The sequence below is a fragment of the Microplitis demolitor genome, chromosome 2 (genome assembly GCF_026212275.2).
Source record: "Microplitis demolitor isolate Queensland-Clemson2020A chromosome 2, iyMicDemo2.1a, whole genome shotgun sequence".
NCBI classification, from domain to species: Eukaryota; Metazoa; Arthropoda; class Insecta; order Hymenoptera; family Braconidae; genus Microplitis; species Microplitis demolitor.
Genome location: NC_068546.1, coordinates 135698 through 253685, shown reverse-complemented (window position 1 = coordinate 253685; position 117988 = coordinate 135698). Strand labels below are relative to the sequence as shown.

Sequence of the window (117988 nt, the reverse complement as noted above, 5' to 3'; positions counted from 1 at the left end):
TTATGAAAAATCTAGAATTTTAGTATTCCATAATGCAAAATTTTGACATGATTTCCTGATTGATGGAAATTTGGAAAAATATCGTCGGTTCAATCCTTAAACTATGAAACTAAAATGGGTCATGCACAATTTTTTTTCTTAGACAGTCCATTTTCCCCATTACAGGTGAATGCGTTATTGGGTGACCTTGATCGAGTCTGAAAAAACGCAGTCTCCATCTAAAATTTTTAAATCTCGAAAAATAGGGTTTTCCTGAATTTTTCACTTTTCATTAAAATGCGCAATTTTCTAGAATTTGTAGAAATTAAAATATGAAAAATTTTGCTTCCATGCATTTTTTCATAAATTTCTTCAATTTCCAAAAAACAAACAAAACTAGATTTTCAAAAATTTTTTCAAATTTTCAAAAAATTCAGTTTCAACATTTTTTTGTAAAAATATCTACTCTCGCTCATATATAGAAGTTTTGAATCTAGATCTATTTTCGACATGTTTTCAAAAACTACCACCAGATGGCTACCAGACAGATTTATTCCCGCGTGTAGAAACATCCGGCCTAATAAATAATTCAAATCAAATAAATTTCTACATCTCACAATCTTTCTTCAAAATTTTTAAATAAAATTTACTTTCTATAAAAAAAAGGTCCTTCAATATCTACAATAAAAATCAATTGAAAACGAATGAAATGCATAAAACTTTCCATGAAAAAAAAAATGCTTAGGATAATAAAAAACAGATAAAACTTTCCATGCCCTTATGACTTTATAAAAACATAATTACGTCTAAAAAAACCGTTACATAATCCCATTAAAATTTTATTATAATTTTGTTATTGCTGCGTAGTCTCGTTTTTACCGTTAGCACACTCAGGGTTAGCGACCCGTTTTTAATATTCACCATTCTCTAAACCTATAAATTTGTCTAGACAAAATAATAATCCACAATTCAAATTAGCCAATTACTTGCAATCTCACTGAAGATATAATCTTTTAAAAACAACCTCGAGTAAACAAACAAACAAACCGTCAAAATTTCGTCCTCCTTCATTTTTTTCTTCCATAATCCGGCTGTTAATTAACAACAAAAATTTATTATTAGATTTATCCAATAGCTTAATTAATCTCACTAATAATAATAATAATAATAATAATAATAATAATAATAACAATAGCAATAACAATAACAATAACAACAATAACAACAATAATAATAATAATAATAATAATAATAATAATAATAATAATAATAATAATAATAATAATAATAGGAACAATAACAATAACAACAATAATAATAATAATAACAATAACAATAATAATAACAATACCAATACCAATAACAATAATAATAATAATAATAATAATAATAATAATAATAATAATAATAATAATAATAATAATAATAATATTTAAATATTAAATAGTTAAGAGTAAAAATATAAAAAAAAGATCGTCGGTCAAGGCCGGCTGGGACTCGATTCCACGAGTTTGACCAGCGAAAGGGGGACTTTCTTATACATATAAATATATATATATATGTATATATATATTTGTATAAATTTATTGTGCAGGTTGTATTGGTACAGTAGCCCGGACGATTACCTCAGAATAAAAATTAAATTTATGATCGTCTTGATACATCATGCAGGAAGAAATATATCAGTATGTATATGTATATGAATATAATAATATGAATGTATAAGTATAAGAGGAATGTGGTCTGAGTGGTGATGAGGATACCAGAGGATCATCAACGATTTCTCCTCGTTACCAGGTTACACTTTGATGATGTAATGGTTTATGATAATGATAAGATTTAAAAATAAGCTAATAGTGAATAGTGGATAGAGAATCGAGAAAATAATAATTGTGTAGATAAGATGTGAGAGAAGGGGTGAAGTGAAAGGATGAGAGTACATGTAGTTTGGTAATTTTTAATTGATTAGATGGACCCTTTATTTTGTTTTCTTGGAAGTATGGAACAGTTAGAGTTAAGGTTAGGCCTATTATGACTTCATTGGAATAATATGTCGGACTGGATACAACCGCTCGTAGTTTTATACTTTCTGATAGGATTTTCCGTTATGCTGATGCAATTCCGGGAATTTAGTTTATGAGAAAGTTAATGAAAAATTTAAGTTATTAGTGTTACTTGTTTTTCTCTTTTAATTTATTCTTCTTGGAATTATACGGTTTCCTTTTTTTTTATATGGTTAATTATTGTTATTATAGTCATTGTTGTTGACATTAATATCATTATTGCTGTTTTCGTTGTTGTTGTTATTTTTGATTTTATTATTGTTGTTGTTGTTGCTATTGTTGTTATTGCTGTTGGTACTGTTGTTTAAAGTGTTGTTTTTGTTGCTAGTGCTATTGTTCAGGTTGTTGTTCTTGTTTTGGTTGGTAATATTGTTGCTAGTGCTATTTTTCATGTTGCTATTCTCGTTTTGGTTGTTGTTTTTGTTGTTGTTGTTGTTGTTGTTGCTCATATTGTTACTGTTGTTGTTTATGTTGATGTTGTTGTTGTTGATATTGGTGTTGTTTATGGTGTTGCTATTGTTGTTGCTGTTGTCGTTTATAATTTTGTTCTTGTTTATTTTGCTATTGTTCTTGTTTATTTTGCTATTGTTCTTGTTTATTTTGCTATTGTTGTTGATGTTGTTGTTGTTGATGTTGTTGTTGTTTATGTTGTTGTTGTTGTTGTTGATATTGGTGTTGTTTATGGTGTTGCTATTGTTGTTGCTGTTGTCGTTTATAATTTTGTTCTTGTTTATTTTGCTATTGTTGTTGTTGTTGTTGTTTTTGTTGTTGTTGTTGTTGTTGTTGCTCATATTGTTACTGTTGTTGTTTATGTTGATGTTGTTGTTGTTGATATTGGTGTTGTTTATGGTGTTGCTATTGTTGTTGCTGTTGTCGTTTATAATTTTGTTCTTGTTTATTTTGCTATTGTTCTTGTTTATTTTGCTATTGTTCTTGTTTATTTTGCTATTGTTCTTGTTTATTTTGCTATTGTTGTTGATGTTGTTGTTGTTGATGTTGTTGTTGTTTATGTTGTTGTTGTTGTTGTTGATATTGGTGTTGTTTATGGTGTTGCTATTGTTGTTGCTGTTGTCGTTTATAATTTTGTTCTTGTTTATTTTGCTATTGTTGTTGTTGTTGTTGTTGTTGTTGTTGTTGTTGTTGTTGTTGTTGTTGTTGTTGTTGTTGTTGTTGTTGTTGTTGTTGTTGTTGTTGTTGTTGTTGTTGTTGTTGTTGTTGTTGTTGTTGTTGTTGTTTTTATTTTGTTCTAGATCTTGTTAAATTTCATTGGAATTATTTTTACGAAATTTTCGTAAATATTAAAATTGAAATAACTTATAAGCATTTGAGTCTACGAAAAAAAACCTAAAATACTTAATTTTAGTAAATTAAATTTTCTATGAATTTCTTTCTACATAATTTTATCGTATTTTCAATAATAAACCTACAATACTAATTTAAAGTACACAGCCCGTAAAAATAATAATTATTATTATTATATAAGTGGATGTGTTTTTTTTACTTTGTTATTTAGATGCATTTAAATTTGTATTTCAAATAAAATCATGTCTGAATGCATCCGGCGACTTGCGAATAGTATCTTTTATTTATTTATTTATTTTTTATTGTTTATTTACTCTACTTAAGTTATTTATTATGTTGCTGGTTACTTTGTAAGCTAAATTGCGTCGACTAAACAGACTTTTGGTGTCTTAACAAAAAAAAAAAAAAAAAAAATAAAAATGAAAATAAAAGATCGCCAAAAAGATTTTGTTAAATAAATTTGCAAAGCAACGACATTGTGATGTTGCCACAACATTTTGCGGTGGCAAAAAAAAAAAATAAATAATACTACCAAATTGAATTCGAATATTTTGACTCCCAATGCATCTAGAATGACTTGACTGACATAAAAAATAAATAAATAAATAACAGGCTGCTGGATATCGTTAATCGTATATCGAATTTAAGCTGATCCTTAGACTCAAAATGTGGATAAAAAAACCACCGTTAATACATTATCATTATCCTTATCGTTATCCTTAGACTAGAGCTTGGCTACGAGCGACATTAAACGCCTACGCAATTCAAAGTTTAAACAAATAAATATTTTATTCATCGGTGCGCCAAACGCACCTGGTTACAGGACTCTCGTATACATTTTATTTAAATACTAATTTATTTAACGGTGATACATTTATTTTACTTTAGACCAAAAGGACTCGAGTTTGAAATTTTGGTCAAATTTATATTTTATTCCACGATCCTTTGATTTTCAAATCAGTAAGGAAGTTTTTAAAAATTCGCAAAAAAATTGATAGTCAATCGTCCACTAAGTATTATTTTTTTTTCTGATATAAAAGAATAGAATCCTAATTTTCTAAATATCCATTGGTTTATAAATGAAAATTCTGGCTGAATTAATGAATATACGACTAATATATCTTAATACAAATTTTTAACAAATTAAATTCTCTACCAAAAAAGTTATCAGGAACTTCATCTGTAAATTAATTAGTTTAAATACAATTTCTATTTCAAATCAAGTGATGAAAATTAAGGTAATTGTTGTTATTTTTCATTTTTATTTGTTGTTGTTTTTCCTGATGTTGTTGTTGTTGCCAATGTTGTTGTTGTTGTTGTTGTTGTTGTTGTTGTTGTTGTTGTTGTTGCCAATGTTGTTGTTGTTGTTGCTGCTGTTACTGCTGCCAATGTTGATGTTGTTGTTGTTATTATTGTTGTTTTTGTTGTTGTTGTTGTAGTTATTTTTCCTGTTGTTGTTGTTGTTGTTGTTGTTGTTGTTGTTGTTGTTGTTGTTGTTGTAGTTATTTTTCCTGTTGTTGTTGTTGTTGTTGTTGTTGTTGTTGTTGTTGTTGTTGTTGTTGTTGTTGTTGTTGTTGCTGCTGCTGCTGCTGCTGCTGTTGTAGTTGTTTTTTTTTTTATAATTTTATTATTTTAGTACCTTCTAATTGTCTAAACATTTTTTTAGATATTGCATAAAAAAAAGTGGATTTACCCAATCATCAATAAAAATTAATTGACTGACAACATATTTTATTCGTCATTATTTTTAAATTAATCTGATTGTGCTAATGGGAAATTATCAGTTAAAAAAATTGAAGAAAAACAATTTAGTGTTTTTGTTTTATCTTTTATTACTTTCAATTAAAAAATTATCAATTGATAATTCCATTAATAATTGGTCAAATGAAATTGGCCTTGAAATTTTATTTTATTATTGTAGAGCATAAAATCTATTACTTATCAAATATTATTTATTAAATGATTTTCACTATCGATATTATAAAATATAAATTTATATAAATTTGAATAAATAAATAATGACTAGATCATGACTTTGATGATGAGCTCAAGATAAGGGATGGCATTCATTTTAATCTACAATTCAAGTGCACCGAGACTTATATTATGTTAAATTATAAATATACATAAATTGTGATCATGACCTTCAATTTCTTCTGTTATATATTTTTTTTTTTTTCAACTCTTGTCTATTTTAGAATTTTATTTTTTGTAGTTTAAAAAAAAAAATTCCGTGTGCTGCTAATGTAATTATTGAAGTGATTTGTTAATAATTGATAAAAAAAATGTCATTTATCGTAATAATGTTACTTAAACAACAAATGGTTGCGTCAATTAACAAAAAAAAATCATTTAAAAAACAAACTTTTTTTTTATCATCCTCCTATAAATAAAAATATATATGACAATTAAATCTTCATTAACTCATTACCGAAATTAAAAAAAATACAAGGTCTAATTTTTTAATTACTTATTAGTGACTAATTTTATAGTTTTGTAAAGAAAAATTATGATAAATTTATTATAGATGTAATTATTTTAAAAATAATGTTTATTACTCATTAATACGCTTTGTTTTATTATTTTTATGTATCCGTAATTTTATTATTAATAAAACTTAAAAAATAATTTTTTATTACCATTGTATTTTTTTTTTCCATTTCAGAAATAATATTTTTTGTTAATAATTTTTATTATTTTTCTAAATGAAACACTAGATTTAAATAACTAATCAACTATCGAATATTTCTAAAAATTTATAAAATCTTTTTTTTTAGGAAATTTAATTCTCTATAAATTGATTTCTGTACGATTTCATCGTATCTGCAATAAATAACCCACAATTGGGATTTCTAGTACCCAGTGTCCAAAAATCGTAAAATTTTCCACCCTTCAGAATTTTTTTATCTAAAAACTAAAATTTCCACTCAACCATTAACAATACGACAAAAACACTTTAACACAATCTTGTAGCATATTAAATTTCCTACAAAAAAGTTCCTTACCACTACTCTCCAAATTCCATAGTTTCTCCCCAAAACTAAATTTAAAAATTTCTCCATTTTTTCCAATTCCTTACACCACTTATCTTATCACCACCATCACCATTACCAAAAATATCCCCATAAATAGACGAACACGAAACTCGTCCGTTACAAATGATAATTTTCTCTCTCAAAAAAAAAAAAAAAAAAAAATCCGTCTAGACCAATAAAATTTTCACCTTTCCACGCATATCTACTGCCATCAATCAGTCTAAATAATGAATGAACAGTCATAATAAACCAAACCACTGTAAAAAAGTTTGTCAAGACAATTAAATAAATTACCTTCGCATAACTAAAAGTACCATTTCAAGTCTCTTATATAAACGCACTACCGTTACATCAACAGTATATTCAATGGTAATTTTCCTCTCTATTCTTATCCATTGTCTAGACGAAAACTGCAGAACTAAACCCTTATTTTCTAACTCAAAAAAAATATATACATATATATTATAAATTCTTATATAATATACTGAGTAAAAAAAAAAAAAATGACTTAGGCCAACGGAAATGTTTATCTTTCATCAGACATCTATTACATTAGCATACTCAATGCATTTAAGCATCTTCTTTTTAGTCCTTTTTTATCTATATATATGTATATATATAATACAAGTTTCTGATCGCGCTAGTGTAAAAGAATAAGACGAAGATAAATGTAAGGGGACAACCTTGATTTTGGTAGTCGAAACCTTCGACTGGCATAATCGATGACTTACAATCGATCCTCTGCCTCCTCAACTTTATCTCTTGGAGTATACATATATATATATATATATATATATGGTTTTTTTTGTTTTATCTTTGGTATAGTATTTTGAGCAATACGACCAGCACATGTCTAACGACATTTAAGTATGTATGTATAACATGTTACACGTCTGGTTTCCGAGGTTATTCATTCGGAGAACTAGCGCTAAATTACGCAGAAAAGAGGTCACAATTCTCTAAAGACAAGGTCCCTTGCGCAAATAAAGAGAACCGCAACACAAGATAAGGCCAAAAATAATAACCCTGGAAATCAAATATCTTATATATATGTAAATATATATGTATGTATATATATATATGAATTTTTTGATATTAAATTTAATTCAGAATTGGAAGGGGGTCGGATGATTTTAAATTATTTAGGACTGATAAATTATATATATATATATATACATATGTATATATATTTTTTTTTGGTTCATTTGAATTTTTGGGTCGTCATGAGATTTTGTTATATATATATATGTATTAGGGTGGCAATTTTTTTTGGACTTTTTGTTTTGGAGCTCATGTGAAAAATTTAAGTTTGAAGTATGGAAAAACTACCCTCCAAATTTCAAGTCATGGAAAAATTTTCTAGAGGTCGCATTTTTTTTTTTTTTTTTTTTTTTTTTTTCAAAATTTTTGGTCCTCGCTAGTTGAATCTTTTTTATGCAGGCCGTAGAGAAACAACCCAAATTTAAAGTAAAAATATTAATACTTGAAGGTCGGTGGATATTTTTGAAAATAAATTTATCGAATTTTGAAATCGTTTTGAGCGAACTTTAAATATTGATATTAAGACTTGATCTCGTTATCTCTATTGTTTCATAGTGCAACAAAGGAATTTCGAGAGTGAGCGTAATTTAAATTAAAAAAATATAATAAAAATAATGAATACTTAAAATTAGACAAGGCGGCCACTAGTTTTTAAAAATAAAATTCTCTGAGTTTTAAAAATTTTTCAGTTTAATAATATTTTCATTTTCTGACTATATATGTTAATATTTATTTATTTGTATTGAAAATTACAAAGAAAAATCGTGTAAGGTGATTCAATAAATAATCAATTCGATAAATTTATTTTCAAAAATCTTCACCGACCTTTAAGTATTAATATTTCGACTTGAAATTTGGGTTGTTTCTCTACGGCCTGCATAGAAAAGATTCAACTAGCAAAGATCCAAAGACAAAAAAAATTGGTTTCATTGATTTTCGAAATTCAAAAATTCTTCAGCGACCTCTAGAAAATTTTTCAATGACTTAAAATTTGGCGGGTAGTTTTTAAATCAAACTATAATTTCTCATGAGCTTCAAAAAATATAAAAAATATTATCTTCCTACATAATATATATTATTAATATACATTATATTATTTTATTTATTAATTTGAATTATTGCTTTGTTATGATTTTTATAATAAATATATATACTTTTTTTTATTTCATTGTTATTAATGGAATTTTTCAAGGTTATGAATTATTTTTTTATGAAGAATTTATTGTTTTTTTTATTGTTCATCTATTTGATACATTAGTAAAGAAATATATGAAATTAGTGATATTGTGACATATATATATATTGAGCAGTATATGTTAGTTACAATTTTTAATGTACCAATGTAATGTTTTTATTATTTCGTCCAATGTCGAATGCGACGTTCCTTTATAATTGTGATTAATTTCCAATAAAAATATATCATACATTTTAGTTGATAATATATAATTAAATTTTATATATATCCGTTCGTAGATAATAGCCGTGATGAGCCAGCTAAATCTATTTTTTTATTTTTCTACTTTTCAATCACACATATATATATATATATATATATATATATATACATTTAATGTCTAAAAATTAATTACCGTAATTAATTTAAAATTTTAATAACTCACTAATTCCTAATCCCTTTGTTATAATAAACAAGTATTTAAAAAATCATAATTAGTATTTGTAATTAAGCATTAATCAAACTGTAAAAATTTTATATATTTTTATCCTAATTTAGTATTTTCCACAAATTTAACATGCGTTTTTTTTCACAAATTTTTACACAATATCATTAATTATTTTTTATTATTCAATAATATGTTATTTTTAATATTTATCAACTATATATAAATTTATTTATCCCCGGTCATTAAAAATATAATTAATATAAATATTTACTATCAATTGTCAAATTTTGTCTCTTAAATTATCAAAAATAGTTTTGACTTGTCAATTTTTCACTCTCAGAGACTTAAAGAATTAAAAAACCCGCCGATCCGCAGGCGATCCGCACTGATTTTTCATCGAATTTTGTAAATCTGACCCTTAAAAAGTCAAAATTTAACCTTCTCTAGACTAAACTGCTACGATAAAGCTGAAACTAGCGGCCGAAATAAGTAGCGGCCACGCAATAAATTTTTGGCCGCTACTTACTAAAGTTCGATTGTACCAAAAATAATAGGAATTAATTTCGAAAAAAAAATAGATAAAATAAATGAGAGATTTTCAAAAAAAGTGGAAGCCAATAAAAGAGTAGAGGATGAAACAGGTAGAGTAAATAAAAATAATAATAAAAATGGGAGTTAAAGAAAGGGAAAATCAAGCAAATGGAACAAGAACAACGTGCGTGGTATGGCACGCCTCTCCCTTTCTTTTCCGATACCGGTGAATCTGATGAGATACAACAACATCACCATCACCATCAACATCAACAAACACTACTTACCTCCTCTCTTTTATATATATACACATATATCAAACAAGTATAAAAGGTATAGCAGCAAAAGTGAGTGCTTTCCCGTTATGTCTGGCTTGTTACAGGGGCGTTCGAATACCGCTAACTTCTCAGAAATTGACTCTCGATGCGAATGAAGTAATCTCTACTCAATACTGGAGATCGTGTCTCGTATTGATGATCGTCATGATGAGAGGATGATGTTGACTCCTGGGATACCGACTTTTATATTTATCACTGTACTATACATTTTTTATTTAATTACTCATTACTTTTTTTTTCTTATCGTTACTTTCCATGCAGCCTCTACTGTAATAAAAAAAATCACATGTGTATATATAATTACATATGATATTAAATCATATGTTGCATCCTATTTCTTGGTCGTCATCATAATGGAAATTAAAAAAAAATTTTTTATACGGAAAAAATTCGATCTGAATTTGGAATTTTTTTTTACGTCTAGGTAAATCTTGAAGCCAGATTATTGAGTAAAAAAAAAATTTTAAGATCTGAGATCATGATCTGATATTTTACTTAGATCTGAAATTTCACTTAGATCTGTGATATTTTAATAAAAAAATTTCGGTCTTTGAAAAAAATTTTTTAAAATTTGCAGTAATAAGATCTGAATCAAGAATTTTTATAAAATATTAAAAGATCTGATCTGAGTTACAAAAAATTGAAATTTTGATTTTTAAAAAAATTTCGCGGCGTTCAAAAAAATTTTTCAAAATTTGGGCTAGCGAGATCTGAATCAAGAATCTCTAAGATCTTAATAGATCTGATCTGATTTACAAAAAAATTGAATTTTTGACTTTTAGAAAAATTTCGCGGCTTTAAAAAAGAAGTTTTCAAATTTGGGGTAGCGAGATCTGAATTAAAAATTTAATTCAGATCTAAATAAATCTTGTCAAAATTACAAAATATCTAAAATTTTTCTTTCAAAAAAATTTTTTTTACTCAGATCAGATCACCTAAGATCTGAATTAATATCTCAATAGATCTGATCTGAATAAAAAAAAATAAAATTTCTAAACTTTGATTAAAAAATTTTAGGTTTCCAAAAAAGTTAAATTTTCAGATCTAGATCTAGATCTAAGATCTCTATAGATCGTCATAAGTAAAATTAAAAAAAATTCAGATCAATCTAATGAGATGTTTATTTTCTGTGTTAGTTTGTCTACAAGATATTTAAATTTGAATTATGGCAGCTAGACTACACCATAAACTTTACTCTTACGCGATAAATTATCTTACATAAATAACAATTGAACTTTAGTACTGAAGTATAAATTTTCGATTTACCTCTAATCCGGGTCGTATATTAAAAACATAATTTTTAAACCTGCCGGTGGATTAGATGCTACATAAAAGTATCCAACGGAAAGTTTTCTTGAAGCTGAGGTGATTTAACAGTTTTCCACGTGGTGTCACTAGATACGATAACACTGTTATGACGTTACTTTATATCCATATATACCTTATATACATATGAGACAAGAGTAAATTCGTGGAAGATACATACGTGTCTTGTCTAAGTAAAGTGGGTCGATCCGTGCGTCGCAGCACGTCAATTATTATCAGATCACTATACATTCTTTTAAGTTCCGGGTCTCACCGAAACTTCTCGATAACAACTTGTCGCTTTTATTTTTTATTTAAATATATATATAGATGTGTTACTTATAAATATATATACATATATATATATATATATATACTAATATAAATATATGTGTTATTTAATCGGCGATGAGTAAGAATTGAAAAATGGCGAATCTGGATGATAAATATGAGATTTAAAAAAAAAAAAAATTAGGAATATCATGAATGAGGATTTTTTTTTTTTTTAATGGAAGATTTTTACCAAAAAATTATTGGCATTAAACGTCAGAACAGAAAATTGATGGTAGAAAAAAATATATACATATATATGGTGGATGTATGTATTTATGACCATACGCAGTAACGAGCCCGGAAAAAAAATAAAGCGCACCTGCAGTGCAGCAAGTACATAACCAGTGTCCTGAAGTGGACTAGCAAGACCTTAAGTAGATGTCAAGGACAAGAAGTTTGTCCCTTTGGAGCATCTTTAAGACAAGACTGACCACCCTTCTTGTTAATTCACTTTTTTTATTATTTTTATTGAACATTTTAAATACGAGTACATTACATACCGAGACGTGTCCGAAAAACCGGCAATATATAAATATAGGGGAGGCTAAATGGGACGACAAGTAAATTTTATATTTTTTTTTTTTTTATTTTGAGAATAATTATTACTTTTTATTTTTTTTTTTTTATTCAGTAAAAAGATTTTTTAAAATGAAAATTATTGTGGTCATTTTACACGCGTAGATATTTGGGTATAATTAGGGTAGAAGTGCCACTGCTCCATTTTTTGACATTTTACATTTTAATTGTGGGGTATAAGTATCTTCGAAGACATTTTTTTAATTTATTGGCACCGTCTTTTACACATTATTTTATTTTTATTTTTCGAGTGTCAGAAACTGGACCCAAAGTGGCAAAAAACGGTACTCTACTTATTTTATTGGCGCCAAAATTTGAAAAATGATATTTTTGCAAAATTTTGCAAAAGCAAGTTTTGTACTTTTAACTTCTTAAGAATACTTTTAAAAGCAAAAAATTTTGAATTTTAACCGTGCATTTTTTTTTGTTATTTAAACCAAAAATTGTAATTTTCAAAAAAATGGAAAAAATATGATCATATTTTGAATTATATCATTTCACTTTCTATTAACTCGACAAGTATAATTTTTACCTCCATTTAAATCAAAACAGAAAAAAAACCATTTTTTTCCAAAAACGTCAAAAAAATTTTCAGAATTTTTGTTTCCATTTAAAATAATTAAACATAAGTTCTTTCGTATCAAAAAAACGATTGAAAACGTTTTTGAATATTTTCCAGTGTCCTAAATAAATTTTTTTTTTCCAAAAAAATGCAAAAAAAAAAAATTTTGCAAAAAATGGTTCCTCCTCAAAATCATCAAAAAAAAAACTACCTCATGTATTGAAAACATTTTTAAAAATTTTTTTGTATCCTAAACAATTTTTTTTTTTTCCAAAAAAATGTCTAAAAAAAAATGGTTTCCCCTCAAAATCTAAAAAAAAAAACTACTTCAGTATTAAAAAAACGTTTTAAAAAATAAAAATTTCACCCACATTTTTTTTCCAAAAAAATGCAAAAAAAACAATTTTGCAAAAAATGGTTCCTCCTCTAAATAATCAAAAAAAAAAAATACCTCATGTATTGAAAACATTTTTAAAAATTTTTTTGTATCCTAGACCATTTTTTTTTTCCAAAAAAATATCTGAAAAAAAAAATCTTCAAAAAAATGGTTTCCCCTCAAAATTAAAAAAAAAAACTACTTCAGTATCAAAAAACGTTTTAAAAAATAAAAATTTCACCCACATTTTTTTGCAAAAAAATGTCGAAAAAAAAACCTTTTCCCATGAAAAATAATTATGAAAAAATTGCCTTCTGTATAAAAAAATCGATTACGACCATTTTCGAAAAAAAAAAAAAATTCCAAAAAATTTTCCACTACCCCACATATATATCACATATTGTATTAAAATAAAAAAAATGATAATAATATAAATATGAATATCATTTGTGTATCTCAATTGGTCTTGAATTCGGTGTCTGATGAGGTACGACACATCTCATATAAAGTCAGTAGTCTCCGTGTCCTGTCGTCCGTGTCTCACGAATCCATATGTATAGGGTGAGCAACGACGTAAATGTGCTGACTACATTGAGTTGGTATATAAGGTAGCCGGTAACCATCCAATCCTCAGACCGAGTACGATCGTCAAACTGTTTGGAGACGCGCTACTCAATTCGTAACTATTAACGACCAAGTATAACTTAAACCGAACCACTTTCGTTTAATAATCGAAGCTTCTCAACGATTCCAATAAACCAAAAAAAAATAAATTTAAATAAAAAGTCAAGTAAATCAGTCTTTTGTTAAAAATAATGATTCTGCTGCTAAACATGATCAGTGTTACGACTTATTTGCTTATGATCGGAGCACTCGCGTTTTTGGCTCTGATTTTGATCGACCGCAAGGCCCGAGCCAAAAAAAAGAAGACACTCGCCCGCGTTTACATCGATCGGGGTGACAAAATCGAAGTTCTCAAGCAAGCTCCCGGTCCCGAGCCCTGGCCGATCCTCGGCTCGCTTTACATTCTCGCGAAATACGACGTGCCCTACAAGGCATTTGGTGAACTCGCTAAGAAATACAACAGCCAGGTGATCAAAATAAAACTCGGCTCACTTCCGTGCATTATTGTTAATGGATTTGATAATATTAAAGAGGTTCTGTTCACTCGAAATTACGATTTTGATTCACGCCCAAATTTTGCGAGATACAACCGTCTTTTTGGTGGCGACAAAGGCAACTGTAAGTATCCAATTATTTTTTTTAAATTATTTATTACAATTCGAGGCATTTTATCGGTAGCGGCTCGCGCTGATAAAAAAAAAATTGTCCTTAATTACGCACTTTTTTTTTTGTTTTTTTTTTTTTTTTTTTTTTTTTTTTTTTTTGGTAAAATTTCGTGATCTAATTCTGTTAACACATAAAACATGATAACAAATTGTTTTAAATTATAACCGGCGTCGAGTATCGATGACATTGAAAAAAAAAAAAATAAGTATTTCAATGCCGTTGCAATTTTAAAATAACAAGAAAACTACTCAAGTGTAATGTGATCCCAAAATTCCAAGTGTATAATTTGACTGCAATGTTAATGTATTTTATTATTTTTTATGGCTATTTATTTATACGAGTGATTAATTATTTTGTTAATTATTTTTCAGCATTGGCCTTCTCAGATTGGACAGAGCTGCAGAAATCTCGTCGCGAGATGCTCCGCAACCATACATTCCCGCGTGCCCTCACTTACAGGTACCACGAGTTGAATGTAATGATTGCATCGGAAGTGGAAAACCTGTTGGCTCACCTTGACAGACCACTCGATACGATGAAGGTCGCGGTCAAACCACTGGTACTTAGCACATGCGCCAATATATTCACCGGTTACTTCTGTGCAAGACGATTTGATTGGTCGGACAACGATTTTCGTCGGATGATTGAAAACTTCGACGGAGTCTTCTGGGAAGTTAACCAGGGATACGCTGCTGATTTTCTGCCATTCTTGATGCCATTCCACCGCAAAAACTTGGACCAGGTCGCGAAATGGACCCATGAGATCAGGGAGTTTGTTGTTGATAAGATCGTCAGCGAGAGAAGACGGAATTGGGCGCCAGTTAATGATAGCAGTGAGGAGGCTTGTTATCTTGACCATCTTATCGAGCATATACAGAGCAAGGCTTCTCCAGAGATGTCCTGGGACACTGCCCTGTATGCGCTGGAAGACATAATCGGCGGTCATGCTGCGATCGGGAACCTGCTGGTCAAAGTTTTTGGATTCTTGGTCAATCATCGGCAAATCCAGGAACGGGCGCAACAGGAAATCGATTCGCTGCACATTGTTGAGAATACTGTTGGGCTGGAGCACAAGAAGAACCTCCCGTATGTCGAAGGAATCATCCTGGAAGCTGTCAGACTCGTCGCCAGCCCGATTGTTCCTCATGTTGCGAACAAGGACAGTTCTGTTGCTGGTAAGTTTCCTTGAGCTAATTTTTAATCGGCTATTATTGGCCAAGAAGAACAAGTGGTTAACTGCTCATGTGTTACAGGATTCAGCGTCGAAAAGGACACTTTCATTTTCCTGAACAACTACGAGCTGAACATGAGCAAGGAATTGTGGAAAGATCCAGAGTCGTTTGATCCCCAGAGATTCATCACTTCCGAGAACAAAATCTTGAAGCCAGAGTACTTTCTTCCATTTGGTGGAGGTAGAAGGTCTTGCATGGGCTACAAATTAGTACAATACGTGAGTTTTTCAGTCCTCGCGAGTATCCTAAAGAATTTTACAATTCTTCCAGTGGAAAATCAGGTGTACAAAGTACCAGTCGGAAGTCTAGCGTTACCACAAGTTACATTTAACTTCAGGTTTGAGAGACGATGAAGTTAAATCTAAATATTAATATATATAAAAATATGTATATATATATACATATATATGTATTTTTATATATTAAATGATGCATTTACTGAAAATGAAGGCTCAAAGAAATTATCTAAATGAAATTATTAGATGTAAATTAGCCAATTTTATTTCAATTATCAATGATTTTTATTCATTGAACCATGTAGACTGTTTTAGTTTTTAATTTTATATATTATATATACTCAGATAAAAATACTCAGATATGATCATATATGATCATGTTTTAATTTAAACCTAATCAGGTATGATCAGATAATCATACTTATGATGAGATATTATCACTTTAATTATCATATGTAATTATATCTGTTATTAAATGTAGTCAGATATGACCTATATGAATTTGAACCTGGTCATATATGGCCCTATCTGATCATATATGACGATACCTAATCATATGTGATCATATATGATCATATGTGATCAGGTATGATCACATATGAATTTGAAACTGATCATATATGATCACATATAATTAGGTATGATCATAAATGAATTAAAACCTGATAATATATGAATTAAAACCTGATTAGGTATGATCCCATATGATCATATATGGTCATATGTGGTCTTATATGATCATATATAATCACATATGACTACATATGATTATATAAGACCACACATGCTCATATATGACCATACCTAATCACATATGACCATATATGATCACATATGGCCATGTATGATCAGATATGACCGTGTATGATCACATATAAGTTAAAAAGTACACAGACAAAAAAATATGATCATATCTGAAATTAAATATGATCAGATTTATATTAGAACCTACTCAGGTGTGATCATATATGATCAGATATGATCATTCTGCAAAACAAATCAAATCTGAGTTTTTATATATGATCATATCTAAGTATTTTTTGTCCGAAAAAAAAAATTATATATATACATATATATAATTCATTCATATAACATTTATTCATCGTTAAATTTTCGCCGTCATCATGTGTGAATTACTTAATAAATAATTTATTTCTTCTGAGACGAGAGAAAAAAGAATGAACTTAATTTTAATAAATATGTAGATTTTAAGTTAAGTAAATATATACTGTGCTTTTATAAATTTTCAGTTTATACTCTAAATAAATAAATAACCATATTAATAATTATGAAAATGATCAAATAAAACTCATATTTTGAAAATTCAAACTGAAAATTTGAAGAAGCACTTACGAAAGTTATTTTTCACTTTATTAATTAATAAGATTTATTGATTATTGTTGATTGTTGACTAAAAATAATATTAATAATTTTTTTTTTTTAATTTCATAGGATCTATTTGTTGTACATTTTGATTTTATTATTTAATTAACACAATTGTTGTCATAGTTTATTTATTATAAGAAAATTTTGATAATAAAAATGATTATAAATATTATAAAAAATTACAAGCGAGTCATTTCGTTTATTTTAAGCTGGTTGATCATATATATATATATATATAGATGTATAATTAATAAGATAAAAGATAAAAATACGAACACATTCGTGACACAAGTCCTTGGTGAGGAATCCTTGGCCTTGGGTAGGTATAAAAATACGACAGGGCCGAAAGTACGTGGTGGCGGTGGTGATTGTGGTGATAATGATGATGATGATGACGAGGGGAGGTTTAAAAAAAGGCTGAGGTGACTATTAAAAGAGCAGCCAAAAAACGAAGACGATTGAGTAGTCTGCTGATTGGGTTGTCTGTGGCTGGTGGTTGCTTATGAATATGTACATTGAGTACTTAATCATATTTCGTCGACAGATTGCGTGTCTCGGGTCTCCAGTGTAGCCGATGAATATTTTTAGGCAACAGCTGTCTCACGTTAATCACCAGAGTTTGCTGTATATCGAGTTGGTCAGGTGTCCGACCAACAAAAAAACTCAATCGGCTGTCTACTAGTAGGTTTATTTTAGATTTTTATAATATCGATGTATGTGGATGCTTGGGTATTTATATGGAAGGCTGGTTAAATTTATTTAGCAAGGTAAAAAAAGCCCTTAAGAATAATTTTAAAAGCTCGGTGATAATTTATCGCGATTCAAAATACCACATAAATATTTTTAGTCGCTGTGTGTTAATTTAAATAATTAAATAATTATCTGGGGTTGCTGATAAAACAGCCGGGCGGAAAATAATCTAGAACAAAAGCCCGCTGAGTAAATCTGTGGGTCAGAGTTGAGATATTTTTTGAATCGTACGGGGGTGAAAGTTTATTTTAAATAACAAATAATTATAAAATTTCCCGCCCTCGGTCAACTTTTAAAGTTACATTAAAAAATTAAAGGGCCATTTTTTCGATAAGTAATTGGGCTAAAAGAAATATCTCAAGGAACGAATTGATAAATTTAAAATTTTAAAAGTTACCATTATTTTTAAATAAAATACAAATAAATAAATAATTTAAATATTTTTTAACTTTTTAATTTAATTATTTACAAATTTATCTGGCATATATATCATCGATAATAACCACATATTTTCCGTCCGTTAAAATTAACAATTAATTTAATAAAATAATTTTTTTCACGGCTAATTTTATTTTATTTCAGCGGCCATTTAAAATCATATTTAAGGGCTTCAATTTTTTTTTATTCATTAATTTCAGACTGTGAAATAAAAAACCCAGGAAACTGCTCACGGCCCATTTTACCTCAGTGAATTTTTATTTTATTTTTAGTTCGTTAGAATTGAAAATTAACCTCAGTCCGAGCCGACTTTAAAATTTTTATTAAGGGCTTATTTTTTTTTGCTCTAAATAATTTTTGTTATAAAAAAAATTGTTCGAAAATAATGCAGTCTTTTGAGTAAGAGTGACAAATATTGAACTTATTTTCAAAATCGATCAGTCATACCCAGAAATATAAAAATAATTATCCGAATAGAGAGCCGTTAATTTGAGCGGGAAAATTTTAATGCCGGGAATTTTCGAATCAAGTCTGAAAAAATACATTAATTTTTTTTTTAATCACTACTTTAATGATTTAATTTTATTAAGATAATAAAATTTATATATATATAAGTAAAAATATATCGCAAATTTAAATATTTATTTGTCGTTAAAAATTCAAATTCAAAAATTCCCGCTTTTAAAGATAATTCCCGCGCTTTTTTAAATTTTTCTAAAAACCAAAATAATCCGTAAAAAATTTCAAAAATAAAATATTTGTCACTCAATTTTCGCTCAAGCGTTGGTCAAGTCTTTCATCATCACCATTTTCTCTTTATTCCCTCCACTATTCTTCTTCGTCGAAAACAATTCATCAATCTCATTAAGCGTCTTGCCTTTCGTTTCCGGCAGACACATGAACACAAAAATGGTCCCCAAGAGCGAAAGAATCGCGAAAAACAAAAAGACCCCATGCTTGCCCATCGCCACGAGCATATCCGGGTAACACTTGACAATAACGAAACTAAAAGTGTAAGCCGAGCAGACAGTAAGGCCCGAAAGTACATCCTTGACCTTAGATGGGAATATTTCGCCCACCATCGCGAACGGAAGCGTCAAGAACCCAATGGTACTCATGAATATATAAGCGAGGACACAAAAAGCCGGAATGAAACCGCGGTCGCCAATCGTATGTCCGCGGTCAGTTAAGTAGAGATAAACAGACAGTAGTCCCATGCAAACGGTCATCCCGACACCCGATATCACTGACGGTAACCGTCTTCCCCACTTCTTGGAGCCACATGCCACCAGAACCGAACCCGCGAGTCGAGTGATTCCGATCAGAATGGCGCCCAAATATGCGTTCATTTCGATTCCAGCTTCTTTGGTGATATCGACCGCGTAAAATACCACGACAAAGACTCCAGAGAACTGCTGGAAGAAAAAGAAAGCCATCATGATAAAGAACGGCTTCAGAGAACTGGTTTTCATCAGATTTTTCATGAGCGAACGTTTCTTGGGCGCTAGCCCATTCTTGGGTCGGTTCAGTTCCTGCTCAATTATAGAGGTCGTTGGCTGATCTTTTGGCACTCCATGGAACTTCTTCATCACTACACGAGCTTCGTCAAGACGGTTTTTGTCCCTCAACCAGACCGGAGACTCAGGCAACGAAACCAACATCATTAAGATCGAAACTGCGGGAAACAGGCCGCAGATCAAAGCAAGCAGTCTCCAGTTGTCCTGCAAAATTATCATGGGATGAGTTACTGAGGATCTGATGTGGGATTTAGGTGGCACGTTATTACCTGGAGAAAGTAACCGAATATGTAAACAAGAAGGACTCCTAGAGCAATGGCGATGCTGCTCCAAGTGACCATAACTCCTCGCCATAGGGGACCGGCTATTTCAGCGGTATAAACAGTAGCTGGAACGGAAGCTAAACCAGTCGCTACACCTGATATAACTCTTCCGACTACTAGTTTATCGTAATTCGTCGACATGTAGATTAGAAACCATCCAATCAGCGAGAAGGTCGATGTCACCATCAAGCTTAGTCGTCGTCCTCGGCGCATTATTAAACTAGACAACATACAACCTATTGGGGTACCAAATGCCGCAGCGCTGGCTACAAAAATTATTTCATAAATCATTAATATTCATTTTATTTTTTATTTATTGTCATTGATATTATTTTGCAATAAGTTACCGATCCAAGACTCCTGGTCATTTGTTATTGGCAAATCGCTGCTCGGCGATCTCAGTGTGGGCAGAATTACGGCACTGTAGCCTAGACTCATTGCCGGGCCTAAGATTGTGAAATTCGCCAATATACTCATCGACATCTGAAATTTATTGTTATTACTATTATTGATTTTGACAGGATTTTTTAGAAAAATTATGGTTGAATGTTTGAAGCTGGATAACGCGTGAAGAATTGAGTTTATGGGAAAACTTATAGAATACTTTTTTGTAGGAAATTTAATTCTCTATAAATTTGGTTTGATATGTTTTTGTCGTATATGTGATATATAACACGGGAAATTGATTTGAAAGCGGGTGGTTTGTAGAAATAGTCTATTTTCAAGTTGCTTAGTAGTTTTTTGACTTTCAATTAAAATTGTGGGTCAGCTATCGAAAATATGACAAATTTATAAGAATACTTTTTTGTAGGAAATTAAATTCTCTATAAATTTTATTTCAAACATTTTGTCGTATCTATTATATATAAGATGGAAATTCGATTTTAAAACAAGGGTTTGTAGAAATAGTGCATTTTTGAGTCGTCTAGTAATTTTTTGAGTTTAAATTAAAATTGTGGCTAAACTATTAAAAATATAACAATTTTATACTGATATAATTTTATAGGAAATTAAATTCTCTATAGAAATGTACTTAACAACTTTATGCGTGGAATTGAAAGTTTAGACATAATTTTAATTGAAAGTTAAGAGTAAGAAATCTAATCATTTTTTTTTCTTATTTATAGGATGGGGCTTGTCTATAAAAGTAATAATCAAACATTTAATAAAGTTACATTGAAAGTTTATTTGAGATCTTGTACATTAAATGATCAGTAGGATTTTAAGTGACCAATAAAATGTAAAGAATTTAATCTACTTTATTTATTACCACACAATAAATTATATTTTTAAAATTAAAAAAATAGAACGGAAGTAAGCTATCGGTAACCGTTTTTTTACTATCGGATGGATGGGCTTTTGACAATTTTTATATTTATAAAACTAGATAATAATAAAAATAAAAAACTCGTAAAATATATCAATATTTTTTTACTAGATTTTTTTTATTTCAAAGCCCGTCAACTTGCCCCATTTTTTTTTCTCAGACAAAATTTTTTTTTTTTAAAATCGTATCATTTTTGCATATAAAAAAAAATTCATACCAAAAGTTCAAAATTTCAGACAATTTTGAACGTTGACATTTTTGGAACTTGATAAAAAATTTGAATCTCCAGATCTCGTTTTTAAAAATTTTTTATAGAAAACTGAAAAATGTTCAAAATTTTATTAAGAAGTTTTTAATGTTTTTTTTTTTTCCTGCAAATTGGTAAAATTTTGAAGTTTACAATTTTTAGCATTTTTGGATCGTTTTTACACGAATTTTTTTTTAAATACATATATAAGGGAAGGGGGGGGGCCAAAATTTACTTTATTTATTTTCAAAATTTTAAGTGACCCAATTTTCCCTATTAAGGAAAAGTGAGAAAAAATTGACACCGGGGGCAAAATGGGCTGATATTTATATTATATATAAGCCCTCATTTTTTAAGGGGCCCATTTTGCCCCACCTTTCCCTATACATTGTTTTTGAAAAAAAATTTCAAATCTATTTTTAATAATTACTCATATGGAATTCGTACATATATATGAATATATATATATCCATATATGTATATATATGCTAATTATTTTTAATGACCTCAGTATAGCTTAATCTTCTAATTAAAATAAGAAAAAAAGTTATCAAATCCTATTATAAGACTTATATAATTTTATCTGCCGTCACTTTTATTTCCTAATAAATGCTTCATCTAAAACGATGACAATATTCTTAAAATAAATCTATATAAATAATAGCCCATTAATAACATTCTCAAATAATTATCATAACGAATATATATGAATATATGTGTAGTTGTTAATAAAAAAAAGTAATTAAAAATAAATGAGTAAATAAATCGAGTCATTGGGTAATAAATCGCTAAAGTATTCGTATAATCCCTAAAAATGTTTATCAAAATTAACATTGAATTAAGATACAAGAAAACAACAGATATTTTTAAGAGGTCACGCGATAACTTTATAAAAAAATATTATCAAATATAATGAACATAATATATATGTTTGCATAATGTTTTTAACAAAACATTGTCATAACAAATTGGATGTTTCACTCATAAATAAATGTTCGTCTATCGTTTATACATATATACATATATATAATGAAACAAAGTGGGGGAAAAACATGGTTGATATAAAAATGTTGAACAAAACTGATATGATATACAAAAACCGGTTAAACAAGACAAGACTTAAGTAGTCTTACTCGGGAAACCGAGAAGACAACTTCCAATGGACATCATATCTCATTACAAAAGATTATTAATTTATATATATGCATATAAATAATATTATAAAATTACGTAAATTTTTATTTTACTTATTTAACACCCTTTTGAAAAACAATTGTGTTCAAAAATATGTCATAATATATATAATCATTTTACTGATATATATATATATAATCATATATGTAATTTTGATGCATTACTATATCATTATATAAAATATATATATATGTATATATATAGAAGGATATTTGAAAGTAATGAAAAATCGGGTAGAACGTAGCTTTTTGGAAAATTTTGACATTAAAATGCAAATAATTCAAAAGTTTTCAGGAATTTTGAAAACTTTATAATAGATAATTTGTTAGAAATCAAAAGATCTACAAAAAAGGTCCTTTGACTTTTTGTGATAAGTTTGATAGTTTTGTCAGAAAAGTCGAATAATTATAAGCTTCATTATGAATTCAAATTTAACCTTGAATAACTTTTGAAAAAGTGAATGTATAAAAATATAATGAAAGATATTTTAATTCGAGAGTTTAATTTTCATGTGTTGACCTTTTTGATACACTGATTCGCTGATTGGGAAAATTCCAAACGAGTTTTCCTTGTTATTTAAATGGAAAATGAAAAATTTGAATTGGCGCCCTATTAATAGCAATATTCAGGGTTCAAATTTTGACAGGACCTTAATATTTTTACCCGCCAAAATTTTCAGATGAAAAAACGAATAGTCGGTTTTTTTTGACAGTCTTCTACATATATAGATATATATATATATATATATATATGTATATATATATATATATATATATAAATAAATGAAAATTCACTCACTTGATAAATTAACCCTCGTTTTTCTTGAACTTTTTTTTCTTCCATGGTTTCTCCCTAAAAAACATTTCGTTTTAATTATAATTAATTGATTAATGCCCATTAATCCATATCATTAAAAAAAATACTAAATGATTAATTATTAATCATTAATACACTAATTTGTACTAATAAGCATTATATAATAAGTCAGATAAAAATTTTTCGTTAATACATTAACTCAAAAGAATATTAATTATTAATTAGTTAATTTCCATTAACGATTAATTAAGATATATAATAAAAATTTTATCAAAAATGAAATCATACCTCATTATTACTAATCATCATTCCATAATTTTTTAATTAATTACCATTTAATAAATTACAAAATATCATTAATGGATCAATTAATTTATTAAAAATTTGAATTAATAGTTAACTAACAAATCCAAAAATTTTATTAATCATTAATTAACCTTTAATCATTAATCATTAATGAATCATTAATCATTAATTAACCATTAATCATTAATCATTAGGCAAAAAAATTTTCCATAACTAATAATTATATAATTAATAAAATGAAAATTTTAATTAACAATAAGTTAATTAATTAAAAACCTTAATTAATCAATTAATCGATTAATTAAAAAATTTTTGAATAATTACCTTAAGTTCGCAACTTTCTCCGTTCATTTTAAAAAATTTGATTATTAATAAAAAAAAAATATATATATATTTTTATATATTTATATATATGGTAATTTAGAATTTGAAACAAAGAGATGAGATTCGAACCGTACGAGTTACAGTTAACGACTGATGAAAACAAATCCAAGGGGGAATATGGTCTACTGAGAAACGTTAACGATGGAAGCTGAGTTACTAATGTGAGATAACGAAATATTGTAATTAATTATTTCCCCAGTTTTAATTATTCAGATAACACATATATATACATATACATATGCATAAAAATATGCGATGTCTGTAATCTTTTATTGAGACGGGATCTAGATCTTGGACGTGACAAAGAAGTCTTAGTTAATGATTATTTTAAAAAATTAATGACTAATCTCTTCCGTATTTTATAAATAAATCCTTGCACTTCACACTTGGAATTATATTATTTAAATAATATATGAGCTACATACATGATTACAATAATTATTTATTTTTTAAATTCGCGGTATTAAATAATAAAATAAAATAAAATAAATAATGTTCCATATAAATTGATAATCTTATTGTTTCAATTGATAAAGGTGAGGTTCGTCTGAAAATTTAATCGCTTTTATTGATAATAGATTAAATATATAAATATATATATTAATGGATATTTATCAAATTATTATTGAGGCAAAGAGGCGGCGAGAATATTTGTAGAGTAAATTTTAAATAAAGTTTGAGTTTAAATGGGCATGCTAGACCCCGCGGCTGTTGCGCAGGTAAGGTGTGGACGGAAAAAAGTGGTCAATGAACTACAAGGGTTAATTTTTGTGGTTTCAATTAGTTTATAATACTTACAGTTTTACTATGGATTTTTTTCAATGACTTCGCTGGTCGCGTCGGGAATGAGTATGGGTTTTTCTTCAATTGGATTACCTGTTTTGACGAATAACTCGTCGGGTTTTAATGCTCTGAGACTTTTGAATGGGCATGAGAATGCGGCAACTTGGTTTGGTATTTACTAGATACAATTATTTATTTTTTTTTAATAGTGTTATAATTTTCAACTAAAAAAAAACAATTAATTAATTCAAGAATAATTATCTATTTTTTTATTATTTATTTTTAATTATTCATTGAGTTCAGAAAAAAAATTTCTCTGACAAAAATAATAATTTGATTTTTTAAAAAAATTTTGTTTTTCCTATTTTTAATCTGCATTTTTTTGCAAGCAAATCCAGAGCTAATAAACATTTGATCCGCAGCCAATCCGCAATGAATCCGCACTCAATCCACAACAACTCCGCTTAGAATCCGCATGAAATCCTGGACTATTTTATACTCAAATCTCCAATTATGCCCCATAGTGTCTGCATCGATCCACCTGCAGTCGACCTACAATTCACACGTGATCCGCATTAAATTCCACAGCCAATCCACAGTTGCTCCGCAATTTTTAAAAATCTCCTTACTGTAATATTTCCATAATTTTTTCCAAAAAAATAAAAAAATAATTTCGCTTTTAGCATCAATTATTTCCATCGCGATCCCGTTTGGCTGCATCGCCAGTGTCTTCACCATGAGAGCCGGTAGAAAAATTGCTATGGTCAGTTCCGGAGCCATTTCACTTCTAGGATGGATGTTAATAGCAACGAGTTACAATATCCCCCAACTCCTGATTGGCAGATTCATCACAGGTAAAGACAAAGCCAAACAACCCATTTTCCAAAAATTGCCATTTCAATCTGACCAATTTCTCTGTCCTCAATCAGGGTTCGCGACCGGACTGGGGTCAATTGCGGCTCCTGTTTACGTCTCAGAAATAGCTGCGCCAAAATACAGAACATCTTTGACAGCAGCCACAAATCTTTCCATCAGCTTCGGAATTTTACTGATATATTTTTTCGGTTACATAATTCCCGTAATAAAATTTCAAAATTTGAATACTCAAAAAAATTCAAATTATATAAAATTTGATTAATTACAGAACAATTGGCGCCTCGTTTCGGCGGTCGTCGTAATCATTCCGATCTTATCAATGACCTGCATAATATTTTTCCTGCCAGAAAGTCCCAGATGGTTGCTGACCAAAGGGTCAGAAGCCGAAGCCAAAAATTCTCTGCTGACTTTACGTGGTTTGAATTTTGAAACGAACGAATTTTTGATCGAATTCGACCAAATGATCGTCTACCATGGAATTGGTACCAAAGTATTCACTTCCGGTGATCAGAATAACCCGACCAAAGTGCTCACAAAAATTAAGGAAATATGGAACGTTTTGAAGAAACCAGAAGTCTGGAAGCCATTTTTTATCCTGAATACTTTCTTTTTGCTGCAACAATTCTGCGGAATTTACGTCGTGATCGCTTACGCAGTTGACATGGTCGTCAGAAGCGGAATCGCCATGGATCCTTTTATGGTCACGGTACTGATAGGCCTGACCCAAACTATTGCTGCGGTTGTTATCACGATTTGTAGCTCTAAGTAAATTTCTAAGAGCTTTTGGTCACGTCGTGTCCTGGTTCCTAGTCTCTGATATTTGATCTGAAATTCTGTTTCAGAATGGGCAGAAAATTGGCGTCGATTATTTCGGCTACTGGAATGTCGGTCTCATTGGCGGTCTTAGCGGTTTGTCTCAATTTCGAAATGGAAAATTCAGTGATTCTATTGGTCGCTTTGTTTACTTTTATTGTAAGTTTAATTGGCTGGGTTGTAAGAAAAATTTTAACTTATGATCATTTGGTTTGACGTGAATAGGAATTTGAATGATGCGTTGGGGTTTGAATTAGCTATAAATTTTCGAATTGATTGGGTTTTTGGAATTTTTTGAGTCGAATTTTAATCTTTAGTCAATTTACGAATTGTTTGAATAATTGGTAATTTTTTGAATTATTACAAAAAATCGAAGTTTTTGTATATTTACAATTTATTCGATTCGAATTTTCATTAGTCGCAAATTATTGAACTATTCGAGTGATTGGTGAATTTTCGATATATTCGAATAAGTGGTAAGTTTTCGAATAATTAGTGAATTTTCGAATAATTGGGAAATTTTCGCATAAGTGGTAAGTTTTCGAATAATTGGTAAATTTTCGAATAATTGGTAAATTTTCAAGATATCTGAATAAGTGGTAATTTTTTGAATCATTGGTAAATTTTCGAATAATTGGTAAGTTTTCGATTTATTCATAAATTTCAAAATGACTTGTAATCTTTTGAGTAATTCGTACATTTCCAAATTATTCGATTCGAATTCGAAACTGTCACAAGTCTTCGGATTCGAATCAAATAATCGAATTGAAATTCCAATTAATTCTTCAAAATTTTGTCCACTCATTCATGAAAAATTAGAATTTTCCAATTGAATCGAAATGTTTATTAATTCGAAAAAATATCAGATTTGAATTTCTAATCAAATATCAACATTCGATTCGAAAACTATTTGAAAATCCCTACAAACTATAAAAATAAACATTTTCGATCTGAAGCTGCGCATGCGGAGGCTAAAAATTTATTAATATCTCAAAAACCTTAAACTTGACTCATAATTATAATTTTCAGGCCACTGGATCATTCGGATTTTTGCCACTACCTTGGGCGATGATCGGCGAATTATACCCCACTAAATACGTAAACTTTCTCGCCCCCATAACGGCATGTATTGAAGGTTTTCTCAATTTCGCCACAATTCAAATTTACCCGCCGCTGGCAAAGTGGGATTTCACCGCCACTATATATTTATATTGTTTTGTATCCATAGTGTCAATATTGTTCATTGTTTTAATCCTACCCGAGACTCACGGGCGCACTAAAACGCAAATTGAACATAAATTTAAATCATAATCACCAATCTCATATTTATTTTACTTAACACAATAAATATTAATTACCTACTTGATATATATACATACTTTTTTTCATTTTTCCATACACTAGCGCCCTCATGATAAAACGTCACGTACTTCATTCAACTTTTTATTGTACTTCAGTGCGTACTTCACTTAGTAAACAATAATGATCTTTTAAAATTTTTTTTTGCTTGTTGATATTTTGTATAAGTATATTTTATATAAATAATGTTATTTAGTTATATATTTATATGTTTATTAATTAATTTTGTAAATAGTAATTCTGAATATTGTGAATTGACGAAAAGTTCTGAGCAAAATTGCGGCAATAAATATATTAATAACAAAAGGTTGTATATTTTATATATATATATATATATATATTCTCTATTTAAAAAATTTACATGGAAATCTAATTTAAATTCCCATATGGAGATTTCATATAAATTATTATATGATTTTAAACCATAAGAAATCTAAACCATGGGAAAATTTTTATGGGAGTCGAGTATAGATTCTTATGTGGATTTTTATAATAATTTTCTATAGGAATCCAAACCATGGAAAAAAATTTGCATGTGAATTTACTATGGAATTCTATGGGGTTTTTACATTTCCCATAAGAATACAAATTATGTAATTTTTATTTGGTAATATACTATGAATTCTTATGAGGATTTTTACCATGATTTCTCATAAGAATTTAAACCATGTAAAAGTTCGTATGGGAACCTAGTTTAGAATCCTATAGGGACTTATACATGGCTTATTAGGTACATGAAACTTCCATAGATACTCTTTCTCTACAAATTTTTTTTATGGGAATCCAGGTATCCATAGTTTCTTTATAGGGATCCAAGTACCCATAATCCCCATGGATTCTTATTTAAATCCATACATTCCCAGACGGATTCCTATTTAAATCTACTTTCCCATATCGACCCCCATAAGGTCTTATCTAAATCTATAGTTTCTTATATGAATTCCTATGGCTTCCGATATAATCTTTCATAAATTTTTTCGATTGAATATATATATGTGTATTTCACAATGACATAAATTAACAAATATTTGATATGATATATATTTTTTTACAGATATATTTTATATGACGTTAATCCTTCAGAAGGATTCAATTTACGACGGGATGTTTATATAAGGGTCGCAGTATTTATCAAAAATTTAATAAAACACGATCATAAATATCAATGGCACTTAGTTCTGCCTCCTTGGAGTTAATATTTTATTTGTTTTATTTTATTCTCCTTTATTTAATTAACTAATCACTCATTTACTAATTTATTTATTTATAGATAATTTGTATCACTGGAGAAGTAGAGACATTGAACAAAATAAATTACCTTGGGGTTTATTTTTCAATGTTGATAGTATGAAAAAATATATACCAGTTATGGAAATGTATGAGTTTATAGAAGGTAACTATTGACTAATTGCGAAAAATTTCGGGCCATTCTTATATTTATATTCGCCTAAAATCGGGTCATAAATAATTTTCTATCGGTTTCCTCTACAAAAATCCAGAAATTTATTTTTTCATGGGAAATTCCTATGGGTAAACCCAAAAAAATACATAATTTTTGAAACAAAGAAAATAAATTTTTTTTAGAAAATACTTGATTATTTTGTAAAAAATTATGGGGTAAGTTGACGTATCGAAAAGCGCGCGATATTTAAAATTTTTGGTAAAAGCTTACTGAGGTAAAATGGGCCGTTTTTTTTTACTTTAAATTTCAAATTTTTCTTACTCTTCAGGTTAACCATTTTGCCCCACCCTTGTCCTCCAAAATTTTGAAAATACCAAAAATTTTGATCTTAAAAATTTGTTCCAATTTTTTTGCGGCTCTCCTAATTTTTCCTGACAAAACTTCGTAAAGAAATTTTTTTCTGAATTTCGGACTTTTCTATTCGAATTACTGTAGGATTCTCCAAAAAATTCTTTAATAGGTCGCCATCTTATAGAAAAAATTGACATCAATTTCCTAATAATTCCATATTTTCTATAGAATATGACTCAAAAAACAAAATAACGAATTTGGACAAAGTCTTAGTCCTGCAAAACGACCCGAAGATGTTCGAAACCGGAGACTTTAAGGACAAAAGCATTATAGTTGAATGCACTAACGTGAGATTTAAAAAAAAAGGGGGCAAAGTTACTGGATTTTTTTGGGGGTATGATAATATTACTGCCAGTGAATTGAATTGCATCGAATTTCACGGAACTACTTCAAGGCTGGTTAATAATTTGAACCCTTCTGTTGATAAGTAAGTGCCTACTTATTAATTATTTTCTTGATTCCCTTGATAATAATGATAATTATGTTTGTTAAGGTCATATATGATTGATCATATGGAGATTCCTCTGCATGATCACTATGGATCAGGAGATTTCTGGTCAGCGAGACGCAGCATGCGTTACAATAACGAGTTATATGAAATAGCTAATGAGTTTCGGGAGAAATTTCTCAATTCAAGTGACGGTCGGGACAAAACTGAGAGACCAGAGGATTGGAGGGAGGAAAAAGTATGAGACAGTTGATATATTTTATCGATAATTTTTGAAAAATTTAATCGAAGTCTATTGATATTGAATGTTGATAGAGTGGACGAAATGCTATCGGAGGTCCCTATTTGGCGGTCCATCTTCGAAGACGCGATTTTCTGACAGGAAGATCTGAGTCGGTTCCGACGATAAAGAGCGCGGGAAGACAATTAATTGAAAAGTTGAAGGAACTTGACCTGGGTACTGTTTTTGTGGCAACTGATGCGGATGGTGAAGGTGAGAGGTTAAAACCCTACGGCAATTGATCCCTTTATATGTTTTAGCAAAATAATTGCAACTAAATAATGCCCTGATTGGTAAGATCAGTTGTTATGGGATCAGTTGACATAGAACCTGATTTATGTGTAGGAATTGAAAGTAGAAATTGTGGTTGATTTTAGAGTACAAGGAGTTGAAAAAACATTTAAAAGGATACAATGTGTATAAATATATACCCACGGATTATGTGAAAAATAAATTCAAAGATGGGGGAGTGGCGATCGTTGACCAGATAATAAGTTCATATGCGAGGTAAAGTATAACTTTTGATAACATTCCTTTATTGTAATAAATAAATTGGTTAAGGTGTTAATATGGAGGAAAAAAAAGTAAAGTACCCATGGGTAATAAGGCCTAAGTGACAGAAATTGTATTTGAACACTTTAAGACCAAGTGTGTTACAAGTGTATTATAAATAGTACACGGAGACAAAATTATGGTAACAGTTACAATATATTATGGGAATGGTTCCCATACTGCATGGTAACCGGTTTTTTTGAAATATTGATTATAGGAACGGCACCCATATATATTATGATAATCATTCCTATAATTATGGGTGTAATTCCCATATGATATCGGAATAGTTCCTATGGAATCATGGTAATCGTTAACATGTAACTATGATAATGGTTACCATAATATTATGATAATGGTTACCATAATACTATGATAATGGTTACCATAATATTATGGTAATGGTTACCATGATATTATAGTAACCATTACCATAATATTTAGAAATTATAATAAATTTTTTTTTTTGTAATAAGCGTTTTTTTTGTATACTTAAAATTTTTTTATATACAAAAAAAAACGCTTCTTACAAAAAAAAAAAAAAAAAAATATTATAATTTCTAAATATTATAGGAATTATTACCACGATATTATGGTAACCATTCCCATACTATTATGGTAACTATTCCCATAATATTATGATAATCGTTACCATAATATTATGGTAACCATTACCATAATATGATGGTTATGTTTACCATAATATTATAGGAATAGTTACTATAATATATAGGGCTTATTCCCATACACACTTAGGAACCATTACAATGTGGTTATAGAATCGGTTACTATTTGCTTGTGGGAACTATTCCTATGAGTATGGTAATCATTACCATGATTCTTTCGCATGCGATATGGAAACTGTTACCATAATGATAGGAATTGTTCCCATACTTATGGATACTTTCCCAGAAAGTATGGGTCTATATCCCATAATCCCAAGTAATCATTACCATAACGGTATAGGATGATATTTCATAAACGTACTAAGAACAGTTACCATAATTTTCTCTCCGTGTAGTAAAATGAGGCCTTTTCGTGTGGTTTCTGTAAAAGTTTAACTTTTTGTTTGTTTACGGTACAAATTACCATTACTTCATTATATTTTATGGCTAACGCTTCGAAATAATGATTAATAATGCGTTTCGATAATTTTGATGAATGCAATATTGTCAATTCTATTCAAAATTTCCTTTAGCTAAACCTTACCCTACCGTAGTAAAATAAGGCCTATTCGTATAGTTTTCGTAAAAGTTTAATTTTCTTTTGTTTATGGTAAAAATTACCATCACTTCATTATATTTTATGGTTAATGTATGGAAATAATGATTAATGATGCGTTTCGATAATTTTGGTAAATGCAATATTTTCGATTCTATTCAAAATTTCCCTTAGCTGGGCCTTATTCCCCGTCGGTACCTTATTTTGAACATGATAAGATAAATTTATGTTGAATTGTCATCAATTAGTTGCAATTAACATATATGAGGCCGACAAATATTCTAATTTAAAAAAAAAAGTATACATTGTTTTTGTTAATTTAAAAATTCGCGCTCAAATTCACGGCTCGATATTTCGACAATTATTTCAATATTTTTGGGCCTGATGTCAATTTTGAAATTGACCTCGATATTTGTCACCCTCATATACATTTTTGTTTACAGATACTTTATAGGAACATATGAGTCAACATTTACATTTCGCATTCAAGAAGACCGCGAAATATTGGGATTCAAAAAAAAGACGACATTTAATAGCCTCTGTGGGAAAAAAAAGTGCCAAAAATCTAGTCAATGGACGATTACTTACTAGAGATTAATAAATTAGTTAATCACCAAACAAACAAACAAACAAACAAAGTATAAATACTAAGAGGAATAAATATAAATATTTTATAAAAATTACCCTCTTTTAAATCTTTTTCATATAAATTCAATAATTAAATATAAAAAAATATTTTTCTCTTCGCTTATAATTAAGGCGACGGTTTCCCGATCAGTTCTTGTTCTCTTCTAAGTTCTTCCTCTCGTTTTTGTTCTTTGGCCAGTGCCTGTTTTTGCTTTACTTGTTGCAGATAAATTGCACGTTTCTGAAAATAAATAAAAAATAATAACAATAGTAAAAAGTTTTTTTTGTTTTTAAGCCATACCTTAAGTTTTGTCGTCCTTTCATGAATTAACGCCATTTCTCTTTTTATTCTACTCAATTTTTCTTGATAAGCTTTTACTGTTATGTACTAAAATAAATGCTCATTAATGACATTGTTAATCAATTAATTGAATCATTAATTAATTAAAAATTTAATTACCATCGCTGAGCATTCGTCATCTGCAGCAGTAGCGGCAAGATGTTGGTTTTCTACTTGCATTTTATTATCTAATATGTCTTGTTTGTTTCTAAAATTTAATAAAAGATCAATTTCAGTTTTCTATAATTAAAAAAAAAAATTATCTCATTTTTAATTAATAAAAATATTTAATTAAATAATTAATTAAATAGCTGCGGAAAAAAAATCTAGTGTTTAAATTCGATTTCCAGCGAAACTATTGGTTTTAGAAAAAAAAGCTTGAAACAAAAGTTATAGGAAATTTAATTTGCTACAAAAAAGTATTCGTGACTTATCGACGTATCTCTGATATTTTAAGAGTTATAGGGAAAATAGATAAAGAATTATTATTTTTCAGAATCACTATTAAAATTTTGTTAATTTCAAATTACAATTACACCGAAATAATTAGATTTACAAAAAAAACTAATCAGACCTTTTTTGTAAAGAATTGTACCGTCTACAACTTTGTGTCAGTACATTTTTACGATATCTCTAATAGTTTAGTCAGAATTTCTATTTTTTTGCAAAAACTCTCAAATGGATATTCGAATTTGTTAAAAAAATGGGGGGGGGGGGGAAATATATGTAAAAAATAATTACAATATTTCTTGTAATTCCTTGCCAATTTGTTCCAGAGGTGGCTGATAGGCTTCTAATAAACCCTGGGCTAATTTATCAACGTCCATAGATACTTTGAGAATTTCGTCCCTAAGAATTAGAAAAAAAAAAAATTATGTTTAGAACATTATTAAATGAAAAAATTCTTACGATTCAGACGCATTTTGTTGAACTTCTGCGGCAGCAGCTTCTCCAATATCAGTCATCATCTTGTTTAAAAATTTTTTATACGATCTTAAGAAATTCACTTAGTGACAGTAGATGGTGAAGCTGAAGCTGAGACTAACACGCCGAAGTTGACTAAAACTGTATTTATATTTATATATTTTTAGCTCGGGGTTTTAGGTTACATAATTATAAATATGTTTTAAGTCAGGCGAACACACTATTATTCATACTTTTCAGGAAATTGGGCGCCATCTCTGGGAAATGTACAAAAGTTTTAACCGAAAAAATCCATATGAGAGTTTACCAGAAAATATAATCAAGATTTTAAAGGATTTCTATAATTTCTTGCCGAACTTTGTTTTTTATTCCTGGTGGAAATTTTTCCGAATTTTCTCTGAAAAAGTCTTTAGAACTCTAGAACCAGACAAAAGTCCGGAAAATTTCCGACTATGAAAAACTTATATTACAAATTTTATCTTTTATTCACACAATAATAAAATATAATTATATGACCGACATATGTATTTTACATAAATATACAAAAAATTAACGACGTTTACTTATATTTTATGAGGTAATTTTCGACCGAGTTTTCAAATTTATTAAAGAAAATTCTTCTCAATCAACATTCCAACTTTTTTTCTTCTTTAACCTTTTCATTTTCTAAAATCACATAGACTTCAACTTCTTGCGGGGTTTTAGCTTCAGGTTTTTCGAGATCTTCACTCTTCATAACGGCGTTTACTCGTGATCGGAAAAGGAAGTGCAGTAAAATCCAGCAGCAAGAAATTTTTAGTAAAAGCGCGTCCCAGTTTTCCGAAGAGTTGAAAGAGAAAATTTTAATGATTTCTCTGTAGGGTTTCACTTCCGTTAGAACATCAGTCAAGTGCTCGAACGTGTCCACATTGTACAACGAACTGCAGTAGAAACCTCGGATGTATTCAAACCAGAGTACGTATGCGATACCGAAAAACACCGGAAGATTTAATCCCCAGCGAGATCGAAAATCGAAGCCGTGGAAAAAACGCAAAATTAAACTGTTAGCTGAAAATAAAATGAATATTTGGTTATTTTAGAAAATAAATTTCACTGTGGAAAATCCGTGGACTGAATTTCAGTCCAAAGGGAAGTTTTGAAAATTATCAATTGTAAAATAACTGTAGAATAAAACTGTACAAAAGAAAAAAGAATTTTTTTGGCGCGAAAAATGTTCAGTCCCGAAAAAATCTCAAGAAAATTCTTGCCCTTCGGAACTTCGGAAAATGGAGGGAATTTGAATTGAAATAAAATCCGTATTCACTCCAGATTTTTCATGGTGTAATTAATTAATTGATGGATTAAGATACTTACGTTTCATATTTACTAAAAGAGATAAAATAATTTGAAATGACACGATGAAAATTGGAAAACGTGCACTCTCGTAATATAATACTATTGGAGAATCATAGTTAGAAGAAACCAAATATATTATATAGTCACTGAATGCAGGTCCGACCATTGTGAAGAGTTCTGTTATGTTGCCGTGACTACTTGCGTATATGTTAAATGAACTAACAATGAAAATTATTATTTTCCAAAGTGATACCCATGCGAAAATTGAATCTTTCACGGGTTCCAATTTTTCACGAGCTTTTATAAACGGGGAGAGATTACCTGAAAAATAAAAGATGAAGTGTTAGTATTAACTTTCTAGAAACGGAAAATTTTAAGAGGTTTTAGAAGATCTTGAAATTGTATCAAATACTCCAGATATTTAAAAATATTCTATGACATTTGAAAAAGTCTAGGAATTTAGAAAATTTTATAAAATCTTGAAATTGTTTAAAATTTCTTAAATATCTGGAATTTTCTAGAAAGTCCATAAGAACATCCAGAAAATTTAGTAAAACTTTCTATAGGGTTTACATATTCTAGAAATTTATGAAAACTTTCTATAAAGATTTATATGACTCAAAAACTGAGAAAATAAAGTCTTAACTTTCTAGGACTCCAACAAAATTCTAAGACTTAGAATTTTCAGAAAAATTTTAAATGTTCTAGATTGTTTCAGATTTTCCTTAATATTCTAGGACATTTAAAAAAATTTTCACTGTCAAAAATTTCAGGAGATCTGAAATTCGTAAAAAATGCTCTATATTTTCTATAAGAATTTTCTAGGATATTTTACATGAACTTTCTAGGATTTTTTAAAATACTAAAACTGTCTAGAACATTCAAGAAAATTTATCAAAAATTTGAAATGTTCTAGAGAGTTCCTAAACACATCCTAAATTAAAAAAATTTTCTATAGGTCTTAAATATTCTAGAAATTCATAGAAACTTTTCTAGAAAATTCCAAAAGTTCGTAAACTGTCGGAGATTTAAAAACTGACTAAAAAAAATCCCACAATGGTTCGAAAGCTGACTAGAAAATTCTAAAAAAATTTCCAATCGTCTTCATTATTCTAGAAAATTTAAAGAAACTTACCAGTAAAACTGAAAGTAGAATTTGACACATCTTGCCAAAGTCCGCCATGGATTAAAGCCATCGCCAGGATAGCAATCCAGCAGTCGTAATTATTACGATCGATTCTATCAAACGGATTGAAAATCGTGAAATTGAAGAAAATCCCCAAAACCACAATGTCGGCCACGATCAGCAAACTCTTGAGCTTGATATTTTTAATTTCATAAATCGTCGATATCGGGGTGTGCAATCCCCACTCGATCACGCACCAAATTAGGAACAAAACGAAATAATTGAAATCTAGTTTCGGCAGTACTTGAAAGATCATCAAGGCAATTCCTATAGTATGGAAAGTTTCTGGAATGATTACTGACAAAAATTGTCCAGTCGAAGGCTTATTTTTAGCTTTTCTGAAGCATACGAATGAATTTATCATTTCGGGAAGGGTGTATACGATAATTAAACACCATATCCACATTATTTGGCTTTTTTCTGACCATACGACGTTTGTCCTTCCAAATTTATCTCTGAGAGAGTCTTCTTTAGTGTAGCATTCCAGCATAAAGTTTGGGTTCAGGCCAGAAGTCATCGACAAAAGTGTTCCTCTAGTCGCGACAATGGCGAACATGAATATCGTTGATAGTATCGAGATCAAAACTAACACGGGTGGAGTGAGAAGGAATATTAGGACCATTATTACCGTGAAATAGAAAAAACTTATTATCCAGCGATTCAGCGAGGGGCAGTTTCGAAATATTTCTATGGAATTTATCGAATCGAATATTTGCTTTCTAGAAGTAATTAAAAATATCATTACTACTTATTTTACTATAAATAAATAAAAGTACATACCGATATCTGTGATTCCTTAGCAATGGAGATTCTGCTTCAGATTTGGCCGAACTGAATTTAGCAGCCGTCATTTTTATTTAATTTTTTTTTTTTTCTGAAAAAAAGTAGAATTTTTATTTTTTTACTAAACTTTGTAATCTACTGCTTAAAAAAACCGTCTGATAAAAAAAATCTCAGATAGTTTTTTGTAGGAAATTTTGTGCTCTACAATTTTTCATTCTTAACATTTTTTCGTATCTTCAATATTTCTCGAGTTATTTAATAAAATCCATAAAATTTAGTTTTATTTCACTTTCTATAATCAATTTTTACATCTACTGTCTAAACGCGCCGTTTAATAAAAAAAAGTTCAAATAGTTTTTTGTAGGAAATTTTATGCTCTACAAATTTTTATTCTTAACAATTTTCCGTATTTTAAATATTTCTTAAGTTATTTACAAAAAACCAAAACATAGATTTTTTCTACAATTTAATTAAAAATCCTCACAGTCCATTTTACCCCCACGGTGATCCGTCGTCTCTGTAACCCAGAAAATTCTCATGGTAAGTAGAAATTATGTTACAAGAAGTGAGAGGGTAAAAAACGCCACCATATTGAAAAGAGAAATTCTATTTTATCTACCCCGTTTTCCCTCCCTAATTAACCCTCAGCCTGTTGATTTTCCTTCCGTTATAAATCGCGCATGCCCAAAAAAAATTTCATCCCCATCCAGCCTTACACAGAATCTTTATATTGCAATTTAATTGTAAAAAGTCTAATTTCTAGTTCATAATTATTTTGAAACATAACCACATTTTTCAAAAATAGTTGTAGAAAAATCCATTTGAAAATGTGATGGAAAAATAATTTCCATTTAAACATCAAAATACTAAATAATTTTTATAACTTACCTATAGTTATCACACTTGATATATTTATTTATTAATACTTAGTGCTTACAGTATAAAATATAATTTTTTTAGGAAAAATCTTGAAATATTACTGGGTTCTACTACGCACTAATACATCAACACTTATCTGATGAAAATGACGAATTGGAAATCCTGCTGATGACGTCATTGATGTCAACAGAAACTAATAATAAGCATTGAGCTAACGCCTGAAAAAAACAGTATGGTTTATGTTTGCCGCTTGGGCAGATGTCTGATACAGATAATCAATCACCTTGATCCCAATGGCAGATGATTAGATCATCTAGATCCCGAAGACACATATTAGCCCTCTTACTTACCGACCGTAGATCTGAAAACGTTGTTAAGTATTCTTAAATTCAGGCAGACGGCACGAAAATATCAATAATTGCATGGCTTGAAGAGTAAACAATGAAATATATATAATAAACAATAAGTATAGATCCAGTTGCGGCTGCAAGTTTCTCGTCAATTTCTCGCCAACTTGGCTATCAGTGCACTGTTTTAGGTTCAGAGAATGGAATTACTTGCAGCCAGTAACTTATCGTCAGCAAACAATCTATCACTGATTGAAAGTAAAGACTCCGCCCGACCAGTAATTACGTAATGAGACGTTAAATTCGCACAGGTTTTATCTGTAGTCCTAGCGACAGTACAGATAACAACCTCATCTTTGTACGGTTTTTGTCAATATGTTTAAAGCAGCAAATTATTTTTCAGTCAATGTAGATTTGATTTATTCTTTAAGAGTGCAGTCACAATAATTTCTTCAAAATACTTTTTATTCATGAAAAAAAAAAAAAAAAAAAGTGTTGAAATTTCATTAAATGTAAATGAATGATTTTTATAAAAATGTTGTAAACAAAAATTTTTTCAGCACAAAGTCTAGTCTGCTATCAGCTTAACCTACGAAATAATTTGAATTTAAAAAAATGTATAAAAGTGGCAAAATAATAAGAAAAGAATTCATCGATTACTTCAGCACTGAACTTGATCATAAATTAATACCATCAAGTTCAGTAATACCATGGTGCGATTCATCAGTACCATTCGTAAATGCCGGTATGAACCAATTCAAAGGAATATTTTTAGGGTATCACGATCCACCGGCATCTAAAGTAACCAATCATCAAAAATGTATAAGAGTCGGTGGCAAACATAATGATCTAAATGATGTTGGTCATGATACTTATCATCATACATTTTTTGAAATGCTTGGCAACTGGTCATTTGGTTCCTATGGAAAAGAAGCTGCATGTAATTACGCCTGGAGTACTCTCACTAGATTGTATGGCATTAATAAAAATAATTTGTATGTCACATATTTTGGAGGTGATAAAAAATTGAATATCGATCCTGACTTCGAGTGTCGAGAAATTTGGCGCAAAATTGGATTATCTGATGATAAAATACGTCCTTGTAGTGACGACAATTTTTGGGAAATGGATTTATTTGGACCTTGTGGTCCTTGTACTGAGATTCATATTGATCGTAATTATTCTATAAATAATAATATCAATAAGTTGCAACAAAAACAAGTTGATGAATTAACAGAACTTTGGAATATTGTATTTATTAATCACCAAAGACTTAAAAACGGATCTGTGGTCCCGCTAGAGAAACAATTCATTGATACTGGTATGGGATTTGAGCGTTTGGTTGCTGTCTTACAGAATAAAAAATCAAATTACGATACAGATATTTTCCAACCACTTTTTCAAGCGATTCATGATAAATCTCATGCTCCAGTTTATCGAGGTAATTTTGGAGCTGATGATGTCAATAAATTGGATACAAATTATCGCATACTAGCAGATCATGCTAGAATGATTACGGTGGCACTTGCTGATGGTATGATACCAGAAAAAAATCATAAACTCAGACGAGTGTTGCGCAGAGCTTTAACTATCGCAATTGAAATATTTAAAGCTGATAATTTACTGAGTGAACTTAATTATCATGTCGCTGAAAGTCTTGGTGATGTTTATCCAGAGATAATTAAAAACTTAAATCAGGTGATGGTTTTTCATGGTATTTGTTACAATTTATTACTAAAAATAATATTTATCAATTATCTTTTAATAATTACTAATTTACTTCGTTTCAGATCCAAACAATTGTAAATTATGAAAAAGATTTGCTGATATCCCAGCGAGCTTCAGCAGGAAAGCAATGGGAGAATCTTATTAAAATGAAACCAGAGTTGGTAGGAATCAGCGATCCCTTTGCTGCGGGTCTTATTAATGCGTACAAAGAATTGCAGACAATTATTAAGAATAATAATAATAATTTTTCTGTATTACCTGGAAAAATAGCTTTCAAATTTTATGATACCTATGGATTAGATTTAGAAGCAATAAAAGAACTGGCAGAGATTGAAGATTTGTCTGTTGATGAACAAGGATTTCATGATTATTTTGAGAGTGTTAAAATAAATTCAAGAATTGGTAGCACAAAAAATAAACGTAAATTCATTTCTCCAATTACTGTGGATCAATTAAAAAATAATAATATACCAAAAACAGATGATTATTATAAATATAAATATACTTTTGATAATAAATATAAATTTGATCCGTTAGAATGTTCAGTAGTAGGAGTGATAATTGATGGTAAGTTTCTTTTTTTAGTTTTAAAAGTTTTTTTTAATAAAAATAAATTTTTTAGGCAATTTAGTAACTGATAAAATTGTAAGAATTGATGAAACGCAATTTAAGTCTGGAGAAATAGGATTAGTTCTTGATAAAACACCTTTTTATGCAAACGAAGGAGGACAATTGTCAGACAAAGGACTGATAAAAGTAAATAATCTTAAATTTAATATTACTGACGTTGAAAAATCACAAGATTACGTTATTCATTATGGAAATTTTGACAGAGAAACAAATATTGAACTGAGTACGAATGATAAAGTTATTGCTACGATTGATGGAGAGTATCGCACGGGATTGATGATGAATCATACGGCGACGCACTTGCTGAATGCTGGGCTGAGAAAAATATTCCCAGCAATTGCTCAACGTGCCAGTGTTGTAACTAACAGAGACTTGATATTCAAATTTAGCACATATGGAATTAAATTCATGCCCCAACATCGTCTCGAATTGGATTCATTGGTAAATAAATGTATAAATAAAAAAACAAATGTCGAAACAAAGTCTATAAATATGTTTGAATTGACGAATGAAAAAAATTTAACATTAATTCCTGGGGAAATTTATCCAGATACTAACTTGAGGATTGTTAACATTCAAGGAGATTTAATATCAAAGTGGGTAATTTTTAATATAAATTTTACCAGGTTGTACTTTCTTGTCTTATAAATAAATGAATAATAATTTTAAAATAATTACAGAGAAGCTTGTTGTGGAACTCACGTACACAATACTGGAGTTTTAGAAAATTTTTCAATAATCGATGTGACACCAAAGAGTTCATCTCAATATATTATTAAAGCTGTAACTAAATCTGATGCTAAAAAATCTAATAATAATAACAAAAATTCAAATGAAACGACGCCGATAAAAATAAATTATTTAGATAATGTCAAAAGTAGCGATGATAAAAAAAAAATAGTCGCGGCTTTTATGAAATCAGAAATAGAAAAAGCATTAGAAAATAAAAGCGGTCCATTTATAGTGCATTGTCTTGAATCAAATGACATTGAAGCTGAAAGTGTTCCTCTACAAAAAGCTGTTGACTTTTGTAACTTACCGATGTTCTTAATTGTCATGTCGAAAAAAAAATTAAAAGTCCGTTGCTTTGTACCCAAGGTGATTTATTTTTTATTTATTTAAAATAACTAATAAAACCTTAAAATTATAATTATATTTGTTGCAGGACTATCAATCAAGTTCATTTAACGCCGAATTATGGATGGATTCAATTAAAACAATTTTACCAATAAAACTAGGATCATTTCAGGATGAAGATGTTCTGGAAACATGTCACACTAAAATATTAAAAATTCCACGGGATAAAATTAAACATCTTACTGATAATGCAGTAACGGAAGCTGAAAAATTTGCTTCACTGTATTTTAAATCAAAGATAAATAAAAAATAATAATTGTTACCTTAAAAACATAAATTTTTAATTTTTTTATTATAATTCATTAATTTTTAATATGATTAATATGAAATGTTTTTAAAGCATTCCATTGAGCAGTATGTAGAAGTATGTGACTACGTTTACTTCTCATATAATCTACAGCTTCTGATGGAGTCCATCCGTGTTTCTAAATTAAAATAAAAATTATTTATTTAATTAATGGATTGTGGAAAAATTCACTATGAGGACAAATGCAAAAGTTAGATTCTTATAAAATATGAAATTTACTGAAAATTACCTTCATTAAATAACAACCAACAAGTGTCGCACTTCGTGTCCTACCAGCTTTGCAATGTACATAAACTCTTCCTAAACTTTTTTCTATTTTTTCTGTATTACTGTTATTATTATTAGGAATATTTTGAAATTTGTTAATAAAATTAACACCTTTCTCAAGCTTCTCTTGGCAAGGCGCTTCAAAAATATCTGTCGTTGATAGTTGAAGAAATTCAACTCCGTTTTTGGACCATTCCTTTTTTTTTTAAATAAAAAAGTTTATTAATAATTACATTTAAATTATAAGATAAATATTTACCTCAGCGGAATTTGAAAAAAGTCGAAGTTCATAATCTTCATTCATAGATACGACTGCCACAACTTTTTCTTCATCAACTAACTGATAGAAAGTAATTTATTAAATTGATAAATAAATAAATAACTATATCAATATTTTATTCACCTGCTTTGTCATATGCCGAAAAGGTAAAGCACCAAGAATAACTGTATCGTCAATTCTATCGTACCATCTACGTGTACTTATTTTTTCCATCATCATATTATAGACTAAAGTTGGATAAAATGTAACTCTTGCAAACATTATTGCTGAAATTTATTTAATAAAACTCTGATAATAAAGTCAATAAATATTTCAATGAAAAATCTAACAATGATTTGGTAAAAAAAGAAAAATAAGTTTATTATAAAACTTAAAAGTAGGATGATTGTGAAAAGAAAGTCAGCATATTTAAACAGAGTGGTGGGGATCGAATTACGCCAAGGGAAAGGCATAGTAGTAATTCTCTGTAGTTTGAATGTGTAGATAAAATTATTTGAAATTAAATTTATTAAATTATTATTATTAATATTTACAGTTTATTTTAATAATTTTAATTTATCATAAAATATCATCATCAAGACATATAGAACCTAATTCGCCATCACGAAATACTTTTAAAAAATGTTGAGCTGCAAAATCGCAATCTGGTCTTATTAATATCTGACCATCGTAATTTCGTATACGTTTAGTTTTTTTTAAATTAATAGATATTTCAGTTAATACTTCTAGAATATTATCGTTTGGTTTTGATAGTTTTAAGATATTGACGTATTCGAAACGTTGGTTTTTATTGAGCCAATAGAGAAGATAATCGGCCATTATTTCCGGGCCAACTAAATGATCTTGAAGACAACCGACAAGTGACAATTTTAATCCTGAAAATATATCTGTTATATATGGAGTTAGGATGCCTGGAGTATCTAGTACATAAACTGGAGGTTTATCAGATATTTTAATTCTATTGAGAACAGATCTCGTTATTCCAGCAACGGCACCAACTGCTGTCGCATTGCCTTTACCCAAATATTTATTTCTCAATCTATTAATTAATGATGATTTTCCTACATTCGGGACACCAATAATCATTGCGGAAAATTCCGAACTATCGGATCTGTTGTAACGATTTGAGTTTTCAATTAATTTTGTTGCTAATGGTAGTAATGAGTGCATTCCTTTGCAGGTTTGATCTTTAAAATTAGTAAATACTATGTGTTCGAAACCCTCTTCATTTAATAATTTTTTATATTTATCAGCTTTAGACATGTCTGCAAGATCTTGTTTATTTAACACAAATATATGTGGCTTCAAACCACTTACTGATTTACGAAAATCTTTATTACGACCAGAAATAGGTACACGTGCGTCGTGTACTTCAATAATACAATCAACATTTTTTAAATTCTGCTGCATCTGTCTCAGGCCTTTTCTCATGTGCCCAGGAAACCATTGTACTGATTCTTTGTGAATTACACGAAATTTATCACGTAAATTAGGTACAACTACTTTACCTCCTAAATTTGCCATTTTTTAAAATTTATATAAAAATTTTCTCGTCGTTGATCTTTTTTCTGATAATTTGAATATTTTTAAAAATTGTCTGAAAATAAATTTATTAATAATTAGATTTTGTAAATTATATTCCATCATTATAATAAATTTATTTATATCTTCTTACTTTTTTTTTTAAAAATAACAATAATTTTATTTTTAAACTTTATGACATGTTTTTTTTATTGTTGTAGTTGCCAATAATTTAATAAAAGTTATTGCTTACGATTATTCTTGATATTTTGTGCACATGATAGCAAAAAAAAAAACACTTGTGAAGAAATTATTCGACTTATCGATAATTGGTACTGCGGGAAAAAGAAATGTTCATGGAGCGCCACCTAGAATAATAAAATGTAGTTGATGTTGGGTGTCTTTTGATGCTGATATTTGTCGCGCTCTCTTACACTTAGCAGCTTCAACACCAAAATCTAACCTTGTTTTATTCTTTCCTAACATCAAGATGTCTAAGAGAGGTGCGTGGAATTTTAACAATAAATAAATCCCGTCCAATCGGCTATTAATTGATTATTTAATTATTTAAATTTGTTAAATAATATTTATTTAATTGTCCATTTATATAATTAGACAAAAATTTATTTAATATTTTATCAAATTAATAGTTTATTATTGTGTTTATTAATCATTACTTGGAGCATGATAGTTTGTGTTTATAAAAATATATATATGCAATACTTGTATTTTAAAATAAAATTTATAATTTTTTAAGGTCGTGGTGGTTCCGCTGGAGCGAAATTCAGGATATCTCTCGGTTTACCTGTTGGTGCCGTTATCAATTGTGCGGACAATACTGGTAAGTTATATTATTATTCATTTTATAATTCGTTGACATGATAACCTTTAAAAAATTTCCACATGTCTTGGAAGATAATGAAATTTATCTAGATTTTCTGTTATTATTTAATTCATTTTCGCGCCATTAATTGAATATACTTTTGAAATCTCAATAAATAATAATGTTCAAAATAATTTATAGGAGCGAAAAATCTCTATGTCATCGCCGTCCAGGGTATCAAGGGACGTTTGAATCGTCTTCCAGCTGCAGGTTCAGGAGACATGATTGTCGCTACTGTCAAAAAAGGAAAACCTGAACTTCGTAAAAAAGGTAAATATCATAAAAATGATAGATAATTTTTGAATTTTCAAATATACAGTTATTTTAAATTTTAAAAATTACAGTAATGCCCGCCGTGGTAATTCGCCAACGCAAACCTTTCCGAAGGAAGGATGGAACTTTCCTCTATTTCGAGGACAACGCTGGTGTTATTGTCAATAACAAAGGAGAAATGAAAGGATCAGCAATTACCGGTCCTGTTGCTAAAGAATGTGCTGATTTGTGGCCGCGTATCGCATCTAATGCGAGCAGTATCGCTTAATTAGATCTAAATATTGTATACTTTCATTTCTCATACAAATAAATAAAACTAAAAAATTTAATTCAATTATTGTTTATTTTTTTTTCTTTCACAATAATTTTTTTAAAGAAAACTAATTGCATTTGAAATAAAAATGAAACAAAAATATTTAGCTTATAAATCAGGGCACTTATCAAATATAAAATTTTAATTTAAAAAAAAATACACTTACGATAAATATTAATGATATTTTTACGCTTATTTCTATGAATTAATAAAATAAAACTTAAATTCAGCTTAAATTTAATTTTTATTTACATTTACAAATAATTTTTTCTCATTCAAAAATTTAGAATTCAATACAATTTTAAATTAAGAAGTAATCTTATTTATTTATTTTGTTGTATTCAATTGCAACACAATAATTGCATTGTTTTTTTTTTTTAATTTATTGAAATGTGCATAAAAACGCGCATGCCAATATTACAATTAATATAAATAGTTAGAAATAAAGAATATAATAATAAAGTTTATTATTTAAAGAGATAACATACAAAACAATGATTACTATAATCTATATATATTTTTTTTGCACAAAATTTTTTCCAACTTAAATGCATAAAAAAAAAACTTAATTGTTTACAAGAAAAAAAGATGGAAAAAATATTTAAATAATAAAGCGAACATTATTTCGCGCGTTTTCAAACATTTTCACACCTAATATTACTATTTGTTTTTTTTTTTTATTTTTATTCAGAATTAACATTCATTTGGTTTATTTTGGCATACAAAATAATTTTATTTACATTTTTATAAACTTAGTTAATTATTACAGTTATTATAATGAAACTTGTAATGCTATTATATTTAATTGATATTAATTAAGTAATAATTAATTATGTATATTAACTATTTTTACATAATTAATACACAAGAGGCATTTTTCTTTTATTTTATTTTTTTTATTATTTTTTTTTTATTTTTATCATTTTTAAAAATTTTTAAATAATACACGTTGCTGTTAATAATGAGGATTGAAAAAGAGCGTTTTGTTATATTTTTCTTATTAATTTTTTTCTTTTTCCTTTTAATATTTACAGTGTAAAAAAAATAAGAAAAATGAATTTTAATTATTTAATAAATAGTTTTTTTTTGTTCTTATACATATATACGTAAAAATTCACACAGTAACAATTATTCTCTCAGTTGTACATTTTTTACATAAAACTTGCTTTCATTATTTATTTAATTATTATTTGTATGTACTCAAATTATACTTGAGATAATTCTTTTATATTAATATAAAAAAGTTTATTAATTAATGAATTATTTAATAAGATATAGAAATTGAAAAAAAAAAGAGAAAAAAAAAATTAATTTATTTGTTCTAATAAAAAACTTAAATTCGAAGCCTCAACTTTTTATTTCGCTTACCTGAGTAACAGTTATCAATTTTATATTTTTTTATAACAAACTGATTAAGGACATGAGTCTTTACATTATTAATTATACTCTAATTAACTATATCATAAATAAATATTTATTTTGAAAAGTTAATTAATAAATATCTTGACTGTTAACAAATTTTAAGGCAATTAAACTTATTAAGTATAATAATTAATTTTTTTTTTAATTAATTTTTTACTTAGAGTTTAAATCAAGTCATTTTTTCTTTTTTTTCTTTTATTATTACAAATAATAATAACCGCGAATTCTAGTTTATCGGAGATAATATATTTTAGTTTTTAAGTGAATAATTGAAATTATAATTATTAAATTTTTAATTAATTCAATAATTATTATTTAATTGTTAATAGCAATAAATTTTTTTTCCAACATTTTACTATTACTATTATTCTTATTTTTTTTTTTTTTTATAACTAAATTACATCGAACGCAATTTTTTATTATAAGACTAATAGTTATTATTTTTTTTGTTTATTATTTTTGTAATTTTTTTATTTTCGTAAATCTCAAAAAGAGAAATTTAGTTGAATGTAATCTATAATTTTATAATAACAAACTTAATCAATTGATTAAATTAATAATTTTTCACCTAATAATTTATTTTTAATTAATTCACACTATCACTCAGTCAATCACTCTCTCATGATAACCGTTTTAAATTTCCTTACAATTTATAAGGTATTATAAAATATAGTCAACTTTGAAATTTAAAAACAAAGTTATTTTTTTTAAATCAATTATTTAAATAAATTAATTTAACTTTTATTTATTTACGTCTTAATATTACGTTGGATGTGATTGCTGTGACTGTGACAATTTACTTGAACTCTTGTGTTCTCGAGACGAATGTTTATCCTGTAACATTAAGAATTAAAGAAATGTTTTTTTTTTTTTCTAACGGGAAAAATTTAATGAGTGGAAATGCTGCTAACAATTCGTAGTTTTTTAAATGTTAGAATAAATAAATAAAATTCAAGTAAAAAAAAATTAAAAAATGCGTATTTAGATAAGATTCAGTATGCGCTTTTTTTTAAATTTCATTATTTTAATTAATTTATTTATTTAAAATTTTTAAATTGTCTCATATTTGCTACATTCACACTCATAAAAAATAAAAAGTTTCAATTAATATTTTTTTTTTTCAGAATGATGCAATTAATAAGGATTTAATAATTAGTAAATAAATATGATTAATAATGATGAATGATGTTTAAATATAATATTAATCATGCACATGCAATATAAAACCATGCAATCAATAAATAATTAAAATTTTTTTTTCCCTGTTACCGTCACCAAATTAACAGAAGAATTTACAAAATGATAATTTTTTAAAAAACTATTGTTATAATTAATGTTGTAATTAAAAATAAAAAAATAATTGTTAGTAAATTAAATGTTACAAAATGAATAATTATGTAATGATCAATGAAATTGTAAATAAAATAAAAAAAATAACGACAAAATAAATACTAAGGTAAATATTAATTTCAATTTATAATTTTTATTTAAGAAAATTATTATTATTATTTTTATTTACGTTATTAAAAATAATATTCTTATTTATTATTAATTAAAACGTGTCACACATCAAGTATTTTGATTTTATTTTTTTTAAATTGATTGGAAAAAAAAAAAATTTAGTTAATAAAAATGTCATGATAATTATATCGGATACTATCAATGAGTAAAGACACGTTTTAATTAATTCCAATACATATACAAAAAATACAATTTAACCGTTTTAATTAACGTTAAACAATTTTTGATTTAATAATTTTAATAATTCATTAAATATCGTTTTTCATAATTCAAAAAACAAATAAATTTCTCACTCGCTCTTCCACACTAACTCTCACGCTATTTAAATAATTATATTAATAATAATATTTATTATATTTATATTTTTCGGTAAGTGTAATTATTATAATAATAATTAAGTTGACTAAAAAAATACTTTTATAAAAATTAGCTAGATAATATTGTCGATTATTTTCCAATAATTATTATGAATATTTAAACTGCAAATTAATTGAATTTTTTTACGCATAAATTCACCTTAGCAATTATTTTGTCTTTTATATTTGATTTTTTTTTTTTTTTTTTTGTCTACACAAAATATTTATAAGATTATTTTTTAAAAAATAATTTTATTTGTATCGAATGTCGTTTGATTTTATAGTTTTTTTTTTCTTATTCATATAAATCTTAACAGTACTTGAGCCATTGAAAGAAAAATAAAAAACATAACAAATTTTAAAGATAAATATAATAGAGAATCTCTAATACAAATAAAAGAAAAAAAAACATTTATGAAAATTTCTATCAACAACTACATACTTATATAATAATATGTATTAAGAAATAAAAAAAAAGTGCCGGCAAGACTTGGCGGTAATTTACAATAGATACTATAAGAAACAATGTACATAAATATAATATAGTATAAATCTATCGGCTTGCAAATTGATATAAAATAATAAGTGTTTTTTAAACGCCATTAACTGTGGATGGGATCGAACCCGAGCCCTTTGGCACAAAAGAGTCTCGATCAAGAGCGACTGCGCTACTTACGAACATGATTGTGAAACAAAGATTTATGCTAATGTACAATCGATGGCAAAAAATTATAAATTTACTAGAAACTTTATTTGCTTTATATATATATTCTTTATCAAATACTTGTATATATATTTTTTCTTATTTGAAAATTATTTTTACTTTAAAGCAAAAGTCTAGTGTATATTTTGTACACTTTAATCTGATATTAATAAAATTAAAAAAAATAATACTAATAAAATAAATTTTAAATCAATAACAGCAACTACTTTATAAACAATTTAAAAATAATAGTTTAATTTATAAATAGTATATCTATTTTGATATGAAATAAATCGATTTATTGTGAGAAATAACGCAAATAAAAGTGAATCAATGAAACTACCGAATTCTAATAATAAAAAAAAATCTATAAATTTTGTAATAAAAAAACTTTAAATCATAAAATAAAAATCTATTCTGATAGAGGTGGTGGTGGGGGAGGAGGTGAAATATCTGGCGGAGGTGGTGGGGGAGGAAAAGATCCCGGAGGTGGTTCATTAGGAAGTGGAGGTAAAGCTGGTAAGTTTCCTAATTCAACATTACCGAACTGTTGGTGTCGTTGCTGTGGTTGTTGAGTCGTTTGATTTTCCATTGGGAAAATTTTATTACTGTTACCCGTATTATTACTGAAATTATTATTGACTCCCGTATTAACTAAATTTGGTGGTGGAACCGAGGTATCAATAGTCCCACTCTCGGTAACAATAACATTTGAAATATTAGGCTGTTGCGGGTATAAATTAAATTGCTGCGAGTATTGATAATATAAATTTGGATCGCAATAGTATTGTTGATTATTAAAAATCGGTGGTGGAGGATAATTAGTAAAAAAATACGGGTTATCTTGTTGTAGCTGCTGTTGCTGATGCGGTTGCTGTTGTTGTTGATTACTGCTATTATTACTACTACTATTATTATTACTACTACTACGACTACTATTTTGTATTTTAAAATTATTTAACTTAAAATTTTTATCAAAATTATCATGCTCAATACTTTGTTTACTATAAAAAAAATTATCACGCTGTAAATTCGGCTGTAAAAGACTAGAAGGCGGAATACGGGTATTTAATTGTCTAGGAAGAATTCCTCTGCCGCCTCCACGTACCTTATTATTACTGCTTGTATTATAATGACGTCCATTTTGCCTCTCATTCGGTGCTCGCTGTTGTTGTTGTTGTTGTTGTTGTTGTTGCTGCTGCTGCTGCAATTGATGGTGTAATTGCTGTTGCTGATTCAACTGTCCAACCAATTGATTAGCAGGATTAACACTACTAGTGTATTGAAATTTTTTCGATGGAGGTTGTGAAGCACTGTCTATTTCTCTTTCACGTTTACGATTGTTATCAATATTATAACAATCTTGATTAGCAGAGCTTGTAGCATTGGTGCGAATTTTAATTTTTAATGGAGCTTGTACATCACGTGAAACCGGTGTAATTGTTGATGATGACGATGATGATGATGATGATGATGCTTCTGGATTTTTAAGTCTTTCTTTAGGAATTTTAATTTTTAATCTAGCATTTTGTGGACTCTTTTTTTTATTATCATTGTTAATTGTCGTTGTGTCCATAAGATTTAATTTATCTTTAGGAATCGTTATTTTAATTGGTGCTGTCATAACGTTATTATCCTCATGTTTATTACTATCACGTTTATCATTATTGACAGCATCTTTTCGTTCTTTACCATCTTTGTCTTTTTCTTTATCTTTATCACGATGCTTATCCTTATCTTTATGTTTATGTTTGTGTTTATCTTTACTTTTTTCCTTGTCTTTATCTTTATGTTTGTGCTTCTCCTTCTTCTTTTTCTTCTCACTTTTATGATGATTATCAACTTTTTTATTTGTCAACAATCCTGTTCCAGATGAAGAATCTGTTGTTACTGTTGTTGATGATGATGTTGTTACTGCTGCTGTTGATGGAATTTGAGTAGCATTAGTTATTGGCACTTCAGAAACAATTATCGGGGCTACAGAAAACGCACTTATATCAACAGTTGATACAAATGACTCATCATTGTGTAAATCGGAAAAGTTTGTTGCTGCTAATGACTTATTTAATTCTGATGAGGATGTTGTTGTCGTTGTTGTTGATCCAGTTGTGACTATTGTTGTGACTAATTCCTGACTTTGACTTAAATCATTAGAGCTTTGTGAATAAATACCTAAATCAGAACTTGCTATACTTTGCAATAATGACGGCATTGGTGCTAGTGGTTCTTGTAGTAATGCACTGATACCTTGTGCTGATTTCATCGGACTTAAATCATTTTCAATTTTAATTGATGGTTTAATATCCATTTCTAAACCATTATTAAATAAACATGAATGCAAATCAGTATCAAATGGTTTTAATAACTCGGGTAATTTTAAATGATCAGACATCAAATTTGTTGTTGCTGTTGATGACTGAGTTGAACTCAACAAATCTGGTAATCGTAATGGTTTAGTATCTAAATTTATATTATCTTCAGACTTAATTTTTTTCCCTAATTCTTGTTGCTGTTGTTGATGGTGATGATGATGATGGTGATGGCGCTGTTCAGAGTCATTGCGTTTTGTATTCAAATGTTGATTTGGTAAATCAGGTGACATCGAAAATAATGAATGAGTATTTATATCCGGTAATACGTCTTGATTTAATTCGTGTTTGATAAATTTATTTGAAACTGGTGGTGTTTTTTGTTTTGTTGAAAATTTATTACGTTGATTTAACGCCGGTATATCTTGTGGAGGTGTAATTTTATCTGGACTAAATAATGATTTATGTTTAATTAAAGGTACTTGAGAGTTTAGTTCATCATGTTTACGTTTATCATCACCAACAATAGGTAAATTTAAATTTAATTGATTTGTTGTTGATGTTGTTGTTGTTGATGCTCCTGCAGATGTTGTTGTTGCTGCTGTTGTTATTGCTGTTGCTGCAGTACCATTTTTATCTTTATTAAATATTTGTGCCATGTGAGAATGTTGTTGTTGCTGTAATAATTGCTGTTGTTGTTGTTGTAACATTTGTTGTTGTTGTTGTTGTTGTTGCTGCTGCTGCTGTATTTGTGATGATGATTTATTGACAATTTGTTTTGATAAATCATGAGGATATATGCTTCTATTTGAATTATTATGTACTAGTTTATTATCTTGACTATATTTATTTGGATGATGTGATTGTTTCAACATACTAGCAATATATTCTTCTTTTTGTATTTCGGCACGTGGTTTGGGTATTGGCAATGGTTTTTCAATAAGTTTTCTAACTTCTTCACTGCGTTGTTCCAATGAATCTGGTAATTTACGTGATAGTCTATCATTCGAACGCATGTGTTCTGGATATTTAGGTGGAGGTAATGAAGAAGTAGAAGAAGAAGAAGAAGAAGGCGGAGGAGGAGGATTTGGATATTGTGAATTTTTTTGTTCATCTTTACGATGATCAATTATTTTATGTCGTGGATCGTAAGCACGTTTATCATGTTGTACTTGACGATTAGTATTGTTGTGGTTATTATTGCTACTATTAATTTTATCAATTGAATGTTGATTTATTTCCGATGTTGGAGGTATCATCATATCATTTGTTGAATCATTTGCTGTTGAATTTAAATCTTTAGACGTTGTATGACCACTTGTGGCAGTAAGTTGTTGATGATGTGAATAATTTGGTGCTTGTGGATAATCTCTAGGTATTCGTTGTCGTGATCCATCACGTGATAAATCACGAGTAGCTGAAGACGAATTTGAATGCCTTTGAGATGACGATTGTAACTTAAAATCTGGCCGATTATGATGATGATGATGGTGATTATGGTGAATATTAGCTTTTGGATTAGCTAGTGCTAAATGTTTTGCTGACATTGATGTTCCTGAAGTCGCTCCAGATAAAGATGTCGTCGATAATGATGATGATGTTGTAACATTTGATAATGGTGCTGATAAGGACGGCTGTTTATGATGATGACTATGATGGTGTTGTTGTTTTGAATCTTGTGACAAAGTACCACCACTGTTAGATGCTAATTTTTCACGTTCTAAACGTTCACGTTCTTTTTTATCACGATATTCACGATAATCAGTTGGTGGCCGTTGTACATTAGACGAAGAAGACGAAGACGACGAATGTGCTGCTGCCGACGCTGATGCTGCTGTCGACAATGATGATGGTTTTTTCTTTTCTTCATCAGTTGGATATGGACGTGCCGATTGAAATGAGGGACCACCATCGTCTACAGCTTGTACTTTACGTGGTTCAGCGTCAAATGGCGAATTTGGCAAACTTGGATGATGCATACTAGGACTCTGTCTCTCAGATATACTCATTATTTTTTTCTTTAAACGAGACGGGCATTTATCAAAAATATGAAGAAATTCTGCCGTCAATTGAGCTAGTAATTCTGACGTCACACTCCGATCTACATACCAAAACCAACTTTTTCCTTCATTACTTTGGGGGATCTATGAAAGAAAGATAAAAAAAAAAAAAAAAAAAAAAAAAAAAATTATTTTAGAAAAAAAAAAAAAAAGAAAAAAAAACTTTCATTGAAAATTGATTTTTTTTTCTTAAAAATAAATTCTTACCTCCCAATTTGACCATTTACATGCTAAATGAATACAGAAACAAGCCACTACAGTTGGTTTGTATTGCAGACACATTGTTGTCAGGTGTAAGCTATTGGAATAAAAAAAATACACTTTTTAAGTTTAAATACGTTTCTAAACTTTTTTAATCAATTTTTTAAATGTAGGATAAGTAACGTTAATCTAAGATTCATTGTTCAATCGCTTCGATTCCTTTTTTATTTTTTTTAAAAACTCAAATTTACCTTAAGATCAAAAATCCTTGGACTACTCAAATTATTTTTTCATTAAAAAAAATTTTTTTTACTCATTTATTTTTTCTGAAGGAAGGCCTAAACAATTTGATTTTTTTTTTTCTGACTTCTCTGTTATTCAACTCTTATTTTAAATTCTTACTATCAGACTATAACCGAAACTTTTATTGATATTATTAATAAAAAAAAACATTAATCAAGATATTGCTTTAGAATAATTTCGAAAGTATTGATATAATTGAAATTTGGAATAGTTGTAAAAAAAAATTTTAATAAAATGAAGCGGTTCAAGTCTGTTAAAAATTGAAGAGTTAAAGAAGAGTAAAGAAGAAATTTTTGATTTATATATATATATATATGTGGTTTGTTTTTATCCACCTGTTTGACGCCATGAAGTACGAAGTCTGTGCTAAGTCCTTGCTCGCTGTAAATAAAAATATTAAATAATTATAAAATTTTATTTTTATCAATATTTTTAATCCGTTTAAAATGTTTGTTTCTTAACAAAAACCATGTGTTAAACAAATTAAAAGTTATTTCATTTTTCAGTAATTTTAGAAATTACCTTTAACTAAATGACAACATCTAACAACGTGAGTATGTGGGTGATCAATAGCGACATCAAATCCTAATGTTTGTAATAAAACATTCTCATTAAATACTAAATCGTGTGCTTCGCTTTGATATGCCTGCAATAAAAAAGAAATTTTTTTAAATTAAAATTATTTATTACATAACAATATTAATTTATAAATACAATTAAAACATAAAATGAAAATTGGAAAGACGTCCATGGACATTGAAAAATGAATATAAGTTAATTTTACAAAATAGATTAATTAATTTTACGCTATGGTGAAAAAATAATAAATAAAAAAGTTAAAAATTTACCTCAGATCTAACATCAAGAGGACTATTATCTCTATGTAAACACATATGTGCAACTTTAATAACATGTTCCAATTTTCTTGGTTGTTCTTCAACTTTGGCTGCTAAAAAAAGTGCAGCCGATGCAATTGAATTTCTATGAAATTGCGATAATGAGTGAAATACGTAGAATCTGTGCATATAAACGATTGCTGTATTTATGCACAATTGCGTACTGTAGATAAAATAAAATTAATAATATTATATAGTTAAGGAATTTATAAATTAAATATCTTAAATAATAATAAATTTTATAAAATAATTTTTTTTTTTTATCCCTCATTTTAAATTGTTGGTACACCTGTCAAAACTATAGCAAACATAAATGCTGTACATGACCCGATTACGACTCAAAAATAATGTTTATTAAATGCTTTTAAATATTTATAATCATTATAATAATTATTATTTTATTAATTTGAATAATAATAATTATATTTAAATGGTATTTTTTGTTTTAAATGGCAGTAAATGTTAATAATATGAATATGAATATGCGGATGCTACGCGTGACCTCAGTTACGTGTCGCAATGCTGTTTATTATCAATTTTTCTTTAAATTAAATGAAAATAATTATTTAAATAAATAGCATATAAATATTCATAATAAATAAATAAAATCAAATAATTGAAATGAAAAAATGGTGTTGAAAATGTGATGAAAGAGTGTGAGGGGGTAAAGAGTGAAAAGAGTTAAAGCAGTAGCAGTAACAGCAGCAGCAATAAAAATAATAATTTAATAAGTAGTGAGTAAGATAAATAAGTATTTTTAAATTGTTTAATAATTAAAGACAAGAAAAGGATACACGACAAGCCGTTGGCCCATGTCCTGGATGAAATTTGCAGCTTGTTGTCTATAACTTAATTCTTTATCTGCATCTATACCACATTTTCGACTTGGTGTATTTGCTAATTGTTCTTTTGTAAAGTACCATTTTTCGTCAGCCGCCATTTATATATATACACAATTATTTTTTAACTAACTAACACATATACTCAAATTCCATAATACATTTTTATTATTATAATATTATTATAAAACTGTAGTATATCTAAACAAGCACTTATGCACCATCACTTCACTTCACGTAGCTACTGAATAAGAAAGAGAACGAAGAGAGGGAGTGAGAACAGCGGAAATATCGTCATGACCCCTGGTGATTTTATTTTTAAATATATTTTCGTACTTTCGAACAACCATAACTACCTTCATGTTATGTCCTCAACAGCCTCAGGTGCCTCCACCTGTTAATTAATTAGTAAACTTGAGATATATAAGAAGCGCGCATTTAAATTCTATTTGAAATTATATATTAATTTCTTACAACACTTATTGCGTCTTAACAATATGAAGTAAATAAATTAAATCACAAATCGTCGTGGCACATACTCATTAAATTATATATTTTTATTATAAGAAAGTTAAATAAATAGATGGATAAACTTTATTTTATATTTAGAGAAACATAAATACAGTTTGAGTGGTCTTGGAACGTTTTCTGTCACCTGATACTTAAAACCTAAACAAAACACACGCATAAAAATCATGAATAGGCCCTTGTTCTAAAGTTAGCAGTAAATATGATTATAAACAAATACATACTCTATCAATAAGTAAGAAAAGAAAATATATAATAAATAAATCTTATTTATAAATGAAAACCATATCACAGGAACTTAACTATTATTGTTAATATATATATTTTTATATTAAATAAAGAGTGATTCATATAATAAATGAATTAATAGAAATATTGAAATATAGCATTAGAATAATTATAATGATGTTTCACGATAAATGATAATGTCAATTGTAACGAATAACTAAATATAGAATAATTATAGAACACACCTCTGATAGTCTAGAATATTTAACCGAATGATTGTATCCAAGTACGGGAAAATAGAATATAAATAATATAAGTAATAAGAAGATATAGAATGGATAAAGTAAAGAACGTAAATGTATAAGCTTAAATCTCAAATTCGTATTAGTAGAAAGTATAAATGTATAAGTATAATATTTAGTAAAGAACATAGATATATAAGTATTTATACATATAAGCATGAGTGTGAACATGAGAGTAGTGGGGAGAAGTTGGAGAGTGGATAAAAGTTATTTTATCAATTACATCTATCCTTAATCATAGTTTAATTATTTCATTAAATAACAATCATAATCATCATCATCGTAGTAAACAATAAATTTATCCACTGTTTTCAAATTCAAAATTTGGTCCCGCGTGACAACGAACTGCCCACTGTCCAGGAGGTGGCGTCAGCTCCGATCCTAGTAACCTCCCAGGACATAACATTCATGTATCTAGTATTTTTTTTTTTTTTTTTTTTCCACTGTCGATAATAATTCTCACTCTTTTTCTCTTTTCTCATCTGAATTTTACTGAAATTTATATTTTTCTTTTTGTCATAAGTATTAAAATTGTTATTTTTTTTTTTTTTAAATTAATAAAAAAAATATAACACAAATTTATATTAATAAAATACATATTTTTTATTATTTTGATAAATTTTTCGTAAACGGAAATGACATCCTACGGCTGACTACAAAGACGTCGCCATTAGTTTTTTCATAAATATATATAACATGTATATTTATTATTTTCTCTAATATGTTTTTTGTGATAAAGTAAAATATTTAATTGTGTGTTAAATAAGTTGATAAAAAGTGTTAATATTTTTAAGTTATTGTGTTATATTGGTAAATTATTTTACAATTACTAATAATTATTATTTAAGTAATATTAATAATAATAATAATAATGTCAATTTTTTTTTTTTTTTCAGGAATGTTTCGAGTTCCTAAAACAATGCCAACGATAACAACAACGTCAATTGTCTCATCATCATTGTCATCATCGTCATCCTCATCATCATCGTCGTCGTCGTCTTCGTCATCGTCGTCTTCAGCATCATCCTCATCGTTATTATTATCTTCATCAAATTTAGTAAACAATAAAATAAATAAAGGAACAAAAGTATGTTGTTACGGGTCTTATGATTGTACACAGCCGTGCTTAGATAATTATAATTATTGTCTGAGGCACATATTGGAAGATCCAAATGCACCGTATAAACAGTGTGCATTTATTTACAATACCAATGGACGTAAGTGTTGTAATCCAGCAGTTAAACTAGATCATAAAGATACTGCTTATTGTAATGAACATACCAGAAGAGCGCAATTAGCTAGAATAAAATCAACTGCAAAACATGCATATCCGCAAACACCCGAAGGATTGATACTTAATCTACAGCATTATTCTAAACCAAGTTTATTAAATTCAAATGGAAATGGACCACAAGTTATCGAAACCCAAAAATTATTAGATCCTTTTAGTAAGTCTCGATTTTTTATTTTTTATTCATACAGTTTTCTAATGAATCGTTTTTTTCAGCTGATATTGATGCTATAAAAGTAAATTCAAGTGGCTGTGATATTTTAGACTACGCTAGTTCATCTGACAGTGATGTTGAACCAACTGTTCCAAGCGAAGCTTTGCGAGGTACATATTTAGATGACAGTGACAATGAAAGTTTTCACAGTCCACAAGATGATCCATTAAAGTAATTATTGTTATTAAATATCATTTTTTTTAAATTAATAGATTAGCTAGTTTGCTTCAGCTAAGCATTTGCCAGTATGTAGAATTAATTTTTTTTTTTTTGTGTAATTGTAGCTGCTTTTAAAGCAAAACAAATTATGAGAACACAAAATGTCTATTGATTAAATTTTAGTATTAATTTTTTAAGGTATGCGGGTGTATTTGCTGCTGAGGAGGTCATTTATATAGCAAGAGAAAAATTAATTAGATTACAAGCACTTTATATTGATCAATTCAAAAGATTACAATATACTTTACGAGAAAAAAGACGTAAATATTTACAGGCATTGAAAAAAGAAAAAGAAACTTTGTGTAAGTATTAATTTTTTAATTTTTATAATTATTATTATTAAATACATTTCTTATATAAATAAATACAGGTAGTATACATGATCAAGGAAAAGAAACAGCTAAAGAAAAAAAAATTTATGAAAAATTAAAGGCATTGAATCGCTATCATCGTAGAAGTGGCGTCGAAGCTATTTTATATAAAAAATCATTAGACAGACGCACTAAGTCCAGCGAAGGGTTATCACAAAAACCACCAAATATTCCAAAATGTATTTTTACTGAAGGAGGTGTCAAGTGTGGAGAAAGAACACTGCCTTCTGCAAAACATTGCAGAAAACATATTCTCAAGGTTTGTTAAAATGTCCGGCTTTGTCTAAATTTTTCTCACAATTTAATAGAAATTTTAAATTAATTGAACCATGAATCTGAAACTATATGCAAATCTCTCTTACAAAATCAAAATTTCTTTTTTAAGGATCAAAATCAAGTATTATTCAAAGCTTGTGGTGCGATACGAGCAGATATTGAATGTCATGAACCAGTCCCAGTAATTTTTGATTCAAATTGTGTATTTCATATGGATTTACCATCGACATGTAAAATAGAACCAATGAAATTCAAGCAAGAGGTGCCTAAACAATTATTGTTATCTGGAATACCATCATCGATGGACGTAGATATTCTTGGTGAAGATAATGGTGAAATAGATCCTGATGATGATGTTGCAGGATTGATGCGTGAAATGAATGATTCAGCGTCATCCACTAGTAAAAAACTTGATGGAACCTACAATGAAAGTATAAATAGTGAAGCGAGTACCGATACTGCACCGCAAAGTGATAAAGATGATATAATGTCTATTTAATAATTATTTTAACTTAATCATTACTTGTATACATTTACTTTGTATTGATAACAATTATTACTACTATTCAATTTTTTGTTTTTTAAATAAAAAATAAATTAATTCTGTTGAGTACAAAGCAAAGTAAATTATATTGTAACTTAAATGGATAACCTTAAAACGAATAAATTGACGAATTTTAATTTCATGAATAATTTGTTTATCTGTATCATCAGAAATCTCGATGTTTGGGATCTGAATCATCGAGATCTGTGTATTAGACACCTGTTCAAATTTTTAAAGTACTCGCGCTCAAAACACGTGTGCACGCACGAAATTTTTTTTTTTTTTTTTTTTTTTTTTTTTTTTCAAAGCAAGTGACCTCTGCTGGTAAAAATAAACGACAATTGGCAATTTGGAGTCGAGTTTAGTCCCTTCTCCCAGGGGCCGTTCACTCTGACCTCCCACCATGCCCAATTTTGTCACCTCCATGAACTTGGCACCGAAAATTGATTTTTTTAAATTTTGATATAAAAAAATCGTTTATTCGTCATTCGTTCTTAAATGTTTGTTAAATAACTTTATTTGTTCTAATATTATTTATTTTTAAAAAATTAAAAATTGAAATTTTCTCATGTTTTCTCATGTATATTAAATATATTTATACATATGTATATACGGGCCGTAGTCCCGTGTCTGCAACCTGTCTCGTAGCGTGACTGCAATCTGTCTCCATCTCCAATCTGTCACGTAGCGTGTCTCGAATCTGTCTCGTAACGTGACTGCAAAATAATTTACGAGACAGGTACCTAGTTAAAAATACTGATTTAAAAGAATTGAGATGCAGTCACTCCTTGGAAACTGTATATCTATATATACAAACAAAAGAATTGAAATTATTAAAAAGAATTCGAATTTCATCATTTTTAATTCTTTTCAATCAATATTTTTAAACAAGGGTTGCAGTCACTACGAGACAGGTTGCAGACACAGGACTGCGGCCCGTATATACGTGTGTATAAATATATTTAATATACATATGTATATATATATTTCAAATAATTCATTAATTATATATTCTTGGTTCTTTTATTTATATTGGTGTGTTCGGACTCGCAATTCAGGGTACTTTGACGCTTTTTTCGCACACGATATTTTCATTAATTTCTAATAATTAATGATCGATTTGAAATACTAAGATTTGTTTCACTTAAATTTCACTTTAATCAATACACTGATAATTAATACATTTTTTTTTTAATTGGTAATTCACTTTTTTTCTACTAATTAAATTTAATTGTGAATTTAAATTTTCCCGGGTATATTGCAAGCGCTCCAGTGCGTCGAGCAGAGAATCCGAACAAACCATATGTAATGGACATCCGCCACCGTGTGAGATGAACTAGCGCATGCGCCTGATAATAAAAAATATAGGTGTAATAAATAAATTAAGAATAAAATTAAATAAAAATATAAAACCAATAGAACAAACAATTGTATTGATCGAACAAATAATAAAAAAAATTAAGCTATTAAATGAAAAAAAAAACAATCGAATTCGAGACTAAAAGCGGCAACATGAGAAAATTTCAATTTTTAATTTTTTAAAATTAAATAATATTAGAACAAATAAAGTTATTTAACAAACATTTAAGAACAAATGACGAACAAACGATTTGTTTACATCAAAATTAAAAAAAATCAATTTTCGGTGCCAAGTTCATGGAGGTAATTTTGTCATTCCGTTGACCGAAAGTAAACAACGTGACAAAATAAAAAGTTTCAACAAACGAGTTTCGTTGTAGTGGTAGCAGTGCATCTAATAATAATAATAGTTAAAAGTGAGAACTCTGGTGGGAATATTATTCCTGCAAGAAAAATTTATGTTGAAATTTTGAAAAATCGTAATTGATACTAAAAAAATGTATGACACGTCTTATAAAATTCTATTTATTGTTTGGAATGTCTTAATTTCTTATATTGATACCCAGATTTCGGGTTATAGTTGCAAACACTAATTTTTAAAGTTTATTTTTTTCTGTGGAACAATTTTGTTTTTACAACTTCTTGTTATATTTTTTTTTATTTGAATGTAGGTCATAGCAATTGTTAACATAATTTAGTATTATAGTTCACTTTTTAATGTACTAATCTTTGTAGAAAATTTATACTTATTTTTTTAAAATTAATAATATAATAAAATTATATTACTTATAATTGAAAATACTAATTTTTTATATGTTACATTTGGTTAAAAAATAAAGTGTCTTTAAATAAAATTGACTCAACCAATGTTATTTCATTAATGTCGCAAGAAACTTAAAATTTATTAACATTTATTAATTTATTCATATTTTTGTTTCAACTTTTTAAATACCTTTAATTATTGTATTGAAAAAAATAAATTAAATATCTTACAGTTTCATTTTGATAAAAATCAATTACAATGAAAACAAAAAAAAACCATTCATATCGTTCATTTAAACGCAGTCAGTATAAGATATCTGATATTAAACAAATATTAAACCAATTATATGTTTTTCTTTATGTTACTAATTAATAATTCATTTTTGATTAATAATGTTTTTTATTTTTGTTTAATTTTTTTCTCTATTCAAAAGTTTGCCGCTATTATCTTTCAAATTCTTTAGTTGAAAGGTAGCGCCACTAGTACCTCGTCATTGCTGATGTTACTGCTATATTAAAACGAAATTACTATAAAACCTAGTGTTATGTCCTGGGAGGTTACTAGGATCGGAGCTGACGCCACCTCCTGGACAGTGGGCAGTTCGTTGTCACGCGGGACCAAATTTTGAATTTGAAAACAGTGGATAAATTTATTGTTTACTACGATGATGATGATTATGATTGTTATTTAATGAAATAATTAAACTATGATTAAGGATAGATGTAATTGATAAAATAACTTTTATCCACTCTCCAACTTCTCCCCACTACTCTCATGTTCACACTCATGCTTATATGTATAAATACTTATATATCTATGTTCTTTACTAAATATTATACTTATACATTTATACTTTCTACTAATACGAATTTGAGATATAAGCTTATACATTTACGTTCTTTACTTTATCCATTCTATATCTTCTTATTACTTATATTATTTATATTCTATTTTCCCGTACTTGGATACAATCATTCGGTTAAATATTCTAGACTATCAGAGGTGTGTTCTATAATTATTCTATATTTAGTTATTCGTTACAATTGACATTATCATTTATCGTGAAACATCATTATAATTATTCTAATGCTATATTTCAATATTTCTATTAATTCATTTATTATATGAATCACTCTTTATTTAATATAAAAATATATATATTAACAATAATAGTTAAGTTCCTGTGATATGGTTTTCATTTATAAATAAGATTTATTTATTATATATTTTCTTTTCTTACTTATTGATAGAGTATGTATTTGTTTATAATCATATTTACTGCTAACTTTAGAACAAGGGCCTATTCATGATTTTTATGCGTGTGTTTTGTTTAGGTTTTAAGTATCAGGTGACAGAAAACGTTCCAAGACCACTCAAACTGTATTTATGTTTCTCTAAATATAAAATAAAGTTTATCCATCTATTTATTTAACTTTCTTATAATAAAAATATATAATTTAATGAGTATGTGCCACGACGATTTATCATTTAAATTATTGACTCAATATTGTTAAGACGCAATAAGTGTTGTAAGAAATTAATATATAATTTCAAATAGAATTTAAATGCGCGCTTCTTATATATCTCAAGTTTACTAATTAATTAACAGGTGGAGGCACCTGAGGCTGTTGAGGACATAACACTAGAAACTATAGATTTTATGACTTGAAGTTGGTACTGATGTGGTCGACAGACTGACAAAATTCGCTCCCATCTAAAAGCATTGAGTGAACGGTTCCTGCCTTCTCTAACCTCATGTATAATTATTGTATAATATATCGATGAAAAACAGAGTACCCTTTAATTATTTACTTAAGTAAATGATATAAAAAAAATTCAAATATGTTTAAATATTTGATAATAAATAAATTTTAAAAATTTAGATGAAATTTTTTAAAATTTAGTGCTTATTGATAACTATTTATATTAAAAGTGATAATTCAGCTATGGATCTTCTATACACGGTTAACCGCAAAACATCATCAAAATCATTTTTCAGCGATGACAGGTATGAATAGGTTATTTTATTTCATATATTATAATATTAATAAACAATTATTGTTTCTATCATCAGTCTTCTGGATGGTAATTGTTTGTGTACAATTTCAAGTCGGAATATCGCAGCTTTTACAACAACTGTATTATTTGATGATATCAATGGAAAAACGTGGGGCTCTCATATCTATGTCTGTGATATCAACATGCCTACTCATGCTCACAAGTAATAAATAAATATATATTTATATATATAGTTTCTGTTAGTAGTGACTTGTTACGAGCTTTTTAAAATGTTATTATATTTTTTATTAGAGTTACTTCATTCCGGCTGAATCCTATAACAGCTATTGAATGGGACTTGTCTGGTGATAAATTGGTGATAGCAGATCGTGGTGGCAATGTACAATTATGGATGTTTAGAGATTATATATTAAATGATTTAGTTTTAATTGGGTCTGCCTCATTTCCTGGCGAACATATTCTCGGTGCTGTTTGGTTCCATAATGGAAAAAAGGTTCCATTTTATTCTATTTAATTTAATAATAATAATAATAATAATTGTAATTAAAATAAATCATGTATATTTTTTCATTAATAGACAGCACTGGCGACTGAAAAAAAAGATAGTATTCATTACAACGAAAAATTTAACAATGTTCCATTTGCACCTTCGGTACGTCAATTTGGGGGTAAAGCTGCAGAAGGTGTTTTGGTAGTATCGAGTACAGGGATGGTTGCATCAGTTATGATAACAAAAGACTTACAAAATCCAGTTTGCAATGCGACTGAAAGTTTAGGAAATATTCGTCAAAGAATTAAAAAAGTTGATATATGTTATGGTAAAAATGGACATTTTTTAATAGCCGTAACAAGCGGAATGACAAGTTATCCGATAAGATGTTACCGTGTATTAGTACGTAAAAATGATGATAAATGCAGTATAACATCACAAGCATTGCCAAGTTTTTTTTTACAAGATGGTACATTAAAAGATGACTGTAGAGATATAACTCATTTAAAATTTGTTGTACGTGAAGACGCTGATTCTCTAGTTGTTGCATCAAGCGGTGAAACAGAATCATTTGTTGATGTATGGGAATTACGTGAAAAATCACAGCCTGTACACAAATCATTTCAACCGAAAAATTTAGAATCATTTAAAACAGTTGTTTGGCAACATCAGTCTCAGAATCGTTGTCCATCACCTGTGATAGCTATTGCAACAACAAAAGTATCTATTGTAACAACACCACCACCACCAAGTCCTGTAATAATAGCACTGGCTGACTCGACAATACATTATTTAACTCGTGATTGTTTGAAACAAGTTGGATTATCGTCTTTAAATATGACATCATCAGCTTGTTGGCGTCAAGATGATCAACAGCAGCAGCAACAACAACAACAGCAACCAAGCGCTAAACATTTTAAGACATCAGTAACAATATCACATATTGATATGTCTTGGTTGGGTTTCGTATTACTTGCATGTGATACTCAGGGCAATTTATATGTTTACAGATTAATGCCTGATGGTGGTACGACAATAACACTGAGTTATGCATGTACGATGTTGGAGTATTGTCTAGTTACCGGTACAGATTGGTTGGATTTATTATTTTGTTTACGATCATCAATGATTGAGACACTGTGTGAAAGATTCGATGCTTCATTTAATCGTCAATCTCAACCCACTCAACAATATCACTACATATTATTTTTATGCATCAAAACATCATTGTACAGAATGTTAGTTACCGGACAAAATAGAGCCGCTGATTTATCATCATTATTGATGATTCACAGCATCGCTACTGCATTCAAATCATTATTGAGGCCTTCCGATTTAACGTCACTTAATGAGAAAGGACCAGTTGAATGTTTGTCAGCTGTTATAAATGAAACGACTATTGATATCGATAAAGTTTTATGTATATTAGATCCAAAAAAAGAATTTACTGTTGAGCCTAGTACTCTACAATCATTGAGACAATTGATACAGTGGGTAGCTGATTTAACTTTAAATTTACTTGCAAGACTTCCCGAGCAGCGAATGCAAATGAAACCCGGAGGAGTAAGTTTTATATACTAATTTATTTATTATAATGATAATAATTATAAATTTTTTTCAGTATGAACTTTTGAAAGACTATAAAGCTTTAAATACTGTCAGAGAACTGTTGGTACTGATAAGAATTTGGGGATTACTGAGACCATCATGTTTGCCTGTATTTTTTCGTAGTGCTGACAATCTTGATGTCTTGGGATTATTATTTCGTTTATTATCGAAACTTGTACAGTCCAGTGGAGATACTTCTCAGCGAATAGACGACGGTCTTATTGGTAAGTTTTAATTATTTTAAAAATATATATTTTTTATCAATTGCTAGTCGCGGTTTGGCGGAAATATTTGATAACTAAACCACTTCCGTTTATTTTATCGTCTTAGCTTAGTATTTTTATTTAAATAATTCATTTTAAATTCACTTTTATTACTGCAGTTGTTTGAGTACCGGTTAGAAAATAAAATATAATGAAAAATAATGAAAAAAATGTTAAATCGCCAATTAAACAATCGATTAATAAACAAAAGTATTGTGAAGATATTCTAATTGATAAGGGAACGAATAAGTGTGACAATAAATTCAAAGTGCCATTGCCTATTTTTTCATTATTTGTTTGTGGAGTTTTTTTTTGTTACTGGATTATTATTTGTCCATTAATTTGGGCATTTATCCATCACAAATTTAAGAATGATAATAAATATTTAAATTATGTCTACTGGATTATTGCTTTTTTTATTTGGATCATAATTATTAGTGTGATAATTATAATTAGAAAATATAAAAACAATAATAATAAAAAACGTGAGATTCATAACGTGGACAGAAAATTTGAAGCTAATGATGAATATTCTCCAATTGTTTTGAGAAATAAAAATATAAATTTACAAACTTTAGAAAATAGTGGTGATAATGATGATGATGATAGAGGTGATCGTATTTCACGAGAATTAGATAGAAATTCAATAAAAGAATATTTAAAAATCGTAACTATCGAAACACCGTCGCCGCAAGATGAAAATAATGATGATAAAAAATTTAATTTACCATCATCATCAACACAATCAATGTCACCGAGAGAATTATTTTTTCATGATTTATATCGTAATGTCAGTGAAGAAAAAAATAAAAATCCCAATACGCGGCCTGTTACTGTAGCCGATTATCAATCGCAAAAAACATTTAAACAAAAACTCTCCCCCAGTAAACAATTTTTATCATTATCATTAAATAAATTATCGAAATCTGAAAATGAAATTTATAAAATTGTTGAAGAACAAGCAGATAATAATAATGACAATAGTGATAAGCAATCAGAATTTTTTATTGCAAATGTTGCTGTTGAGAAAAATGAAAAATCTGAAGTTTTTATAAAAATTAATACTGAAGATGATAAAAAAATTAATTCACATAATTAGTAAATATAAATTAAATGAATTATATTAGTGTACTATTAAATTTTAATATTTAAAAATAATTTTCAGACGATTGTTGTTTACTGCCAAACCAAATAATGATACCGCAATTGCATCAGGCGAATGGTATAACAGCAATAGCATCGCCTGTATTGTTTTATCAAAGCCTTCCATTGCAACTTGAATTCAATACCGAGCCTGAGCACTTGTTGTTTGTACCAGAATTAAATCAAATTGAGGGATGCATGCACAGTGGCCAAAGTGTTGATATTATTCGTCATGTTTATTTGGGTAAACAACCGCTAGTCGTTAAACAATGTACAAGGTAAGTTTTATATCTATAGTATTCCAAGTACGATATTAATAAATTTATTAAATTGTTTTTATTGTAGATGCGGTGGAAAGGCTCAGGTACAAAATATGACTCGTACAGCAGCAATAAGAGCTTGGGATCTACGTTGGGCTCGTTCTTGTCGTTGTGGTGGAATATGGAGGATACATAAAATATCATCATAATAATTTATTTATTTTATTATTTATGATTATTTTATAAATCAATATCAATTAAAAATACATAAATATGAAAAAATTAAATTGGTTCTTAAGTTGATAATCGAATGGAAACACAAATTTAAAATTAATGAATTTACTCAATATTGTAAATAATAAACGTATTTTTAATTTTTTTAATTTTTTATGACAATCAATGGCTTTCTCCTTTTTTACCAGCGACGCGTTTAAAGTCACCCATGTTTGTTGTGAGAATTGGCGAACCGTAAATAGCTAAGTGATCTATTTGCGTTGTTTCACATCCTCCTTGATTATCTTTTACGAATATTTGTAGATTTAGAACATTTTGAAATTTAACGTAACGTAATGCCACTGGATTTCCTTCCTCAATATCCTTGGGCGTCAGTCTACAATACCAACAATAATTATTTTTATTTATATTACCAAGTAAATTAATTAATATTTAAAACTCACGTTAAGTCTTGAACACTAGTATTGGAATCGGCCATATCAAAATCAATGGTTCTCGGCTGGTTGATGAAAAGTTTCAAATTCTTGGGACCTTTGTCAGCCGGTGCTTTTATTTTCAACGAATGAATTTTAACAGCTTGTCTAAATGTTATTGAAATAATTAATTGTTCATCGCAATCACTTTCGAGATAACCAGAACCTTCAGCAGTCAAGCCATGTTGTAAATTATGATCATCTGATTCATTTAAACATTCACACTGGCTCTTAATAATATAAGTTGACAAATCCATCTGAAAAATTTATAAATACTATTATTAATAATAATTAAAATGTTATTTTATGTTAGAGGAATAACAAATTAAGACATTAGATAAAAATGTTATATATTTATTTTAATAATTATAATTATAATTATTATTTTTGAAAAAATACAATAACAAAGCTAAGATAACCATGCCAATAATATTGTAATATAAATTATCTTTATTCCGTACATGTCCAGCAACAGGACCCTCAGCATCATCATCACCACCGGCACCACCGCTTCCGTAGTGCTCTATTATTTTAGCTTCAAGTGCACTTGGATTAGCACCCTGACACATGTCTATTTTACTCCGATTACGGTAAAATATAAATGTTGGCATAGAACTGACATTTTGACTGGCTGCTGTTTCAGCGCATTTATCAACATCGACTTTCAAAAATACAGCATTTGGATATTTTGTCGACAGTTGCTGAAATACTGGAGCGATTCTTTGACATGGTCCGCACCTAAATTTTAATTTACTCAATTAATTGTCATCTATTTATATTATTTTAAATAAATTACGAGGTTATGCTTACCAAGTTGCAGTAAAATCTACAATCACAAGTTTTATTCCAGCATTTGCTAATTCTGCTTGAAAATCTCTATCATGATTTAGTGCACGTACCATACCCATTTTTATTATTATTTAAATTAAGCAATAGCTTTATTATTAGTGTTTAATTATATTAAACTATAATTCATTAAATAAAAGTTATCGTGATGTGATGTGCTGGTTGGATGACTGGCACTTTCATGGAGAAGGGGAAAGTAACAATAAGATTTTTCACCATTTGTGGAAAAAAAAGTCACTAGTTAGATCTAGAAATTTTTTTTATTATAACTGATGAATTTAAATTTGAAAAATTACAGATTGTCAAGTAAAAATAAAATTAGCAAAGTATTTTATTAAATAAAAGAAAATTTGGTAAAAAAAATAAATATTTATATATCAATGTATCATTTTGATAAATAATTTAAAAAATCTACGCGAGTGATTATTAATTAATTTTTTATGCTTGCAGACATTGGCTTCGGTTCATATTCTTCTATTTTTTCCAACAAAATATCCGGATATCCAGGAGAGTAATATCTAAAAAATAATAATTTCAATTATTGATACGAAGAATCAGTAGTAAATTTAAATAAATTTTTATCGATACTAAAAAAAGTGCTCATATCTTATCAGATACTAAAAAATGGCCCTATCTGCAGATTATGATCATATCAAAGTATTTATTTTCAGATTAAAAAATTTTTATGATAATTTATGATCAGATATAAATATATACCATGATATGAAGTAAAAAATGAATATTTGAAAATCTATGGTGGTGATATTTGATTATTTTTCCCGGGTATGATACAGATGTCATGTATGTGGAAATGGAGTATTGATCGAACATGCAGGTTTATTAAATTTTAATAATCAAAATGGTGGCAATACCGCCACTGAAAACGTTTATCTATGGACTACGATTAAACTATTACAGTAAATTATTTATAATAAATGCTTTATAAAAAAAATTCTTGACAGTATAATTATTTATATTTTTTTTTTACAATAATAAAATTTTTTACTCGTCTTTTCTATACATTAACATAAGTACTTATATATATATATATATATATAGTGTTTGTTTTTTAAAATAATGTGACAGTTGTGTTGTTTTTTACGTAAACATAAAAAGTTATTAAAAAATACCTATAGGTATATATGTATATATTTATATTTTATTAAAAAAAAATTCGGTTATGTTGTTATTACAAGCAACTAGTGTCTTCGTGAGTGTCAATCTTACAAATAAAACAGTAAATAAATATATTTTATAACAAAACATCATTTATACGTTTTATAATGACACCAACAAATTATATATTTATTATTGCAAAACTAACTTTGGTAAATAAATACATACATGACATAAAAACAACTAAAAGTTGAAAACTTTCAAGGTAATTATAGATTTTTAAAATTCTTTTATTGTTTATATTAATATATACCTGATTATTTCTTCAGGATAACAATTATTTATTGAATAAATAAATTCTTTTAATTCAGATCCCTGGTCAATTTGAATTTGTTGAATTTTTTTTAATCCTCCAGTGGTGACAAATAATCGTCTTGATTTCGGGTCATTTGGTAAAATCTTTAAACAAAAAAAATATATATATATATATTTATTGATTTATGTTAGAATGATAGTTTTAAAAATAGTCAATTCATTTGACATAATATATATACATATAATTTATATGGCTTCTGAAACCTGATGATTGACCTATTCGCGTATTTCCCGCCATATAAAAACACAATTACAAAGATCAATGTAATTTTTTTTTCCGCATATTAATTATTATCTTATCTTAATAAATAAAATATCATTTTTAAATACTAGTTATTATTAATTCCTTCTTGTTTTTTTAAATTACGATAAGTAAACTTATATATCAATATAAATATCTATGTATTTATCATAACTTTTAATCAAATAAAATATATAAGAATTTATTATCTAAAAATAATTCCAAAGTTCGTTGAATTTATATTTTTATCGTATTATTTATAAAGAAAAATTGGCAAATTGCCAATTAAAATTCAAATACCGATCATTTGCCAAATAATAATTTTTTATTAATAGTCAAAAAAATAAATATATGACAAAGTAACTAGAAATAATACTCAAGGAAATTTTTTATTGATAATAGTTATCCTTTGCTCAATCCAAATTAATAGAAGAATGTTAGTTAATATCAATAAAAAAATTGATTAAATTACATGATATGTTGACGAACATATATTTATTATCTAAATTAGTCGTGTCAATAAAAAACAATAAGCTTTTATTATTTTATTCTGCGTTTCTTGTTATTGTTGATTTAATCATCATTATCATCATTATTGTTTATATTATTTATTTGTAAATATATACGTAATTTATATTTACATGAAATATAAATATTGATAAATATATTAATGTTTTTTTTTATTTTCAGTAAATTAATGAAAAGAAGAAATCTAAAAATTGATTTCCACTGATGTGACTCGATAAATATTTAAGTGAGTCGTCACTGTAAATATATATATATATATATACATATATATTTAAAGTTTAAATGTGTGCTGTGTAAAAAGGCAGCACATAATTCCAAGATCGACAGTCGATGCTTGAATCTACTCCGAGTAACAAGTTTCACTATTATTATTATCATCATCATCAATTGTCAATTTGCTGATAATTAATATTAATATATTACTTATAAATAAATAAAAGAATGAGAAGAGGTTGCATATTGGTATCAGAATTGGTACTGAATTCAAAAGAAAAATTACTTAGATTTAAAGTAATAAGTAAATTAAAACTTGAAGTAAAAGAGATAGAATCAAATCATCAGGAGATTTATGATTTGAATGCAAATATATAATCTATCTTAAATTAAAACAAAGTGACAAGTTTAATACTTTTAAACTTGTGGGTAATATCAAGAGAAATAATAAAATATTAAATTCTGTCAAGAAGATTTAAAAGTGACATAATAATTCAAAAAACTTTTATATAAAACGGAGTGATTTTAAATATTATTTAAAAAATTTCAAATTTTTGAATGACAGTGATTGTTTTAAATTAATAACAAAATGATTAATAATCAGCCAAGAGTTATTCTCAGTGGTAATGATCATAATAATTATGGACATAATCCAGTTACCGCAAAACCATCAGTTGTTTCTGTGTCAAGTATTGACTCAGATGTAAGCGATCGAAGGGATGTACGTGAAGCATTGTACTCTGGAATATTTCGAAGACATCGTAAAACAATTCTTGTGCTTGGAAGTTTTCTCAAAATGCTTAGGGTGAATAGAAATGTTAATAATTATGCTAGTATTAAAGCTAATGATGAAAATGATGAATAATTTATTTAATAATATTTAGAAATAACTGCAATTGTAATAATCATTTTTTATTGATGACGGTATTAGAAAAAAATTAAGGACTTCTTAAATAAATTTAATTTAATTTAAATATTTATAATTTTAATTTATCGGAAATATGAAGAAAAAGAAAAAAAAATACTTTTTTTATTTTTTACAGAGAGAAACGTGAAAAAAGTGCATGCTATCAGCCGTATGTTCGCTTTAATTGCATTAGTCAGTAATATTGCAGGACCGAAATTTATTTAACAACGAAATTTTTAACCTAATTGCCAACTTATTGTAAATAAAAAAAAAAAAAAAAAAACTCATTCTATTTTATTTTGTAATTACTATAAATTATATAATAAAAATAAGAGGAAAAATTTTGTATTTTTCCGATCGTTGATAAGTAAATTATACTTTTATTATTTTTATTAAATTTTATAAATATACTTTATACTGTTGCTATATTAAAATATTTATAACTAACCGAGCTTATAACTATTGATATTATGCGAATAAATAAACAAAGTAGATTTAATTATATTTAAAAAAATATGATAATATAAAGTTGCGTAAATAATATCAAACATCATGCCTTATCCGTCAATAAAATAAATTTATTTATTAGCATAAATCTAATACTTATTCATTTTTTTATTATTTGATAAATTAATTCTTCATCTTTTTATTATATTTCAAAATATAAACTGCCAGTAGAAAATGTAAAAAATATATATATTCATATGTAATAGTAATAAAAATTAGTTTTTTTTTTAAATTAAAAATTCAATAGAAAAAAATTTGGTCGGTGTACAATCAATAAAATTATGTCAATAAGTATTAAAGAGTTAATTTGTTTTTATAGCAAACTATGCAACTCAAAGACTTGAAAAAAAACTTAAAAATTTTTGAATTTACTAAAAATTATTAGAAAATGTACATAAATGCTTAATTCAATATTAGTGTGACCTAAAATATGTTTTTTTCTTTTTTTTTTTATATTGTAAGACTGAAGAATGCATCGTAAAAGCTTTTATACGATAATTTAAAAATCTTCCTGTTATAAAAAATGAATTAAAAAAAACGTAAAACTTTTTTCGATTGCTTTCGAAGTGCTAATTAATGAAACATATACAACTTTTCTTTTTTTTTTTTAGTATTTATAGTTTGCAATTAATGAAAATTTAATTTGTAGTTAATTTTTTTTAGGTAAAACTTTACACAATAACCAAAATAAATAATTATATTTTAAATGATGATAATAATAACTTTAATTGACTGAAAAATATTTAATAACAATAATAATAAATCTTTATAAAATATTATTTGATTATGAAAATGACTGTACAATTAAATTTCAATAATTATATTATCTAAAAAAAGTAATTTATAGATATATACATCATTTAAAGTATAGATAGATATATTATTTGTTAACAACTAACAAAATGTAAAAATGGAGTTATATATAAAAATAAAAATGATATTTACTTTATCAACTTGCGTTAATATGTAAATGATTGAATGAATAAAATTTAAAAAATATATTTATTTCTTTTATTTTTTTCTTACCTCACTTAAATGTTGTAAAATGTCTTTCAATATTTCCGGTGGTGAATCTGCTAATATCGGCTCTAAAGCTTCGATCATCATACATTTTTGTAAAATATTTTTCAAACAAGTTTTTGTTTTAGCTTTTAAATCTTCCGAGCTTTTTGGATTACAATACAACTGATGAAAAATATAATACAGTAATAAAATTTACTTAGAAAGAAAATAAATAATTAAAACTACCTGTACTAATTTTTTAAAAATATTCGTTTCCGCAATAGCTTGAGCATGTTCTGGACTATGTTTACCCATTTGTCCTAGTGCCCATACAATAATAGCTTGAACACTATCATCAGTTTCCTGTTGTAATAATTTTGATAATATAACTGCACCTTGTGATCCAATTATCGCTATTGCCATTTGATCTGAATGACCAGATATATAACCCAGTGCCATTATTCCTGGTAATTTTGTTGATGACTTTGATGTTGTACAAATAAATTCAATCAATGATGCAATCCCGCCAGTATTCACAACTAATTGCGCCAGCTTTAGAAAAAAATATATTATTTCATTTTAAATTTTATTTTATTTAAATTATTTAAATTTTACCTCAAGAGTATGCTTTGATATTTCACGAGTAAGAATTGCGGAATTTTTTTTTACAATATCATCGGAATGTCCCAACAGTAATAAAACATCAGGAAAAATATCAGTTTCCACAACAGATTCAGCTAAATTTGTCGAATGTTTGGCAATACCACCAAGAGTTAATAACACTTGACGTTTTAATTTAACGTCATCGGGATTATTTATTAATTTAGCTAAAATAACAATTGCGCCACTATCAGCGACAATTTGTCCCAGTTCTTCTGTATGTTTGCTAATATCATACAATGCTGATGCACTTATTTGCTTTAAGCATAATTCTGGTTCTTGTAAGCACAATATCAACAATGATACAGCACCTAGATTATTAATATAAATATATTATAAACTATAAAACTAATTTATAATAATGAAATTACCTGCGTCAACAATTGTCTGGGATAAAATTCTATTATGTTTAGCTATGTAACCTATGGCCCAAACAGCAGCTTCTTTAACTCCATAATCAAAATCATCTAAGCAATTAATAATGACATGCAATCCGCCTTCATTAATTACAAAATCAGCCAACTCATCAGAATGTTTTGCAATTGTGCGCAATAAATATAATGCTGATTTTTTATAAAATTTCTGAAAAATAAAATAAATAGATTTTTTTTTTTTTTTTTTCATTAATTATTATTTTTCCAATAATTATACATTTTGTTTATCAAAATTTCGTAATAATCGTGTTATCACATCACGTTTAACAACCGCATAAGCTAATTTTTCATTGTAATTAGCTAATTTTCCAAGTGCTACCACTGCTGTTTGTTGAATTGATGGTATAATATCTGAAAGTAAGGGTTCAAGTAAATCCAATGCTCCAGCATTTTCTAATGCTTCAATATTATGATTTCGGGATGATAAATCTGATACTGTTTGGACAAAACGTAAACGTGCTGTTTGATAGTCACTTAATGCTAAATAAAATAATAATTACAATAATAATAAAGTGTTAAATATTTAAATTAATATGAACTTTAATTTTACCTTGCAGTACGGCACGATTTGTTGTCATGTTTTATTAATTACTTTATATAATTAATTTATTAATTTTTTTTTTATAATTATTTACTAGCTCATTTTAAGTTTATAAATGACACATGGTTTCAATTGTTTGAATATAGCTGTGAGTTTATTATTTTTTAAATTTGAAAATTTTCCCGGCAATTTGAATTTCGTTACCATGGCAGCGGCAATTATGGATGTTTGTTATTCGTAAATATAAGATTAAGTTCTAAAAAATGTTAAAACTGGTTGTTTTTTTAATTTTATAAATAATGGCTGATTTATTAAATAAAGAAAAAGAATTTCGAAGAATTAATAGAGAGTTGGATAAAAAAACAAATAAACTTTTGGAAGAAATAGATACTGTGGTTAATAATCAAACAAAAAATTATTTTTCATCTGAAACTTTAAACAAATTTCAGTCAAATTTATCAAAAAATTTTAATTACGATAATTTTGATTATAAAATATATGAAAATAATGATGAATTAATTTTAAAAAATGACTTTGATGACAGACAGCAGAATGAAAGGTATGAAATTTATTTTTTTCAACGAGATTTATTTTCTAATGAATTTTTTTATGAATTTAGAAGAGACAGTATTTTAGATGAAGATATTTTTGAAAATAAAAGTAAAAAAAATAATGAAAGTATTATTAAAATTTTGAAAGCTAAAATTAAAATATTGACAAGTGAGTTGGATATAATTAAAGATGAGTTGAAAAAAAAGTGTAATGTGATTAAAGAATTGGAAAATGATAACAAGAAAATAAATGAGACGAAAGATAAATTGGGTACACAAGTAATAACTTTGAAAGATAGCATTAATAAATTAGAAAATACTATTTCTAATCAGCAAACAGAATTGCAAACACGTTCAAATGAAAATAATTCATTGAAAAAGGTAAATGGATAAATAAAATAAATGGTATTGATTTTTAAAATAATTATAATTTTTTTCAGGAAATTCAAAGTTTAAAAAAGGAAATAAAAAATATGAACCAACAGCTAAATAATTTAGATTTAAGATTAAATCGTTCATTAGAGGATAATGATAAATTGAAAAATCTTATTAAATTAAATAAAATAGAAGAAAAAAATAATATTGATAAGATACGCAAACTTGAAGATAGCGCACGTGTCGTAGTTAAAAATAATGAGAGACAATATTTTGAAATAATTCAAGCATTTAAAAAACAAAGTTTGCTTATCGACAATTTAAAAAAACAAAAAGCTTATTTTGAAACCAATAAACAGATTCAATTAACGCGTGATGACTTTTTAAAAATACTTAAAACGTATATGTAATTTATATAAATATATATACGTATTCTTATCAAGTTTGTGCGTAAATAAATTCTTAAAAGACAAAACTAACACTGCTTTTTTTTTTTTTTTTTACTTAGAATACAATATTTATTTTAAAATTAATAGGGTTCAAAGTCAAAATGACAAGTTGCTACTTTTACGATTTTTATAAAAAAGATACATGATTTTTATAAAATTTATTTTTATACGAAAACAAAATTTTAACTTTGTGGTCACAGTGTTTAAGCTCAATTTATATTTAATTGCACATAAATTATTCATATCAAGCATAAATAATATGAATATAATTTGGAGCAACAAAATTAATATTAGTGAAATTATACTAATATTATTTATAAAAAAAAAAAAAAAAAAAAAAAAAAAAAATGATACTTAACATACAAGCCATTAAGTCTTATTGCTATTATTATTATAATTATCATTATTTTTAACATATCTATCAATATAATATCATTACAATAACATATTTTATTAATTAGACGTAAAAAAAAATATCACTATCGAAATTATAATTAAAATTTTTATTTTTATATGCGACCACAATATATTTGAACAATAAAATTAGAAAAACAGAAAAAATATTTCAAATGAAACAAAAATAATTGTCTTATAATGTAAAAATAAATATTGTATTATGTAGTAGCAACATATTTTTATATTTTTTTTTATTTTGTGAAATTTTTTTTATAATAATAATAATGACGATGAAAATGATGATGATGACGATGATGTTATTTTAGTAAATTTACTGTTTTATTTAAATCAAATCAAATAAAAATTATTCGTAGTAATATTATTATAGTTATTGTTTTTAATCGTTGTTGATTTAAACAAACAATAATAGTAATAGTAATAATAATAATAATAATAATAAATCATGCCAAATAACTGTATGTGTCCTTTTGTCCTTCTGTCCGTTCTAAATATTCCTTTTCAATCAAAATATCTATACATTTCTGTTAAAAAAAAAATAATAATAATTAATGATCAGTTTAAATATTTGAAAATTAAACAATAAAGATTACTTCAATAATCGACTTACTTTGATGACATGTACTCGTGGTTTGAATCGTGAGCTTAATTGATTTAATACTTCAGCAACCAGCTGCTGATGTTTCAATACTTTACGCATCTTCATGATTCGTACAATAGCAGCTTGAATAAGTAATTTGCGATCTTCTTCAATGTGTTTATGTGTTGTTTCTTGCTCTATTTTTAATTCTGTTTTCATTGGTATGTTAATATTAACTCGTAACTTTTTACTGTAAACAACAAATAATAATAATAATAATAATAATAATAATAATAATAATAATAATAATAATAATAATAATAATAATAATGATGATTTATATACTATATAGATGTAAATAAATATAATATTACTTTTTGTAGCCGGTAAACAATTCAACAGATGACAATGGAGTAAGTTCAGCCTCATCGTCAACGGGAGCAGTCAATAGTTTAGCTTTTAATAATATTTGAATAACTTGTAACAAGAAATCCATTTTTATTTGAGTTGCATCATGTAATTGTTGAATAGTCCATGATGTTGCGGCATTGTATTGCAACAATACAGCCATTTGAAATGTTGAAGCTTGCAAAGTGTATCGATTTTTAAAACAATTTGTGTGCAATTCACCCTTTGACATGTTGTACAGCCAGTTAAGTTTTCTTCCACTGTGTTGTGAGCTGTAGAATGTTGTGAATCTGTGAACTGAACGTTCCAGCTGGAAAAATAAACACAACCAATAAAATATTAATAATGAAAATAAACATATACATTGAGACAGTAAAAGTATAACAAAAAAAAAAAAGTACCTCAGTTGGCAGAGAAAATGTAAATGATTGTTGGAAAGGCCAAGAACCAGAAGATAAAACTTGAATACTAAAATCAATATCCAGTGGCTCTGCAGAATTAGTGAGATGTCTTTTAAAAGCTTCATTTAAATCTTTAGATACTCCAATATCTTGGAACATTCTTTGTAATTTAGATGTGTACTCAAAGCCACAGGCTTGCTTTAATTTAGATATCATAGAGGCTTCAGCGTCATCACTGGCTGACATATGTTGTACCAATCTTTTAGCCAACATTTTACTGTAAAACTTTTGAAATACATCTTTGTCTTCGATATATTTAAATACAACCATTACTTGATTTAATGTATCCTCTAATTCAGCTTCTTCAGGATTTTTACTACTTTTTTTTAATAATAAGTCACAATATTTAGCTAATAATTCTGGTGATTTACTACTACTGTTAGCGGCTCTTGTTACAGAATTACTATTTATAAATCTACCGCAAGCTTTATCAAGTGCAGCAACAAATCCACTATCATTATTAAATGCAACTAATACAAGCGCATTGTACTTTTTATGTACTTCTAATATTGTATTAACATAAATTTTCGGATCATTAGCTGCAGTATCACCACATTTATCGATAGCTGCCAAACCTTGATTAGCAATGTGACATTCTAATAAATTACGTAGCTCACCAAGACCATTTGGTATCCTTGCAACTAATAAATACATTCTACCAAGATCTGGATTTTTGTCTGAATCAAGTAAATTTTGAAATTCAGCATGAAATATATCTAAGTGTTTTTCTATTAATACACGTTCACATGTTTTAGCTAATCTTTCATTTGTCGTCTGATGTAAATATACTTGTACACGTTTTTGTTCTTCAGATAATCTTTGTTCCGCTTTTTTCATATATTCGGTAACTGGATTTTGACGTAAAAATTCAACACTTTCGCGTGTGTAAAAACGTTCAGTATCCTCCAAAAATACATTTTCAAATGAATCTTTATATACCGTTAGATTTTGTCCTTTAGCTGCTGGATCCTCTTCATTTAAACCCAACTCAACATAACAATTTATAACACCACTTACTAATCGTGTATTTATTGTTTCTCCATTACGTTCACGTTCAATTAATTTCAACACTGCATTTGTTACCTATCAAAAATAACAACAATAAATATAATAAATATTTTTAAAAATAATGTTTAATATAAATTATTATACCTGTCTATTGAGATGCTTGAATAAATTATCTCTCCAAGTAACAAGAGCAAGTTGATATATTTCATAAATTCCTTTTCTTCCTTCTTCGCATTCTCTACGTACCCAATGCCGATTCAAGTATGCACAGACACCATTCAATACTTTACTACTAAACTGATATTCTTCCCATTGTCGTGTATAAAATTGCAATACATCTTCGTCCATCAAATCAATACCGTGTTTTAATAAACTTATTAAATAATTTCGTAGAAAATCACGTAAACGTTTGTACAACTCCAATCCAACAAGTTGAGCACCACCCGAAGCATGGCCTTTTTTACTTTTAGTTGATGTTCTGTTTACTTGCTGATGAACACTCGTACAATAATTGTACACATGGGTATACAGTTCAATATATCGTGGTTTAGACATACATTGTCGATTATAAACCTGTTCGATTCCTTCACGTAAATCACCCCAGATTTGATCTAGATCTATTTGTTTTAATCCCGGTGGACCACCACCTTGATGACTTCCTCCACTTCCTCGGTGACTTGACATTATTTGTTATAGTTTTTATCTTCACTCGATGTTTATATATATTTTATCCGTTAGATCTTTTAATCCTTTTATTACTATTACTATTATGTTTATTTATTTTTTATTTGTCCTCTGTGCTAATTGCTGAAAATTTCTAAACAAAGAAAAAAAAATTTTTTTTTTTTGCTTATTTAAAAAAAATTACAATCAACTTTTAGGTTAAATTCAATTATTTATTATATAAATATATAAAATAAGTATATATTTGATATAATAAATATAAAGGATTATTTTTTAAGAAATAAATTAAAAGAGAACAAAGATCATGTCTTTGTGATATTGATGACGAAAAAAAAAAATAAAAAAAAAACAAAAAAAAGTTGATATATATATATATATATATATAGATATATGTATGAAAAGATATAAAGATGATGAAATTATAACCAAATAATTATAAAATAAAAAAAAAATAATAATTTATAATACTGACCTTTGTCGATTATTGAAACTGATCGAAGCATGACCAATATTTGTTGGCTTGTATTAAAATAAAATAAAAAATTTAGCTCCAGAATTTTTAAGTAAGTTAGCAAGCCAGCCAGCAATATTCTTACACACACATATATTATATATACACATATACATACACTTGATACACAAGAAAAATCTAACGGCCTCCTCACCAGTGCGACAATGACTACCACGACTTTATTTAAAACATTTAAATATGCCCACCACTATTTTTTATTTTTATTTATAATTTATTCGAGTAAATATAATATTATTTAAAAAATTTGAATATTAATTAATAACAAAAAAAAAAAAATCCAAAGTTTTGTTTTAAAGCGTTTGATATTTTTGATGGGTTAACGGACCCCTCGTTACCCCTGGTGTTGTTCTCAACCACTACACAATTTTTACTCACTTCTCACTTTACCTTATAGATCAGTATGCTCTTTTCCACACGATATCTTACTTTTTTTTCTCTCTCTCATATGTTGGTGCACTTTTTTTTCATTTATATCAGAATCAGAGTGTAAAAGCATGCTAACCAACTCTTGTTATGGAGAAAAAAAAATAATCATCGTAGTGACTTTTTGTTATGTCCTCAACAGCCTCAGGTGCCTCCACCTGTTAATTAATTAGTAAACTTGAGATATATAAGAAGCGCGCATTTAAATTCTATTTGAAATTATATATTAATTTCTTACAACACTTATTGCGTCTTAACAATATTGAGTCAATAATTTAAATGATAAATCGTCGTGGCACATACTCATTAAATTATATATTATTATTATAAGAAAGTTTAAATAAATAGATAGATAAACCTTTATTTTGTATTCAGAGAAATATAAATACAGGTTGAGTGGCCTTGGAACGTTTCCTGTCATCCGATACTTAAAACCTAAACTAAACATACGCATAAAAATCATGAATAGGCGCTTGTTCTAAAGTTAACCGTCAATATGGTTATAAACAAATACATATTCTATCAACAAGTAAGAAAAGAAAATATATAATTAATAAATGTTACTTACTAATGAAAACCATGTCTCACCAGAATTTAACTATTACTGTTAATATTAAATAAAGAGTGACGCGTATAATAAATAAATTAAAGAAAATATAGAAATATAGCATTATATTAATTATAATAATGTTTCACAATAAATAATAATGTCAATCGTACTAAATAATTAAATATAGAATAATTATGGAGGAATATACCTCTGATAGCCTCGAATATTTAACTGGAAGATTGTATCTAAGTACAAGAAAATAGAATAAGTAATAAGAAGTTGTAGAATGGATAAAGTGAAGAACGTATATGTGTAAGCTTATATCTCAAATTTGAATTAGTAGAAAGTATAAATGTATAAGTATAATATTTAGTAAAGAACATAGATATATAAGAATATATACATATAAGCATGAGTGTGAACCTGAGAGTAGTGGGGAGAAGTTGGAGAGTGAAGGTCCGAGATCTCTCTGCCGTCTGATGTAACTTCACTTCTCTCCGAGAACTCTTTACGAATACAACTGTTATTACTGATCAAGTTTTATCCATACTTTATAATAAAACTCAGTCTTTAGATAAAAAGTATTTTATCAATTACATCTATACTTAATCATAGTTTAATTATTTCATTAAATAACAATCATAATCATCATCATCGTAGTAAACAATAAATTTATCCACTGTTTTCAAATTCAAAATTGGTCCCGCGTGACAACGAACTGCCCACTGTCCAGGAGGTGGCGTCAGCTCCGATCCTAGTAACCTCCCAGGACATAAAATTTTCTTGCCTAGGGAATTTAAAATAATGTGTAAAAGACGCGGTGATATTTTAAAAATATATTCAAGCAGATTATGAAAATCAATACTTGTCTAATTATGATGCTAAAAATAGTAGTCATTAGATAAATTTAAAATTATTAATAAATAGGCTAAATAATTAATAAAATTCAATTTTCAAAAAATGAGCATTTAAAAAATTTTCAAATTAATAAGCACATTTTTATAAATATTATTTTTTAAACTATTTATATGTTTCATTGATCATGTTGATAAAATAATTTACAAAAAAATTACATATTCATTTGAATGGGAATAAAATATTGAAGTATTCAATGTACCAATTTAACATATTTTTAGCATTAACCATTGCACAATTACTTTCAGTATTATCATGATAATTACAAGTACTACCTTTTGGAAAAATTTCAATGTAACCCAGTTCAGATAAAACAATAATATTTACTACTAATAAATCAACATCGAATAAATTTATGATACAATTTTTAATGGTTTCATCTCTGACAAAAACACGTGAACAAATTGACAGATAAGTATTAAAATTTTCCACCATTGTATTGTATTCAATATTACCAAAATCCCAGGAAATACCAAAAAGTTGTGCTTCTCGGGCGTATGAATTTTTACTGATTTCACTTAATTTTTCCCAATTATCATTTGGTAATACGACATTATGTTCCAGTACTGTATTTTCGCGAGTATATGGATTTAATTCAATAATAGCATATTCTTTAATTGTTAAATAATTATTTGATGACTTATAAATATGAAAATCAATAGCAACATTCATTATTTTTTATTTGTTTATTTTATTAATCGTAAATAACTTTTATAATTTGGATAATTATATCAATTGTATTTTCTTAATACCATAATAAGCTGAAACATAAATAATATAATGGATAAATAAATTATTTAAATAGATAAATTATAAATTAATAATTACCTCATTAATGTTAATGGTGTCATACCAGGATCAGCACCTTTTCGAAAGCCTGTAATTATTTCGAATAAAATTGTTTAATGATATTACTAAATAATATAATAATTATTATAGTAAAATTACCAAATTTACTAACCTAAATATATGACTGTAGGTATGAAACCCCAGTGAAAGACAGTTTTTGTAATTTCTAACACTGTTGATACTTTTTGTTTTGTTCTTGGTGTCATTGCCATTATTAAAATTTTAAGAGGAAATATTAATTTGGTATAATTAATTAAATTTTATTTTTATCACCAACGTGCTTGAATAATAGCAAGTTTAGTTTTGTATCAGAGCCTGTCAGAGACAAGTATGTACCAGTCACAAGTAGAAAGAGCAAGACACAGAATTAACAGTGAAGATATTCACAAAACTTTATTGCACATGCGCAGAACGACGTGCGCATGCTTCTTCAAACAGCTGAAGTTTATGTAAATTAGTGTTGAGAGTTGAGACACTGCCCTAAAGATATAACCTATTCAAATATTATTATATATACATATAAATATACAGTATTCAAACATTTATAACATTTATAATTTTATTTTATTACTGCAACACAATAATTTAAAAAAAAAATAAAAATGTCTTATATGTTATCGCATTTACACAATGGCTGGCAAGTCGACCAGGCAATTTTATCTGAAGAAGATCGAGTTGTCGTAAGTTGAATATATTTTGTATTTATACATATTATTGATATCATTATTATTATTATTATAATGTAAAATTTGATTACAGGTAATCAGATTCGGCCATGATTGGGATCCAATGTGTATGAAAATGGACGAAGTGCTGTACAATATCGCAGAGAAAGTTAAAAACTTTGCTGTTATTTATTTGGTTGACATAACAGCAGTTCCAGATTTCAATAAAATGTATGAGTTGTATGATCCATGCACCGTAATGTTTTTCTTCCGTAATAAACATATAATGATTGATCTTGGTACCGGTAATAACAATAAAATAAACTGGACTCTCGAGGACAAACAAGAAATGATCGATATCATTGAAACAGTCTACAGAGGAGCAAGAAAAGGCCGTGGTTTAGTTGTATCACCCAAAGATTATTCAACTAAATATCGTTATTAATATCTATTACTATTATTATTAGCGTCATTAAATGATATTTTATTTATTTAATTTTTACTAGACAAAGTTATCAAAGTTAATTTAAATTAAAATCAGTTTTGTAATAAAATAAATATTATTTTTTATCAATTTATATTTGCTAACTTTTATTTGATCACATAAATTTGCGTGTTTCAATTCATTGTAAAAATATTTTTTTTTTTATACTCATATACATATTAGTGGTTAGCTCTCACGATCAAACAGTCAGAGAGAAATAACCTAATTTGTAATTGTACATTTAAGAATTTCTGTATCTTGTAATAATAAATAATCATATTATATTTATAAATGAAAAGTTTATCAATAACTCTACCTTTAACTCTCAGTTTATTATTATTTAAAAATATAAATTTATCAGTGGGACAACGCGCAATGAATACATTGGCTGGAATATATTCTGTTGCTTATGTCACTGTACCAGATGATCAAGTCGCAAAAAAATTAGCACAGTGAGTTATTTATTATTTGAATAATTATCATGCTATAAATAAATAAATTTTTTAAATTATTCAGTGGAATAGTTAAAAATAAATTAGCAGCATGTGTCAATATCATACCGCAAATAACATCAATTTATGAGTGGAAAAATGAAATAAATGAAGACCAGGAACTTCTTCTGGTAAGAATTTTATCATGTTAATTAATTTTATCATTATTTAATTGAGATTTTAATAATTTAGATGATTAAAACAAGAACTGAAACTATTGGAAACTTGACAGATTTTGTAAAGTAAGTCTAGAAATATCTTTTATTCTAATTTCTAACATTATTTTAATTTTTATGACATTTTATTTTCAAGAAAAAATCATCCTTATGAAGTTTGTGAAGTTATATCACTTCCTGTAAGTTATATATTTATTTAATAATTCATTTTGTTGTAAAAAGAAAATACTAAAATTTGAAATTTTAATTACAGATTAATGATGGTAATGAGCAATATTTAAATTGGATAGGTGACATTGTACCCTCATCATTATCACCTAAAAAGTAATACATTCAACATTCGACAATTAAACTTTTTTCATTGTCAATTACATGAAATTCCAATACAAACATAGCGAGTCGAAAATTTCATAGATTTGAATTTTCGCGCTTTATTCTTTTTCTACTTTAAATGTTGTGTACATTTATTTCGTATGTAAAAAATTCTAAATAATGTAATTCATGCTTTCAATTAAAAAATAATCATATGTTATTTTTTTATTTCATTCAAATGCGTAAAAAAAAATTTGATTTTATTTAACCAAAATGGCGAATGCGTTCTATATATAACTACTACGTAATCAAAATAAATTTTAAATAAAGTAATTCAATGTAATTATCAATTTATGTAATTATATTGATAAGAAATAAATATAAAAAAAATTGACAATTAAAACGTTGTAGTAAAAATATTTGCAATCGCTCGATAGAAAATGTATATAAAAAAAATACATATAGATAGTGGATATTTTTTTCGGAGCGTCTACGACAGCCATGTTTGTTTAGTTTTCAGTGGGGACGAAAAACGTAAGCGTTCATCCCGTATTTATGTCAAAAAAATTTAAATAATTAAGTGTATAATTACTATTATTATCTAATAAACATTACTGATAATACAACAACATGGTAAGTATTCAAACAATCATATTATCAATCGACAAAACATTAATTATATTAATTAATTTTCGCGGGAATTTTTCGTGTTTTCTTTTGCTTATTCGTATGTTATATATATGTGTTATACACATGCATATATATACATTTATCTCTTTTTAATTCTTACGCCATTTATTATTTATTTATTATTCTCACTCGGTCATATCATTTGCTATCTCACTTTTCATTTATAATTTTATATATTTTCATTATAATTATTATTACAATTGGTTTATAATATAAATAATAATCTTTTTTTTTAATTATCATAATTGCTACCTCAATTAATTGATTAAATGAAATTTTTATATCCGCCTGATAAGAAATTTAATTTAGCGGTATAATTTGTAAGGTCGAAGCTTTAAATAATAATTTGAATTTTATTATTTTTATTTATTTATAATTTTAAAAATAATTATGAATAAATTATGAGTAATATTATTTCGAATAAACTAGCCGGCAAAAATATATCGATCCAAACAGTAATTAAGGAGAGTTCTCCAGAGTGGGTCGACCACCCCCGTCATATAATCGATACAGATGAAGACAAGGATAGATTCTGGTGTGACGTAAGAGAGACAAGGAGCGAGAGAGAGAGATCCATTTAACAGAAAAACGCCTTTATTATTTTTGAATAAAATTACGGAATTTTTTTTTCGTTACAAATGAAATTAACTTGATAATTTTACACAAACTACTAAAAACATATGGTTTTTTTTTTTTAATTTCAGATTGATTGACAATTTTGAAATGTGGTTAAGAAGTGAACATGTTGGTCGTCGGCTTCGTGGCCGCATAAATTCAACTTCAACATTCAGGACAAAAGTATCTGGACGAGTACAAGGTGGAGTACGTAAAGTACCAGCAGTAAATAATAGTAATCAGCGTGTCAATACATCCAGTAGATGTGCAAGATTGTCACGTTGGCGTCGTAGATCACCAAGTTTACTGAAAGAAGTAAGTTATAAGATAACATTTATTTATCAAATCGAGTATATTTATATTTATTATCATTACTTTTAGGCTTGCAAAGAGAATGTATTGAATTACAAAAAATCACCAGTTATAAGACATGAAAGATTACCACGTCGTCGAAAATGTATAAAACGTTCAATGATAACATCAACTCCAATCCAAAGACATTCTAAAATTGATGACAAAAGTAATAAAATATCTTCATTACCCTCAACATCATCACCATCACCATCACCATCATCATCGTCTTCTCTGTTATTACCACCATCGTCATCATCATTATCTTCAATAATAAATCCGATTGTAACGATAATTGAAACAAAAGAAAACACAGTTTTAAAAAATTATCAAGATGATTCAGAATTAAAACATGTCATCCCACAAAAAAAAGATCAAGATATATTGTCATCAAATATACGTCTTATAAATGATTTTTTACCATCAACAATTGATGAAACAACAGACTTATCAGTTTTACTACAAGATGAAACAAACTTGAGCCCAAATAATACTGACAGTAATTCATCTCAAGTATTGTCAGTTGTTGATATACTGTCATTACATTATTCAGCAATTTGTAATAATACTGACAATACTGATGATTATTACAATACGATAATGCAAACAACCGCAGCACCACCGTTAGCTATCAATCGTAATTGTAATAACAATAAATATTCATACAATAATAATTACAATGATGATGACGGTGATGATAAAAATGTTAAATCAATAAATTCTGATGATAATGGCAATAAATATAATGATTGTTATAATAATGAGGATAAAAAATATATAAATCAAGTTGGTAATGAGGAAATAATTGTTGATAATTGTAACAGTAATGGTAATGGTAATGGTAATGATGATGATGATGATGGTAGTGGGGGTGTTGGTGGTGGTGGTGATGTTGAGGGTGGTACAGAAATAGATAATATGGTAACACAAGAATCACAAGATGATTGGCTACCATTTGATCCCTATGTCTTTATAAAACATTTACCGCCATTGACACCAGCAATGCGTGCACGATGTCCAGCATTGCCGTTAAAAACTCGTAGCTGTCCAGAATTTAGTCTAGTACTTGATTTAGATGAAACATTGGTACACTGTAGCTTACAAGAGTTATCAGACGCAGCTTTTAGATTTCCAGTTGTTTTTCAAGACGTTACTTATACTGTTTTTGTACGTACACGTCCTTATTTTCGTGAATTTTTAGAACACGTATCAAATTTGTACGAAGTTATATTATTTACTGCCAGTAAACGAGTTTATGCTAACAAATTGATGAATTTACTTGATCCAACAAGAAGATTAATTAAATATAGATTATTTCGTGAGCATTGTGTTTGTGTTAATGGTAATTATATTAAAGATCTATCAATTCTTGGTAGAGATTTATCTAAAACTGTTATTATTGATAACAGCCCGCAAGCATTTGGTTATCAATTAGAAAACGGTATTCCGATTGAAAGTTGGTTTGCCGATCGCACTGACAGCGAACTGATGAAATTATTACCATTTTTAGAAAATTTAGTGCACTCGGGTGGTGATGTTAGACCACACATTAGAGATGAGTTTAGATTATTTAGCTTTTTACCACCAGATTAAATTAATATCATCACTATTATATAATAGCGTTAACTTTAATTACTTTTTTATTTTTAAATCCCACAACTAGTAACAGTAATAAAAATTAGCTGGTAATTAAATACATATCGACCCGAACGAAATTAAGAAAAAAAATTTTTTTAAAAATTATATTTATTTTTATTGATTTATGACAAAGGTAATTACTAATTGATAATTTTAGCTCAAATCATTGTTGCACAAGTTTCATAATTTAATATTTTTTATTCAGTATTTTATCATTAAAAAAGTAAATTTTATATTAAATATATTTATTTTATTTTATTTTTTTTTAAATTTTATATTTTTTTGACAAAGGTTTAAAAATTATTTAACAATCGGTTAAAAAATTTAAAAAAATTTATTTTTAATATTTTTTGTTTTATAACAAATTTATCATTGTCTTCGTACTAATTATCATAATTTGTTTTTAATTATTATTATTATTAATTAATAAAATGTATAGAAATATATCGTAATATTGTTAATCGATAATTATAATGATAAATAATTTTTATCATTAGTTTTATTAAATATAATTATACGAAATTTAAAATTTATAGAAAATAGTCTTCGAGGTCAGTGCAATTTAAATTACTACATAATAATAATAATAATAATAATAATAATAATAATAATAATAATAATAATAATTAATACCAATAATAATCCATTCTTAATAGAAAACACACTAATTAAAATATCTCAATAGTTATAAAACAATTATTAAAATAAATGAATTTTAATTGTTTACATTAAAAAAATAAGTATATAAAAACATAATTGTAAAAAATTGACAAAAAAAAATTAATTGTAATAAATAGTTGTAAAAAAAATGGAATAAAATTCCAAATAAATATAAATAAATAAATAAATATTAAAATTAATAAAATCGTTTTCATGATTGAGATCAAAATGTTTCAGCTTTTACAGCATGGGAAAAAATAAGTAATTTGATTGTTTATTACTAATCAATTTATCCTTATCATCGTTATCAATATCATTGTCAGCATTATTTATATTATCACAATCATCATATTGATTATTTTTTGTTGAAAATAATTTATCGTAATTGAAGCTTCCAATGGTACGTAGGGATGAAAAAAAGCTGAAAAACGTTTTTATATAATTATTTATCTTTATATAATATTTATAACATGTTATATATATTGACATTATTTAACATTTTATTACTTTATATTCTGTATATATTTATTTTATTACTACATACAATTTATTTTTGCACGAGTTTTAAATTTATCGTTATTTTCATGTTAATTTAATTGTAAAAAAAAAAATGTATGGGAATTAAAATTTTTCACTTGAATATGATAAAAAAAATCAAGTAATTGTTACATAATATTACAAATTATTTTACCGGTACTATATTTATCTGTTTGAGATGCAAGACATAAAAATTTACAATGATCATAATCTGTGTAAATAATTTCGATAAAATTAAAACTCGTACTATTAAGTAAACCCTAATCATCGTTTGTACGTTGAAAATACCTCTGCTCGATGCGTTTGCATAAATCAACAAGATCTGGATAACTTTTAACTATTTCAGCTAATTTATTAACTGGCAACGGTGTTGTCAAAATTGTAAATAAATGACCAAATACTAATGCATCAAGTTCTGTTGGTCCTCTATAAATAGAATAATTAATTTTATTAATTATATTGGACAATATAACATAAATAATGTATATAAATAATAGAATTTACTTGTTGCCATAAAAATACGGCTTGCCATCTAATCTTTCAGATAATGCAGTACAGCACATTTTAACATCATGATAAATTTCATCAATACTTTTATTATACAGTCCTAGTACTTTTAATTTTTTAATAACTTGTCTTTGTTTCTGCCAATTCAAAATATGATTTAAAGGCCAAGGATAAACACTACCGTGTCTTTGTTTGGTAACACTATCAAGTGTTACAGGATCAACCCAACAAATATACTGCTCGGCATTGGCTAATCCATTATTTATCAATGATATATACGCTCTCATGTCTATTTTCTCTTGCTGAGTTAAATCATTTGACAGCGATGTACCCTTATTGTTTATAAATGTTACAATATTGTCAAACTCGGAAATAAGAAATGCGCCGCACTGTACAAATGGAACTTTACCATTTGGTGACATAAACTCTGCATTTTTACGTGGTTCTATTTGATATTCTAAATTACACATATGTAAATAAGCTTGTACTGCTAAACAATTGGCATTGTCTGGTAGCAATATTTGCTCCACTTCATGAGGTTGATATAATTTTATTATTTGTGGCCATGGTTCTTGAGCTAAAAAATATTATCATTATCATTTATAATTTTTTAACAAAATAAATATTTTTTTTAAATTGCAAATAAAAAAAAAATGATTTCACATATTTAAATAATTAATTAGGTTATGTCGAGTAAGTGAAATAATTATAGAAATTTATTGTAAATATATAATTTACCTCCAAGCTCTAATTCCATTGCATCAGTTAACAATGCACTTGGCATTTTATTTTTATTGTAACAATTAAAGATTATACTAAATAAATGCTGATTTTTTAAAAATTTTTTTCGGATTATTTTTTATATGATGTATTATACATAAAGATATAAGATGTATGTGGTCAGTTGCGCTAAAAGTATACATATACATGTAGGTGTAGTTTTTCTGTATATTTACATGAAAAAAATTGTTTTTTTATAAAAATAAATGAGTTTTATTTATAATTAATAAATTTTTGCTTCAAACTTTAATGACTTAGTAACATATATTTTTGCGTGTTTTTTTTTTTTTTTAATATTAAATATTTCTATCATATTCTGCCGCCATTTTATTTTTATTAACGATTTTTAATTTTTCTCCCATTTCTAAGAAAATATTTTTTGAATATCCAAATTTACCGCGCAAGTAATAAGAAAAATTGATAAATTATTGATGAAAATAAAAAACTTCAGGTATACTTTTTAGTCTAGTTGATATAATTATTGACATGAATAAATTTCAATTTTAAAATTTCGCGCCAAGTTGGTGCTACAGCGCGTCACTGTATTCGAGGTTCAAATTGTTGCTAAAGTGGGGAGTGGTCGAATAAATTGCAGAATCGATTGCTTAGTATCAACTAGCGATCTAATAGTGGCAGTCAGTATCATCGAATTGGCAGCAGTAGTCCAGATTTTTACGTTTGAATTGAGAGACAGTATCGCAGTTACGTCGTGTAATTTATCCATTAAATTTGTTGCTCGTAGTTATTGTTTAATTAAATTGTGCAGTGTTTGTAAAATTTAAATTGTGCAAAGTGTCTGTGGTGTCATTAAGTGTCGAGTGTTTAGTTCTGGTGTAAAGTGATGCTGTTGGCTGATGCTGATACCTTCCAAGTTCCTGAGCAAAATCATCTGGCATCGTCTGGTAGGGAAATAGCAGTTAAGTGACGTTTTTTAGCTGCAATACACTTGGAGCAATTTAAATCAAATCTCCAAGTGTATTAGGATACCCTTCTGCATATTATTTCCCCGCCAAGGTTTGTTCAAATACTCAAGTGTTTTTTTTTTTTTAATTTTTTAAATATTTTTCTATTATACTCTGCCATTTTATTTTGACACGATTTTTAATTTTTATCCAATTTCTTATAATTTATTTTTCAAATATTTAAATTTCCCGCGCAAGTAATAAGAATAATTGATAATAATTAATTTTGAAATGCGGTACGCTATAGCTGCTCGCTGCCCTAAGTAAATATATTTATTTACTTGTCGTGTGTTAAATTTTGACCACCAGTTGACATCTCGCTGTTTTTTTTTTTAATTTCAATTATCGTTTCATTTGAAATAAAGTTTTATAAAAAGTTTAAATAAATTTGTTCAAGATAGTTTTTATATACAGGTAAGTGGAAATAAAATAATTATTTAATGTACTTTAGTGAAATTTGAATTTTCCCGCCATTTGTAGGTATTGACAAGTAACGCACAAATTAAAAATGGCGGTTAGGATAACTAACATAGAGACAAAAACTGTCTAGTTCTTTTTCCGGAGTGCGTTCGTTAGCCAAGGTAGCGAAGTATTTTTTAAATTTGTATAATCTAAAATAATTAATGACATCTTTATTAAAATTAATTCATCAATAACTTTAAACAATTACCCTCACGTTAATAAATATTTTAAAATATTTATTTGGTCTAAACTTTAAATATCATTATCTAAAAAGCTTATATTAATTGACGTTTGAGAGGTTATGTTTAATAAAGCACGAGTACTAAGTTGTTATAAATAAAAATAGTTTGCTAATGATTTCAAGTGGTAGCTTATTTTGAATGTATGTTTAATTGATGTTTATTTATTTTGTAGCTCCAAAATGGGTAAGCGTAATAATATGGTGCCCGATGGGCATTTCCACAAAGACTGGCAACGCAACGTCAGAACGTGGTTCAATCAACCTGCTCGTAAATTGAGAAGGAAGAATAACCGTATCAAGAAAGCACGTGCTGTTGCTCCACGGTATGTTTTTCATTCATTATTTATTTACTTTGTCTATTAATAACTCTATCAGGTGTCTAATGTATTTTACTTTTTAATTTAAGACCAGTGAAACGTCTAAGACCAATTGTCCGTTGCCCAACTGTCCGATACCACACCAAAGTACGTGAAGGTCGTGGTTTCACTTTGGAAGAATTAAAAGCCGCTGGTATCAACAGACGAGAGGCACCAACTATTGGAATAGCTGTTGACTACAGAAGACGCAACAAATCCATCGAGTCTTTACAATTAAATGTCGCACGATTGAAAGAGTACCGCTCGAAACTCATCCTCTTCCCCAAGAACTCCAAGAAGGTAAATTTTGAAATAATTCATTATTATTATAGTCAGTGTTATTAAATTATTTAATTAATTTTATTTTATTATGATAGCCCAAGAAGGGAGATTCAACTGAAGAAGAATGCAAGGTAGCAACACAATTACGTGGTGACATTATGCCAATTCGCCAGAAGGCTGCCCTTAAATCAAAGGCTCGTGTTATCACTGAAGAGGAAAAGAAAATCTCAGCCTACGTAACACTCCGTAAAGCACGTGCTGACGCCAGATTAGTTGGAATAAGAGCTAAGAGAGTTAAGGACGCCGCTGAAAATCCAGATGATGTCACCAAGGTACCATCTGGCTCTGATAAGAAAGCTAAAAAATAAATCGCGTCTTTAAACTTTTCATTATAAACTAATTAAAAAATAAAATGATTATTCATTTGATATAAATCTCTTATTATTTCGTTTACAATTTATATTAATTTCTGCACATTAAATATTATTTAATTGATCCTAGATAGATTAAAATATCTAGACTAGAAAATTGAGGAAAAAAAATTTTAATCGGTAATTAATTATAAAGAAATAAGTACTGAGGTTGATTGAGTGGATGAAAAAGTTTTAAGTATACAAAAAAGAAATAATATTTTTATATAAAACAAAACTTTAAAGACTCGTGTCATCAACTGATGGCGAGCAATTAATCAAGGTCCTTAAGGTTTTATTATTTTTTTCCTTTTTCTGAAGTTTATTTGAAGGGTAGACGTAAAAATAGTCTTTGGATAGGTCAAATAGTAGATGAGGGCTGGAAAGAGAAGGGATTGAAAAGCTTACGGGAAATCGTCGTTAATGGTTCGACCGAAGGATTTCCTATCGTTTTTACATAGTCCCTCTTTTTTTATATTTTTTCATCAGGAATCGAGACTCAAGTATCCACTCAAATCAAGATTTTCACCTAGACCAATCAATTTCATTCGACATAATTTTTTTTTTCCCCCATTAAATTGTTAAAGTTTCAACGACTTTATATTTTATTTATTTGAATTTGTTGTTATTCATGAATTGATGTCGTTATTTTTTAAAATCGTCATAATGATTATCAACTATAGTAGATAAAAAGAGTGATAGATATATAGATATATTGTTATTTATATATTCAAGTCAATCGACATTTTATATCTTGATTATTTTTTTTATTATTTTTTTCCATTCGTCGAGCACTCAAATCAACATTACGCGGTATATATTCATGCTGTATAAAACGTTTTTAGAGGATATATTTGCGGTAGATTCAACAGAATCAAGAGAATAAGATTGAATGAACCAAATAAATGTAAAATAGTACAGGATATATTTAAATTTTATTTATAAATGAGTCTTGGATATATTTTTTAGATTAATATCCTCGTCTCAGGACATTTAATTATCCTGTAAAGTTTGTTCTTGTCGGTTCTCGATAAAAATTATTAAAGTGTCTAATCTATATCTCTCACCGCAATTTAAACGAAACAATTAAATTTGCAAATCCACCGTTGACTGTTTAAAGCAAATGAACAGGCGAGAAATCTCTTAATGAATCATGAATATAAAACGTATTGCAAGTTGAGAAGTAAAATGAAATACGGCGGTGGCGGTGGTAGCGGTGGCAGCGGCAACGGCAGCCACCAACTCAAGGTATAGAATGTCGATTCAATTGCAATCGTACTCTTTGTATTTTCTCTTTCACTCACCATCGCTTCTTTAACTGCTTGCTGGTAATAGTAGTAGTAGTAATAGTAGTAGTAGTAGTAGTAGTAGTAGTACTTTGTTGAGACTTTGTTTTGTCTATCTGACTTGAACAACTTTGTTCTTGTCTAGTAAAACAGAGAGGGTAAGACGGTAAGAGTGTAAAGGGTGGGATTGAAAATAAGAATGAGAATAAGAATAAAAATACGAAATGAATATAAAAGAGAGCGTAAAAAACGCCGACTAAAACAATCGGATGCCGTTGAATCTCTTAAGGTTTGTGTTCTATGGCATTTCCCGTACCGGCAGTATTTATTCTATTTATTCTATATTCTATCCAGTGCTCTTATCTTGGGCACGTGTAAGCCAATATATGTTGATATCTTTAAATGGAAAGGTTTTATTTCAAATTAAATTAAAGTTTATTCAAATTAAATTATTATTATTTTCCAAGAAAATGTGCGTTACTAGATAGTAAATTATCCTGAATGTTGAATTAACGAAATATTCGTAGTGAGTGAGATAACAATAACAACAACAACAACAACAACAACAACTCACAGCGTAACTGAAATAATTAAATTCCAGCGATGGAAACCCAACAGACAGCCAGGACCAAAGGTCCTCGCTTCTCCTCAGAGTAATATTATAATTAAAGTATACATTCGCCATTTCTCTAAGTACACCTGGCCCTTCTGTTATGATTTACACTCCGATGGTCATACTATTGTTAGTATTTGAACCATAATTGCATTCCCGTTTAATGTTATATATATATATATATATATATATATATATATATATATAATATTATATATAGAGAAATCTCTTCTCGTATTCTCATGTAATTTAATATTATGTCATCAGATTTTACAGTCTGTTAAATTATATTTACTGATAATTTACATTTTAACAATTGCTCATTTCTGATTACATTCAATTTCCTCATTCTAATCACCCGAAGGCGTCAACTGTTAATTTTAATACGCCAATAATTTATTGGTCTATTAAGTCGAAGAGTAATGATTGGTATAATAATTCCCGGCGGTTACAATCATCAATTAATTTTGTTTCATTTAAACATCGATGACTAAATTAAACAAATAATTTAAATATATTAATCAAATAACTTTAATGCAGCGGTAATGCCTTTTTTTTTTTTTTTACCGGGGATCATTCCCTTAAGGATTAAAGGATCGACTATTCGAAGGTGGATCAGTTTCTCGATGAGCTACTGAGGGATTTTCCTCTCTTCATACTGAAAGAACGTGTTAACTCACTTTTTATTTATTATCCATTTTAGTAAATAATAATCTATATTTAATCAATTAATCACTAGTCAGTTGATTATTAAAGTTTGTTTAAAAAAACGAGGTCTTTTTTGTTTTTTGAATGAAAATTTCGACGACAGTTAAAAATAATAAACAATTAGTGGAGAGGTTGGATGGCGGTAACCGGGATAACAGACAGAACAGGGAGAGCAGGGATGATCTAGTTGAGAAATATAGGAATAAGTAAATTCCGTGGTAAATGAAAATACCCTTGGCCGTAAGGTATAACGATGAGGCGGGAGGAATACTGATGATAAATATACAATAAAGAGGAATATGCATGGGCATGATAATCATTCGGGTACCGTGTTGAATAGTAGAATCGTAATGGATATATAGAAGGATCTCCAGTGGGACCAGCTTTCTAGGAATTGCGTCAATTTATTGATCGGTCATGTGCATCAGAATATTCAAGCCGCTTTGGCTGCCGGTGGGAGCTCTACCACTCTCATTCCCCATTTAGAAACTACTACTACTCCTACTTCAACTCTTACTCCTATCACCAACCCTACCTTCTACTACCTTCTACTACCTCTTTCCCTTCCGCTCCCCCTTCTCTTATATTCAACCCTCAAGCAACCGTCTTCTTGTGCCTCCTTCATGAGGAGGCTCTGCTACTGTAAAATACATTTTACCTTAGAACACCCGTTATCATCCTAACGAGCCATTGGTGGTGACTCTACTAGACTCTCTTACTATATACAACAACTACTACTAGATACTCTATACGACTATTCTATACTAGTCTTCTCAGAGGGCCTATATATGCCGTCATCTTTCTTACTTCCTCTTGAGAGAATTTACAAAATTTTCTGCATGTCTACTGGTTAGACTCTAAAACACTTTGTTGAAGCTTTAGTTAGTTGTTGTAATAATAATAATAATAATAATAATAATAATAATGGTAATAGTAATAGTATTTGTATAAGTAGTAGTAAAAGTACAAGTTGAACCGCTCATGCCAATAAATGGGGAGAAAATGATTTCACTTTAGCAAAAGACAGATTGCTGTCGCTCTGTCGTTGAGAGATGTGTTAAAGTTCTACAAGTCCCATTTAAAGCTCTTTAATGGGTAGTTCAAGGGATAAAGATTTCTTCCGCGAGTAGAAGCCAAGAGAAATATTTCGATCAGAGATTGGAAAGGAATTAACAAGTCTCTCAGACTTACAATATCTATATCTATATCTGTATGTCTATAAGGTGCACACGCGAATAAAAAGACTAGTAGATGTGCTATTAGCTTTCAACGTAAGCCGGAAATTCCACTACGGAACCCACTCAGCGGCAGATAAGTGAGTGCGAAAGAAAGAAAGAGAGAAAGAAAGAAATATTCTTAGAGTGTGCAAAGACAAAAAAAAAAATAGAAATAAAAAATGGTGAACCAGTGGATTTATATAAATCTACTTGGGAAATAGGTGAACCGTGTGAAACCAAAAGTTTGTCTCATCTAAACATCCTATCCTGGTGTCCGCAATTAAAAAGATTCAATTAAAACTCGGTAACTAATTAGTTTAACAAGAACTTTAAACGATGAAGAATGTAATAAAAAAATAAAACTACTAATGGAGCTAATATTTTTTAAATCATTATTATTATCATTATTATCTTTTTATATTAATAAGAGCTTTCAGTAATTTTCTTTATTTTTCATTAGACCATAGCTAAGTTAAGTAACGAATTGATAATTTTGTTAAATCGCGCCTTCACTGAGACAGTTACTTTACTCCCTTTGGTTGGTGAGGAGGATTACTCAACGTCGCGTTAATCCGTTTTAGGGTAGATGACAAACTCCCGCCGGGGGTAGTAGCAGTACCTGCTACCACTCGTCGCTCTTCAAGCCTCGACCATCGGCACCCGAGCATGGATTTAATTAAAACGACGATCTATTCCGTCTATAATAGTTCTCGAATACTCACATGAGAACTAATTTATCTTTCATACTTGTCTTTCATCACCTATACTTTCTTTTTCTTTTCTTTTTTTAATTTTTTTACATTAAAATAATAACTTTAATCAACTATTAATTATTTTCGTTAAATATATATATGTATATATACATATATAAAATAGTTGTCTTGTAGATTTATGTCTTATTTTATTTTATTTTTTTTTTTTTCTGGTCTTATTGTTACATGAAGAGTTACTGATGCTTCTGAGCATAAGAAAAAGATGAAAGATCACTTCCTTTGCAACGGAAGGCGAAAGGATCCTCTTGGACACACAAGACCTGGTGGATTTAGACCTTGTGGATGGGTTACTAATACAAGTCCAACGTTAGATCGACGGAAGGAAGGATCAAAGGCTAGAATATGGTGGTATAGGAGGTATAGGAGGTATAGGAGGTATAGGAGGTATAGGGTGAAGCAGGACTGGCAGGACTATAGAGAGTGAGAAAAAGTAAAAATAGAGTAAAAGAAGGAGGGTATACATTTGTTGAGGTTAAGGTGTACTAAGAAAGAGTGTAGTACTCTTTGTGACGACGTTACGACGTTGCAATCTTAAATCGGTTTCATGCTGCTAAGGCGTTTCAAACTCTTCCCCGTGTGGTCTTTGTTCCCATGACGCGTTTATACACCACCAGTCAGTTGGTTTGTTGCTAGTATAGAGTTGAATAAAAATTGTTTATTTTTCTTTATCCGAATCCTAAAAGTATAATAGTGTGAGTGCACAGTATATATTTTTAAAGAAAATTTCATTTTCAAGTGACCAAGATACTGGTTCTTCCAAGTTTTCACTGCTTGTATATGCGATAGTAAAGAGCCATAGCCATAGTCAGCCAGAGCCAGCCAGAGCTATATCCAGTGATTTGAATTTTCAGTTTGTGGTGTGACGAAGCTTTTGAAATTTAAATTGATTTCAAGTGGTCAGTACTGATTACATTGGTTGATCGTTCAGCAAAAGTCAATGTCCAAAGTGTCAAGAGTATTTTACAAACTCAGAGTTTGTGTAAACTGAACCGCATCGAGGCAAATCGATTGACTACGAACGTTCAATCCAAGTTTTCACATACCCGTACCTGGCTACTCGTTTATGTGTTGTTGGTGCTGTTGTTGTTGTTGTTGTTGTTGTTGTTGCTGTTGCTGTTGTTGCTATAATAGTCTCACCCACGATAAATCTATGATTGGCAGTTATATTTATCAATGGCACTCAAAATTTTGACAACCGACAATAAAATAACTTATTGATTTTATAAATCTGATGGATTGTAAAATAATACATAGAGTAATAAATCTTTTATTTATACTTATAGCTCTTTATGTGTCTTTATATTTTTCCAACCGCGGTCGTTTACGTAAGCTTGATACAATTTTCATTGTAGAAAAGTGTAATGGGCCATTTCTTAGATATCCATCCTAAGAAAATTTTACAGGCAATCGTATAAGATACTGTCGGGTTGGGTGACGGGCGCCTATACACTGCTTAATTAAACCTGAGTACTTGCTAGTGAATGCCTCAAATAAGAAGGTCATTTCATGGTAATATATCTCGAAAGGTTATGCCTGCCATTACCCCTTGTACGCCAGATCTATCCAACAATTTAATACTTTTTCCTCGTACTATATATATATATATATATATACATACTGTATATGCGTTTCTCGCACTTACTATTCTCCATTACTCTGGTCTATTTCCGTTTACCACCATCAGGTCGCTTGGTCTCACCTGAGGTTTGTCGGCTATAAACCTGCTTTTACTACTCTACTCGCGATTTAAACCGTTACTACCCTCTTTTTCCGTATTTTATCAGTTTTCCAGAAGAAAAATAATAAAAAGAGAAAAAAAAAAAAAGAAAACAAATCAATATACGGAAAATTTTAATTCGTAATTTACATTAGCTAGGAAAATATACATAAATATTTTTAGTAAAATAAGAGTAAAGAGATAGCTTTTGATGTAAATACACACATCAAGCGTCAGTGGCATTTAGGAGAAGCTAAAAGTTGTGACAAGCATATACATTTTGTATACACATATTACCCGCATAGTTGTCATCGTTCTGCTGGTGGTGTTAAACTCGTTCAAGTCCTTGTAATCTGCTTTTTACCCCTTACCTGTCTCCTGTCAACACTCGTTTTACTCAGATTCACTGAGGGTATATAGGAGTAAACTTTTGAGAATAATGCCACGTAAATCTGTCAAGTTTCTTACAGAGACAAAGGCCATGGGAAAATTCTACTTTTATACATTAGTTAATTATTATAGATTATTATTTGTATTTTTTTTTTTTTTAAATTATAGTGAGCAGAAAAGTTTAAGTATATGGTTTAGAGAGCATCCACGAGGACTTGGACTATCGATCCTGGTTAAAATGACGATGAGTCGTTCATCTGATCCCCAGTCAGGGCGCCGTTCAAATTTACTCAACGAAATGGAAGAGAGGAGCTTAAGAGAGAGAGAGAGAGAGAGGAGAGGATTTTTATTTTTTTAGTTTTATTTTTTTAATCTTCTGCCCTCAAGCACTCGTTTCATCTTGGAGATCAAGACTAAAATCGATTGTCCAATGATTTAATGCTCCTTGGAATGTTATTGCTTTTAAAATTAAATTGATTAATATATATGTCGTCAGTAGAAATATAAAAGACGAATAGGGCGTTGGATTTTAGTATTTAATTTGATTACAAAAGGACATACATTATCGACTTTGCGTGTTTCGTGCGAACCAACTCGAATCTATACACCCGGATTTAAACTCAATCGACTTTGACTCAAACCCAAACAATTCACTACTTTGTCGGATATATCGATTTAGTAGTCCAAGTACTCTGCAAAATACGTTTCTCTATACTTGAGATAAAATAAATCCTTCAATTTAATTTATTCTTATTCTTATATATAGATTTTTTTTTTTTTTTTTTTTTTTTTTTCAACAGACATTTGTGTTTATTTTTTTTAATTTTTATAAAAGGATAGGGCACTTTTACTCACATTAAATTTACTCGAGAATGAAGAAAAGTATTTGAGATGCTGCCGCAAGTGGGATTGGTGGTATTGAATAACAAAGACTAGACGAGTAGAAAAAATTGTTAAAATAAAAATAAAACCTCGAGGTTAACAAGCGCACTCTTGGGGTATCGGGAAGCCAAAAGGTATAAAGGAAAAATACTCAGACTTTGTCTATTTCCCAAGGAGAAAATGCTTTGTATTTTTAAATAAAGTTACTCTACTTGAAAAGATCTCTCTCTTTCTCAATTTTTGCTGAAAACTTGTGCTTGTGTCCAATTTACAGCATCTTGTAATTTCATTTTTAAATCTCTGTCCATTAGACGCATATATGTCTGATGTACTTTTTTTTCTTTTTTTGTTGTTCTGTATCAAAATATAGAATTTATTTATTTATAATATTAAAACAGAAACTAAAATTATTTGTATCCAGTAGAGAGTTGAAGAATGAAATTATTTATGCTGGATATAAATAAAAAAGTATTTGTGAAAAAACAATCATCGGGTGTTTGTGTATTTTTTATGAGACGACGAAAAACTATTCACGAAGTGAGAAATAAAGTACGTCTTTGCTCATTTCCAAGGGAGAGAATTCTTTGTATTTTTAAATTAAGTTAGCCACGGGAAAGCCGGTGAACAAAACTTGCTTCGAACTCGTCGCTTCGTCTCGTGTCTTCGCACTTTCTTTACACCCCTTCCTCATCCACCCCATCATCCCTTCAGTAGCGTTTCAAGCTTTTCCTATTCTACGTTTCTTCGCCTTGCTTTATTTTTTATTTTATCTTATTTCATTTTATTTTGTTTCTTTTTTTCTCTTCTTACTCTCTTATGTGTATATATATATAACTTTTTTTTTTCTTTTCTTTTCCTTTCTTCACTCCATTGAGAAGAAAAAAACTCGCAGGCGACAAAACTAGCGTAGCTACTCAATCATTTAGGGAAATGGCAGGGATTCCCATGAAAGCCGCAAGCAAGGGTCTCTGCGGAATTTATAGTTGACTTCCAAAAAAGTTTCGAGAGATAGTGTCAGACTAAAAATTGATGATATTTGTTATTCAAATTCAACCGTTTACTACTTTTAAATATAATAATGCAATATTTGTTTAACAAATAACAATCCAATTAACGCCTTAGTGGATCTGTAAATCATCAAACGAGCTGCTCTCACGGAATAAGTAAAGGTAACGTCCGCAACTACTTACCCGGCTATTCACAACACGAACTATGAGAGATGCCTATCAGTCGCTTGCTGTACTTGTACATACTAATACATTTTCAAAGATATATAATATATCTATGTTTAAAGTAGATTCACCCGGAATTAATTAAGACCCTTCTCTAAATCATCGATTACTATCGGGTTTTCAAATTCCCGATAACCCACCATTTATTACTTATCTATATTATATACTACAAAAACAATAATATTACCCAAGTTTCAAAATTTAAATATAGGGTTATATAGGGTAATAAACTGGCTTTTACATATTATTTTAATAAAGTAATATTATTGTTATTTACATAAAGCGCATTGATTATGATAACTGCATTCAATGAATATTCAGTTAAATGAATACAAGTGAAACGTGAGTTACGGAGAAACTCTGGTGTCGTTTGTCTATTAAGTTTAGATGTCTTATTATATAAATATGTGCAAGTTTAATCAAAACAATACGAAACTTACAGACATCTGTGCAAACAAACTGTTAACTAATAATACTCGATTAAAATTATTATAATATATATAATGTGGTGAAACGTAATGCTTTATTATTTTTCATTACAATAAGTTAAATACTTTATCAACTTATTTTATTATATGGATCGATCGATTTATTATATGAGCTTTGAATGATTTAATTTTGAACGATGTGATATTAACGATCGGCATTAACCTGACATAAACGATTTATAACAAGCATTCAGATGTTACGAGCAATTATTACAAGATATGCTTTTACGAGAAGACCGGTGAATAGGATAATATACGGGAAGAAAAAAAAATATTGTTCTTATAGAGCGAATTCGGAAGTTATCATAGTAAAAATCTCTGTGTCAACATAGTGCTAATACATTAAAATTAATTTTTTTGAGGTTGTTCGGGGCGCTTAAATTTTTTTTTTTAAAATTCATTTCGTTACGCAAACGTTCGCAACTTTAGGTACATAATTTCTTATATTTTTCCCTCGGGTAGTTATATAGTTATATTGATTTGACTATGGCAATATAAAAGATTTTATGTCGATAGTTGAGGAACTTTGTATCGACTTCAATATATGTCGGCTTAAAGAATAAGTGTCTTTAATTTAACGCCAAAGAAGCTCCAGGGTATCATTGGGCGCATCGATGTCGTGCTATACAGTGGACCAACGGAAAAATAATGGAGACATAGTATTGGAAGGTCACAAATCTTGGACATCCGACACGAGACAATACTTTTTTTTGTAGCTTTTTTCTTCATTTTATTTTTATCCGTCCACATCGAGGAGAAAATCTTTTATAGAAGTAGACTCATGTCAAAGATGTCCAACGTGATTGAATATCGATTATATGTTGACGACTATTGGTACATATATAAGTTTGTGACGCATAAAAAAAAAGAAAAAGAAAGAAAGAAAATAACATTGAGTGAACGATAGGTAAGTAATTGAGCCGTGAATAATGCTACTTTGTGAGTATGGTCAAAAGTGAGATCTTTAAGCTTGAATGAATTCACTTGCCTAATCGGTTTCCATTTCCGGTTTCAGGTTGTCTTATTGTGAGACACTGCAGTTTGCTGTAGTTCCGATTCGATGCTCTCAAAGATCTAGTAATTTGATCGGAGGCTCAGAGACTTTGCCAACAGTAGCCTATATATATATATATATATATTTAACCGGAGATATGTTTCATGAAAGGAGGATAATTGAGATTTCATGTAAGTTTATATATATATATATATATATATATATATATATATATATATATATTTTACTTTAGCATCGATTTCTATTTTCTAACCACTTAATAAGGGGATCCCCGTTAGCCCTTCCAGTAAAAGTACCAGTCAGTACTTTAAACAATCTTAATCATCTAATGGCCAGTAATTTGAGGACCCTCAGCATTTTCTCTCCTCCATTGAATTCGATTCATTTTCTTTTGGTTCCCATTTACTTATCGCCGTCGTTTATACTCACTTTCTCTCCATTGAACTTTTGCTTTATGGTTTTCTTTTTTTTTTATTTCTCTGATGTTTTTTTGTGCCCGCAGCCTCTTTATTCCTCCATTTGGCGCGAGATTCAAATCTAGACGATTGACTGGAGAGCACTTTGGAGTTGGTCGAGAGCTCATTGGATTCTGAACTCAGTGGTGAAAGGTAGAAAGACACTCTCCGAATTCCGTCCTCAGTAATATTGTCGGAAAATAATCTGGTGAAAGAAAAAAAAAGTAGACAAAAAATAATTATTTTTATTTTTTATATTTTTCTTGTTCTTCATTATACTTGAGAGAACAATCAAGACAGCATCGGTAAATATCTCATTGTCGGATGGTCCTTTTCAGAGACAGACGTAGTAGAGTACCAGTAGGTTCGTCCTACCAGTAGGAAAGTCATCCTAAGATAGATTTAAACGTAACGAGCTCATCGTTTTGCCCGAATCCACTTTCTTTATCTCGAAGATAACAGTCAACCAAAAGATTTCAGGGGCTATTCCGTTGAGGGATAAACTTGTTCTAAACTCTCAGCTTCTTCCTTCCGCGAATAACCCTACTGCTCTCTCTTTTTTTATGATGATGCGCTGTTCAATAGAAAATAAAAACTTTTTTGGTCTTTTAATAACAAAGAGAGAGAGAAAGATTTTAAACATACTAGTTACCAGAGAAAACCCTCAGAGGAAACCATAATATTGATCTTTACGAACGACGCTCTTGAAATCTTTGCTAAGTGAACCTCTGCTTGTTTTAACAGCTGCTTGCGTATAGAGATTTGAAATTTACTATTAAAATGCAGATAACTTTTCTTGATTAACATTACCCCATGTTTTCCTCTTAATATTCCGATGCTATAAAAAAATTTTACAATAAATTCACCTAAACTCTGTCAAGATTATTATAAATTCATGTTACCAACATATATATATATATAAATATATACCCTTGTATAATAAAAAAAATTTTATTTAAAAATATATTGCTCTTAATATAATAGCGATGTCATTAGAATTCTCGACGTACCCGGCCCTTCGGGAATCATTCTCAATTCAAAGCTCCATCTGTTTCAAAACACGGCATTGCTGTCGAATTAATAACATTTGGGAAATGATTCTAGTAATATCCTACGTGATGTTTAGTTTTTAATAACAAGTAAAAAAAAAAAAAAAAAAAAAAAAGTCCGTGACATCAATCTATGAATTATTTAATTAAACTCTAAAATATTGTCAATGGACATTTAAAAATAATTAAGTACTGCGACGACATTAATGAGATAAAAAGTAGTAAACGAAAGTGTCGTCAAATGTCTACATTGGAAATAAGAAATGTCATTAAAGTTACTCTAGAGCCCCATGTGTCGATTCACTTTTTTTTTTCTTTTTATTTTCTATCGTGGTCGGAGTCTTTTCCCCTCACCATTTTCTCATTCTTAGTTTGAGTTTACTTTTTTTCCTCGCGTATCTTTATTTCTTTTTCTTCATCCTTCTCAAGTTCTTTGCTTCGTGTTCTTTTCTTCTTGTCTGATTATTCCTCGTTCTCCCAACCCACCGTGTCATCTCGACACCTCTTTCCCGCTCGTAGTTATCTGCATTGGAAATGGAAGGTCGAACGAATGAAGGTAAAAAATAAAAGTTAAAGAAGAAAAAAAAAAAAAAAAAAAAAAAAATAAATAAAAAATAGCTGGTGAAGATGGTAGTAGTAGTAGTTTTCATTGGTGATATTTTTCACCTTCTTTGGAGCTCGTCAACGGTGACTTCCTAATTGTAGAATCCCGATTGGTTATTATTCCAGAGCGACCTGAATGTGTTTTACTGGTTTTACTATCCCTAGTAGTTTTTCTCTTACTGTATAATTTCAGATTTAGCATAAAAAAACATTGTGATTCCTCAGAAGTTTAAATATTTCATCGAAAGAACTACCAACATTCTCTATGTCGAATCAATGTGATAATTCTTTTTTTTGCTTTGATTCTTACTTTTGTCTTATTTTGAATCTCAATAAAGATGGAGAGGAAAGAGATCGTTTTATCGGTAAGTCGGTTCTTCTTCTTACTATCGTCCCTATGAATATAGGCAAGAGGGTTCCCTTATACTTAAACGAGGGTCGCAAACTGATGCCATCAATTGGTAAGGGAAGAGGATAAACGTTCGAGATACTCGTTCTTCCTTTCCCTCTTTTCTTCTTTACACTTATCATCGTCATCATCATCATCATATTTTTCTTTTTTTCTTCTTCTTGTTCTCCTTCTACTGCTTATATTCAAATTTGATAACGATAAAGGATAAGATGTCCAGTTTGTTGGTACATACGTTTTAGTAATATGATACTACGCTATGAATAGTAATGTTTATTTGGGTAAAATTGCATAAAACCAAATGATCGTACATGACACCGGGATTTATATCCAAAGATAATCTTAACGAAAAATATTTTTATAGCTATTACTTTTAAATTATTAAAAGATAAATAATAACTGTAAATGATAGACAGTATTTTTGTTATTATTGTTTTTTGTTTATGTTTTAATTTTTTAATGATAATAATAATAATTGTGATTGAACAACAAATTTTAATTATCATACCACGAATGAGTATCTCACTCGGGTGAAATTAATCGGCCGCGGTCTCTCGCTCGGTTTACCTCATTCCCTTCGGCCCACCTCGCGCCGTTTGTATCCACTCGATGTGCCAACAAGGAACAAGTCCCCCTTGCGGCAGGCAATACCGTTTCGAGGTTACACGCCTAAGGCACGTGCCTGATTCTATTTTCGTATATATAAATATATAAATTTTCATTTATATCGGTAATTCTTTTGTTCATATGATTCTATAGAATAACAAATCTGAAAAAGAAACCAATGAGATGAAATAATAAATAAAATTTCGAGGTATTGAGGGGGAAAAAATATATATATTTATTGCTAATACTGCAAAAGATTATAATGAGAGTATAATGAAATTGACAGTAAAAAATAAAGATATATAGTAGTGGTCCCAGTGTTTTTATTTTTAAAAAAAAATGTAAAAGGATAGAAGCGAGTGATATGATGCCGTTGACAATGTAAAATCCATCATCTTGGTCACGCTTAAAATTCATCCTCTTGACTTAGTGGCAAAACGACGTGGGGTATAATATGACAAATACGATGACAAGCAGGGAAAAGTGTCTCTCAAGGAATATAAAGGAATATAAAGGAAGCGAACAAGAGGAAAGAGGATCGTGTACGTCGGACCCAACTGAAAACTGAGAACGACAAGTTATAACAGCAGCTTCAACAGGCAACTCAACAAGATGTGCAGCCAGATTTTAAAATAAATATTGAGAGAGAATAAGATGGAAAACAAGTGAGTTTAAGTGAGGGTACACCCTCTTGCCAAGCATTAACCTTAACGACCTTTTAGGTGAGCTCGTACTTTTATATTTTTTAACCCACGGCGACTGTCGCCAGATTTTTTTCTTCCAGTTCCTGAGATTGCCGTGTCGCCAGCTCAGCGTCTCTTAATGTTACCTTTTTCATACACCCTTTTTTCACCCGTTTAACATCACTGAGTGACTCTCTTCTTCTTCTCCTTCTTCTTCTTCTACTTGTTTTTATTCTTACTCCAGAGTAGTCTTCCTAGCTATATATTTATATATACACTCGTGGCTTTTCACGCCTCATTAGTATACACTCTCATTGATATAAAAAATCCAGAACATTATGCTATATAATATTTATAATAATAATAATAATTTTTCGAGTAAAGTTAAATTTTTTTATTTTTTCAACTAATTCATTTGTTAGTTTTTAGCGGCAGAAAAGACCAGTGGCTGGAAAGATGGCCGGAAGCGTCGGTAGATAATACTATTAATTTACTTCCAAGAATCGTAAAATTACGATGAAACTTTAAATTGGATATTTTATCGGAATATCTTTCTCGCGAGTACTCGTTTCCATCTTAAAACCCCTTTCCTTTACTTTATCCTCACCCTCCATACCCACTCGCGATTACTATTTTCCTAAAGCCTCACGCGCACTTGTTAACTATATAAAATACATAATAATAATGCCCTATGTATATTTGCCACGCAATCCAATTGCCTCTGTTTAAATATTGTCATTTAATTTTATTTTTTTATAAAATAATAAAAATATAATAAATAAAAGATAAAAAATATTTTTTAAGGAATAAAATAACACTTAGTGTGTTGACGTATGTGACTACTAGAAAATAGTATCACCAGAGTCTCTTTATCACTTGTGGATAGTGGTAGCAAGTAGAGAAGTCGCAAACAGACCAACTCCACCGAAAATATATGACTTGGATTTGTAATTTCTATTAAACTTTACCCCACATTATTTTTCTGCAATACTGGAATTTTAAAATAAAATAAAAATAATTTTTTCATTATTATTATTATTAACTTAATAATTTATTTAATAGTGCATATTATGTATAAATATATATATATATATAAGATTGTTAAATTTGAGTTTTACTGCAGCTTCCTGTCCGGATGATATAAAAGATAAAATCAAGAGCATCCTGACAGTATACACGGTTCGGTGATTAGATTTTCCGCATGAACAAATAAAAGACATGGCAAAATGGAAGCTGGTGGTGGCCTGTCGCGTGGAATATAAGAGTAAAGCTTAAAGAAGCAGTAACTCGCGTGACTTAAACTATCACAGATCGGATGCTACGATATCTATCCGTATCGACCAACTGACCGCTAAGTACACAAAACCAACGAGTTATTCAACTCGATCCCTATTCTTATCCCTATTCTTATATACCAAGACGACCAACAAGTCTACAGACTACGACTTTATTGTTACGTCTAACGGGTGACTTGTTCCTTTTATGATATTATAACTTTACAGTTCTCACTCCCGACATTAACAAATTACATTTATGTTCACCCGATAAGTCTATCCTACTCGAAATTTTAATCCACAAGGCTATGAAGGCTATGAAGGATTTAACCTCTCAACAAACTCGCGTGTACTTGTTTTATATGGAAAAAAAAAAAAAAAAAAAAAGAATTATAATAAAATATGCTTTTGTATAATCTTTCATATTAAATGTATTACTCGTTCGTTATCGCTCTAGATAACTCATTTTATCTTATTTATTTTTTTCTTTTATAATCCATTATTCATGGATTTTAATCTTTTATTACTATTATTATTATTATTAGTAATTTAATAAATTAGTCATTACTCGGTTAGATGTATACTTAGCAACAAAAAGATAAAATCCATCAAAGGATATTTGTATCTAGTTTAGTGTTTCTAGTGTGCCATGAGCTGATGAGTAAAAGGATTTCTTGTCACAGCATCATCAAGATTATTATTATTATTATTATCCTTTATAATTTTAGAAGTAGCATTTCTACACACGTGGATAATCTGTGTACGTGAACATGCTTTATCTCCATACTATCATATGTATTTATATGGCTTTCATGATATATGATGAGTTTCATTAGCCATCTTTCGAATTACATTATTACCACCCATTCTATTTATAAACCTTATCTTCTTAGTACAATGACATTTTCAGTCTAAAATAGATTTTATTTGACTATTTAAAACATATGTTCATATTTTATATCAGTATTGTTCGCAGATCTATAAAATATTTGTTATTTTAATTTTAAATTAAAATTATTTATGAACCGTGACACATTAAATAATTATTACAGGCATAAGTATAGACTTTGATTATATAAAATAAAATTTGACGAGTTTTTTTTTTTTTTTTTTTTTTTTATATTAAATAAAATTTCGAAGGAAGGAAAATAAAAGAAAAAAATTCGTCATTTAAAGTGACAACTGTACAAGAATGGGTTGGATCGTTTTATCGGATAGAGTTTGGATAGAGTTTGGTTTCTCTTCTCGTCTTCATATCAGAGAGATACGACTAGAGGCTCTTATAATTCTACTACTCTCAACTACCAAAAGCCAACGAGGAACCTTTGAGAGACATTTATCGCCATTTCTTTTATTCCTTATACTAAAAGTTATTTAAATGAGAAAATAATAAAAAGAATCGTTTTCGATAACTTTATAATAACTTTCTTATATATTTTCTTCTACAACTGAATGTAAATCAAAGAATACAATTAATCTAACTTGATTGCAAAACTTTTCACCGGCTCTTTTCTTTTTATTTTTAAATCCATTTATCCTCTTTTATATTATTAGTAAGTTATAATTATTTTTCCAAGTAATTATCACGTTTCAAATAAATTTTTAATGACACGGAAGCAAAGTTAATTATATAGTAAATTAAAGATAGAGTTTTTTATATATATATATATATATATATATTTAAAATTTAGTATAACGATATAGACTGACCTAGGTCTTCGTTTTGTCAAATGAGTACAAGTGTATTTGGTTTTAGCTTTGATAGTGTTATCGCGTTGTCTGACTGCATAATGAGTCTTTCTGGCCTTACACATACCACTGGTAGTTTTAGTTTTAGCAGTATTAGTGCTAACAGACTTAAACTTACAATTACTATTACTATAACTATTAGACTATTACTATTACTGAGAAGAGTAGTAAAGCGTCCCTTTCTATTGCGCGTCACTTGTTCGGTCTCCTGGCATTTAAACTCTACACGAAAGTCAACTATACAACTATAGGATTTCCCCAAGTCTCTTATATGAGAATATACGCTCATTCATTTTCTTGTCCTAGAGCAGATGCGTTCTCATCAAGGATTTCATTCAATTCTATTCAAAGACTTTTCATCTATAACTTTTTATCTTTTATTCAGAGAATCTCAAATGAATTGGAAAATCTTTATTTATAAACTTTAATTTTTATCCCAGTTATATTTATAAATCCTTTTAGTTTTTTTTTTACCAGCAATTATTTATAATTTTTTATACCGTTCATAGCTTTTTACTGTTCACATACGCGCTCTCTGGGAATCCAATCGTCGAGGGATTACAATTTATATGTCCGGATCCTTTTCAAACCGAGAGAAAGAGAGAGTTAGGAAATTGCGTTGTCGCTGCGTGGGTATTTTATTTTCTCCTTGTTTCACTCTCTTCTATACTGGCGATACTGGTCTCTTCCAGTCCTTGTATTGGATGCAGCTTCCAGAGGCGATTTTACCTTCAAGCTTATGGTTCGCCGCGTCCACTAGGATACAGATACACCAAAGTACAATAAGAGACAAAAAAAAAAAAAAAAAAAAAAAGAAAAAGAAAAAGAAAAAGGAAAAGAAAATAAAAAAATGTCGGATTGTTCGGTTTGTTGGGCCAGTAGTGCAGACTCGGCAGGCTCAGCCAGTAATACATTGAGGGCTTACTATCCCCTCATACGTAAAATACCCATATAACCGCTTTTCATTCGTCTCTTATACACAATATATTTAATACTCTCTATTGAATTCAATTATATTTATCTGTTTATCATAATTATTTATCCTCTAAAGGAGCTAACTCTTATACAAATAATTTATTTAATTGCTATTCTTAAATTCATACAAGCGATCTTCATTACTGGGTTATTTTAGATTTAATAATAATATTTTAACAAATCTAATTTTATATATTTTTTACACCATTAAAATATTTTATTTTTACAGATTTATAGCTAAAGAAAAATTTATATTTCAAAGAAAAAAATTATTACGATCTAGAACACCTTGAGGGCATCCTCAGTCTTCAGTTCTCAATACAAAATAATAATAATAATAATAATAATAATAAATATATATTTTTATTTATTTTACATTGAAAACAATTTTCACAGTGAAATGAATAATTTAGTTGTATTTTTAACAAAGGCAATTTTAAGGTAACTCTTATTATCTATATATATATATATATATATTCGTAGATATATATAAAAGTCGATAATATTAAAGTGAAGAAAGAACGGATATTCTGTTGACGAGACACAAAGACCATTTTCCTCGAAAGATTCTAATGATGACAGAAAAGCCTGCGGCGAATATCTCGATAACATAGACAGCCCTATCGAGAAGCCTTTACCAAATACTTAGAAATTTAAATATCATCTATACGTTCATATTTCTTATGAGAGTCAAAAATTTTTGTTCTATGACATTTCTTAAAGGCTTAAAAAATAATTAATATATTATTATTTGTAAACTTATTCAAAGCAATTACATATACATTTTATAGTTGACAACTTTATTTGAGCATGAAAAGTTCCAGTTGGAAACAAACTTTGGTCGGCATGGATCAAATGATAATGTACAACAAAAAAAAAAAAAAAAAAAATAAAAAAACAAAGAAAAGGGAAAAATAGTGAAAACCTCGGGTTGAATTTAGTGTGTTGGTGTTCTATAGAGTTGCTTTTGAAGCTTACGCTGTGCTAAAAATGTGTTTCACTGAAGCTTGGCATTTTCCTCTGGGCAAAGTACTATAGCAAAGCTAATAGTACCAAGTATATGCCTCGAGAGTTTTGTTGATTTTCATACACACTTGGATATTATGAGTACGCAATATATCTAACACATGATTAAAATGCCCAATCATTATTATTTTATTTTAGAAAAAATGAATAAATATAAAGGTTCCTCTCGTTATATTAGAGGATATTGATTGACATACATTGGTATATTAATTTTCATGTACAGTATGGATTATTAGAAAGATATTAATAAATAAAACTTAAATCCTCATTCATAGATAATAAATCCCAATGACGTCATTCAGCCCATACCCGATGGTATTAGAGGGAGGAGAAGAGTAAGAGTGAGAGTAAGAGAGAACGTTTATGAGTTCTACAGCGCGTATTTCCTTGGTAATCCTTGGTTCATCCACGTATTCTCAATGGCCTGAAGCGAACAAGTTTACTCGTGGCCACAACTTTACCCAAGAACTGAAACGATCTGGGGTTTAAGATGAAAAGTTATCTGATCAATGATATTGATTTAGATCTGGAAACAGTTTAAATAACTTTAATCAAAGACACAAGTGATTGTTACTGAGAGATCATGACTTTTAGGGGTTGAGGATTTTAGCCAGTTTAGTTTTTGGCCAGCGGTAGTGTCACACTGAGATATGTTTGGATAGCATAGAATGGAATAGAATAGCTCTACAGTTATATAGTTATAACCGAAGCGTCCGGGGCCAGATAGTATAGGGTAGAGGGTAGAAATAGGTTGAGGATGAGAAGCTAAAGTCTAGTTTGGAGGCTGACTGGCGCCAAGTTACGAGGATATCCAGACAGGAAGACGCCAGACGACGTAATACTGGCGCCAGATATATATACGCTTTATCATCATACACAATCTCGTCAGTGTATTATACACACTTACTTTGATATTTTGTTATCCTTTGCTATGTTTTTGTTTTTGCTTTTGTTTTTTTTTTCTTTTCTTTTCGTTATGTCATGATGAATATGGTTTGGTATCCAGTTTAATTTATGAATGAAACCCCGTGTTTTCAATCAACTTGTGTGCAGATAAATTGAAAAGAATACATCGTAAATGGACACAATGATCCTGTTCCGTTTGCAGATTTTCATGTTGTTATTTTAGTAGTAGTAGTAGTAGTAGTAGTAGTAATAGTAAAAGTAGAGTGTGGGAACAAATGAAAGCACATGGGAACAAATTGGTGCAGGCACTGGTGTGAGAAAAAAACCCGGGGATATAGAGAAAAGATACCACGTGTAACTGTGGGGCTCATCCTGATTGTCTGGTTCCATTTATATGTTACAAACATATATAGAGGTAAAAATGCCCCGTGGATAAAGTCTATACTAAAAGCTATAGTTATATTTTTCCAACCTCGAGATTTTTTTCAGCCACATTTTCACTCATCTCGTGTACTTTAACTCCTTTTATTTTTATTTTTATTTTATCTCAGTGACTTTATGTACAATTTCTCTTTTCCCAGATATTACTCATAACGCTTTTAATACTCCATCATAAAACATTTAAAACAATAAATACAAAATTTAGTTTGAGGTTTTACTGAAATTCGAAGGACTTGACAAACTATTTACCAGTGAGAGAGAAAAAGAGATAACTTTTTTAAGGGTCTTTACATAATATTTTCAATGTAAACTCGTCTGGCCACAATTTTTCATGAAAAATTCAGAAATTTCCTGTGGATTGTTTGCTAAAGAGTCGGGAAAAATGAGAGAAAAGAAAATTAACGCTCGACCTATTCCATCCTTCCGATCCTACTTCACGAATTAATAAATTATCATGAAAAAATTTTGTTTTTCATCAATTATTTAGATTTCTCACTTCAAAAAAAAAAAAAAAAAAAAAAAAAAAAAAAAAAATTAATAATAATAATAAAAACTTTTATTAAATTTATTTTCCCATTAAACAATAAGGTATTCAAAAAAAAATTTAATAATACGTGAGTTGTTAAAATAATTATAAATATAAACTGAGAATAAATGATGATCGTGCCGAATGAGACTTTGAAACCCAAAGAGTTTGTTAATTATGAAACATTTTCACGTTCCCGTAAATTGTTCATATTTCATCAGAACCCAACTACTACGTAACTAAAATTTTCTCGTACAGTAATAGATTATTATGCTTCTGCTTTCATCAATTATTTCGTTAAATCGAAATGGAGTAAATGAGTACTGCTTCAAATTCAATTTCATGTACAGTTAACTTTATCGAAAAAAAAAAAAAAAAAAAAATAAATAAAAACATTTATTGATAAATCGAATTTTATTACCAAAAAGTCTTATCATTTATTTATTATTATATTTTCTGTTGTCACAAAAGTATCAGCAAGTATAAAAGTGCATTAAAAATCCATTTATTATTTTTAAAAATCAATGCTTAATAGCCAAATAAATAATCATAATTTTTCTTAATGTTCAAATAAAAAAAAAAATAAAATTTATTCTTAATATTAAATTTGACAATAAAATCACGACATGTATAAACTACATATATTTTTATTACACAGAATTTTATTGTGAAAATACCAGACTGGGCAAGCTCACAAAGCTATGCAAATAAATTTCATGCTTGAGGCTATACATCAGTTTATGAGAATTTTCTAATAATAATGTCGTCATGTACATGATTTAAATATTATACAAAATACCACTCGATAAATTACTCACATGTATAAAAAAAAAAAAAAAAATAGAATAACAACTTATACGACAGTGACCCTAGAGATTTATCAATGAAAATACTATAAAACTCGTATGAGATCCGATTAGATGTGTGCAAGCGGTTAAAGGTATTACTCTAGTATTTCCTCCTCAGTTCTGAGTTGAGTTCTCGAAGTTATCGAACAGAGTATAGTAGTATCGGTCGAAACCTTTATAAGTGGATTCTATGGTTCTCTCTATTTTCCCAGTTGACGAGTTTGATTTTCCGATATCCCTTACCTCATTCTCTTTTATTTTTTAATCCTATATAACTTTTAAAGTATATACATAAGCGTATAAAAATATACTTAAATAGA

General features: G+C 28.3%; 21 protein-coding genes across 26 annotated transcripts; 11 read left to right on the top strand and 10 right to left on the bottom strand.

Annotated features, from left to right (window-relative positions):
• Positions 1 to 13502: 13502 nt before the first annotated feature.
• Positions 13503 to 17109, top strand: LOC103578499 (cytochrome P450 307a1). Its single transcript, XM_008559626.3, has 3 exons — positions 13503 to 14305; positions 14725 to 15528; positions 15607 to 17109. The coding sequence occupies exons 1-3, from the start codon at positions 13879 to 13881 to the stop codon at positions 15936 to 15938; spliced, it is 1563 nt and encodes a 520-aa protein (XP_008557848.1). The 5' UTR covers positions 13503 to 13878; the 3' UTR covers positions 15939 to 17109.
• A 195-nt stretch (positions 17110 to 17304) lies between these two features.
• Positions 17305 to 24735, bottom strand: LOC103578500 (facilitated trehalose transporter Tret1-2 homolog). Its single transcript, XM_008559627.3, has 5 exons — positions 24450 to 24735; positions 23802 to 23855; positions 20583 to 20718; positions 20182 to 20501; positions 17305 to 20116 (listed from the first exon to the last, which is right to left on the bottom strand). The coding sequence occupies exons 1-5, from the start codon at positions 24474 to 24476 to the stop codon at positions 19172 to 19174; spliced, it is 1482 nt and encodes a 493-aa protein (XP_008557849.1). The 5' UTR covers positions 24477 to 24735; the 3' UTR covers positions 17305 to 19171.
• Positions 24736 to 25149: 414 nt separating this feature from the next.
• Positions 25150 to 28351, top strand: LOC103578501 (facilitated trehalose transporter Tret1-like). The gene is made up of 7 exons (XM_008559628.2): positions 25150 to 25228; positions 25310 to 25463; positions 25976 to 26146; positions 26222 to 26370; positions 26437 to 26933; positions 27011 to 27140; positions 28011 to 28351. The coding sequence occupies exons 1-7, from the start codon at positions 25196 to 25198 to the stop codon at positions 28290 to 28292; spliced, it is 1416 nt and encodes a 471-aa protein (XP_008557850.1). The 5' UTR covers positions 25150 to 25195; the 3' UTR covers positions 28293 to 28351.
• A 99-nt stretch (positions 28352 to 28450) lies between these two features.
• Positions 28451 to 33251, top strand: LOC103578502 (GDP-fucose protein O-fucosyltransferase 2). The gene is made up of 8 exons (XM_008559629.3): positions 28451 to 28647; positions 29395 to 29531; positions 29611 to 29733; positions 30322 to 30580; positions 30647 to 30839; positions 30917 to 31094; positions 31259 to 31388; positions 33098 to 33251. Exons 1-8 carry the CDS (start codon positions 28526 to 28528, stop codon positions 33243 to 33245), a joined length of 1290 nt encoding a protein of 429 aa, XP_008557851.1. The 5' UTR covers positions 28451 to 28525; the 3' UTR covers positions 33246 to 33251.
• A 48-nt stretch (positions 33252 to 33299) lies between these two features.
• On the bottom strand, positions 33300 to 38987 carry LOC103578504 (biogenesis of lysosome-related organelles complex 1 subunit 6). Of its 2 annotated transcripts, XM_053743072.1 has the most exons (9): positions 38738 to 38987; positions 37847 to 37940; positions 37016 to 37785; positions 35899 to 36201; positions 34531 to 35592; positions 34363 to 34470; positions 33742 to 33829; positions 33583 to 33669; positions 33300 to 33522 (listed from the first exon to the last, which is right to left on the bottom strand). In XM_053743072.1, exons 5-9 carry the CDS (start codon positions 34587 to 34589, stop codon positions 33409 to 33411), a joined length of 456 nt encoding a protein of 151 aa, XP_053599047.1. In that variant the 5' UTR covers positions 34590 to 35592; positions 35899 to 36201; positions 37016 to 37785; positions 37847 to 37940; positions 38738 to 38987; the 3' UTR covers positions 33300 to 33408. The 2 variants fall into 2 exon arrangements, with proteins under 2 accessions (XP_053599047.1, XP_008557854.1); XM_008559632.3 differs by lacking the exons at positions 33300 to 33522; positions 33583 to 33669; positions 33742 to 33829; positions 34363 to 34470 and having other exon boundaries at positions 34596 to 35592.
• Positions 38988 to 39411: 424 nt separating this feature from the next.
• Positions 39412 to 42847, top strand: LOC103578507 (alanine--tRNA ligase, mitochondrial). The gene is made up of 5 exons (XM_008559635.1): positions 39412 to 40773; positions 40866 to 41370; positions 41426 to 42029; positions 42114 to 42531; positions 42599 to 42847. The coding sequence occupies exons 1-5, from the start codon at positions 39691 to 39693 to the stop codon at positions 42821 to 42823; spliced, it is 2835 nt and encodes a 944-aa protein (XP_008557857.1). The 5' UTR covers positions 39412 to 39690; the 3' UTR covers positions 42824 to 42847.
• LOC103578506 (phosphatidylglycerophosphatase and protein-tyrosine phosphatase 1) lies at positions 42623 to 45021 on the bottom strand. Its single transcript, XM_008559634.2, has 6 exons — positions 44933 to 45021; positions 43548 to 43690; positions 43404 to 43484; positions 43107 to 43340; positions 42834 to 42995; positions 42623 to 42710 (listed from the first exon to the last, which is right to left on the bottom strand). The coding sequence occupies exons 1-5, from the start codon at positions 44946 to 44948 to the stop codon at positions 42873 to 42875; spliced, it is 597 nt and encodes a 198-aa protein (XP_008557856.1). The 5' UTR covers positions 44949 to 45021; the 3' UTR covers positions 42623 to 42710; positions 42834 to 42872.
• Positions 43685 to 44948, bottom strand: LOC128669010 (mitochondrial GTPase 1). The gene has a single exon (XM_053743027.1). It carries the CDS (start codon positions 44946 to 44948, stop codon positions 43983 to 43985), a length of 966 nt encoding a protein of 321 aa, XP_053599002.1. The 3' UTR covers positions 43685 to 43982.
• Positions 45022 to 45350: 329 nt separating the features above from the next.
• LOC103578508 (60S ribosomal protein L23) lies at positions 45351 to 46430 on the top strand. The gene is made up of 4 exons (XM_008559636.2): positions 45351 to 45448; positions 45703 to 45786; positions 45970 to 46098; positions 46173 to 46430. The coding sequence occupies exons 1-4, from the start codon at positions 45436 to 45438 to the stop codon at positions 46367 to 46369; spliced, it is 423 nt and encodes a 140-aa protein (XP_008557858.1). The 5' UTR covers positions 45351 to 45435; the 3' UTR covers positions 46370 to 46430.
• A 1777-nt stretch (positions 46431 to 48207) lies between these two features.
• Positions 48208 to 57256, bottom strand: LOC103578509 (cyclin-T). Of its 2 annotated transcripts, XM_014439792.2 has the most exons (7): positions 56980 to 57256; positions 56138 to 56348; positions 55812 to 55935; positions 55625 to 55670; positions 54993 to 55083; positions 51525 to 54869; positions 48208 to 48670 (listed from the first exon to the last, which is right to left on the bottom strand). In XM_014439792.2, the coding sequence occupies exons 1-7, from the start codon at positions 57123 to 57125 to the stop codon at positions 48599 to 48601; spliced, it is 4035 nt and encodes a 1344-aa protein (XP_014295278.1). In that variant the 5' UTR covers positions 57126 to 57256; the 3' UTR covers positions 48208 to 48598. The 2 variants fall into 2 exon arrangements, with proteins under 2 accessions (XP_014295278.1, XP_053599059.1); XM_053743084.1 differs by lacking the exon at positions 48208 to 48670 and having other exon boundaries at positions 49987 to 54869.
• Positions 57257 to 58520: 1264 nt separating this feature from the next.
• Positions 58521 to 61134, top strand: LOC103578510 (KAT8 regulatory NSL complex subunit 2). Of its 2 annotated transcripts, none has more exons than XM_008559638.2 (6): positions 58521 to 58892; positions 58979 to 59530; positions 59590 to 59758; positions 59945 to 60108; positions 60177 to 60436; positions 60563 to 61134. In XM_008559638.2, the coding sequence occupies exons 2-6, from the start codon at positions 58981 to 58983 to the stop codon at positions 60950 to 60952; spliced, it is 1533 nt and encodes a 510-aa protein (XP_008557860.1). In that variant the 5' UTR covers positions 58521 to 58892; positions 58979 to 58980; the 3' UTR covers positions 60953 to 61134. The 2 variants fall into 2 exon arrangements, with proteins under 2 accessions (XP_008557860.1, XP_053598950.1); XM_053742975.1 differs by having other exon boundaries at positions 59930 to 60108.
• Positions 61135 to 64839: 3705 nt separating this feature from the next.
• LOC103578512 (mediator of RNA polymerase II transcription subunit 16) lies at positions 64840 to 69283 on the top strand. The gene is made up of 7 exons (XM_008559641.3): positions 64840 to 65127; positions 65194 to 65340; positions 65430 to 65631; positions 65716 to 67191; positions 67250 to 67460; positions 68665 to 68920; positions 68988 to 69283. The coding sequence occupies exons 1-7, from the start codon at positions 65066 to 65068 to the stop codon at positions 69109 to 69111; spliced, it is 2478 nt and encodes an 825-aa protein (XP_008557863.1). The 5' UTR covers positions 64840 to 65065; the 3' UTR covers positions 69112 to 69283.
• LOC103578511 (thioredoxin-like protein 1) lies at positions 69109 to 70632 on the bottom strand. The gene is made up of 4 exons (XM_008559640.3): positions 70420 to 70632; positions 70071 to 70347; positions 69580 to 69866; positions 69109 to 69512 (listed from the first exon to the last, which is right to left on the bottom strand). Exons 1-4 carry the CDS (start codon positions 70515 to 70517, stop codon positions 69299 to 69301), a joined length of 876 nt encoding a protein of 291 aa, XP_008557862.1. The 5' UTR covers positions 70518 to 70632; the 3' UTR covers positions 69109 to 69298.
• A 169-nt stretch (positions 70633 to 70801) lies between these two features.
• LOC103578514 (sperm-associated antigen 6) lies at positions 70802 to 77076 on the bottom strand. The gene is made up of 8 exons (XM_008559643.3): positions 76989 to 77076; positions 76656 to 76918; positions 76376 to 76586; positions 75960 to 76315; positions 75591 to 75896; positions 75369 to 75527; positions 71885 to 72030; positions 70802 to 70973 (listed from the first exon to the last, which is right to left on the bottom strand). The coding sequence occupies exons 1-8, from the start codon at positions 77014 to 77016 to the stop codon at positions 70886 to 70888; spliced, it is 1557 nt and encodes a 518-aa protein (XP_008557865.2). The 5' UTR covers positions 77017 to 77076; the 3' UTR covers positions 70802 to 70885.
• A 1908-nt stretch (positions 77077 to 78984) lies between these two features.
• On the bottom strand, positions 78985 to 82879 carry LOC103578515 (cullin-1). The gene is made up of 6 exons (XM_053742858.1): positions 82382 to 82879; positions 81370 to 82042; positions 80158 to 81300; positions 79723 to 80066; positions 79379 to 79598; positions 78985 to 79292 (listed from the first exon to the last, which is right to left on the bottom strand). The coding sequence occupies exons 2-6, from the start codon at positions 81907 to 81909 to the stop codon at positions 79212 to 79214; spliced, it is 2328 nt and encodes a 775-aa protein (XP_053598833.1). The 5' UTR covers positions 81910 to 82042; positions 82382 to 82879; the 3' UTR covers positions 78985 to 79211.
• Positions 82880 to 85000: 2121 nt separating this feature from the next.
• LOC103578516 (mitochondrial import receptor subunit TOM7 homolog) lies at positions 85001 to 85533 on the bottom strand. Its single transcript, XM_008559645.2, has 3 exons — positions 85291 to 85533; positions 85158 to 85206; positions 85001 to 85090 (listed from the first exon to the last, which is right to left on the bottom strand). The coding sequence occupies exons 1-3, from the start codon at positions 85388 to 85390 to the stop codon at positions 85075 to 85077; spliced, it is 165 nt and encodes a 54-aa protein (XP_008557867.1). The 5' UTR covers positions 85391 to 85533; the 3' UTR covers positions 85001 to 85074.
• Positions 85534 to 85635: 102 nt separating this feature from the next.
• LOC103578517 (thioredoxin-like protein 4A) lies at positions 85636 to 86421 on the top strand. Its single transcript, XM_008559646.3, has 2 exons — positions 85636 to 85858; positions 85938 to 86421. The coding sequence occupies exons 1-2, from the start codon at positions 85781 to 85783 to the stop codon at positions 86286 to 86288; spliced, it is 429 nt and encodes a 142-aa protein (XP_008557868.1). The 5' UTR covers positions 85636 to 85780; the 3' UTR covers positions 86289 to 86421.
• A 90-nt stretch (positions 86422 to 86511) lies between these two features.
• Positions 86512 to 87526, top strand: LOC103578518 (divalent-cation tolerance protein CutA). Its single transcript, XM_008559648.3, has 5 exons — positions 86512 to 86779; positions 86844 to 86949; positions 87011 to 87060; positions 87131 to 87173; positions 87248 to 87526. The coding sequence occupies exons 1-5, from the start codon at positions 86619 to 86621 to the stop codon at positions 87320 to 87322; spliced, it is 435 nt and encodes a 144-aa protein (XP_008557870.1). The 5' UTR covers positions 86512 to 86618; the 3' UTR covers positions 87323 to 87526.
• A 142-nt stretch (positions 87527 to 87668) lies between these two features.
• LOC103578519 (CTD small phosphatase-like protein 2) lies at positions 87669 to 91010 on the top strand. Of its 2 annotated transcripts, XM_008559649.3 has the most exons (3): positions 87669 to 87939; positions 88701 to 88926; positions 88993 to 91007. In XM_008559649.3, the coding sequence occupies exons 2-3, from the start codon at positions 88720 to 88722 to the stop codon at positions 90553 to 90555; spliced, it is 1770 nt and encodes a 589-aa protein (XP_008557871.1). In that variant the 5' UTR covers positions 87669 to 87939; positions 88701 to 88719; the 3' UTR covers positions 90556 to 91007. The 2 variants fall into 2 exon arrangements, with proteins under 2 accessions (XP_008557871.1, XP_053598831.1); XM_053742856.1 differs by lacking the exon at positions 87669 to 87939 and having other exon boundaries at positions 88705 to 88926; positions 88993 to 91010.
• A 438-nt stretch (positions 91011 to 91448) lies between these two features.
• LOC103578520 (metaxin-2) lies at positions 91449 to 93236 on the bottom strand. Of its 2 annotated transcripts, XM_008559650.2 has the most exons (4): positions 93043 to 93236; positions 92302 to 92881; positions 92086 to 92223; positions 91449 to 91681 (listed from the first exon to the last, which is right to left on the bottom strand). In XM_008559650.2, the coding sequence occupies exons 1-4, from the start codon at positions 93086 to 93088 to the stop codon at positions 91501 to 91503; spliced, it is 945 nt and encodes a 314-aa protein (XP_008557872.1). In that variant the 5' UTR covers positions 93089 to 93236; the 3' UTR covers positions 91449 to 91500. The 2 variants fall into 2 exon arrangements, with proteins under 2 accessions (XP_008557872.1, XP_053599020.1); XM_053743045.1 differs by lacking the exon at positions 91449 to 91681 and having other exon boundaries at positions 91765 to 92223; positions 93043 to 93233.
• Positions 93237 to 94543: 1307 nt separating this feature from the next.
• Positions 94544 to 95815, top strand: LOC103575018 (60S ribosomal protein L13). The gene is made up of 4 exons (XM_008554662.2): positions 94544 to 94627; positions 94923 to 95072; positions 95156 to 95405; positions 95483 to 95815. The coding sequence occupies exons 2-4, from the start codon at positions 94930 to 94932 to the stop codon at positions 95753 to 95755; spliced, it is 666 nt and encodes a 221-aa protein (XP_008552884.1). The 5' UTR covers positions 94544 to 94627; positions 94923 to 94929; the 3' UTR covers positions 95756 to 95815.
• Positions 95816 to 117988: the final 22173 nt, after the last annotated feature.

What these genes read in the sequence shown, in the direction of transcription:
- LOC103578499 (XM_008559626.3), top strand. Translation starts at nt 13,879, where the DNA reads ATGATTCTGCTGCTAAACATGATCAGTGTTACGACTTATTTGCTTATG. An exon ending in TGGTGGCGACAAAGGCAACT is followed by an intron (nt 14,306 to 14,724) that starts GTAAGTATCCAA and finishes ATTATTTTTCAG; the next exon opens with CATTGGCCTTCTCAGATTGG. An exon ending in CAAGGACAGTTCTGTTGCTG is followed by an intron (nt 15,529 to 15,606) that starts GTAAGTTTCCTT and finishes CATGTGTTACAG; the next exon opens with GATTCAGCGTCGAAAAGGAC.
- LOC103578500 (XM_008559627.3), bottom strand. Translation starts at nt 24,476, where the DNA reads ATGAACGGAGAAAGTTGCGAACTTAAG. An exon ending in GAGAAAGTTGCGAACTTAAG is followed by an intron (nt 23,856 to 24,449) that starts GTAATTATTCAA and finishes AATGTTTTTTAG; the next exon opens with GGAGAAACCATGGAAGAAAA. An exon ending in AACGAGGGTTAATTTATCAA is followed by an intron (nt 20,719 to 23,801) that starts GTGAGTGAATTT and finishes AATAAATTTCAG; the next exon opens with ATGTCGATGAGTATATTGGC.
- LOC103578501 (XM_008559628.2), top strand. Translation starts at nt 25,196, where the DNA reads ATGGGCATGCTAGACCCCGCGGCTGTTGCGCAG. An exon ending in GAATGCGGCAACTTGGTTTG is followed by an intron (nt 25,464 to 25,975) that starts GTATTTACTAGA and finishes TTTCGCTTTTAG; the next exon opens with CATCAATTATTTCCATCGCG. An exon ending in TCGCTTTGTTTACTTTTATT is followed by an intron (nt 27,141 to 28,010) that starts GTAAGTTTAATT and finishes TATAATTTTCAG; the next exon opens with GCCACTGGATCATTCGGATT.
- LOC103578502 (XM_008559629.3), top strand. Translation starts at nt 28,526, where the DNA reads ATGTTATTTAGTTATATATTTATATGTTTATTAATTAATTTTGTAAAT. An exon ending in AAATATATTAATAACAAAAG is followed by an intron (nt 28,648 to 29,394) that starts GTTGTATATTTT and finishes ATTTTTTTACAG; the next exon opens with ATATATTTTATATGACGTTA. An exon ending in ATAATAAGTTCATATGCGAG is followed by an intron (nt 31,389 to 33,097) that starts GTAAAGTATAAC and finishes TTTTGTTTACAG; the next exon opens with ATACTTTATAGGAACATATG.
- LOC103578504 (XM_008559632.3), bottom strand. Translation starts at nt 37,917, where the DNA reads ATGACGGCTGCTAAATTCAGTTCGGCCAAATCTGAAGCAGAATCTCCA. An exon ending in CTAAGGAATCACAGATATCG is followed by an intron (nt 37,786 to 37,846) that starts GTATGTACTTTT and finishes AATTACTTCTAG; the next exon opens with AAAGCAAATATTCGATTCGA. An exon ending in TTCTACTTTCAGTTTTACTG is followed by an intron (nt 36,202 to 37,015) that starts GTAAGTTTCTTT and finishes TTTATTTTTCAG; the next exon opens with GTAATCTCTCCCCGTTTATA.
- LOC103578507 (XM_008559635.1), top strand. Translation starts at nt 39,691, where the DNA reads ATGTATAAAAGTGGCAAAATAATAAGAAAAGAATTCATCGATTACTTC. An exon ending in TAATTAAAAACTTAAATCAG is followed by an intron (nt 40,774 to 40,865) that starts GTGATGGTTTTT and finishes ACTTCGTTTCAG; the next exon opens with ATCCAAACAATTGTAAATTA. An exon ending in CAAGGAGATTTAATATCAAA is followed by an intron (nt 42,030 to 42,113) that starts GTGGGTAATTTT and finishes AAATAATTACAG; the next exon opens with AGAAGCTTGTTGTGGAACTC.
- LOC103578506 (XM_008559634.2), bottom strand. An exon ending in TTTTTTCAAATTCCGCTGAG is followed by an intron (nt 43,341 to 43,403) that starts GTAAATATTTAT and finishes TAAAAAAAAAAG; the next exon opens with GAATGGTCCAAAAACGGAGT. An exon ending in TTGGTTGTTATTTAATGAAG is followed by an intron (nt 42,996 to 43,106) that starts GTAATTTTCAGT and finishes ATTTTAATTTAG; the next exon opens with AAACACGGATGGACTCCATC.
- LOC128669010 (XM_053743027.1), bottom strand. Translation starts at nt 44,948, where the DNA reads ATGGCAAATTTAGGAGGTAAAGTAGTTGTACCTAATTTACGTGATAAA.
- LOC103578508 (XM_008559636.2), top strand. An exon ending in CAATTGTGCGGACAATACTG is followed by an intron (nt 45,787 to 45,969) that starts GTAAGTTATATT and finishes AATAATTTATAG; the next exon opens with GAGCGAAAAATCTCTATGTC. An exon ending in ACCTGAACTTCGTAAAAAAG is followed by an intron (nt 46,099 to 46,172) that starts GTAAATATCATA and finishes TAAAAATTACAG; the next exon opens with TAATGCCCGCCGTGGTAATT.
- LOC103578509 (XM_053743084.1), bottom strand. Translation starts at nt 57,125, where the DNA reads ATGGCGGCTGACGAAAAATGGTACTTTACAAAAGAACAATTAGCAAAT. An exon ending in CTCTTGATGTTAGATCTGAG is followed by an intron (nt 55,936 to 56,137) that starts GTAAATTTTTAA and finishes TTTTTATTGCAG; the next exon opens with GCATATCAAAGCGAAGCACA. An exon ending in ATGTTGTCATTTAGTTAAAG is followed by an intron (nt 55,671 to 55,811) that starts GTAATTTCTAAA and finishes TTTTATTTACAG; the next exon opens with CGAGCAAGGACTTAGCACAG.
- LOC103578510 (XM_053742975.1), top strand. Translation starts at nt 58,981, where the DNA reads ATGTTTCGAGTTCCTAAAACAATGCCAACGATAACAACAACGTCAATT. An exon ending in CCACAAGATGATCCATTAAA is followed by an intron (nt 59,759 to 59,929) that starts GTAATTATTGTT and finishes ATTAAATTTTAG; the next exon opens with TATTAATTTTTTAAGGTATG. An exon ending in AAAAGAAAAAGAAACTTTGT is followed by an intron (nt 60,109 to 60,176) that starts GTAAGTATTAAT and finishes AAATAAATACAG; the next exon opens with GTAGTATACATGATCAAGGA.
- LOC103578512 (XM_008559641.3), top strand. Translation starts at nt 65,066, where the DNA reads ATGGATCTTCTATACACGGTTAACCGCAAAACATCATCAAAATCATTT. An exon ending in TCATTTTTCAGCGATGACAG is followed by an intron (nt 65,128 to 65,193) that starts GTATGAATAGGT and finishes TTCTATCATCAG; the next exon opens with TCTTCTGGATGGTAATTGTT. An exon ending in TGCAAATGAAACCCGGAGGA is followed by an intron (nt 67,192 to 67,249) that starts GTAAGTTTTATA and finishes AATTTTTTTCAG; the next exon opens with TATGAACTTTTGAAAGACTA.
- LOC103578511 (XM_008559640.3), bottom strand. Translation starts at nt 70,517, where the DNA reads ATGGGTATGGTACGTGCACTAAATCATGATAGAGATTTTCAAGCAGAA. An exon ending in GTAGATTTTACTGCAACTTG is followed by an intron (nt 70,348 to 70,419) that starts GTAAGCATAACC and finishes ATTAAAATTTAG; the next exon opens with GTGCGGACCATGTCAAAGAA. An exon ending in AGGGTCCTGTTGCTGGACAT is followed by an intron (nt 69,867 to 70,070) that starts GTACGGAATAAA and finishes TAAATTTTTCAG; the next exon opens with ATGGATTTGTCAACTTATAT.
- LOC103578514 (XM_008559643.3), bottom strand. Translation starts at nt 77,016, where the DNA reads ATGACAACAAATCGTGCCGTACTGCAAG. An exon ending in GAAATTTTGATAAACAAAAT is followed by an intron (nt 76,587 to 76,655) that starts GTATAATTATTG and finishes TTTATTTTTCAG; the next exon opens with AAATTTTATAAAAAATCAGC. An exon ending in TTTTACAACATTTAAGTGAG is followed by an intron (nt 72,031 to 75,368) that starts GTAAGAAAAAAA and finishes TTTTGTTTAAAG; the next exon opens with ATTTTACCAAATGACCCGAA.
- LOC103578515 (XM_053742858.1), bottom strand. Translation starts at nt 81,909, where the DNA reads ATGTCAAGTCACCGAGGAAGTGGAGGAAGTCATCAAGGTGGTGGTCCA. An exon ending in CATTTTCTCTGCCAACTGAG is followed by an intron (nt 80,067 to 80,157) that starts GTACTTTTTTTT and finishes TTATTTTTCCAG; the next exon opens with CTGGAACGTTCAGTTCACAG. An exon ending in TTGTTTACCGGCTACAAAAA is followed by an intron (nt 79,599 to 79,722) that starts GTAATATTATAT and finishes TGTTGTTTACAG; the next exon opens with TAAAAAGTTACGAGTTAATA.
- LOC103578516 (XM_008559645.2), bottom strand. Translation starts at nt 85,390, where the DNA reads ATGGCAATGACACCAAGAACAAAACAAAAAGTATCAACAGTGTTAGAA. An exon ending in ACCTACAGTCATATATTTAG is followed by an intron (nt 85,207 to 85,290) that starts GTTAGTAAATTT and finishes AAATAATTACAG; the next exon opens with GCTTTCGAAAAGGTGCTGAT.
- LOC103578517 (XM_008559646.3), top strand. Translation starts at nt 85,781, where the DNA reads ATGTCTTATATGTTATCGCATTTACACAATGGCTGGCAAGTCGACCAG. An exon ending in CTGAAGAAGATCGAGTTGTC is followed by an intron (nt 85,859 to 85,937) that starts GTAAGTTGAATA and finishes ATTTGATTACAG; the next exon opens with GTAATCAGATTCGGCCATGA.
- LOC103578518 (XM_008559648.3), top strand. Translation starts at nt 86,619, where the DNA reads ATGAAAAGTTTATCAATAACTCTACCTTTAACTCTCAGTTTATTATTA. An exon ending in AAGACCAGGAACTTCTTCTG is followed by an intron (nt 86,950 to 87,010) that starts GTAAGAATTTTA and finishes TTAATAATTTAG; the next exon opens with ATGATTAAAACAAGAACTGA. An exon ending in AACTTGACAGATTTTGTAAA is followed by an intron (nt 87,061 to 87,130) that starts GTAAGTCTAGAA and finishes TTTATTTTCAAG; the next exon opens with AAAAAATCATCCTTATGAAG.
- LOC103578519 (XM_053742856.1), top strand. Translation starts at nt 88,720, where the DNA reads ATGTGGTTAAGAAGTGAACATGTTGGTCGTCGGCTTCGTGGCCGCATA. An exon ending in CACCAAGTTTACTGAAAGAA is followed by an intron (nt 88,927 to 88,992) that starts GTAAGTTATAAG and finishes CATTACTTTTAG; the next exon opens with GCTTGCAAAGAGAATGTATT.
- LOC103578520 (XM_008559650.2), bottom strand. Translation starts at nt 93,088, where the DNA reads ATGCCAAGTGCATTGTTAACTGATGCAATGGAATTAGAGCTTGGAG. An exon ending in AATGGAATTAGAGCTTGGAG is followed by an intron (nt 92,882 to 93,042) that starts GTAAATTATATA and finishes AATATTTTTTAG; the next exon opens with CTCAAGAACCATGGCCACAA. An exon ending in TGCAAACGCATCGAGCAGAG is followed by an intron (nt 91,682 to 92,085) that starts GTATTTTCAACG and finishes AACGTTTTTCAG; the next exon opens with CTTTTTTTCATCCCTACGTA.
- LOC103575018 (XM_008554662.2), top strand. Translation starts at nt 94,930, where the DNA reads ATGGGTAAGCGTAATAATATGGTGCCCGATGGGCATTTCCACAAAGAC. An exon ending in GCACGTGCTGTTGCTCCACG is followed by an intron (nt 95,073 to 95,155) that starts GTATGTTTTTCA and finishes TTTTAATTTAAG; the next exon opens with ACCAGTGAAACGTCTAAGAC. An exon ending in TCCCCAAGAACTCCAAGAAG is followed by an intron (nt 95,406 to 95,482) that starts GTAAATTTTGAA and finishes TTATTATGATAG; the next exon opens with CCCAAGAAGGGAGATTCAAC.